The 144,179-nt window shown below is 42.7% G+C and overlaps 4 protein-coding genes across 10 annotated transcripts; all 4 read right to left on the bottom strand.

The window, feature by feature from the left end:
* Positions 1–4,521: 4,521 nt before the first annotated feature.
* On the bottom strand, positions 4,522–7,185 carry LOC132867826 (dapper homolog 2-like). Its single transcript, XM_060900804.1, has one exon. It carries the CDS (start codon positions 6,623–6,625, stop codon positions 5,234–5,236), a length of 1,392 nt encoding a protein of 463 aa, XP_060756787.1. The 5' UTR covers positions 6,626–7,185; the 3' UTR covers positions 4,522–5,233.
* A 1,284-nt stretch (positions 7,186–8,469) lies between these two features.
* Positions 8,470–11,247, bottom strand: rpl22l1 (ribosomal protein L22-like 1). Its single transcript, XM_060900803.1, has 4 exons — positions 11,209–11,247; positions 9,429–9,536; positions 9,126–9,247; positions 8,470–8,714 (listed from the first exon to the last, which is right to left on the bottom strand). Exons 1-4 carry the CDS (start codon positions 11,215–11,217, stop codon positions 8,573–8,575), a joined length of 381 nt encoding a protein of 126 aa, XP_060756786.1. The 5' UTR covers positions 11,218–11,247; the 3' UTR covers positions 8,470–8,572.
* Positions 11,248–13,966: 2,719 nt separating this feature from the next.
* On the bottom strand, positions 13,967–17,777 carry eif5a (eukaryotic translation initiation factor 5A). Its single transcript, XM_060899682.1, has 4 exons — positions 17,570–17,777; positions 16,165–16,269; positions 15,803–15,934; positions 13,967–14,860 (listed from the first exon to the last, which is right to left on the bottom strand). The coding sequence occupies exons 1-4, from the start codon at positions 17,735–17,737 to the stop codon at positions 14,798–14,800; spliced, it is 468 nt and encodes a 155-aa protein (XP_060755665.1). The 5' UTR covers positions 17,738–17,777; the 3' UTR covers positions 13,967–14,797.
* A 21,619-nt stretch (positions 17,778–39,396) lies between these two features.
* tnikb (TRAF2 and NCK interacting kinase b) lies at positions 39,397–130,571 on the bottom strand. 7 transcript variants are annotated; one of them, XM_060899675.1, is made up of 32 exons: positions 130,176–130,570; positions 111,909–111,974; positions 93,711–93,767; positions 93,163–93,288; positions 91,900–92,010; positions 91,401–91,491; positions 89,998–90,128; positions 89,845–89,899; positions 89,679–89,757; positions 79,759–79,934; positions 78,603–78,669; positions 78,224–78,422; positions 77,234–77,350; positions 66,404–66,592; positions 65,160–65,480; positions 63,900–64,064; positions 62,912–63,157; positions 62,675–62,784; positions 61,552–61,670; positions 58,283–58,380; positions 53,273–53,454; positions 51,819–51,933; positions 51,333–51,500; positions 50,042–50,138; positions 49,757–49,939; positions 48,863–49,006; positions 47,692–47,826; positions 47,463–47,563; positions 47,118–47,267; positions 46,018–46,177; positions 43,666–43,805; positions 39,397–43,353 (listed from the first exon to the last, which is right to left on the bottom strand). In XM_060899675.1, exons 1-32 carry the CDS (start codon positions 130,233–130,235, stop codon positions 43,270–43,272), a joined length of 4,242 nt encoding a protein of 1,413 aa, XP_060755658.1. In that variant the 5' UTR covers positions 130,236–130,570; the 3' UTR covers positions 39,397–43,269. The 7 variants fall into 7 exon arrangements, with proteins under 7 accessions (XP_060755658.1, XP_060755663.1, XP_060755657.1 ...); XM_060899680.1 differs by lacking the exon at positions 65,160–65,480; XM_060899674.1 differs by lacking the exon at positions 39,397–43,353 and having other exon boundaries at positions 43,717–46,177; positions 130,176–130,571.
* Between the last annotated feature and the right edge of the window lie 13,608 nt (positions 130,572–144,179).

Raw genomic sequence — 144,179 nt, 5'->3', positions numbered from 1 at the left:
GAATGCTCTCAATAGTCCCTCTGTAGAATATTGTGAGGATGGGTGATGGGAGATGGGTTTTCCTCAGCCTCTGTAGGAAGTAGAGGCACTGCTACTGGGCTTTCTTGACTATGTGAGGTTCTCCAGCAGATGAACACCAAGGAATTTGGTGTTCTTGACGTTCTCCACAAGCAAGCCATTGATGTACAGTGGAGAGTCATCACTCCGTGTTCTTCTGGAGTCAACAGCCATCTCTTTTGGTTTGTCCACATTCAGAGATAGGTTGTTGACTCTGCACCAGTCCATTAGCCATTGCACCTCCTCTCAGTATGCTGACTCATTGTTCTTACTGATGAGGCCCACCACAGTCATGTCATCAGCAAACTTGAGGATGTGATTTGAACCGTGCATTGCTGCACATTCATGAGTCAGCAGAGTGAACAGCAGTGGACACAGCCCTGGGGGGGTCCCAGTATGATCGTGCTGGAAGTTCTGCTCCCAGTCCAGACTGACTGAGGTTTCTCAGTCAGGAAGTCCAGGATCCAGTTGCAGAGGGAGGTGTTCAGGCTCAGCTTTCCAGTTCGCTGCTGACAGATGATTGTATTGAATGCTGAACTGAAGTCTATGAACAGCATTCGAACGTATGTGTCCTTGTTGTCCAGGTGACTAAGGGCCAGATGAAGGGTGGTGGCTATGGCATCATCTGTGGACCGGTTACGGCGATATGCGAACTCTGCAGGGGGTCCAATGAGGGAGGCAGCAGGGTCTTTATGCACCTCATGACGAGCCTCTCGAAACACTTCATAATGATGGGTGTAAGTGCAACAGGATGGTAGTCATTGTGGCAGGACACTGAAGACTTCTTCAGCACGGGGATGATGGTAGTGGTCTTGAAACACTTAGGAACAATGGCATTGCTCAGGGAGATGTTGAAGATGCCAGTGAGAACATCTGCCAGCTGGTCCACACATCCTCTGAGCACTTTACCAGGATGTTGTCTGATCCAGCAGTCTTCCGTGGGTTGACTCTGCGTAGAGTTTTCCTCAAATCGGCTGTGGTCAGACAGCACCTGTTCGTTGGGAGGAGGGACGTTCTTCCTCTTTGTCACGCTGTTCTGTGCTTCAAACCATGCATAGAAGCTGTTCAGCACATCTGGAAGGGAGGCATCACTGTCACAGGCAGATGGTGTTGTCCTATAGTTCGTGATGGCCTGGATGCCCTGCCACATGCACCGTGTGTCACTGCTGCTCTGGAAGTAGCTGTGGATTCTCTGGGCATGTGCGCGCTTTGCTGCTCTGATGGCCCGAGACAGTTTGGCCCCCGCTGCTCTTAGGGCCTCTCTTTTTATGTTTATTAGGGAACATGACTTCATGTGATTTTTTTATATGAATAATTATTTTTCATGTTTATATTGAAATGCACTTTGATGCAATCACATTATGAAAATTAAGTGTCTTGCTTTCCAATAATGAGAACAGAACTGACACTAAACAACATCGTATTAAACAGTGCACGAGACTAAACACCTAACGAGGGTCAGAGTGTGAGAGCCGGACTGCAGTGTTTCAGGATGTTCTGTTTGGTTCCTGTATCTGCTTCAGGCATCTGCTTTGGATGACTCACTGTTGCTATAGTAACACTCTAACTACCTCAGCAGCTCACTAAGAGCTTCACAAAAGCACTGTGATGTGCACCGTGACACAATGATGACGACAACGAAAATGATGATGATGATAATGATGAAGAAGAAGTTATAATAAAGGATGAGTAAACATTTTTGCAGTGTGTGTTTACATTCCATACTTCATCTGATACCATGTGTGTATTTCGGATGGTTCTTGATTCTGTGCCTAAGTTCTGTCCAGTGCAGACAGGAACGGGCTTTGATTAAGTGTGTGCTGTAAAATCTGGGCCAAGGTACAAAACATTCTGATCCCTGGCGTGCACGCACACACACACACACACACACGCGCGCACACACACACACACAGCACACTGCCATGTTAAAGGTAAGCCATCAAAAGAAAGAGAATCAGATGCGTTTTGTTTGAAGTTTTGTTTGATCAAAACCACAGGAAAGAAAATAATAAAACAAGATACAGAACTCAAAGATAATGAACAGAAATCTCACTTCAGTTCAATAAGAAATTTCAACAAAATAAACTCATGAAAAGAAAGAAACATGAAAAGGAAGCAACACAAGCTGAGGAATTAAAAATCTTGATAAACAATAAGAAACAAAATGCTGTAACAAATCGAGGATTATAATCTGCACATTTCAACAGTTAATAAATTATTGCCTTAATCTCAATTATATTATTTAATTGCATTATTTAACCAGGATTACAGGACGTCTAATAATGAAAACAATCCTGAAACATTTATTCACAGGGACGTCAATCAAAATATTTCAAATTAAAACTGTTTCTTGATATAAAATATAAAAGCCAAACCCACCACCAATCTCATGTCACTGATCTCCTCGTTATCTCTGTGCTTTCAGTCTGGACTGCAGTCTAATAGGATTTTAACTTCTCAAAACCAGCAGCAGGTTTCTGGAACAAGGTCAGACACTTAAAATCCCGGCTGCACCTTTTCCCTGTTATTCCACCATTTATTTCTGAGAAAACTCTTTTCAACTGCAGCTGGAACACAGGTATCATCACACATATGGGAATATCTCACGCCTCCTCCAACTGAAACACTTCCATGAGCTCTGCGTTCCTCCTCAAGCTCCTTCTGAAGAAAAAAAAAACTTTCATGGAGATAAATTGGAGATGTTTGTCCAAAACTGCTCCAGGTGTGAAGAAGTATTTGGATTAGAAACAGAGACGTTGATGAGCAGAAAGGAGGAACCTGTTTAGTTTTTGGAGTACGTTCAATAAATAGTTCAAATGAAATATTTTGAATATCTCATCTCATTATCTCTAGCCGCTTTATCCTGTTCTACAGGGTGGCAGGCAAGCTGGAGCCTATCCCAGCTGACTATGGGCAAAAGGCGGGGTACACCCTGGACAAGTCACCAGGTCATCACAGGGCTGACACCATTCACACTCACGGTCAATTTAGAGCCACCAGTTAACCTAACCTGCATGTCTTTGGACTGTGGGGGAAACTGGAGCACCCGGAGGAAACCCACGCGGACACGGGGAGAACATGCAAACTCCGCACAGAAAGGCCCTCGCCGGCCACGGGCCTCGAACCCGGACCTTCTTGCTGTGAGGCGACAGCACTAACCACTACACCACCGTGCCGCCTATTTTGAATATCATTTTGAAAATTTGGATTTGTGCTGACACCTGCTGACACCACGTCAGAACTCCAGAAGAACTCAGAGATGCTTCATATACACACACAGGAATATCTCATCTCATCTCATTATCTCTAGCCGCTTTATCCTTCTACAGGGTCGCAGGCGAGTGGAGCCTATCCCAGCTGACTACGGCCGAAAGGTGGGGTACACCCTGGACAAGTCGCCAGGTCATCACAGGGCTGACACATAGACACAGACAACCATTCACACTCACATTCACACCTACGCTCAATTTAGAGTCACCAGTTAACCTAACCTGCATGTCTTTGGCCTGTGGGGGAAACCGGAGCACCCGGAGGAAACCCACGCGGGCACGGGGAGAACATGCAAACTCCGCACAGAAAGGCCCTCGCCGGCCACGGGGCTCGAACCCGGACCTTCTTGCTGTGAGGCGACAGCACTAACCACTACCCCACCGTGCCGCCTATTTTGAATATCATTTTGGAAATTTGGATTTGTGCTGACACCTGCTGGATCCACGTCAGAACTCCAGAAGAACTCAGAGATGCTTCATATACACACACAGAAATATGATTTTACTAAATAATTATAAAAATAACTACACATGGAATTAAATCTAAATTCCCTCCTTTTTTTTGCAAATCACTTTTTTGGTTAAATAATTATTTAGATTTTTTCACATTTATTGTTCACACGTCTACAAAATTCTTCCTCAAGATCCATTAACTTACAGAGCTTTCTAAAGGAGTTCTGCTTAAAATCTTCTCTAATGGGTTCGACACAGAACCTTTATACTGCCAAAAAAGACAAACTGAAGAAACCAAAGGAAGATAAATTGATTAATTCTTGTAAATATGTGTATGGAGAAATACAAATTACTGAAATGACTTGTGTGTTTTATTCTGAAGGCATTTTACAAAACAGAATAATAATGAGATTGTTTTTCTATCTATCCATCTATGCTTGCTATGCACAAGCACTGATAATTAGTTCTAATATTATTTAGATTTGTTATAATTAATATTAATGATTGGATTATGAATATTATTTGTATGTAATTCATTATATTGTTGAATGACAACACTTCTGGAATACTGTAGCTTTGAAAAAAATCTATTTAAATATAAAGAATCATGAGCTCTGTGAATGAAAGAGAGCGAGATTCTCCTTCTGAGAGATTAAATTAGAGATAATGAGGTAAGAAACAGCGAGGGTTAATGAGCCTCTGTCTCATCTCATCTCATCTCATCTCATTATCTCTAGCCACTTTATCCTGTTCTACAGGGTCGCAGGCAAACTGGAGCCTATCCCAGCTGACTACGGGCGAAAGGCGGGGTACACCCTGGACAAGTCGCCAGGTTGAGCCTCTGTCACTGCTCTGAAATCAGATGAGCTGAACTACAGATGATTAAAAATCACTTTTAATTCTGGATCGTTCTTAAAATGATGAGATGAACTGTCTGACTTCGAACATGAGGTCATTGTTTTTTGTTTTATTCTCAGATGCCATTCAAATGTTTCTCGTTACAGATTAATAAAGACTTTTAAACATCAATATGGACAAATCATTTTTAAAAATCATCATCATCATTGTAAGATCAGATTATAGATGTAAATATAATAGAGGACACGAATGCCTTTAGAAGAATCCTCTGTAAGGACAACAGGAGCCTGAAAGATCTTAAATGGTTCTTTGGGTCATCTGAGGGACAAAACCCTCCTCAAGGAATCTTCATGAAAACTTTGGAAACATATTGAAACTCTTAGTTCCCTACAAACCAGAACTACACACTTCTGGAGAAAAAGTTATATCTATTACCATAATGGGCCTTTCAGTTTGTCCTACCAGAGAAACCCTCTGCAGAACCTAATCAAAGAGTTTCCTTTTCAGGTTCTGAGAACCTGTTAAACTTCCTGGATAGTTTTTTGTCCCCCATCAGGTGTCTTCTTTATTTTTCAGCAGATTGGCTCACTGGTTCTTCAGCAGCCAGAGGTTCCTTTCATGAAGCCCTTAGGAACTTCAGAGGAATGTCGATGATGAAGCACGCTTGTCCCAGCTGAAGTTCTATCACACAAAGTCCTGTTACTTTCTGGAAAAATGTTCAGGTTGGTCAAAGCAGCTGTGTGTCTTCTAAGTCGGTTCTTGTGTGTTCCGAGTCGTCCTCTGAATCTTGGACTAAGAGCTTGTGAAGATGTTGGAGGTCCTGATTCTGATGATCCTGTAGGTCTGTTTGGGAAAAGCATTGATTTGAAAGACGAAGATGTTTTACTTCTTCCCACTGAGCATGTGCGATGGAGTGAGGCCAAGTTTCTCCTCGACCATGAGGTGATTCCTGAACACTCTGCCTTGGTATGGTTCCACACTTCACCTCGTGCTCGCTTCAAAACGATCTCCTCACACTGGGGATTCTCTAAACGAGCATGAGAAGTTAAAGACATGACTGACTTCATGCTGGTGGGGGAATCTGGGTGTGAGTGGGTACATTCAAAACCTCTCCTCTGTCCATGAACAAAATCTGATCTCGGCAAGGAGCTGGTCCTGGAGATAAAAATTCCTGGAGAACATCCCTCGTTCTTCCTCTTGTTCTCTGGGCTTTGTGGAGCATAGAGCGGGCTCTGCAAGGCCACAGCATGGAGTGGACTAGGATAGCGATAAATTTCTGAGCCCTGTAGACTCTTCAGATTGGATCTGTAGGATGGTTCCAGGATGACTTGTGGCTGCAGGATGTCAGAGATATCAGGCCAGTGGGAATCAGGGTACAGATCCACCACAGATAAGAATCCAGCTTCAGGAATCACAACTTGTGAAAAGCCTCCAGTCATTGTATCACTTTTCCTCACATGTTCCTCTTTGGTTTTTAATAAACAAGACCTCCAGAAGGAGTTTGTATGAAGTTCCTGTCTAGAACTTGCTGAACTGTCAGTACTCTGGTGACTTAATAAAGCCAAAGAGGTGGAAAGAGAACTCACAGCATCGCTGTGACTCTCACAGAATCCAGAGCTCACCCTTGATCGCTTGTTGTCACATTCATGGCTGTGGAGATCTTCAGATGAGTGATGTACACCCATTCTTCTCAGGTCCAGAAATGTTCTGGGATTTCTGATATCTGTGAGGTTCTCATCTGAGAGACTACGTTTGAGTTTCAGCCTAAAAGAACTTTCTTCCACCCAAAACTGATATCGTCCTTGTTGGATTATTAGATCGTCTAAGTGGTCAGGACTTTCTTGCTTCTCCAGCACTGCCTCCACCATCTCTTTGTGTCTCACTCTTAAGACTTCAAGCTCCAGAAGTCCAGCAAGAGTTGCACGGAAGCGTCCACGGATTCGTTTTGTTCTCATTCCTGTCCATATCTCTTCAGCTGAGACCTCCATGACCAGCTCCTCTGTGATTCCTGGTTAAATGTAAAAAAATACAACCTCTCTGTAAGTATTTATAGTGATGTCCTCCATCCAAAGTGCTTTCTCAGCATTCCTCTGGCTCCAGAGCCACAAGAGATGTTGATGAGATTTTCACTCTATCAGCTGATCTACATGAAGAAAGACCAAATCAGCTCACAGCTCAGCGTAAAGGTTCCTCTGAGATGTCAACACCTCACTGAACATTTCCACACCATGAGATACTTCAGGATGATCAAAGATGATCATCAGAGATCAAAAACAATATCATTTATCTCAAAGGTCATTATTCCAACACTTATGTTTGCAATCTCAAGTCAATCGAAACTCAGCAGGAACCATGAGGAACCATGACTCACAATTATTTTCTTCTTTTTTGTAGTTGGAGTCTTTTAAATTCTAGCGTGTATGATGGTGCTCTTGATGTCTGTGCCACATTTTACAGCATTGCTAAATATTAACATTAATCTTAATCTAATTTTAATATTAATCTAATATTTAGAGCTTCAGGACTCAAACTGAAGAGCTGCTCCAAATTCACCAGGAAATCAGTAATAACAGATGTGATGCAATAAGTGGAAATAAATGTTTTAAAAATATGAAAAAGGATATTAATATTAGGGCGGCACGGTGGTGTAGTGGTTAGCGCCGTCGCCTCACAGCAAGAAGGTCCTGGGTTCGAGCCCCGGGGCCGGCGAGGGCCCTTCTGTGTGGAGTTTGCATGTTCTCCCCGTGTCCGTGTGGGTTTCCTCCGGGTGCTCCGGTTTCCCCCACAGTCCAAAGACATGCAGGTTAGGTTAACTGGTGACTCTAAATTGACCGTAGGTGTGAATGTGAGTGTGAATGGTTGTCTGTGTCTATGTGTCAGCCCTGTGATGACCTGGCGACTTGTCCAGGGTGTACCCCGCCTTTCGCCCATAGTCAGCTGGGATAGGCTCCAGCTTGCCTGCGACCCTGTAGAAGGATAAAGCGGCTAGAGATAATGAGATGAGATGAGATATTAATATTAACCCAAAATATTATATTTAAAAAGCATTGTGCATTTTAATAAACAAATCTTAAAACCATGTAACATTTTTAAAAGAAATGGTTTCATTATTTAAAAAAAAAAATCATAAAAGCAATTCAGCAACTCCACAATAAATTCCTAAAATGAAATTATATTCTTGTCATTTGCATTATGCATTTACACCAATATTTAATTTTTGTTAATTCACTAAACTTTGACCCACACACATGTAACAGGACACATGTTTACTGTTTGCATTAAAACAGTTTGGATTAATGTTTCAGTTTGGCTCGAAGCGATAAAATCTCATCTCATCTCATTATCTCTAGCCGCTTTATCCTTCTACAGGGTCGCAGGCAAGCTGGAGCCTATCCCAGCTGACTACGGGCGAAAGGCGGGGTACACCCTGGACAAGTCGCCAGGTCATCGCAGGGCTGACACATAGACACAGACAACCATTCACACTCACATTCACACCTACGGTCAATTTAGAGTCACCGGTTGACCTAACCTGCATGTCTTTGGACTGTGGGGGAAACCGGAGCACCCGGAGGAAACCCACGCGGACACGGGGAGAACATGCAAACTCCACACAGAAAGGCCCTCGCCGGCCCCGGGGCTCGAACCCAGGACCTTCTTGCTGTGAGGCGACAGCGCTAACCACTACACCACCGTGCCGCCCGATAAAATGCTTTAAATTAATCCAAATGTTCATGTCAGATCTGGCAACCCTGGTACATTCACTCCACCTTAATTTCCACTAAAATTTAGATTTTTTTTTTTTATACTGGAAAAATACAGCACATCCAGGTTTACTGTAAATTTTCATTTATTAACAAAATCAAACTATATAAAGGATGAGATTTGTTCCATCTTCTTCCTTGCCCTCCTCCTCCTCTCACCACGCCATTGCTTCACTCGTCCACCTCGGATTCGTCATCCTGACTGATCTGGAAGTATCTCAGCTCGTACGTCTCTTTATCAGACGCCACGACACGCAGCCAGTCTCGTAGGTTATTCTTCTTCAGGTATTTCTTTGTGAGATATTTCAGATACCTGAAGGAAAAGATATGTTCACAAACCAATTCAGTTGTAAACTCCTCGATTAATCACAACTAAATCTACATCTTCAGGAATATGCACTGTTGTATTTTTTTTAAATGGAGGGTTGAGTACAAAACTTTGGGCACCCCAGGATAAAACACATGACAAAGTTACAGTAACACATTTGGTGTGCTTGGTTTCAGAAATGTTCCTTTATTAAGATAAAAGTAAAATGGCCAAATAGTGCATGTGAATGTGATTAAACTCTTCTACACCCTCTGAACAGCTTCTCAAGCCTTGGTGTTTATTGGACACACACCCCTCTCTAACATCTTGCAGACAGGGGGAAAGTATATATAGCCACAATTATGGGTGCACAAACTTTTGTAATTAAGAACAGCTCTCACCATTCATAGCTCTCACCTCTTTGAGAACTGTTTTTCTGAGGAGACACTGATCTTGTTCCTCTGCCGAGCAATCTGCACCACGGTACCCAGATTTCCAGTTTTGCCATTAACCTTCACCTTCTCTCTGAGGAACGTCTCCTGTTAGTGACACGACAACATGACACATACTAGGGAAGAGAACCCTAGCTATTCAACTAGGGAAGAGAACCCTAGTTAACCCACGGTATTAGTGACGCAAGTGCCTGAAATCATGTCAACATTTACCATAATTACATTGAAAATCTTTAATATTAAACACTCAAACAATGATCATTCTTACAAAGTTGGCCGAGTCGAGGATGCCATCCTCCACAGGGTGCGTGCAGTCCAACGTGAACCTCCATGCAGCTCCTCTCCTGCTCTTTTTCCCTACAGGCTGCTGTCTTTTCTGGAAAAACATCAAGAAATAGATGAATGAATGGATGGATGATTCATTCACACATATATCACCTTTTCAGATTTACCAATAAAACAATTTTATAAAGGTGAGTTTCAGTTCCAGCAGTTATTATTGGTTAATAATAACATCAGATCTCGTCATCTGAAGACACATCTCGTTACCTGAGATGGAATTTTTTTCAACACGATCAGCAATTTGAGGAAAAGACAGACGTTATCATCGCAGGTAAGTATGGTGGAAAGATCATGGACATGTTTTTACTGATCAAATTCACCAATATTTCATGATCTCCTTGTCGGAACCTACTTTGTTTCTTACTCTTTCATTTGACAGTTGCCATTTTGTATCTAAACGCATGTTTGAGAAGTCACGTGAGGTGTCGATAATAGTGATCACTTTCACCGGTGTCCACCATTATCGACACCCTGTGGAATTAAGTGACATTTACAACTGTTCCATCTTTGTGTAACATTGTTGAAGTAAATGAAGTACTTTAAAAAAAAAAAAGTGCTGTGACTTATATATTTTTTTCTGATTCATAACAGAATGGAATGCTTATAGAGTATTTGGAATCTGACTGCAATAAACAGAAGCAGACGAGAATTAAATTCCTAATATATAAAAAACTACATGTTTGAAATATTCAGATTTTTCTATCCCATTCAGAATTTTTTTTGTAGTTTGTTGTAAATATCTACCACATATTACAATATCAGGAGACATTTTATATTTAGATGTAAATATAAAATCTCAATAATAAAAAAATCTACCTTTGACCTAGAAATTAATACAACGAATGATGAACAAAATGTGATCTACGAAAATACTTAGAAAGTGGAACAAAAAGATTTTCTGACGCAAGTTAAACATTATCAGTTCATTTGTTTACAAATATTATAATTACTTCCTCATTTACGTAAACACCGATATCCATATATTTATATAAAACATATTTTGTACTAAATATAAGTCTGTGTAAAACAAATTTTAAATAAAAACTATGTTTTGTTAACTTACTACCACATACTGATTATTATTTTATTATATAAATAATCATCTGGGTGTCGATAATTGTGGAACGGTGTCACGTGATCCGATTCGCTAAGTAATCGGGAATCAACTTTTTTTTACGTTAAAGTTTGAGTAATTATTCATGCACAATTTACGTATTTAAAGTCTTTTCGACTCTTGCAACGGCCAAAAGATTGTTTAGGTGTCGATAATTGTAGCCGCCGCGCTCTCTCATATATAACATATGTCTGAGTGTAAATAAACGATATTGGATATGAAATTTGTTTCTCTTCCATGTGAGGCAGCAGGAAGCCGTTTAGATTAAAGCCACATGGAAAATAAACACAAGTTACTCTTATTCTTAATACAACATTATTGTCAGATTAAGTTTCAGGAGCTGCTTGTGGACTTTATTATTTGTTCTGATCTGATTAATCCAGAATAATCCGGTTTCTCTGCACTGCACGTGTCCTGATCTCAAACCAACGAGTCCAAATTAACTACCGTCGCTTCCTGATGACGCAATCAACCTTGTAATAAATAATTATCAATTATCTAACACTGAGGATTACTTTAAATACAAAACTGTCAATAAATTATTACTGAATAAAAGTTTTTGGAAAAAAGCGGCTTCTGCGCTCAGACCTACCGGCGCCATCTTAAAGAGGAGAAGTTAAAAAGGAAGTGACGTTAAAAGCGCATGCGCTTTCGTTGACAGACGGGCGGCAGATGCCCCTCCTCCCGCTTTATTTTTATTCAATTTCCATGAACCATACCATCAATAGAAATACTTTACAAGTTAAATTAATTTCACGATTTCCCTTCTGTTTCTTCCTCCATCATTAAACCCTAAATGTTCTTTTCTTCTGTAGTAGATTCATTCCAAATGCTTTATACAATAACGTGCACAAGTTAATGTATTTTCATGAAGACATTGAGTCGGTTTTATTTCACATATTCCATCATTATATCACAAGAAACATCATAAACACACCAGAGTGTGTGTTAAAGTATTTATTATTAAAAATGAGCCACGTCTCTTTTTCTGAATGTGAATAGAGAAATAAAACAGCAGCGTTACCGTGAGCACCATAAAGATGATTAGATATAATATCACATCCTCAAATATTTTTATTCCGCACGTCCCACAACAATGTACCAACAATTACGTATTTATTGATTAAAGAAAGATATGTACGTCGTTTTTAAAAACTGGTCTACATTTCAATCATGAAAGATTTCGAAACAAGTTAGTTCCTGTTATCACTTATGTTATTGCAGCTATAAATACTCATACCTTCAGAGTCTCTTAAAGTTAATAAGACAAAAAAATTGCAGTTTGTTCCATCACGTTCCTGAGAAACTGTAAAGAAGTGTAAACTCCTCTGTGCTGAAGACATCAGAAAACAAGTTACAGCTTCACCTGTTACACAGCGCTGACACTGGAGACTCCTTCCACTGGACACGCCCCTACGATAAAGTATCAGAACGAGTGCATTAATAAACCTTCACTACTGTCAGAGCTGCTGTTACAGAAAATTAATCAACACCTTCTGATTAATCAGAGTCCAGAACTCATCAGCTCTGTGGTGACAATCTTCTCCGTATGTGCAGATACTTTTACAGTTAGTGGGCAGAACCTGCCTCAGTGCTGCCCCCTACAGAGGGCCCAAAACACAGCAGTGTGATCGTGAGTTCAGACAAAGGGGTTGTGAACAGGACCTGGATGTGCTGAATGTAGACACTTCTTATAAACTGTATGATTATTAACCTGAATTAAAGAAAATGAAATTTATTTGACAGTGTTATTTTGTTTATTATATTTCACTAAAACTGCTAATGCACTGTTTTCAGTTCTAGTCCCCCCCATCTTCATTTTTTCCTCTTCCAGTAAACTCAGTCCAGATCAGTGCTTTGGGGTTTTTTAGGTGGAAAAAACACTTGAATTTCTGTCTGAATGATGACTCACGTTTCCTCGAACTAATTTTATTCCACGTTAAATATAAACCAGATCACTCCAAGCATCTGAAACCAGAAAACGTCGAACTATAAAATTAGAAAATAAAATTACAGCACCATGACTCATCTTTACAGCAGTGAGAGCACAGGGTGGAGCACACACACACACACACACACACAGGATTAAACTGCTGACTGCAGGTTTTTGTATTCAACACACAATCAACTCAACCAAGTGTTTGATCATTCGTCAGATTTACAGTGAAAATAAAAACTAAACTTCTCAGTAAACAAAATCACAAATGTCCAAGATATGGAGTCTCATCTCATTATCTCTAGCCGCTTTATCCTGTTCTACAGGGTCGCAGGCAAGCTGGAGCCTATCCCAGCTGACTACGGGCGAAAGGCGGGGTACACCCTGGACAAGTCGCCAGGTCATCACAGGGCTGACACAGACACAGACAACCATTCACACTCACACCTACGGTCAATTTAGAGCCACCAGTTCACCTAACCCGCATATCTTTGGACTGTGGGGGAAACCGGAGCACCCGGAGGAAACCCACGCGGACAACATGCAAACTCCACACAGAAAGGCCCTCAAACCCGGACCTTCTTGCTGTGAGGCGACAGCGCTAACCACTACACCACCGTGCTGCCCAAGATATGGAGTGTAACAATTTATTTCATTATACTTTATATTTTCAGTTAAATTATAAGCTCCTTTGGTGACCGATTTAACTCGTCTCTGGTGTTACTTGAGGTCGGGGAGGGAATCAGTCTTTCTGAAGATATTTAACTTTTTTTTTTTTTATTTCCCGAGCAGACTTAATCCTGCAGATTATCCAGTTTATGGCGAGAAACTAGAAAGTCAGAATTGAGTATAGTGCTTCCTAATTAGCAGTTTTAAATGGTATAATTAGAAATAAAATGCAAAAAAATATTTTCCGTTTATTCTTGTTGCAATTTCTGCACAAGAACATTTAATCCACAATTCATAAAGAGAAAGCTAAGTGATGAACACACCAACAGGTTTAACCTGAACCCACACTGTTTCTCGTCTGGAGACCATTAGTTCTGTTCTCTTTCCTGAGCCTCTCGTATGAAACTAGTTACTTCAGGTTCTATTTTAGTACATAATTTAAATACACCTTTCAAGTTTATAATTTCCAAAACAGTACAGCACTTTAACAAAACCTAAAAGGTTATACACTTTGTAGAGAAAATACAAAACTGAATAAACCTGAAGGCCTTTAGACATTTTTTTTTGGGGGGGGGGGGGGGGGGGAAGAGAACTCAATTTTCTCTGAAAAACTGGATTGGTTTATAGGCTTTTATTTAAGCCTTTAAACCACATTAACTACTGAGGCTTTTAAATATTTTCACCAAACACTCAGGCCACAGTAAAGTCAAACACCCTGTCATCACACTTCGCCAGGAGAGACAAACAGGCTTCAACACTTTATTTAAGGTTGTCTGACAGCCAGAACCAGGCTGCTATTGCATTACAGAGGTACTCACACATGGCCATCACATCCTTCTGTCCAAGTCACAATGGAGACTGGCATTTATAAATTCCACTGAAGTTTATTTCTTACTGTCTTAGTGATTTTACTTAAAAAAGCAAAAAAAAAAAAACCCAAAAAATGTTTTTAGTAGTACTCAAGGTACTTTAGGTACTACAAAGTGCTAACTACCAGGACACTCACATCTCACTTTGGGTAAAGGCATCAACTGAGAGAACTGATCTTAGTGCAGATACAGAACCATGTTTATATATTATTAAAAAAAAAAAAAACCCGTTATGGCACCCTTAAGGCAGGGGGATAAAAATGTCAGTGAGGACCGTTTCTTCCCTTTCTTTAAAATGCACTGCACATAATACTCCACTGAAAGGCATTGATTCTGCAAAGTAATCTGCAATGTTATGTCTGTCTATACATCTGTCTGTATGAATCCTGTTTCAACATTCAGGAATGCAAGTGGCCAGACCAACACCATGAAGGCAAAACAGTGGAATAAAAAGAAAAGAAAAAACCCTAAAAGAATCTGATCTGTGAGAATGCCAAAACGACCTAATGAAATTAAGCTGTGAAAGAAAAGTCCAGCAGAATGACAAAAGATGAAGATGGATTATTTATATTAAAAAAAAAACCCAAATGTGATGTGTGAAGGCCAGAGCTTTGGTGAAAAAACAAAACCAAAAATCAGGAGATTTTAAAATGTGGTGCATGTTGCAGCCTGAGCAGCCCAGTCTCTCTCTCGCCCTCTCTCTCTTCCTATTTGGTAAAGGCCTTGATTCCAACTGCAGCCTCTTCACCCATCGCTGAGAGCACAGTAATCTACAGAGAAATAAAACAGGTCAGAAATAAAATACAGACAGCTTTGACATTTCAGAGTGCTACAGACCCAGACAGCAGCGATAATAATCACAATATTTCAGTGTACATTATGTTGATATGGGATCTTAATACAGTCACCACCATCTAATCTGTAGGTTTATCATCTGGAACTTCTGCAATCATGTTTACTGTTTAATTCATGGGTTTTTAACCGTCATTAAAAAAAAAAAACCTTTAAAAATATGGGGAAAAGGCTGAATTTCTAAAATGAGAAGTCACCAGAAAATGAGCTGAGCAAAAAAAAATGTATTGATAATATCTACAGTTAATCATGACCTCCTGATTTTAATGTTAAATGCACTGCAAATTCAGAGGAATACACAAAAATTGAAGGCATTACAGAAACTCAAGTTGAAGAAAATCAGCTGTAAACTGAAAAATATGTTTAATATAAATATTTAGTTTCACAGTATAATTTGCTGACAATCTCAGATTTTATAGAGGAACGCATTTATGGAAAATTAGAAAAATTACATGGTTTATTTTTGACATGCTCTCGTTTCACATCTCAGAATGAACTTTGACACTGGACTCATTTTGTGGTGACGCCCTAAATTTACAAAGCCTCAAGGGGGAAGAGATGGTTCTCAATCAACCAACAAAATCTTTAATTCATGTTTTTAATTATATTTCAAAACCCACATAAGAAATTTCATTAGAAACACCTTCCCAGAATTCTTAAATACTACATTTTTAAACTTTACAGGCTTCAGTTCAGTTTTCACTCTTCATTTAAGTGATTAGCTGTATAATGGGGGCTGGAGTGTTCGTCATGAAGTTTATATATTTAAAAAAAAAAAAAAAAAACAAGTGTTAGATTTGGAAGTTGGAGTCTTTTAAATATTGTTTTAAAATCAGAATATTCAATGTTTGTGTACTCACCATCATGTCTTCACCGGCACTGTATTTGGATTCAATCTCCTTGCCCAGGTCACCTTCAGGAACACGGAGGTCCTCACGCACATCACCGTTGTCCATCATGAGAGACAGGAAACCCTCATTAATATCAACCAGCTGAGGGGAAACACGTAAAATCAGGTTACTTTTTTTTTGGGAGACCGATTAGTGTGGGTTAAAAAAAAAAACACTTAATATTTATTCCTTAAAAGGAATTACTTTCTCTTTTTCATGCTTAAATTAAAGAAACACAACAAGCATCTAGTTTCTCCATCTTACACACACAGGATCTGCACAGTCAGGGCATTAACCAGCTCCACTATGCTGTAGAGCTCAGAGTAAATCACCTGGAAGTCGTTTCTCTTTATGTTGGGCACGTCCATGTTGTGGGTGGAAGGACAAATATCTTCATACTTCTTATTAGTGAAAATGTCGATACCAACCAGGTGAACCTGCACACAAGAGAACAGGATTTAAAACTATACACAGAAAAGAAAAAAAAAATTCAGGAAGTGAATCACTGAGCTGAAAGTGAATCAAAATTCAATTCATGATTCACTGATCCAAAAAACAAAAAAACAACCACATCAACAGTGTGGTGACAGACCTCAAACTTCACGATACACACCTGAGATCCGAAACTGCAGATTCGTTTCGTTCTACTGTATGAATCTAAAAAGTGTTCAAAAGATTTAAAGATTGACATGTCCTCCATTTCAGTGTTCATTTTGTAGATTTTTTTTTTAAAGCATCACTACAGATTTGCAGGCAGATTGTAAACGTGTACACTGATGCACATCATACATCTTACAGATGTGAAATATTGTGAGGGCATTCATATCGTTCACCCTCGCGTGATGCATTAAATACATGCATTTCACCCTTTAAGAACTAAATTTCAGCATTCACCTTCCTCACATGAGCTTTCTCTCAGAACTCAAACCATCCAATACCTTTTACCAGCTACATCAAAATCACAAAGGAAAATCCCCATCATTAAAACAGGTAGAAATGTAAAATTTACAGACAATGGCACCCAATCTGGGAGTGCGCGCACGCGCACACCCCTTGAGAGCATCCCTTCACAAACCTCTTACCCAGCATCCTTGGCAGAAAGCACGACCCATTTCTGATCCACCCCGTATGTGAACGTTTATAATCACGGCGAGATCTGACATGTCCTTCTACACCTATTAAAGCTATTTTGGGTCAAGAAAAACGCAATTTTTTTTTTCAGTTAATGAACTACACAAGCTGAATATCAGCTCAACACGACCTCAAAACCACCACCACTTACTGTGACAGAAAGCAAGGACTGTCCACACAGCTTTCAATCAGGAAACTCAAGTCAAGACAAGAGCATGCGTTTCTCTTTGTGTGAAACTTACTACATGCCTGCAGTAATACACACAAGCACACCTGGTTTACAAAAGTTGGACACTGAATTTATGTAGTTTTAGCAACAAAGCAAGATTCTTTAAAAAGTTAGTTGCATTTGTTCAGTATCTGGTTTAAATTTGAACGATGTGCATTAAAGACACTTTTATAAATTGTAATATTTTATGAGCACATTTCTGTGTTAAATGATGGCCCTGCATTAATGGTTAGATGAACACAATCAGAACCACTTTCTGTACAGGTGCTGCAGCCCGAGGAGAAAATAATGCATTATACAGTCTGATGGAAACAATGATGTAGCTCCATAAGAATTCTCATGCTTCCAAAGAAAATGACTCAGAACCACCTCCTGACCTTAGCATGGCCGTGCTTTCCAGTCTTGGAAGTGGACATCTCGACGATTTTGCAGGGACGACCCTTCAGGACCACGAAGCCGTTTTTGCGCAGAGCACTGCACTGCTGCGGGTACGTCTCAGAGGCCCCGGCATCTCCACTGGTGAAATCAAGATCTGGATCTGCCATGGTGGGGTCTAATCAAGGGGCACTGATTTGGGGGGGGGGGGGGGGGAGAAACAGGATTATATACTGGGGTCGAAGTAGATTACAGGACAAAAACAGGGTTCAGGTTTGGTGCACAAGGGTGAGAAAGGGTAAAGCAAGTAACAACTGCACCACGAGCCAAAAACATGATGCAGATGTAATCAATACTGGGGCAGGAGTGTAATTATGGGTCCAGCTGTGAGCCGAGCTTCATTACACATGCGTTTAAGGGGTATAAAAACTTAATTTGTATGCATAATGAACATGCAAAGAGTCAACACAGACATGATTTCTTGTTTGTATAAAACCGGGCGTCTCTCCACACCGACCGGCTCGTGCCCAACTTTGTGTCTGCTGACGTCATCACAGCCTGCAGCTCCACACTGCTGTTTTAATTCTCATATGACTAGTCAGAATTAAGAATCGTCCTTTAACTCTTTTCCATAACGAGTTCCGTTTATACAGAACCTCAAACAGAACTCGAAACGAACTCCTGGAGAGAAGAGTGAAGGTTCGGACTGAACTTGCCGCATCATGCTGCTGCTTCACGCCCAAAGGCCGGCGCTCAGAAACCTCCACTCCACAGCACCGGGCAGCTCATCAACCCGTTATTCCGCCTCATAACAGTCTCAGTCCGGCCCAGGGAGCGCACATAAAACCGGCACACTCCACAAACTTCCATTTTTACTTCAGAACGCGCAATAAATCAGGCCGACAGACAGACCGCTAACTCGCTAGCTAACGCCTAACTAGCATAGGAAAAGGGGCAACTAAAATTCTACACAAACACTTCAGCTTTATAGCTTCAGGTTTTTAATGTGTTTATATTAAGATCTGCTTTAAGGTAAAAGAGCTGTTAACGGGCGCGCTCACTCAGAAGTAATTCGCTAAACTCTCACAGCTAGCTCGCTAACACAACCACACACCCCAACTACTCTGGGAAAAAAATGTAAAAACTCATTAAACGACGACATCCACGTTTCAAAACCCAAAGTCACACAAATGATCCATTTTAAACCCGCTCCAGTGCTCCTGTGATTGAGATCAGAGCGCGGAAGGCCTCGTGCGTGCGGTGTGTTAGCCACTTGGCTAACTTAGTTACTCCTCAAACAACTCGGAGATCAACACCGCGCCTTTTTTACACACTTTTACAAAATTCAAACGCGGCGCGCTGTTTTCGTTACCGAGTCGCACTCGCCAACACATCGAGTGACACTTTAAACACACTTATATTAAAGAAATTCCACAGTTTTTTCCTCGTAAGAGAAAGGCACGCGCCATGCAATACTTACTTTCAAGAAAAAAAGGAATGCCACCGCGCATGCGTGCCCAATTTTACTGCAGCACCCGTATAGTGGGCGGGGCTTCTTGCGCCCCCCCAACACACACACACACACACACAGAGTCCGCGTGTCCAAACAGGTGGAGAAACAGCGCCACACCTGGCAGAGACACGCATCACAAACTAAAACAAGTCAGTTGTCTAACGAAAATGACATCATAAAATCCCGCGTTTTCTGTGTGTGATATGTTCAAATAGGTTGTAAAGTTCACCGATAAATAAAAAACTGGTTCGAAATTTTTTTTTTTTGCGTCTGAATACTGTGACAAAAATCACTAAAAGCTTGTCCGCCATTAGATCGCAGCGATTGCCTTTTACAATATTCTCTGCAGTGGTGTGCGTTCTTGATACTAATTCTTTTGAAAAAGACGACGAAAGATTCAAGGGAATGGTACACAAGTGTCAGAATAATTATATTATTTTATAATTGTACTAATTTTATAAAATAGTAGGGAACTGGGTGCTGTTTTATGCCCGGGTCCCACAATACCGATAACTGGAACTATACCTGAATTTAGTTCCAGTCTGGAGCAGTCACACCACAACTATAATCCAGACTATAATATCAGTTGTTGGTTTTCAGGGGAGAATGTAGCGGTTGTATGCTGTTTGTCTGCACACTCAGCAGCACACTGTGGCTGACAGTGACAGCAGGGGTGTCACTCGGCCTTTTAAAAAACTGGGGCACGTGCCCCAGTAAAAATCAGCTGTGCCCCAGTAAGAAAATGTTGGAAGATTTTCATAACAAACTAGTTTCTTTGGCAGATCATTTATCTACTGTAAGTTGTAGGACAGAGTGTGTTTCAAACTTCTATCGCCTCTTCTTTCTAACTAATTTTCTGATTGGTCTGGGAGATTCTCACTGTAAACATAGCGTGCATGCGGCGTGCCATGAGTCCATTTAGCCTACTGGAGAGATGAGTCTACTCTTTGGATGAGTCAGAGAACGGGCTCTGGATGAGTTAAGGTAGCACAAAGTTTTTGCAACAAAACTAAGCAAACCGGCGGCACGGTGGTGTAGTGGTTAGCGCTGTCGCCTCACAGCAAGAAGGTCCTGGGTTCGAGCCCCGGGGCCGGCGAGGGCCTTTCTGTGTGGAGTTTGCATGTTCTCCCCGTGTCCGCATGGGTTTCCTCCGGGTGCTCCGGTTTCCCCCACAGTCCAAAGACATGCAGGTTAGGTTAACTGGTGACTCTAAATTGACCGTAGGTGTGAATGTGAGTGTGAATGGTTGTCTGTGTCTATGTGTCAGCCCTGTGATGACCTGGCGACTTGTCCAGGGTGTACCCCGCCTTTCGCCCGTAGTCAGCTGGGATAGGCTCCAGCTTGCCTGCGACCCTGTAGAAGGATAAAGCGGCTAGAGATAATGTGAATGTGAACTAAGCAAACCATATTCTAACAAACCCATTAAACTACATCAAATTAAACTATATTAAATTACTTTTCCAGATGGATATCAGACAATTCTTCTCACGAAGCAGAGGCAGGGCAGGGAAACAGTGACAGATGAGGAGGAGGGTGAGAGAGGTAAGATTAAGGTTGTAGGCTATGTGCTAGTCAGTCATAACTAACCAGCTAAGTTCGTGAATCATGAGAGTTGAGGTGACACGTTTAGCATCAGCATGCATTAAAAGCCCAAATGCCAACAATAAAATTTTTGGGGACTGAGATGTGTTTTCTGTCTCGTTGACCTATTCCTCGCATAGCTTCATCCACGAGAGCATGAGAATTATCCACTTTGCATAGGTTGGGGACAGGAACGTTAAGGTGCATTGTACGGGGGGGGGGGGGGGGGGGGGGGGGAGGCATTTTGTGTGTGTGTCGGGGGGGAGTGCCCCAATAAAGCTTAATTCCTAGTGACGCCCCTGAGTGACAGTGAGGAAGACCTGCTTTTGATACTTATTTTGCACCGAAGGCAAAGCCGAAAGAAGAAGAAAAGGGAAATCTGGGTGCATGAAATCCTGCAGCACAGAGATGACTAAATAAATAACACTCCTGACACTGCCACATGTAACAGAGCCACTCGAACAGTCAGTGGCATGCACTGTCAAAACTGGGATTCGGGTTCATTAATATTTAGTAAATAAATAATAGTAATCTGTAAATAATATAAAAGATTTTATGCAGTTTGGGGGCAGTACGGTGGTGTAGTGGTTAGCACTGTCGCCTCACAGCAAGAAGGTCCTGGGTTCGAGCCCAGCCCTGTGTGGAGTTTGCATGTTCTCCCCGTGTCTGCATGGGTTTCCTCCGGGTGCTCCACTTTCCCCCACAGTCCAAAGACATGCAGGTTAGGCTAATTGTATGCGTGAGTGAATAGAAAAGCTAAATAAAAGAGTTTTTGAGAACTCAGTTCTGGCCTGCCGTGCGTCTGTGCTCCACCCACTTAAAACCCTTGCTGCAGTGGTGCCGAAACCTGGGGCTTGGAGTATGGAAGAGAACAGCCCCATGGAGTCCTCCCCCTTCAAGGACCTGGTCCATGCCCTTGCCACGGCCCAACAGAGCCAGCACCAGGTGCTGGTCGCCCTCCAGGAGGAGCAAGAACAATGGTTCGAAGCCCTGGTGCTGGCGCAGCAGGAAGATCGCCAGGCATTCCGGCACCTGCTCGCGTCGGCGGGGTCCGCCATCACCACCGGCGTGGACCCTCCCCACCTCACCCTAATGAAGATAGGTCCGCAGGACCACCCCAAAGCCTTCCTCGCTCTTTTTGAGCAGGCAGCAGAGGCGTGGGGTTGGCCGGTGGAGCAGCGCATGGCGCGCCTCCTCCCCCTGCTAACGGGCGAGGCGCAGCTGGCCGCGCTACAGCTCCCCGCCAACAGCAGGCTGGTCTATGCTGACCTCCGCAGGACCGTCCTCCAATGTGTGGGGCACACACCGGAACAGCAGTGGCAGCGCTTCCGCACGCTGTGCTTGGAGAAAGTCGGCCGGCCGTTCGCGTTTGGCCAGCAGCTCTGGGACGCCTGCCGGCAGTGGCTGAGGGCCGACAACCGCGACGCCGAGGGAATCATCAACCTGGTGACGCTGGAACAATTCGTCGCCCGACTTCCGGGAGGAACCGCAAAGTGGGTCCAGTGCCATTGCCCGACGTCGCTGGATTGGGCCATCGAGCTGGCGGAGGACCATATGGCGGCTGTTCCGGCGGCAGGACAGCATGTCTCCTCTTCTCCCCTCTCTTCTCTCTTTCCCTCTCCCCTGTTCCTCATCCTCACCCCATTCCCCCACCGCGAAGGTGGGGGCCAGCTCCACCCCAGTCGGCCTGCCGCACCCACGGTGCCCTACTGTTTCCTACTTCCGTGTCTGTGTCTTCCCCCCCTCAGGTGAGTGAGCTCTGAAACACAGGTGCAGAGGGAGAGCCTGGGCCGGTATGCTGGCGCTGCGGGGAGCCGGGGCACCTCCAGCATCAGTGCTTGGCAATGGAGGTGGGCACGGTGGTCCGGATCCCCGATGCGCCAGAGACCACCCTCGATCGGGCCGGAGTGTATCGCATACCGGTGAGTATCCAAGGGGATACGTATCAGGCTTTGGTGGACTCCGGCTGTAATCAGGCCTCAATCCACCAAAGCCTGGTGCAAGACGAGGCATTGGGGAGAGCACAATTGGTGAAGGTGTTGTGTGTGCACAGGGATGTTCACAACTACCCTTTAGTGTTGGTCCACATTCTATTTCGAGGGGAGAAATTTAGAGTAAAGGCGGTGGTTAATCCTTGCCTTACCTACTCAATAATTTTGGGGACTGATTGGCCGGGTTTTGGGGAGTTAATGACTCATTTAGTGAAGAGTGGGGCCTGGCATAGTTTACCGGGGGGAGGTCCCAGTGTGGCATTGGCGGGAGCAGCTGTCACAGAGCCGTCTACGTCATCACCGCGTCAGAGTGAGGAGCAGCAGGCTCCTCCTCCCTCTCTCGGGGAATCCCTCTCGGATTTCCCGTTAGAGCAGTCACGAGACGAGACTCTGCGGCATGTGTTTGACCAAGTGAGAGTAATCAATGGTCAAACGCTCCAGCCAAACGCCACACCATCCTTCCCCTATTTCTCCATTATGAAGGATAGATTATACCGAGTGACGCAGGACACTCAGACTAAAGAACTGATAACTCAGCTTTTAATCCCAAAGAGCTGCCGGGAACTTGTATTCCAGGCGGCTCACTTTAATCCAAGGGTTGGACACTTGGGGCAGGATAAGACACTAGCCCGAATAATGGCCCGGTTCTATTGGCCAGGGATTCGCGGCGATGTCCGTAGGTGGTGTACGGCGTGCCGCGAATGCCAGTTAGTAAATCCAGTGGCCATTCCAAAAGCATCTTTGCGCCCTCTGCTGTTAATCGAGACCCCGTTCGAAAAAATTGGGATGGATCTCGTCGGGCCATTAGATCGGTCAATACGAGGATATTGCTTTATCTTAGTTCTGGTGGACTATGCAATGCGATATCCGGAAGCAGTGCCTCTTCGCAATATCTCAGCACGCAGTATTGCAGAAGCGCTCTTCCGCGTCATCTCCCGAGTCAGAATCCCCAAAGAGATTCTGACCGATCAAGGCACTATGTTTGTCACACACACTGCACGAACTGTATAGGTTACTGGGAATTAAGCCTATCCGCACCAGCGTTTATCACCCACAAATGGATGGCTTAGTCGAACGGTTCAACCGCACCCTCAAAAACAATTAAAAAATTTGTAAGCAACGACGCACGCAACTGGAATAAATGGCTTGAGCTCCTGTTATTCGCAGTGCTAGAGGTCCCACAAGCCTCCACAGGGTTCTCCCCGTTCAAATTATTATACGGGCGTAAGCCGTGTGGCATTCTAGATGTGCTGCGTGAAAATTGGGAGGAGGGACCTTCAACAAGTAAAAATGAAATTCAGTACATTATCGACCTGCGTGCCAAACTCCACACCCTCATGCACTTAACCCAGGAGAATTTGCAGCAGGCCCAAGAACGTCAAGTCCGCCTGTACGACAGGGGCATGCACCTTAGGGAGTTCACACTGGGAGATAAAGTACTTGTGTTGTTGCCCACGTCGAGCTCCAATTTGATCGCCCGGTGGCAAGGACCCTTTGAGGTCACACAGTGAGTCAGGGACGTCGACTATGAGGTGAGGCGAATGGACAGGGCCGGGGCATTACAGATTTACCACCTCAATCTTTTAAAACTTTGGAACGAGGAGGTCCCCATGGCGTTGGTGTCGGTGGTTCCAGAGAAGGTGGAGCTGGGGCTGGAGGTTCAAAAGGGAAAATTGACATCGCCCACCGCTCCGGTCCCCTGTGGAGACCACCTCTCTCCGACCCAACTCACGGAGGTCGCCAAGTTGCAGACAGAATTTTCTGACGTGTTCTGGCCCCTGCCCGGCCACACTCACCTCATAGAACACCACCTTGAGACGCCCCCGGGGGTAGTAGTGCGCAGCTGCCCTTACAGACTGCCTGAACACAAAAAAAAGTGGTTCGGGAAGAACTCGAGGCCATGCTCGAAATGGGCATCGTCGAGGAGTCCCACAGTGACTGGAGCAGCCCGGTGGTCTTGGTTCCCAAGGCCGACGGGTCGGTCCGGTTCTGTGTGGACTATAGAAGAGTCAACACGGTGTCTAAATTTGACGCGTACCCAATGCCTCGTTGCTTGATCGACTAGGCATGGCTCATTTTTATTTGACACTGGATTTGACAAAGGGATATTGGCAGATCCCCTTGACTCCGCTATCCCAAGAGAAAATGGCCTTTTCCACACCGTTTGGCTTACACCAGTTCGTCACACTTCCTTTTGGGCTGTTTGGGGCGCCCGCTACATTCCAGCGGCTTATGGATAGGGTCCTCCGTCCCCATGCCACCTACGCGGCCACATACTTGGATGATATAATTATTTACAGTAATGACTGGCCACGGCACTTGGACCACCTAAGGGCCATCCTTAGGTTGCTGAGGCAAGCGGGTCTCACAGCCAACCCGAAGAAGTGTGCGATTGAGCGGGTGGAAGTACGGTATCTGGGCTTCCACTTGGGCAATGGGCAGGTGTGTCCCCAAATCAATAAGACAGTTAACCCAGTGATTGCAGCCTGCCCGAGGCCCAAGACCAAAAAGGGGGTGAGATAGTTCCTGGGGCTGGCTGGCTACTATCGTAGGTTTATACCTAATTATTCGGACGTCACCAGCCCGCTGACTGATCTCACTAAAAAGGGGGCTCCAGATCCGGTCCAGTGGATGGAGCAATGCCAACGGGCTTTCTCTGAGGTGAAAGGCTGCATTGTGTGGGGGGCCACTGTTACACTCCCCTGACTTTTCTCTCCCGTTTGTTTTGCAGAAGGACACGTCAGACAGAGGGCTGGGGGCTGTTCTGTCCCAGGAGGTGGAGGGGGAGGACCGTCCAGTGTTGTACATCAGCCAGAAGCTGTCAGTGCGCAAGGGCAGGTATAGCACAATAGAAAAGGAATGCCTCGCCATCAAGTGGGTGCTCCTCACCCTCCGCTATTACCTGCTGGGGCACCCTTTCACCCTCTGTTCGGACCACGTGCCCCTGCAGTGGCTCCACCGCATGAAGGATGCCAACGTGCAGATCACCCGTTGGTATCTGGCACTCCAGCCATTTAAGTTCGAGGTGGTCCACAGGCCTGGGGCGCAGATGGTTGTGGTGGATTTCCTCTCCCGTTGGGGGGGAGTCAGCTGCAGGCCGGACGGCTCCCCGGCCTGAGTCGGGTGGTGGGGGTATGTGGCAGTGGGGGTGTGGCCAAGCGTCAGTCTGTGAATGGAGGGCGGAGTCAGGGAAGGTAAGTGGCAGAATCACTGCACCTGATGTGAGTTAACCTGTTTGTGTGTCTCCCCCAGTGACCGCGCCCTTTAAAAGGAGAGAGAGAGGGCAGAGAATGGGAGCTCTCCCCCAACCTGGACGCTTGTGTGCGTGAGTGAATAGAAAAGCTAAATAAAAGTTTTTGAGAACTCAGTTCTGGTCTGCTGTGCTTCTGTGCTCCACCCACTCAGAACCCTTGCTACAGAGAGGTATTGACACTTCCAGTCACGGTGCTTTGTGATGTCTGTCACCTGCTTCAGTATTTCACAGATTGCCAGTTTCCTAAAGGTAAGGCCTGTTTAATTATTGTTCATTGTAACCAGGTTGTATAGTTGAACATTGTTTTGTGTTGCTGTTAATTTAACGTGCGAACTTTACTGCACTGTAAATCAAAATTAAACTCTATAGTGATTCGAACTCAGTCTGTGTTGTCTTTTTTTAATTTGACTACATCCATGGGAAAGACTGAAGAAGTGGTCGGTCGGTGTCAGTTTCATGCGACTTTCTTCAGTATAATGCTATATACTGTATCTAATGCTCTTTAACATACCAGCTAATCCACTTTTACCAGTTTTCCTAACACCCCCTCCCCCCCCTTACCAAGCTGGCTAGCTAGTAGCGATCACAGAGTGAGGTGAGTAATTATGAGATACGGTTCCGGCATTTTGTGTTCTCAAGTAAACTGTACTCAAGTAATATTTTATTACTCAAGTAGCATGCTGTTAAAAGCAATACACTTTTTTGCTTTTGTACATTTCGTTAGTCTGTCTTTTTGTGACTATCCATCTAATTGCTAGGTTTCAATCACGTGACTTTTCTTAGCGGTTTTACTGGAAGTGAAATAGCTGGTGGTCTAAACGGCTGCCGTAGTGCAAACAACTAGCGATAACTTATCAGAGTATGCTTGTAATCTAGAAGCCACTGCTGGCTTTAGATATATTCAGAAGATTGCTATGTGCAATGGAATCGATCCCTACAGTCTGGGAAAGAAGGATTTGTCATACGATCTTGAAAACTACCCTTTAGTCAAGTTCCCTGACATCTCCAACTATCTGGTGTTGCAGAGATCCTTCTACACCGCAAAACAGATGAAAGCGTGGAAGAGTATGGAGGCTTACAATTTTTTTTGTACGTGGGTGGGTAAATGACCTCGCTATCAAGTAGCTGCCGAATGAATCCTGTATTGTTTTTGTCCGTGTATGCTTTTTTTAAAGCTTTTTGTTCACATCTTGACAACAAAGTGCTGCAAGTTGAAGTGTCAACAAACAACAGTTCGCTTGATTCTCAGTTGTGTTGGCTCTTATCTGTTAGATAAATCATTCACAAAGATCACCAGAAACCCCTTTAAAGAATTGGATCTTAGTTAAACAAGACGGAGAAGTGATCACGGCACTTTGTAACTGTGTGGTTGGGTAAGAATTTTGTTACGACCTTCATGCATATGAACTTTGTGAGGGGTGAGAAGTAAACAAAGAAACAGCTGGGGACTTTAGAGCTTCGTGACTTAAAAAAAGTACTGTAAAATAATGACAGCAAGAAAAGTACTTTGAAAACACTAAGGACATAGCTGAGAGGGAAATACAAACCTTTCACCAAGTGATCACTGCAAACTCGAGCATGCTTCGATTCGGCTCCCTTCTATTTCACTGAGAGGTTCAAAAGCCACCTTTCTCGACGTCTTTTTGTGAAATCCTGTGTTTGTTCACCCTTTTTTATTAGTTCACGGGGAACCCTGAAGAAACTTTGATCAGTTTCACGGTTTGATCAATTCGAACAACCTAAAACAACGCAAGCGTAAGGCATTTTTCATGTGAGCAATGCACCTTCTCCGTAAAAACGCTTTGTCAACTGAGTTTAGCTGGTGGTCTACCAAAAGTTTTGAATAACTAATGAGGCGGATGTGACGTCATGTGAAACCCAGTATGTCATTTAGCCCAATGTTAGCATGTCACACTGTATATCTGAACAGCCAGTATTTATCCTTTCTAATTAATTTGCCTGATAATGATTCAGCCACTGATAGTGTTCATCAGGTGTAAATGAAAAGGAGAACACAATTAATACTCTTAAAGTAAAGGATCTACATCGATTCATGTTAAATGTGTAATTAAATAATATTGACTGGCATTGAGCGGTCGATCAGATATATTCCATTCAGCTAGCATGATACTGAATGAGTTGAAGACGAGTAGCTGAATGGAATATATCTGATATACCATGAAAAAACCAGCCAATGTTATTTAATTACACATTTAACATGTACATTGTCACATATGGGCGCTGTGTGAGATGGCTGCTTCTCCAGTAGCTCTGTAGTTTTTAGCTCTTTAAACCTTTTTTTTCCACCTTTTTTTACTTTTCTGCTCTTCTTATGAAGACAGTGTGTTTAACTATATAACATGGATATATTTAACTTTAACATGCAACCAGGAGCCAGTTTTCTCTCTTATTCGAGAGAGGAGCTGCTGGCCCTGAAAACAATGGGACGAGCCGGGATACGACACCCCATCCCGGCGGAGCTGAGGAGGAAACCCAGGGGCTGCAAGGCTGGAGCTAAGCTAAAGGCTAGGCTAGCGGACAACCGGCGGCGCTACAAACCATCCATTCCCTCTGTTATCATGGGGAATGTGAACTCACTGCCGAATAAAGTCGACGAGCCTTCCGCTCTGAACAACCAGCGGATTTACCGGGAGAGCAGCTTATTTATCTTTACGGAGACATGGCTAACACACCTTGTACCGAATGCTAATGTGGACCTGTGGGGATTCACTGCTGTGAGAGCCAACAGAGACACTAACACATGTGGGAAAAGCAAAGGTGGGGGACTCATCATTTATGTTAACAACCGCTGGTGTAACCTGGGACATATCTCCATAAAGACAGTTTTATGTTGCCCGGACTTTGAGCTGCTAGCCATTAGCCTGCAGCCATATTATCTGCCGAGAGAGTTCAGTCACGTGATCACCATCTGTGTTTACATCCCTCTGAGGGCAGACGCAGCCGCTGCATGTGAGAGGATTCACTCTGTCACAGCAAGGCTGCAGACACAGCACCCTGAGGCATTTATCATCATTTCTGAGGACTTTAATCATGCTACTTTGGACTCTACTTTGGCTGCTTTTTACCAGGCTGTGGATTGTCCAACAAGAAACAACAGGACAATTGACTTGCTGTATGCTAATGTGAGGGATGCATACAGAGTCACACCCCTCCCCCCACTAGGGAAGTCTGACCACAACCTGGTTCATCTACAGCTGAAGTACACCCCCCCTGGTTCAAAGGCAGCCTGCAACAACTAGCTCCATCAGGAGGTGGTCCCCTGAAATGGAAGATGCCCTCAGGGACTGGGATGTGCTGCTTAGCCCACACTGTGAGGACATAGATGGGCTGACACACTGTCTGACGGATTACCTTAACTTCTGTGCAGACGTGGTCTCCCCTGCTAAGACTGTACAGTGTTACCCTAATAACAAGCCGGGGTAACACAGGAAGTCAAAGCTGTCCTCAACAGGAAGAAGGCCGCCTTCAGGAGCAGGGATAGGGAGGCAATGAAAGAAGCACAGCAGGAGGTAAAATGCTGTGTGAGGGAAGCTAAGGACAGCTACAGGAGAAAGGTGGAGCAGAAGCTGAAAGAGAACAGCATAAGGATGGTCTGGGAAGGTGTAAAAACCATCACAGGCCACAATTCAAAGACTAGAGTAATTGAGGGGACAGTGGAGAGGGCGAATGAGTTGAATGACTTTTTTTCAATCGGTTCAACCAGCCCACGTCCCCCCCACCCTCTCCCTCACTGCAGCCATCTCTCCTTCTTCCCTCAACACACCTCCCCCCAGTCATCACAGCAGCCCCCTCCTCCCCCTCCTCCTCCACCTCAACACAGACTCCTCCATGCATTACTGCAGACCAGGTCAGAGGTCAACTGAGGAAGCTTCACCCCAGGAAAGCAGCAGGCCCAGACAAGGTATGTCCCCGACTGCTGAAGACCTGTGCTGCTGAACTGGGTGAACCACTCCAACGCATCTTCAACCTCAGCCTGCAGCTGAGGAGAGTGGAAGACATCATGTATCGTTCCAGTTCCCAAAAAGAATCGGCCCAACGAGTTGAACGACTTCCGACCGGTGGCACTCACTTCACATCTGATGAAGACGTTGGAGTGGCTCTTCCTCAGCCTCCTCAGACCCCAGGTACAACATGCCCAGGACTGTATGCAGTTTGCGTACCGGGCAGGTGTCGGTGTGGAAGACGCCATCCTCTACACCTGCTACACCGAGCCCACTCGCATCTGGATAAGGGAAATGGCACAGTGAGGATCCTCTTCTTGGACTTCTCAAGTGCCTTCAACACCATCCAGCCCCTATTGCTTCAGGACAAACTGAACAGGATGCGAGTGGACCTCTGCCTGGTCAACTGGATCTCCAGCTACCTCACTGACAGGCCTCAGTACGTCAGGCTGAAGGACATCACGTCTGACACTGTGATTAGAAGCACCGGAGCACCCCAGGGCACGGTGCTGGCCCCTCTTCTCTTCACCCTGTACACCGCAGACTTCTGCTACAACACAGAACTGTGTCACATTCAGAAGTTTGCCGATGACACAGCCATCGTTGGGTGTATCAGTGACGACAGAGAGGAGGAGTATAGGAGCCTGGTAAGGGACTTTGCTGTGTGGTGCAACAGGAACCATCTGCAGCTCAACACCTCGAAGACCAAGGAGCTGGTCATTGACTTTGGGAGGTCCAGACCAAGGTCATGAACAGTTCTGATCGAGGGAGTCGAGGTGGAGGCTGTGGATTCCTACAAGTACCTCGGGCTGTGGCTGGACAGCAAGCTGGACTGGACTTGCAACACCAAACACTTATACAGGAAGGGACAGAGCAGGCTATACTTCCTTAGGAGGCTGCGGTCCTTTAACATCTGCAGGAAACTCCTGTGGATGTTCTATCAGTCTGTGATTGCCAGTGTCCTGTTTTACACCGTGGTGTGCTGGGGGGGCAGCACATCCTAGAAGGTCACATCCAGGCTGGACAAACTGATCAGGCAGGCCGGCTCTGTGGTCGACATGAAGCTGGACTCTCTGGTGACGGTGGCAGAGAAGAGATCTGTGGACAAACTATTGAACATCATGGCCGATGCCAGTCACCCTCTGCACACCATCATCAGCAACCAGAGGAGCCTGTTCAGTGACAGAATGCTCCTTCCCAAGTGCAGGACAAATAGACTTAAAAACTCCTTTGTCCCTCACACCATCAGACTGTACAACTCCTCTCTGGGGTGGAGGAGAGGTAACAGGAGGACAGAGGATGGGAAGGAGCAGTAGCCTAGCCTAACAATAAGCAATACCGGACAATGTGCAATATAATGTGCAATATAAAGTGCAATATCTCTCCTGCTGCTGCTCCCCCCTCCCCCTCCTTTTACCCCTTCCCCCCTCCCCTTCCTCTCTTCCCCATATCTTATTCTTTTTATATTTGTATATGTAAATACTTAATTTATTTTAATTTATCTAGAAATTTTCTCTATTTCTTTTCTCTGTTTATCTGTAATGATGCTGCTGGAATCTTAATTTCCCTGAGGGAACCCGCCCAAAGGGATCAATAAAGTTTTATCTAATCTAATCTATACTATACTGTATAGTACATAAACAGAACAGTAAAATACAGTTGTGTGTACTTATAGGTTATGAATGCTCATGGAAATTTTATTATGGATCTTTGAAAAGTCATGGAAAGGTTTTGAAATTTTGTCCATGAAAATGTGTGGGAACCTTGCAAGTAAATTGTCTCTGATTTTTCTAAAACACTGATGTAAAATAGGTTGTATTACATGCAAAAGCTACGACAGCCCCAGGTTTTCTTGTCCAAAGTGTTGGAGGTAATTTGAGAGATGTTCAGTGTTGTTCACCTTCTTTGGCTGTGCAGTCCAAAATACATGACACTGTTGTTTCAGGATGCTGATGAAGACCGCGTGTTGCAGGACCTTGCTGTCCAAGGGATGAAAATTTACAGTATCAAGATGACTACGTCAGAGGATCCCAACTACATCGGCATCGTGGTCGAGGGTGTGAACTTTCTGACTGCACTGGGTAACTTTCTAAGGGCTTGCTCCATGCTCGTTGGGTTGGCATATGTAGTGAATCTTGTCTATCCCAAGGACCTCAGGTACATATGTGAAGTCTTCTAAAAACTCTTCCTTGAGCAGGATGTTCAGAGCTCTCCCCCAAAGTCAACAGCCTCAAGAGTAAGCTACTAGCTTAAAAAAATTGACCCTTGTGGAATGAAAGGGACTGTCAAAACATGTTCATGGTTACCTTCAAGGCTTTGTTGAATGTGTTGTTAATTGTTGTTCAGGTTGTCATTGAGGCAGGGGCGTAGCTAGGATTTTTCAAAGGGGGGGAGGGGGGTCACACACTGACTGGCAGCCTGAGTACATACCTGCAGGTTTGTAAATGAAAAAATACATTGAATATATTTGAGAAAGGTGGCACGGTGGTGTAGTGGTTAGCGCTGTCGCCTCACAGCAAGAAGATCTGGGTTCGAGCCCCGTGGCCGGCGACGGCCTTTCTGTGCATTGTTTGCATGTTCTCCCCGTGTCCGCGTGGGTTTCCTCCGGGTGCTCCGGTTTCCCCCACAGTCCAAAGACATGCAGGTTAGGTTAACTGGTGACTCTAAATTGACTGTAGGTGTGAGTGTGAATGGTTGTCTGTGTCTATGTGTCAGCCCTGTGATGACCTGGCAGGGTGTACCCCGCCTTTCGCCCGTAGTCAGCTGGGATAGGCTCCAGCTTGCCTACGACCCTGTAGAACAGGATAAAGTGGCTAGAGATAATGAGATGAGACATTTGAGAAAATAACGCGGTCTTTGCATCATTCTTTCATTTCATGTTGCGAGCTGTTGAGATATCGGACAATGATTAGGCCAAATCCGCTTTATCTGGCAGTGTATGCATAGCGGCTTGACATCTTACCCTAGTCAACCGATGCAGATCTCTCTATTCTTGTTGTCTTACTGCTCATTGGCCAAAATGTTTCGAAGTAAAAGGCGTCGTGGATGACGAATGGCAAAGATATCAACGAACTTGTCAATGTCGATCATTCTGCCATAGAATATGTTCATCATCGCCAGTCCTGACTGCCGCTCTGTGGTCATGGTGCTTCGCAGGTACGTCTTCAGGTGTTTTAATGTACTGAAGGACCTTTCACACTCCGCCGAAGTAACCGGCAGATTACAAAGGATGCAAAGGAGAATGTTTATGTTGGGGTAGAAAACTGGATCACGTTCTCTAAGAGTGGTTGAAGTGCTGGTTGGAAGGGCTGATTTGTCAACTTCTGACCATTTATTACACCAACAAAGAAGCTCCACATCAACCACATTTGGCGAAACTAGGTCTACTTTATAAATACGAAGACTTGGGTGGCTTAATGTAATAGCAATCAGCTGTTCTGAATCAAACTGTTTGCACATTCGTAAACTAAGTGTTTCCAGATCTTGCAAATAACTATGGTTGCTTAGAATGTTTGTGGCAATTACATCATTTACGTTGCGGCAATACTCTAAATGCAACTCTTTCAAATGCACTAAATGTATTACAAAAGAAATGTCTTCTACGAGAAAGTTTGTCGACAAATCTAAAATAAGAAGGTTTGAGCAATTTCCCAATGTTTGTGTAAGATTGAATTTACTAAACTGAAAGGTGAAATGTTGTTCAAAATTGCCGTTAAAATGGAGATGGTGAAAATGAGTACAATGCCTCTCAAAAATGCTCTTAAAACTATGGATGGTGTAGAAAGGAGGACATCTTGTATCTTCTAACGTGAAACGTTTCCATAACATGGCCATGTGAGATAGCTGCAGCAGCCTTTTGCAGGTACTCGACAAGCTATGGAACACTGCCGAGAGCGGTAGGTGCTTCATAATCTTCAAGATTATTTCATCTGGCAAATCAAGAATGCCTACATGACCAAAAAGAATAGTATGGTCAGTAAGCTCAACCAATGTTTTGGGCTAATTCTATCAAACTAAACAACAGTGACCATAGCATAAGTAAACCAAGCTCACTCACCAGCAACTGCCGCTTGGGTCGGTGTTTCTTGGTCTGCCAAAGGCGATGATGCATCTTGTTTTGAGTCTGTTTTATCATAAAAAATTGACTGAGTACTAGAATAGAACTATAAAAAATATGTAACAAAAAATAAATAACATTGCTAGTTTTAGGCAGGGGCTCAGGTGGATAAGGCGCCATACCATAAATCCGGGGACCCGGGTTCGATTCCGACCTGAGGTCATTTCCCGATCCCTCCCTGTCTTTCTCCCGTTCATTTCCTGTCTCTACACTGTCCTATCCAATAAAGGTGGAAAAAGCCCCCAAAAAAATCTTAAAAAAAAAAAAGACTGCAGCTACACTGGCAGCTTGACCATGCTTTCTAGTGCGATCATATTGCGCTTGCACAGAACTGGGTTTTCACACCCAAACCACAGGCAGTCCATACAAGGGTATAGAAACCCTAATGAGGCTGAGGTGACAATCTAGTTAGAAAAATTACAGTGGACACTTTTCTAATATTCTTATGTGGCTATTGAAAAAATTTATGGTCCGACAAAGGGGGGGGGGGGGTCACAGGCACCCCAGGACCCCCCCAAGCTACACCCCTGGTACAATACTATACATGGTTACTGTCTTATAGCCACTCTGTGTATTTTACTGTTGTATTTTGTACTTGGAAAATGTTGTATTTCCATGTTTTGATGCAAATAAATGTTTACCTGCTGTTCCTTTTATGCCTGTTGATCTACTGACTCAACTTAAGTAAGCTGTGGTACCAAAAACACGATATTATGTAGAATAGAAATTTTGGCAACAAAGTGACATGCAATATTATTGAATAGTTTTAAAGTCCTGTGATACCAATTAAAACTGTTATTTAAACAATGACTTTAGGTACGGATATGAAAGAATAGTAATGTAAACATAGTGAATTAAGCAACAATGTGCTAAAATATGAGTTGATATAATTTATTTTAGTCAGTGAATCCAAATCCAGATAGGTCAAGGTTTTGTTTTTTTTATTTGTCATTTCAACCATATACAGTTGGTACAGTACACAGGTAAAACAAAACTACATTTCTCCAGGACCATGGTGCTACACTGAACATCACAGGATTGCAAGTCAACATATTACAACATAAAGTGCAACGAGTGCAACACTGCAGGCAGTAAATGACACAACAGACAATAAATGGACAATAAATGACACAAACAACATAAAGTGCAGAAACAAGCTGCAGAGCTGAGTGTGCATACTGAGGAGGTAGTGTATGAAAGGAAATAAATAAATGTAAACCTTGTGTGTGCGAGAGACATTGTAAGGCAATAGTGCATTATTGTCCACTGTGCAAAGATTGCAGTGTGAGGTGGTGTGTTCAACAGTCCATGAGAATCAGTCTGAGTTGAGGAGTCTGATGCCATGAGGAATTGAAGTAGTGTATGAAAATGGAATAAATAAACGCTGTGTGTGAGAGAGAGAGAGAGAGAGAGAGAGAGAGAGACATTGTAACCACTGTAAGCAATAGTGCATTATTGTCCACTGTGCAGAGATTGCAGTGTGAGTGGTGTGTTCATCAGTCCGTGTGTTATCAGTTCAGTCCGTCAGAGTTGAGGAGTCTGATGTCATGTGAGAAGAAACTGTTAGAGTCTGGCTGTGAAGGCCCGAATGTTTTGGTACCTTTTTCCAGATGACAGGAGGGTGAAGAGATTGTATGAGGGGTGTGTGGAGTCGGCCACGATGCTGGTGGCTTTCTGGATGCAGCGTGTGGTGTAAATGTCCATGATGGAGGGAAGAGAGACTCCGATGATCATCTCCGCTGTCCTCACTATCCGCTGTAGGGTCTTGCGATTCCTAAACCAGACTGTGATGCAGTTGTTCAGAATGCTCTCAATAGTCCCTCTGTAGAATATTGTGAGGATGGGTGATGGGTTTTCCTCATCCTCCGTAGGAAGTAGAGGTGTTGCTACTGGGCTTTCTTGACTATGGAGCTGTTGTCGAAGGACCAGGTGAGGTTCTCTGCCAGATGAACACCAAGGAATTTGGTGCTCTTGACGTTCTCCACGAGCAAGCCATCAATGTACAGTGGAGAGTGATCACTCCGTGTTCTTCTGATGTCAACAACCATCTCTTTTGGTTTTGTCCACATTCAGAGACAGGTTGTTGACTCTGCACCAGTCCAATAGCCGTAGCACCTCCTCTCAGTATGCTGACTTGTCATTCTTACTGATGAGGCCACCACAGTCATGTCATCAGCAAACTTGATGTGGTTCGAGCTGTGAGATATTTAGTAAGCTTATGTTAATTTCACCCTGATAACTGGTAAATATAAATATCACCCAGATATTTTGTAAATCCAAATTATCTTTGCTCAGATATTTAGTAAATATAAATCTGTTTTCCTTGTGAAATTAATTTATATTTGCTAAATATTTTTGGCATTCTGACTCAGGTGTGAGTAAGGTGACAGGTTTTATGTTTCATCTAATTTAGGTAATTAAAAAAATATTTGGCAACAGGGCGGCATGGTGGCGTAGTGGTTAGCGCTGTCGCCTCACAGCAAGAAGGTCTGGGTTCGAGCCCCGTGGCCGGTGAGGGCCTTTCTGTGCGGAGTTTGCATGTTCTCCCCGTGTCCGCGTGGGTTTCCTCCGGGTGCTCCGGTTTCCCCCACAGTCCAAAGACATGCAGGTTAGGTTAACTGGTGACTCTAAATTGACCGTAGGTGTGAATGTGAGTGTGAATGGTTGTCTGTGTCTATGTGTCAGCCCTGTGATGACCTGGCGACTTGTCCAGGGTGTACCCCGCCTTTCGCCCGTAGTCAGCTGGGATAGGCTCCAGCTTGCCTGCGACCCTGTAGAACAGGATAAAGCGGCTACAGATAATGAGATGAGATGAGATTTGGCAACGGGCACATAGGAAAGTGTATCAGACATGAGACCTCGTGCTGCAAAATCTTTTTTACATGATCCACAGATAGTATTTGTATCTCTGTGTGTGTGTGTGTGTGTGTAGTGTGTATGGCTGCACACAATGGCAGAAATTAGTTTTGGAGGTTAAGCGCTTGCTGCACACAATGAATACGGCACAACGCGTCACCCGCTTCTGCCGGCTCCAGCACTGAACGTGAAAGCGCCTAACACAAGCTTGACCCTTGACGGCGCTTCTGACTTTTGTTTCCAGATCGTAGGAATTGCTCTGTCCCCCAGATGTCACTCAAATCCTTCTATGTGAATTTGCATCACAAATGTATCTTTTTCAAAATGTATGGAGCAGACACCAAACTGTCCTGTCCATGCAAATCGAACCCATTCATTCCTTAAGTGTCCTGGTGACTGGGCTATAATGGATCAAAATTCCACTTTTTTCGTCGGTTACACTTGAACAGCCTTGAACGATACACCTCTTAGGAGACATGCTTTGGTTTTAATTTTGTTTTTGAATTTAAAAAAAATTTAAAAACGTGCTACACTTTGCAAAGCAGATGAAGCCAGAAATGCTGCAAACTTTCAAGCGTTGATGATATGATGTCACTTCCATTGAATTAACAGTAACTCACCAGGAACGCATTCGTGTAATGACGAACTCAAAGAGCCAAACTTTACCGGCTAAAAAGAACATGTTCTTGGTCTCATATTAAAATACAAATTAGACAGTAAACTATTTAACATGTCTAGTTTTATAAGGTATAATTTTCAGGAGTGATGTCATTTTCGTAAGACGAGCACATTAATAAAATCTGTAGAGAGAAATTTTAAAGATTTTAAAAGAAAGTAAAAGTAAAGATTAGCCACTACCTTAGTTAATGTTAACTAGACTAAATAAGATTAACCGCTACATTTATTAGTTCATTCATGAGATCATATTAACAAATAGGTTACTTAATGTTAGACAAGGGCGGCACGGTGGTGTAGTGGTTAGCGCTGTCGCCTCACAGCAAGAAGGTCCTGGGTTCGAGCCCCGGGGCCGGCGAGGGCCTTTCTGTGTGGAGTTTGCATGTTCTCCCCGTGTCCGCGTGGGTTTCCTCCGGGTGCTCCGGTTTCCCCCACAGTCCAAAGACATGCAGGTTAGGTTAACTGGTGACTCTAAATTGACCGTAGGTGTGAATGTGAGTGTGAATGGTTGTCTGTGTCTATTCTGTGTCAGCCCTGTGATGACCTGGCGACTTGTCCAGGGTGTACCCCGCCTTTCGCCCGTAGTCAGCTGGGATAGGCTCCAGCTTGCCTGCGACCCTGTAGAAGGATAAAGCGGCTAGAGATAATGAGAGATGAGATGTTAGACAAGTAAGATTAAACATTACTGTATTTAGTTAACATTAGCTGGCTAGGGTTAACTGTTACCTTACTTAGCTAATTTTAGCTAGCTAAGATTAACCACTCTTCTTCCGGTTACTCCCGTTCGTTCGGGGTCGCCATAGCGGATCTGTTCCACATATTTGTTTTGGCATAGGTTTTACACTAGATGTCCTTCCTGACCCAACCCTCCCTGAACTATCCGGGCTTGGGACCGGCACTAAGCATGTACTGGCTTGTACAACCCCAGGGGCTGGGGATTTTACCTAACTTGCGTGTCTTTGAACTATGGGGGAAACCCATGCAGACACGGGGAAAACATGCAAACTCCACGCAGAAAGACCCCCGGCGGTCATGAGGTTCGACCCCTGGCGGTCATGAACTTTCTTGCTGTGAAGAAAGCACTGCACCACCGTGTTGTCAAGATTAACCACCGCCTTACTTAAGACTAGCTAGCTAAGATTAACAACTAGCTTGCTTAATGTTAGATCACTAAGATTAAACGTTAACTTATTTAACATTAGTAAGCTAAGATTAACCACTAGCTTACTTAGTTAAGTTTAGTTAGTAAAGATTATTTGCTGCCTTTGTTATTATCATTATCTAGATAAGCTTAAACACTACCTTAGTTAACATTAGCTCGCTAAACTGAATCACAACTTCACTCGACCTTTAAAACCTCTGTTGTGTTCTTCGTTATTAACTTGCTAACAATGTTTGCCAAAGTACCACATTAGATCGCTGACTGCTGTGATATGAGTTAAAATTAACTTGATTTTATGAGAAAAAAATAATGTGACATTTTATAGGTTTACTGTCATTAAATAACTGTGCTTCAAATAACTTAGTATCAGTTTAGTTCCACTTTTAAATTATTTTATTTTATATAATACTCCAAAAATTATCTTCAGGTGTGTGGACCATAAATATCTATAAATATCAGTATATTTGTACTGTTCATTTCTTTCTTTCTTTCTTTTTTTGGGGTAGAACGTCGTATTTCATGCTTTCAATTCTTAAGTTTCTTAATAATGTTAATGTGCAAAAATGTTCAAATTCTTTTGTATTAATCAATATTTAGGATTTAAACTATCAGATAAGCAAAATAAGCAAAATTAACATCTTAAAACATAGGATTAGAAATAAATGATGTTTACTGCTGTGACTCATCTGTGAATAAATACATAAATAGTCACACAAATGTCATTTGATACATCAATTTATTAAAAAACAGCAAATTTCTAATGCTTTATGTTACATGGGAACAGACCGTGAATAGATCAGTGTAGAACCTGCGTCACTCAGAACCCGACATCCTGCATCCCAATTTTTGGACATCAACCATTTCAACATTTTGAATATTTTTTCTACCAAAATCAGACAGAAAGTAAATACCAGAAAAAATATTTTAACAAAAATCCATGATACATTTTATTGCTAATAATTCTAGCTTTTTCCGAACATGACTGAGTGTTAGGTTTATTTTTCATTTACATCATCAGTGTTTCCTTTCAGGCTTTCCTTCAAATATAAACCTGACGAGTGCTTTTCCCCCAAAAAACTAAACCAGGCAAAGGAAAATGTCACCCTACAAAAATGTATCCGTACATCATTTCAGCTGTAATTCAGCAGTGAATTTATAAAGAAAAAGGAAAAAAGCATCAAACAGTACCAGGATAAAATGAGAAATAGGATAAAGTGATATTACATAAAGCACTGATATTAAACATCTCTGACATTCTAATATAGATTTCAGCATTTTCAGACCAACAAGCTAATCCAAAATACAGCTATAGAAAAAAAATCCCTTTGCAAAAAAATCAGTAATAATACTGTCGCTTCCAAATACAATGACAAACCAGAAGTGTTCTGTACAAACCGATAAATAAATCCGATCAGGATAACATGTGTCAAGCATCTGATTTGGAGTTTCACACACACACACACACACACACACACACACACACACACACACACACACACACACACACACACACACACACGGCGTTTCTCTGTTAGATAGTTATTCTATAACAACTCAGGGCTCAACAATTTACATTAAAAAGTGCTTTACATTACAATAATAAAAGTCAGTAGAGTGGAAATTTATTGTACCAAACACACATTAGACGAGATCAGACTTTAGACCAGGTTCTGGGTTTTCACTGGTGTGATTTTTAAAAATCATTTTTATTGTAATGTTCGTGTTTTGGAAACATTCAACAAATTATCATAAAAAAAGTGAATAAACATGAATATACTAAAAAAAACCAACTGTAAAACTTGTAAGAAAAAAAGCAACAGTAGAAATAACAGTAGCCTGTCATTCTGTAAATAGAATTACAATAAAATGTACATTAACAAATATTATTATAATATTGTTTACACATAAACTCCAACTCCAGTCTCCATTTATATTTCATATTTATTTCATTAATATGATAATTCACTATATATTTTTGCAACTGTTTAGTTTCCAAACAGCTTTGCATATACTTGCTGAAATATCATTAAATAAGTCATAAAATGGAAAATTGCTTGGAGTCAGGTTTGGAAGCATATAAATCATTGTTAAAATGCATCATTTTATTGTAACTGCATTTACACAATTATACGCCAGTGTAACTTATTGTACGATAATCATTTTTACTGCTAATCAACTTTTATTCTGTTCTTCTACTGAATTTATTTTGCCTGATTTCAGTTAAACAGCAGCTTCAATTTACTCAAAAGGTCAAGAATAAATCGTTAAAACACACATTTTTAAACATTAATTCGAAATGGACTTGAGATATTTTAGCTCTGTATCAGCCGATAAAAACAAATCAGAAATCTGAGGAATTTCACATAAATAGGTGTGAAACTTTCCGCGCTACCAGGAAACTCAATATCAAGTGAAGGACTCATGATGAAAGCAATAAATTTAATTAAAATTCAAACGTTAAACATGAACTTTTATGAATAATACAAAAAAACGAGACGAGACATTTATCACAGTTTTATGTTTGTGTGAAGGTCAAATCCCAAAAGTAAAGGTATAGACATGCAGAAACACACACACACACTCTCTCTTATGGTTTATTTATGGAATATAACGGGTCGTATGGGTGTGACGTTTTGCTCTAGATAGTGCCTGTAACGTGACCTGAAAGTAAAAGTGACCTCTAATCTGTTTCGATACATTTTTACGTTTTCACACATTTTTACATACTCGCTGAAACTTTTTGTCCTGATTCTGTTTGATCTTTTCCATTTCTTTCTCTTTTATTTCTCCTGTCGACACATTTCACGTCTGTGTCACGGCACCAACAGCTCAATGATTCTGATTGTGTGATTCGTCTCTGAACATCAGACAGTTTATGTTTTAAACATTTAGCTCTGCTTTTTATTTCACTCTCTGCTTTAGTAAACAGGCTTATCGAAGTCCAAAATCAACCCTTTATTAATTAATTAATTAATTAATTAATTAATTAATTTTTATAGTGACTCAACCTTAAAAAGTGGATTAAGATGCTGCAGAAATCTAACCCAATTCATGTTATTAAAATATTTAATATCGTATTTCATATTAAACTTTATTGTATTTTTTGAACTTTATTTCAAATCTTTGAGTTGAAGCAAAAAAAAATCTATTTCTTTTATACACCATGATTCTCAAAAATGATTCAGAATTTATGCACAAAACATCATAAAATGTCATTGAAAAAAATGCATGTTTTGATAAATTTGTGTTATGAGTCTTAAATATTCACGTGTGTATTTGTTATTTTTTGCTTCTGAAAGTGTAAATATTATAAACATTTAAGTCGTAGCTGAAGAGTGAAATTCATCCTGACAGCTCAAACTCAAACACATTATTTTACTGGAATAAAATCACAAAAAAAATCAAGATGCATAAAGAATTAATTTATAATAAAAATGATTGAATTGAGATTCTTATACCTTTGAATTAATGCCTTGTCTGAATTAGAGAGAATATTTTATTAATGATTATGTGATGTCATGATTGAATATAAACTTGACTGAAGGAAGGAAATGAGGTAGGTTTAGAGGAAGCCCAATGCACCAAACTCATTCCTTTGTTGTTACGCAATCCGAGAAAAAAACAGAAATCACATCTGCGTTGCATGATCAATTTTATTAAAGGATTATTAAAAAAAAAAACCGAACATACACCTCTAACACAGCTCTGAAAGTCACAGCTTCAGACTGGTGGGACTTCGTTCAGGTTCGAGCTAAAACCTCGTCCACCACACATCAAAACTGATATCTCATGGTCTTTATTGCACTGAAGCAACGACGTCCAAAAAGCTAAAATCCATCACTTGGGATCGTGATATAATGAAGAGAAACAGAGCTTTATTTTCCCCAAAGAGTTCCCAAAATTCTGTTGTAATGTACTGTAGAAAACATCCACACATTCGGATTCTCTTAGATACTGTGTGATGTTTTTCGTACTGATGGATAACGAGGACACGCGCGCACACACACACACACACACACGCAAATGGAAATACACTGAGAACATACAAACCATACATAAACCTCTGTACAGTTACAGTGTGATGAAATGCAATAACAAAGTGGTCAAATAAATTCATGAAACACACACACACTTCTCCACACAATTGTTTTATCAATCCAACAGCAATAAATTGTGTTGAAAGTGTCTAAACAGTTACAATATCGTTTGTTTTCGCCCATCTCCGTCATCAGTCCTGTCCGTCTCTGCTCTCCTTCTAAAACACACGAGTCATGATAAAAACGAGAACCTCGCAGGTACGAGCCGTAAGGAATTCTGGGTACAGGAGGTGGTTGTTCTTCTCTTGGCGGCCGGAGCTTTGTGTGGATGTGAGATGAACTTCGGCTCTCTGGAGCGGCTCCTGGCCTTTATTTTATTTGATTAATTTATTTTCTAAAAGTATTTACTCTTAAACACGCCCTGTGGTTCCACACACTGTGGGTTCTTGTCGCCCCATCACTTTAGAAAAACAGAATACGTCCACAGAGACAATGTGTGTGTGTGTGGGGGGGTGTTGGGGCCTGTGGGCATGGGGGCAGGTGTGTGGGCGGGGTTTACCAGTTCATCATGGAATTTCTGTTCAAGGTCATGAAGAAAACTTGGCTACTGCCTCCTGATCGGACTGAGGCAAAGAAGACCTGCCAAAGAAAAGGAGGTAAACAGATGAGACTTTTACTTACTCGAGACTTTTCTAGAGTCCATAAAATATTTTTAAAAACCTCCTCTCTCTACAGTATTGTGTTTTACCCTTATATTCAGAGTTAGTACTGAAATTAAACACTTTAATGGTCTGAATGTGGAGCCCAGAAAACCCGGCTTCAGCAGGGGCATAACCCGACTCTGAACACCTGGAACTTTCCCTGCATTAATACTGAGGATTAAAACTTTTGGACTTAAGTCACTGACTTTACACCAAACCCACTGGACGAGTGATTTTATTGGATGTCCACCTTGTCATTTCTCTCAGACAGAAACTTCAGTCGCTGAGCTCGCTTGTGCATGAAAACTCCGTCGAGGTGTCCCGTCTCCACAGAACGGATCTCGATGGCTTTCTCTCCCCATCCCATGATCTGGTTGGAGTGGATGTAGGCTGCAGGGAAAATACAGGGAGGAAACAGGACACAGGACATGGGACAGGACAGCGATGACTCTCAGAGCAAAAAAAAAACACCACAGGACTGTGAGAAAACCCCCCGCTCCTCAACGACTTCTGACGGCCAACAGCAACCAGAAACTGACCCGAACCGGTACCGTGTGGAAAAACACCAGCTTGCTCATGACACCCAACACCACCAGGAGGTCATTATTGCAGCAGTTTCTGAAGCAAAAACTTCTGAAAACTTGTCGTCCTCCAAATGTGCTGTGATAATGGTGGCATATTTATTCTCTACGCCGAGTAAAAAATGAAATATTCCACATGTTTTGTACTATATTCATAAATTAAATGACTTTAATAATTAAACTATGCATGTTAATAATATTGAATAATTAACGTTTGACTTCTCTAAGCAGGCAGATCAGAAGAGATTCAGCCTTTAATATCAGAAGGATGAGTTTCCTTCTCTGTACTTATTGTTTTGAATTTTCATTTGGATCGATTCAGTAATCTTTCTGAAAGAGTGATTTGATGCCAACTGCTTGGTCTGAGCACAAAATAAATCCCAACATTCACATTCTTCCAAGACAAAGACGAGAACGAACATCAAAAAGCGAAAAGGTTAATCGTACAGACCCACGACACAAATATAAATCATAAGCATGAGCATTATTAGGGATAATTAAAGACAATTTCTAAATCAGCATCTTTCATTTGTCTGATGAGATCTTCAGTTCTCTAATGGATCCTTCACTTTAAACACACACACACAGCACTGAGGATCCATTCATCATGCTGCAAGGCTAAAAGATGCATTGGAGGTTTGAAGTACAGGAAATAGACACTCGGGTATTTTACAGAGTCACACAAAAATATGAAAATGAAACAAAGCAATTCTTTAACTAGTGAATGTGGTGTTAGTTCATGAATAAAAACAACATTAACAAGACATAAAAGCACAACGGAATGAATGACAAATACACTGATACACACTGCATTACAGCTGGGAGGGGTGAGCAGGGCACAGGAGGGGCAAAGGAGGGCACATGGGGGGGGGCACTGAGTCTAATTTGAGTGTGAAGGAAAAGAGTGAAGCTCCAGAGTGACTGACTCCCGGGTTTACTCTGTATGAGTTCAGTGGTGTTTATGATTATTCCTTGTACGAGATCCTGATAAACTCTATTGTGAATTCTATAGTACACTCTGTGATAGTATGTGTGTGAGATTATACGATGATCCTCTAACGATACACCTGCAGCTAATTTAAAGAACATTACTATGTACGAAGCCATTTACGTCATCAATCAGTGTGATCCTGACATCAGCTGGTGCAGAAAACTGCCTCGCATACGTACACACACTCTTCACAGTGAGCTCGAGGTCATGAGATTTTTTCGATGCATTAGCATGCATCCTTTATATTTTTTCTTCTCTGCTACTGTATCTGTAGCTGTCCCGTGAGTTTGCGGTCATCCTGTTGGTGGATTTTAGATGTGCTCTGAAGCAGCACTCGACACTGAGACTTGAATCACAGATTTCTCTCACTGACACTTTGCTGTCGTAACAGCGCTGATGTGAGCGCAGCATCTGGACAAAATTCATACAGAGTAAACCCAGCTTAAGGAACAACACGCAGGAAGAGAGGTGTGTGTGTGTGAGACTAAAAGAAGGACATGCAGCCAGTGGCACCAGATGAACTTCAGCTGGAGTGTAAACACTGAAATTTGTAGTTTCCTTTAGAAGTGATAGATCACGACTACTGTTTCTCATCTGAACTAAAAAAAAAAAAAACTCTGGACAGGCCACACCCACAAACAACAATAGTGGTCCTTTACACTTCCACAAGTGCTCAGGGTTGAAGTGGTGACCCTGGAGCTGTGAGGTGATGCACTTCCATGTTAATGACTGATATTTTAATTGTAAACAAATGAACAATAGAAAAATATGATTCTGTACAGTAAAGCAGTGAGGGTTTGAACTTTATCTGTTCTGCTGAAGCTGTTCATAACAACGTGCAAGAAACAAGCAGCTGATGAACTGCATGGAAGTAAACGGTGGTGTAATAAACTACAAACACACTTCAGTTCATCTGGTGTAACTGGCTGCTGGTGGTCTGGGGCAGGTTCCAGTAGCACCCGGGCCTCAGGGTTCTGAAAGGAGACGGGATCATTTTTGTGTGCCAATGAAATAAACAACGACGACCTACCAACAGAGGTGGGCATCTCTCCCCATTGTAGCACCACGTCTTTAGTGATTCTGCCGTAAGTGTTCACATAGACTCCCTCATCTTCATAACACAGAAGCATCTCCATCCCGTCGGTCTTGGGGAGCACCACAATGGCGTGAGGGGTGACACTGCCCTGAATCTGAGGGAGGAACACGGGGAAGGGAAGGGAAGGGAAGGGGTTTGGGACCGTCAGCCTCGGGTCACAAGCACGAGTACAAAATTAGCTGCAGGAGACGTTTTTTTTTTCACGCTCGCTCGGCAGGGTGTGAGAAACTGCTGCAACAATAAAGTCTCCCAATAACAACTGACCTGCTCTCTCTCTCTCACACACACACACAAACACACACACATACACACACACAGACATGGAAGTGCCAAAACTTTCTGCTTGTTCTGGTTCACTTTATCACATGGTTTTTGTTGGTCAAAGGTCGTAGATCGGGGAAATGTTTTGCTCCGAGCAACGTTACACAAACACAACAACATTAATACACACCATAGACTTCATAAGAAAGTATTTTACGTGCACTGTATAATCACTATCATTCAGATCAACTCCAAAACTATTGGCACCCTTGGTGAAAACAAACCCATGATATTCTGAACTTAGGCATCTGTGGAATTTTTCTGCAAAGATCTGGTTTTAAAAATTTTCCCACCCCTACAAATAACACCGCTGAGCATCTGACATGTTTGGAGATACGTGTAGATGATCTTGGTTCACTATTTCATGCAGAACATTTTCATTCTCTTGGATATTCTCAGGCTTGTACATCAGCTTCAATTTATATCACAGGGTTTCTTATAATTCAGAGGTGCCAATAATTTTGGGGGAAAGTAGTTTGTCCAAGGAGAAAACAAGTGTGTGTCCTTTGTCTTAAAGGATGCAAATAATTGTGGCTTCGAAATTATTATTATTATTATTATTTATTTTTTATTGCTTCATGACCATCATTAACATTAAAAATCAACTGTAGTTCTGAGTCCTTGTGAGAGAGGAAGAGGACAAGGAAGAGGAAGCGTCTCGTCACAGGCTGAGGAAGAGGAAAAGCTGCTCCGCTCAGCTCTCCATCACTTACGTGCGATGGGATGTAGATATCGTACGGGTTCCCCGAGTCGACATCTATGACATGAAACCCGACGCTGGAGCCGTAGATGACCTTTAACCTCTGACCTTCCTCTACGGTCAGATCCACCAGCTGAGGCTTGTGCTGCAGATCAGTGAAGGACTTCAGAGAGAGAAACAGAAACATCAACAACCTGGAAGAGCACTTCATCCTCATAAACGCTGATAATGTCAGGCTCTGTGCATCTCAAACTGGAGAACTCTATAAATATAACTCACTCTGAAACAATACGACTCGTTCACAATGATCTGACGCTTTAATATACCGATAAACGTGTCATAAATAAATCTTACTGACCTTGAAAGCCATGAATTTGTGATATGGTTTCGGAGCCCAGGCGTAAATCTCCACCGAATTCTTCAAGGCAATGACCAAGAACTTGATCCTCTCATATTTCACTTTCAAATACAAAAACACCAGCATGAGTTTAAATATAAATATAATAAATATGACTGTGGTGTGAGACTTATATAGAAAATTATTTAGAAAATATCAATGTTATATCAACGTTCTGGACAGAACGTACCAACTTTGTAATGAACGCAGCCCTCCAGATCACCCACAGTGGTCCAGCCCTGCTTCTTCTCCACCTCAGGGTCGTTGTGGAGGATCCGGTTCCTAAGCCATGACAGGTAGTAAACCCTCAACTTGTTCTTTTTGCCTGGATTAAAAGAGATAAATGGTGTCGTCATTTTAGTCATCGCCATCTGCTGATGTTAGTTGCAATTAAAAACGTTGAATCGTTCCTCAACTGCCTTTTAAGGAAAAGGGGTGGGGTTATGTTCATATTTAAGGCAGAGTTAACTTATGTGCCAGAAAAATGTAAACAGATCCATTGGCAATATTATTAAATTATTATTAAAGTGCAGAAACTTTAAAGCTGTACCGCCTTTCAGATTTTTCAAGTTTAGGTCATAAAAAGAATTTTCCCCAACACCTAATTATTTTTGTTTAGTGGACCAAAAGCGACTGAATTCAAATCACAGGTTATTTTTTTAAATAGAACAATTAATGAATTTAGGGCCACATGGCCCTAAATTCTCTGCTATTTTTTCCTGCTTCACCGTGACACAATACAAGATACTACGTCATGCATCACATGGTGGGCTTTACCCGTTCGCGCAAGGCATTGTGGGATACAAATTTGAAACAGGACAGAAGGACGTGAGTGTGCGAATGAAACGTGAAAGACTGACTACAGTAACAGAACATGAGAAGAAAAGACGTTATGTTGTGAAGGAAAGGAAACGCAGGACCAAACTAATAGATATCGGTCGTCAGCGAGCACCTTGGTGTGATCAGCTGCTTGTTTAGCGACAGAATGATGGAACTGTCAGTGCACGGTTAAAGGTAAACCTGTAGATGGCAGTAAAGCAACACTGTGGATGCCAGCTGCCGTAAAACCCAAAAGAAGAAAGTAAACCTGCGCATACGCACTTCCTCTGTCTGTGAGCGATTTCATGCACATTATTTGCTTTAATCCCCTCAAATTAAATAACTTCCCAGCCACAGAATGGTCTCATATTTTGTGAGATATTACAGAAATAAACATATATCACAATGACCACATTTCAGAGGGAACTAAATTTCACCGATTTTATGAAATCAAAAGGCCGTCTAGCTTTAAATTGTGGATTTTACAAGACAAATAAGTATGAACTGAGCAAAATCGCCTTTACTGGTCTTCTTTTTCTCACCGGAGATGGTGACAAGAACATTGAGGCCCTCCAGGACGTCCATCTGCTGAAAGCGCCGGCGGTTGATGAGGTTGTATACTTTCCCCTGACCGCTGCGGTCCAACAACATCAGTCCATTTTCAGTCCCAACCAACAGGTTCACGCCTACAGCACACAGAGGAAACATCCACACCCTTATTACACTGAGATCCTGAATAAACAGTGTGTGTGTGTGTGTGTGTGTGTGTGTGTGTGTGTGTGTGTGTGAGAGAGAGATACAGTAAAATACTGAGTGATAGGGTGGAGGGATGAAGCCGAGTTACTGTTCCACCCTGAAGTTGATTCATTTCCTCCAACAGCATGTCCCTGAGTGTTTTATTCTTCTTACACATCAGCAATTTACCAATGATTACAATTTATTATTTATTAAAGAACAACACATCATGTCAATGTTGTGGAATGTCAGCGAAACAAGTCATTTCCTGTTGTCACTTATGTTATAAACACTTGTTATACACAGCTATAAACACTTGTTCCCTCACCAGTCTCTCTTAAATTTAATAACACAAAAAAATCACTGCTTGTTCCATCATGTTCCTGTAAACTCCTCTGTCCTGAAGACGTCAGAAAAATTAAAGTTCCAGCTTCTTCTCTGACTGTTACAAAGCGCTGACACTGGAGACTCCTTCCAGAAACATTACATAAACACAATTCTCCTTGCAGAAAATGTCACCTTATTGATGATGACACACGTATTCAACTTGTTTCTGTGAGTTTAGGTTTCGGATATGAAACAGGTTGTAATTTAAATCAAGATTTCATTCTGAAATATTTTTATCAGATTTTAAGCTAGAATTATTCCCCGTGACGCTAAACTGAGATTTGCGTGATGAGATTTGCGAGGTTGTAACTCACCCCACAGAGCTGCACACAGGATCTCGGAGTTAAAGCGCTTTTTGTATTTGCGGATCTCGGGCGTGTCGCTGTGCGGCCGGATGTTGGTGGGATTGACGTTGACGACGGAGATCTTCCGAGCCTCATTGAGCCGAGCTTGTTCTTGTTCCTGCTCATGCCTCAGCAGCTCGTCAACTGAGAGAGCTACGGCCAAGAAGACACAATTGAGTAAATAATACAACTCCACTGAAGCGTATCGTTCAGATTTATTCTTCTGTACTGATTCTCATTAAAGCGCTCAAGAACCTGCTGCTGAGTTCTCACTGTTTTCTTCAGTCGGTGAAGTCTGGTACACTCGCGGATCCACGAACGGGGTGAAGGAGGCTTTAGAGCCGCTTCCATACTGTCCATAAAAGACCGGCATAAAAGATACACACCTGTTATTCCGGCTAAAACTCCTGACAAAGCAACACAGCTGTATACAGTGAAGCACAGTAACACCTCCTATTAATCCTCTGTTAATAACACATTATAAACACAACTTTTTTTAATATATCACCTTATTATTCCTAGAATAAGCTGTATAACTACTCATGCTTAACATCATGTATAATGCTTTATAAAGAATGAGCAGATGACTTCATAATGCATCATAACACCTGCTCATAAGAACACTGTACTGCAAGTCAGTTACAGTGCATTAAAGTATTAGTGTATGTTATTGTACTTTATGAAATCAAAGACTCATACACTATAAAGTGTTTCATATGCACTATAACTGTACATGCCTGGAATAAGGCTGTATTTCACGCCTCATGAGGCGTTATGATTACATGCATTACACTTTATAAAGCATGATCATGTGACTTCATAACATTAAGTAACATAACACATCATAATATCTGATCACTGGTGACAATAATGTTGCAATGCACTATAACTCTGGTACAGTATCAGTGCCATAGGTATGTTATAGTGCATTATAGCATGTTCTAATGAGGAGATACCGATATAATGCATTATGAAGTCCTATATGTATATAAATAAATAAATAAAAATACCTATAAACAGCAAAGGTTTATGTTAGACACTATGAGGCATTATGGATGCTACATATTTTGTTTATGATGCATTTTCCATCCAGAATTCATAGGAAGCATTAATTAAACATGCACATGAGGAAAAGACATAACGCATACATGTTTTAGCACAGCACAAAGGTTAGTAAGCACTTAGCAATGGTTAATAAGGTGAGAAGCGTGTCATAGAAATGATATAACTCATGGCTCATGCATTTTTAGATGATCTGGGGAAAAAAATCTTTAATGTATGAGTGAATGAGTGATTAAAATAAATATGAAAGGAAACCTGCTAACAAAGGACAAGAAAAAGAACGGGACGGAAACGGGACGAGTCTGAAACCGGAGAACAGCTGGGCATCCCTGGGTCTACAACCAGAAAACACAGCCAAATATGCGGATTTGTTTCGGACTGGACTGGATGGTGATGGTTAGCGAGGTCAAAGGTCAGGGTCAGGTTAGAGGTCAAAGGTCAGAAGACGGGGTGGCTCGGACTGACAGGCTGCACTGTCACCTACTTCAGCCACAGAGTCCAGGTCCTGCCCAAGCAGACTGGAGTGGAGCCCTGGGCCTTCGCTGGGCGTGGCCAAGGGGGAGTGGCTTTGCTGCACTAGATCAGGAAGATTGACGTTACCAGGGAAACCGTTGCTCTCGGCATGACCCGAGCACTTTCTTTCCCCAAACATCTGCAGGAGAGGAAGAGAGAAAGAGGTGCTATTGCTGCTCCTGACACCTGCCATGTCACCACCACCACCACAGCACCACCTGCTGTTAGAGTCTGAGTAATGCAGCAACCTGAGCAGCCAATCAGCACTGAGATTACAAAAAAGTACCGATGCTGAAAAAAATGAAACAAACTGAAACACCAAATAAACCGTGATAAAGAAAAATCCAACAAATGAAACAGTGACACATGAAACTGCATGGAGTTCATACAGATTTCTGATGATGATGATGATGACAGAAGATCATGTGATATGACGAGAAGACGCCGATGTTCTCACCTCTCTCATCATCAGGGTGCTGTCTTTAGAGTTGTTGCCGTAAGACTCGTCGTGGGAATCCTCTGCACCCACCAGTGCTCCGAACGGCTCGTTCCCACCCTGACCAGCTGCTGGCCTGCAAACAGGAGGAAAAGCTAAGCAGAACTTATTTTTTTTTAAAAAAACGGTCTTTAATACCATTTTGCCACACCAGAGCATTTTCAGCATACCATAAGTGTTTAGACACCATTTAAAAATTCAACGATTATCATCCAAGTGTTTTAATTTCAATCAACATTCGAAACCGTTTATCCATCCATCTATCCATTACCTGCAGCCGCTTATCCTGTTCTACAGGGTCACAGGGCAAGCTGGAGCCTATCCCAGCTGACGATGAGCGAGAGGTGGGGTACACCCTGGACAAGTCGCCAGGTCATCACAGGGCTGACACATAGAGACAAACAACCATTCACACTCACATTCACACCTACGGTCAATTTAGAGTCACCAGTTAACCTAACCTGCATGTCTTTGGACTGTGGGGGAAACCGGAGCACCCGGAGGAAACCCACGCAGACACGAGGAGAACATGCAAACTCCACACAGAAAGGCCCTCGCCGGCTGCTGGCGGGTGCTCAAACCCAGGACCTTCTTGCTGTGAAGCAACCGTGCTAACCACTACACCACCGTGCCACCTCGAAACCGTTTATCAAAACTGAAAACTTATCACCAGCACTCCACTCTCTGTTGACTTTTTGGGCATTTTCATGGAAAAAAGATCAAGGATCACATTAGTGAGTCTCTACAATCATTTTTGATCCTATGATTGTTGATGAGTTCTTCAAGTTTAAATCACTTCTTTATTTCACTTCCACACCAGTTTAATGATCAGGTTGTGAAACTCAGTCGCTTCATATTAATGACCTGAAAGACAGCAATTCCAAAACACATCCAAAATAAATAAAACTAGTTGTTCAATGAAGACAAAAGTATAAAAGGAGGAAGTGTTATGATGCACTGTAAGTGCTGCATTTTATGAAATCCTGTGGGCGTGGCTAAATATGAATGAGCTGAGCTGTAAACACACTTGGTAATTTACCAACATCAACATGTGCACATGAGCACGAAGAAAATCAGCAAAACTTTTGCAAATCTGATGTTAGTTTAGCTTGTTTGGCCATAACTATGTTTACACTTTACTAAAAGATTGATGAATGACCTGATGGCTTTTCCTTCTGCTGCAATAAAAACATGGCTCAGTGCGATGAAGGGCAATCACACATCGTTCTCTTTCCTGGCAATCGATCATCTTCTGTTCACACACAAACCTCCTGAATCCCAGTATTTTGACTTTGGCTGGTGGTCACACTGAACGTTTTCCTCATTGATTACCGTTACATTTTGTGTGCATAAGTGTTTCCTTTCCCGAAAATAAAAGCATTACTATAATCAGAATAAAACAGAAAGGTCCTCACATGATGCGAGGGATGTCACTGACTGGCACTGTTCCATCATGAGCGCCGCCCTCTCCCTCCTCCTCCTCGCTGCTTTCTGACTCCTCACTGGACGACGAGTAATCGGTCACTTTGACGGGTGGCCGGTTTGTCTCCTCATTAGAGCGCAACTCTCTGAGCTCTTTGGCCAAAGCCGTGAGATCCTGAGATTAAAAAAAAAAAATCACACAACTGATTAGCGAAAATCTGATTTCAGCCCTTTATCAATCCAGTTGATAAAGACCTGATTTACCAGAAGGTTTGAAATTTTAGAAAATTGTTAGCGGAGCTCTTTTGCAGTAAAATCACGTGTATAAAAAGCAGGGAATTTTGCTAAATTTAATAACAAAACAATCATTGATGCTAAACACAATCAAGTCCACAATAAGCAAGGAAAAATCCAGCCGTCATGTCAGCGAACAATGCAGGACGTTGAGAACGTCGTGCATGAGAGGAAGCGAGGACGACAGGAAGGACAGGACCATGAGGGTAAAAGACCCCTCAGAGCTACATGTCACATGCAGCAGGGTTTGGTCAGGGGTCAGGGGTCAAGGGTCAGGAATTAAAGCAGCCTGCACATCTTACCAGTTCCTCCTGATGGTGAGGATCAGGACAGTCATGCAGAGAGAAAACTCAGTTCAGACACCACAACAACATTGAGTCAAATATCTCAAAAATACACCAAAAACATACAGGAAGAGAGACAAGTATCTAATTTCATTTTCCGCGTTGAAGTGTAGGGTTTACTGTTTACATTTTTATCAATACAGATTATTTACGCATAACACATAGTGCATAAAGTCTGATTACGCAACAATGAGATCTGGAGCATCTAATGCTATTCAAGGGAACCCATTATTCAAATGTTTCCCCAGTCATTAAGAATTTTTCAGCAGTTGCAAGAAATCAGTTTGACATTGCCGCTAAATAGCGCTGGATAAATATGTAAATTCCCAGATCTGTATGTGTTTATCTGCATTGTTCAGGAACACAGTGTTTATTTTTTTCAGTTCTAAGAACACTGCGTCTGTGAGTGTGTGGTGAAAGAGGTTAAAGAAACAAACTTGTCCTCACTTTGCCCAGAGATCAGTGTTGCTATGACAACAGTTCAAACCCGGAGACACAGTGAGAAGGATTTACTGAGACCGTGAAAGACTGTAAATTAGAGAGATGCTGAAATGGGCAGCTAATGAAGGTGAGGGAGACAGCGTTGACACGAGATTGAGGACGAGGAGAAGAGCAGCAATTCTGTCTATAACTGACTGAGCAGAAAGAAACGTGAGGACTGAAGACTGATGAAGGAGTGATGGAGGGGACGAGCAGAATCAGGTTTATGCATCATTACATGTTCATAGTTTTGCAGAATAGCAGGAGAATATTGGCTAGTTTGCAGGCTGTTAATTAAACAATGACTTCTTTAAAAAACGTCTTTTTCGACCTTATGAAGGCTTCAGAAGTGTTGAAAGAGGAACATAAACTGATCCTAAATTACAGAAGAATCTGATGTCAGAGAGAGTGTGTGAAAGAGAGAGACAGAGAGAGAGAGATGAAGAGAGCAAATGCCACACTAACCTCATCTACAGCTCTTTTATAACTCTGAGGAAGAGGATCAGCGACAGAAAGAAAGTTGAAGAAGAGCGAGGAGTTGGATTTGAGAGACGGATTTAAGAAAATGTAAAATGAAAAAGTGGTTATTATCTCACACACACACACACACACACACACACACACACACACACACACACACACACACACACACACACACACACAAAACATATGCGGTGATTATTCTGCAGAAATCACACTACTGGTCTGTAAGGTAGCTACAGAGAAGAAGAAAAATATTTAAAGTGCCCATGAAATGTTTTGAGCAATGTTAACGTGTTTCCTTCTGAAACAGGAAGTTTCAGAAGGATGCAAATAAGAAGAACCATGAAAACATCTTCCTGGAAATGAATCACGTGTTAATTAAAATAGAAAATCGACAGAGCACATTTTTAATTTTTCTGTATATTATAGTCTTATTTTTTCTTATTTTGTTTATAACTCATTTTTATTTCATGGGGACTTTAAAGTGCTAGTCTAACAAAAATTACATCATAAAATCCCGGGTTTTCCGTGTGTGATATGCTCAAATGGGTTGTAAAGTTCACTGATAAATAAAAATTGAATTGAAAAATAATTTTTTGCTTCTGAATTCTGTTCCAAAAATCACTAAAAGCTTGTCCGCCATTATTAGATCGCAGTGATTTACTGGTCAGCGACGCTGCATGCGTGACGTCATATGCGGCACTGCTGTCTTTTGTGTCCAGACAGACTATACTATTCTCTGCAATGGCATGCGTTCTTGATACTGATTCTTTAGAAAAAGATGATGAAAGCTCTTTAAATTCGTCCTCAATCTTTGGTTGGTTGTCTGAGGACGATTTAGAACCTATAGCCACAGAGAAAGAGGCGGACGAATACGCAAGCCAAGTCGTTCGTGAAGAAGAACAACAAAAACTGCTCCAGCGATTTTCTGGAACCCAAGAAGTTAATGCATGGTACAAATCATAGTTTGCTTATTCATATTTTTTTTTTTACTGATTTGGTGTTGGGGCGGCACGGTGGTGTAGTGGTTAGCGCTGTCGCCTCACAGCAAGAAGGTCCTGGGTTCGAGCCCCGGGGCCGGCGAGGGCCTTTCTGTGTGGAGTTTGCATGTTCTCCCCGTGTCCGCGTGGGTTTCCTCCGGGTGCTCCGGTTTCCCCCACAGTCCAAAGACATGCAGGTTAGGTTAACTGGTGACTCTAAATTGACCGTAGGTGTGAATGTGAGTGTGAATGGTTGTCTGTGTCTATGTGTCAGCCCTGTGATGACCTGGCGACTTGTCCAGGGTGTACCCCGCCTTTCGCCCGTAGTCAGTTGGGATAGGCTCCAGCTTGCCTGCGACCCTGTAGAAGGATAAAGCGGCTAGAGATGATGAGATGAGATGAGATGATTTGGTGTTCAGCTTTCACAGTTATGATAAAGCAGTGTCTCTCTGTAACTGTCATCTCTGTAACCTCACTTGGTAGGCACAAGGCTAAATAATGGCAATAAATAGGCACTTTCAATTTCAGTGCTGGAGCCGGCAGGAGCAGGTGGCGCGTTGTGCCATATACATTGTGCGCAGTGAGCACGCAACAGCCAGGAATTTAAGATTCCTGATTAAGATAACCTCCAAAAGTAAGTTGCTCATAAAACTACAACCTTTTACCAATTAGATTATTTCAATATCAAATGAATGGTCACACTGTCCTGTTATCTCTCGCAACTAACTCAATTTTTTTTGTATTTATAGGCTCTGAAAAAGATTCTCTCACAACATGAGCAAAATGTCCGCTGTTCAATTAATACTGTATCTTCAGGTACTAATAACACATCATATCCATCTTCCATCAAATACTGCCTGTAAACAAAATAAACTGTTTCAACAACCACTCTCTTCTCCTTTCGGTATTTCATCCGAGTGTGCTATAGCCAAAACAGATGGAACATCTGTGTCTACTGTTGTACAAATAGCAGCTCCTCCTTCAAATACTGCATCAGGCACAAACAGAAACAGCCTTTCCACCCTCTCCTTCAAATATAGTGTCGGAATTTTAGGAAAAAATAAATAACATATGTGGTGTTTATTTTTGCACACTGACCTCCATGGCACGGATTTAAGGGGGGCGCACCCGGCGCATGCCCCATCTGGCGCATGCCCCCCCTCAAAAAAAAAAAGAGTTTTAGGACATGGCTACTTGGAATTGGGACTTCATTGTATTACAGATACCGAGATATCCACCGTTTTTTAATTCATAAGGTTTAAAAAATAAACAAAATAAATCATTATGTGGGATTCAGTTGAAGAGTTTATGGTATAAATTTATATTTAGTAGGTCCTAGCTTAGTTTTTTTTCACTTGTGACATGAATGCAGTGAAAAGCGAGCTGGGCGAGTCCTATTGGATTTTAACAGGGCGCGGGAACTTCGTGCATCAACATAATAACATACTGTATTCCCAGACTGCACTATAGACTATATGTAAAGGGTGTACGTCATCCTTTTATGTTACTGTTAGACCCAGAAAACGTTGTGGTTTTATGAGCAACTTAGTTTTGGAGGTGAACCCTTACAAATTCCTGGCTGTTGCACGCTCACTGCACACAGTGCATACGGCACAATGCGCCACCCGCTCCTGTCGGCTCTAGTACTGAAAGTGAAAGTGCCTAATTACTGCCATTACTTAGCCTTGTATAAAACTTCAGAACTGCTATAAGTGAAAAGGATAAAAGACTAAGGATAACTAATAAATTCAAACAACAGGCTAAACACTTGAAGTTACCCCTCTTTGTCCGTACAAATCAAAGCCATTCATTCCGTAAGTGTCCTGACGATTTTGGGCTTTAATGGATCAAAATTATGCTTTTGTTATCAGCTACACTCGAACAGCTTTGAACGACAGACCTCTTAGGAGGCATGCCTTAGTTTTAGTTTTGTTGTGGAATAAAAACAATCATTAAAAACATGCTACACTTTGCAAAGCAGGTGAAGTCAGAAATGCCAGGAACTTTCAAGCGTTGCACATATGACGTCACTTCCTTTGAATTAACAGTAACTCACCAGGAACGCATTTGTGTAATGGTGGACTCAAAGAGCCAAACTTTACTGGCTAAATAGAACATGTTCCCGGTCTCGTAGTAAAATACCATTTAGACAGTAAACTATTTAACATGTCTAGTTTTATAAGGTATAATTTCCAGGAGTGATGTCATTTTCATAAGACTAGCACTTAAAGAAAACTCTGCAGGTTCTGATGAAGATGATGAACAGAGTCAGACTGAGAATAATGAGGTTATGAGGATGAAGTGTTTGGGAAACTGCAGAGCTTCCGGAAGAAAGACAGAGAGAGAAAGAGTGTGTGTGTGTGTGTGTGTGTGTGTGTGTGTGTGTGTGTGTGTGTGTGTGTGTGTGTGATGAGGAGCTCACAGCAGGTCGGCTGGGTCTCGTCATCTCCCTGCTCTCCTCCTGGTTTTTGTGTTTGGTCTCCTGGGAAACAGCCGGAGAGCTCTCAGGTTTTCCAGATCCTACAACCAAACACCAACAAAGAATCACAGCAGAAGCACTTCAGTTAGTGTGTGTGTGTGTGTGTGTGTGTGTGTGTACCACCAGCTTTAAAGGAAATACGCAGAACCATGGCCTCACTTTTTGTTTATAAACGCCTTGAGACCTCAAGAATGGCACAGGAATAGTTTTAAGTGTTAACAATAAATCTAATATAGTAATTTTTACGATTAAAATGATTCATATAGGTAGCGGTCTGAGTGAATGACCTTGACATCTGTTACGTCACAGCAGGAAGTCTATCGGTCTCATCGCCATTTCCGCTATACTAAAACACAGAGCTGACTGCGACTTCGAGCTTACATTTTGAGCTAATTTATCGCCATGCCACAGAGATGTCTTGCTGGCCGGTGCAGAAACATGACAGAAGGTGGATTTATGTTGCATTCATGGCCCAAGAATGTTCAAATTACAAAGATTTGGACGCATTTTGCGAGAAGTTCACGGGCGCATTGGGCGGCTACGAAGTGGTCTCTCCTCTGCTCTGCACATTTTACTGAAGACTCGTATGAAACCTCTGATCTGTTGAGGAGCGTTGTCTATAAGCCCGTGTTGAAAGAGGGTGCAGTACCAACAATTAAAGGAAAAGAAAACTACAAGAAAAGGAAAGTATTTATTTATTTAAAAAAAGGAAAGTAAGTTCAGTTGCACCAGTTCTCCCGGAGTGTGAGCTGAGGGTTGTTGGTAAAACCAGGGACGGAACGGGATGGGACGGGACATATTATCGCTTGGGCAGTGACCTCCCCGCGGTTGTTGCTAAAACGGGTGACGTCCCGTCCCATGCTGTGTTTTAGTAATTGCCTGAGCCGAGCAGTAATGGTGGAATACACAGTATGGAGAAAATGGAGAAAGAGTGGACCAGCTGGATATGCTTGCCTCAGTAGCAATATCTCGCCCTTACGTGGAAGACGCGAATGAACGGAGAACTGAACGAACAACTGAAAGTCAGATTATTTTTAAACAATCGACCATAAGATCGGCTTTCATGAAGTGAGAACACAGACGGGTAAGACGCGACTCTCATTTGGATACAAAACAACAAAAACACTCGTTGTTTACCTGCATTTAGATTAATACATGTAACTTGCATTGTGTGTTTAAGTTCCCGGAATAAGATTATTTTATGTGATTCAGAATGTGATTATCTCAGTTCATCTGATTATTTAATTAGCCTTTTATGTTTTATCAGTGAAAATGCATGCATGTACATGTATGTTGCATAAGTTATAACGCCTATCCTGTTTTAATGAGAGTCAACCCAGAATCAATGAAGTCAAATCAGTCTTAGTTGAGCAAGTTGGTAACGGTATTTCTTACTTTCACCATAAATTTTAATTTATATGACTTTGGTCTATAGCTGTCAAAGGCCTCAGCCTTAAACCCGGTTACCGCTGTGACATCACACACTCAGGGCTGGGTGGCTCAGCGGGGCAGCTCGAAAGCCAACTTTGTGGTCGATTTTAACTCTCAAAAATATATATATATTTTATTCCCATTTATGCAGCATACAAGAGCCAAGGATGGAGATACTATCCACTCAGAAATGTATTTAAAAATAAAGGTTCTGCGTATCTGCTTTAAGGTTCTAAAATAAACTGATTATGATCAGAGGGAGGTGTGCATTGATATTTAGTGTATGTTAGAATATTATATGACTAAAAATAAATCATAATGTCCATAATGTGGTGAATTAAATATCATCTCTATTTAACGATGCAGCTTTCATCAGACAAATTTCAATCAATCAGCGATGGACTAAAAAATACAATATCAACTGTGAGTTACTGCTCACTTACGTATCCCCCTTCTCTCGCTTATATCAGAATGCAAGCAATTGAAGGAATAGGACACTTATTATGAATGTTGACTTCAACAAATAATTAACCCTGAAACAAGTCAGTAAAGAGCAGTGTCTCTCCCCAGGGATTTCAAACAGCATCCTAGTAAACTGTCATTTTGAAATAGCATTTTGCTTCTTGAAATAGCGTCAAAATCCACCCTGTATGTTTCGTAAATACATTCAGTTGGTAAACAGGAAGTCGATGTGCGACAGACCTGAAAACCGTATACACGGTATAGAACCTCAAGCTGAAGCTCAGTACCAAATATCAAGCAGTTGTGATTTGTAGTTGCTGAGAAAAGTGTTCCGAAAATTTTGTAAATCCGCTATATATTTCGTAAATACATTCAGTCAGTAAACAGGAAGTCCATGTGAGACAGACCTGAAAATGGTATACATAGTATAGAACCCCAAGCTGAAACTTGGTACCAAGGACCAAGTAGCTAGGGTTTGTGGTTGCTGAGAAAAAGGGTGTTTCGGACAGACAGAGATATGGATGGACGGAGGTAAACCAGTGGGGTACAAAAAACACCTTGTTTCCTGTGACATCACTTCCTCAAGTGTTTTATTCCTCGTGTACCACAGAAACGTACCGATGATTACAGGCTTTTATTTATTAAAGGCTGATACCTTTTTATAGTTATATTTAATATTTAGGAATGTCTGTGAGACCAGTTAGTCTTCTGTTGGCTGTTTTTCATGCTACATATTTTACTCATAATTTTTTTCTGTTTTTTTTTATGAAGAGTTTATGAAAACAAAGCTGATTAAAAATTATATTAAACCCTTATACGCTGAAGTAAACCATCACTGCAAAAAATTACTTATCTTAGCGAATGAAAATGTCTTAAATACAACAAACATATAAAACTTACTTACTATTTCCTGTTACAAGTTTACAATACGCCAAATGTAAAATTATTCAACCCTTGACATTTTTACTGATTTGAAGTTTGAAATAAAGAAAATAAGGAAATATAAAGTTTAAAAACAGTAAAAATGTTTAGAAATAGGTTTAATTATCAAATCTGACAAAATTCAAAAGATATAATTTTTTTACGTGCTCTTCTGGTTTAGTTCAGACAAAAGTGCACATTATCATCAGCTAAATGTTTCTTTATTGTACTGAGTACTGAATAATACTGAATCACCAGTACCGAAAGCTCTCAGTATGAGGCATGATGATATTTTAAACCTCTTGCTATAACAGTATAGTGCGTGTCTAATATTAGAAAATATCTCCTATGATTATGAACATAAGTGATCTCAGAGAGGCTCTCTGAGGGTTTCTCACCTCCAACCCTATTCCTCTCACTGGAGCCACCCTGAGAGCTCGGAGTGCTGGAGCTGGAGGAGCTGCCGCTGCTCGTCCTTGGGAGTCCAGGCTCCATGGGAACCCGCAGATCTGGGTTGCTGTGAGACGAGCAAGAGGTGCTTAGAGAGTTTATCAGAATGAGTGTGAGACTGAGGAGGAATAACATCCTGGCTGGTATACTTTCATATTAAGTCTCTGTGGGTAATGCAAATAAAACATCTTTACCACCAAGGTAATTTCCTGTTCCACATAAATCACTCAGTCATGGATCTTCATTAGCTGCTTTAAGATCTGGAGTCTATCCCAGGAACACTGGGTGTGAGGCCTTGAATGGGACATTCAGTTCATCACAGGACACCACACACACTAATTCACACCTCCGGGAGGTTTAGCGAAATCGATCCATGCACCGGCACCAACACTGAAATTAGCAAGGCTTTGGGTCACTGATCAGGAGACCATGAGTTTAAATCCCAGCACTGACCACCACTATTGGGTTCTTCTGCAAGAACTATAACCCCTTCGGACACAAGGGAAAATGCTATGGAACTTCATGTGTACACATTCTGTCCAAAGGGGTTAACCTTCACCTGCTCAGCTCTATCCTGTCTCAACCTGCTTTGGATAAAATCTCATCTCATCTCATTATCTCTAGCCGCTTTATCCTGTTCTACAGGGTCGCAGGCAAGCTGGAGCCTATCCCAGCTGGAGCCTATCCCAGCTGACTACGGGTGAAAGGCAGGGTACACCCTGGACAAGTCGCCTGGTCATCACAGGGCTGACACATAGACACAGACAACCATTCACACTCACATTCACACCTACGGTCAATTTAGAGTCACCAGTTAATCTAACCTGCATGTCTTTGAACTGTGGGGGAAACCGGAGCACCCAGAGGAAACCCATGCGGACACGGGGAGAACATGCAAACTCCGCACAGAAAGGCCCTCGCCGGCCACGAGGCTCAAACCCGGACCTTCTTGCTGTGAGGCGACAGCGCTAACCACTACACCACCGTGCCGCCCCAGTCATTTATATGTAAAAAAAAAAAAAATGTCCATGACACACCTGTGTGTGTGTGTGTGTGTGTGTGTGTGTATACCTGGCTCGGATAAGGTGAGAACCTGGCCTTGGCCCCAGACCTCCAGGTCCATTCCCAGGTGAGTTCTTTCTAACCAGTGCAGGAGATATAGAGGTCGTCCTCTGAGGAACCTGAACATAAAGAAAATCTCAGACGTGACTTTGGAAAATGAAATCATTCTGCAGATCATCTCTGTTTACGCTGCAAGCAATATAAAAAAAATTCAGAGGAGTACTCAGATAAACAGTAATCCCTCACTTTAGGTGGAACGTCCTCTTCCTGTCTCAACCAGGAGCTGCGGTCGAACTTGTCATCGCGGCTTGTGATGCGAGGCGGAGGCATGGGTGTCTCTGAGGTGGGGTCTGAGTTCTGCCGGGGCATCGGGGGCCGGTGGGGCGACAGACTCTCCTGGAAAGCCGAGACACCCTGGGAAGACTGATCATGCAGAGACTGCGAGCCCGTCATCGAGGAGCCGTGAGACTTCACCGAGACCAAGTGAGCCATCTGGAGGATTCAAGAGTCAACATCAGACCTGTGCTAATAATCATTACACCACGGAGCTGCTGAGGTCAGGACTCTGATCAGTCAGAAGGTGTTGATTAATTCTCTATAAACAGCAGCTAGCGCAGGTTTATATTAATGCTCTCAGTCTCATACTTTATTGTTTCTATAGTAACAGCTTGTTCAGGGGCGTGTCCAGTGGAAGGAGTCTCCAGTGTCAGTGCTGTGTAACAGTCAGAAGTGAAGCTGAAACTAAGTTTTCTGACGTCTTCAGGACAAGACGTCAGAAAACTTCCTCTTTACGGTTTCTCAGTAACATGAAGGAACAAGCTGCACGTTTTTGTCTTATTAACTTGAAGAGAGAGAATAAAGAGAGACTGGTGAGGGAACGAGCGTTTATAGTGGCTATAATGCAAGTGACAACAGGAACTCACTCGTTTCACCAACATTTCACAACATTAAATGTAACTCTAAATGGATAATAAATGTGAATGTAATCATTGGTAAACTGCTGTGGTATAAGAGGAATAAAACACTTAGGGACGTGCTGTAATGGGAAAATAATCAACTTCAGAGTGATAACAGAAACTGTCCTAGAAAGAAGATCTTTTGTGCTTTAATTATAGCACTGACTGTAAGGTGTTTAAAGGAGGATTTAAGGTTAAAATTCTTCTCATGACACTGAGTTGGGTGAATGGAATGAGGTCTGTATCATCATGTGAAAGCTGTGAAGTCTTATTGGTACCTGGGGCTCAACGGAGCGGTGCATGGGTGGAGTCCGAGCCTGCTGGATGCCACCACTGCTGAAGGACTCGGAGCGAGGAGGCAGTGACGGGTCAGAGATTCGATTGGCCACTTTGTGCTGCAGAGCTGGAGAACTCTGTCGGTTTAGTTTGGATCGCTCCTCCACCTGGAGAACAGGAAACTGTCAGGTACAGAATGGAAACGTGCCTGAAACCAACCTCAATCCTGACGCTGCTTTTGTTCCGACTCTGATCTGAATTCATCACATTATTAATTAATTGTCTTTAACAAGATCAGTCAGTGTGTAAGAAGCAAAAGCTGCACACCGCTGAAGTGTTAAAATCCAATCCTTTAATATGGTGAAACTAAAACCGTTCATTAGAACGAGAGGAGTAAAGATCTCGATGAATTACTGCACACAACAGCAGACGTGCTGCATATCAGCCTTCATGCACTAAGAAAATAACAAGATGTGACTGTGACACAGCAACTCATTTATTTTTCTAAATCAGTAATCAGAATCTATAAACCGTGATATGGACCCATTGCATGGCCCCATGCTCTGTTTTATGTTTGATAATTAGTCGTGTTTAAAAGGATGGGCTGAGACGTGGCTGTGTGAGAGTTTTCTCTAACGCTGGTAAAGACCATGAGAATGATCCTGACAACGCAACTGAGACAATTCACTTCATACTGAACTAAAGGTCTTCACACACACATGAATATTTCATGTAAAAATGAAGCATCAGTAAAGTCTTCATGAAAGAGGACAGAAGAGAACAGCCTGGGAGGAAACCAAACCTCAAGGGAGATGTTAAAAAGAGAGAAAAGAGAAAAACTTTAATACTGAGCATTTTTTTTATTCCCATCCCAAGAGAAGAGGCTTTGTGGAGTGTTATGAGCCATTATTATCATTAGTATGTCAATCAATCTATTTCCATTGTCTTCTCATGACTCAACACAACCAAATCCCCAACGTTCACCACATATTGTCCCTCTGTAGGAGTAAAAAAGGAAAAAAAAGAGATTTCACACACGACAAAGCTGGAGAGAAAAGATAAAAGAGCTTGCAATCACCAAAATTCCACCAAATCCTACTTTGATGGAGTTTGGGACGAAAGAAGGAAATTATGTTTCCCAAAAAGATCAGAGAGGAGTTTGGAGAAAGTGCCAGAAGTTTATTCTCCGCAGCCAGTGTGGGAAAGATGGCATGATCTGCCCAGTTCCAGTTATAGGTGGTTTTTGGCATCTGTCTCTCTACCTCACTGCCCTGTGCTCTGGATCGTCCGGGGCTCCGCCCACGCCTCTTGTGGCCCTGCCCTGGGAACAGCTGAGCCAGATTCGGCTCACAGGACACCCGGAACCTGGGAACGTTGGCGCTGCTGCCCAGCTGCCTGAGCTGAATCTCGGCCCTCTTTCTCTGGGCGTGGGAGGGGGCGGCGGCTGGGTAGGATGGGGGACGGGCAGGGGCTTGGATAGAGATGTGGTCAGAGAGGAGAAGGAGGTGTGAAAGCTGTGCCTCCCCATGGTACTGGTTCTTTGTAGGCAGACGAGGGGAGTTACTCTGGGCTCGTCTCATGACCTGGATAAAAATGATTATTACAGACGTGACGTGAAGAGAACTGAGTCCGATTCTGGAGAATTTTAGAGAATCTTTTTTTTTTTCAGGACACTTTCTAGTAGGAACTGCTGCTCATGGAAGCTCATCGGTAACATTAATATGAAGAATATATAACATCTAATGACCCATAGTGACCCCCTAATGATTCCTAATAACCTCCAATGACCTTTTATTTACAGAAACCTACTCACACTAACGCCTTCTCCGATCCTGCTGAAATATCTTCAATTACATATTCTATATCTTATTATATATCTGATATTACATCTACACTGTATAAAGTTATTTACGAACTATTTAACTCTAAGACCGTTATAAAACCCGATCTGAATTCCAACTATTCGTGCTTTTTCACCACACAGTGCAGTTTGACTTTCATCATCTTCCACTTTCACAGGATGATGTTCTATGATGGGAAAACATACACACGGACTCCACTAGTGTGGAAAACTTTAGTGAAAATGTGTTTCTGGTGCAAAACAGATTTGTCTCAGGTTTTTTTTGCAAAATAAAAACTAATAATTCAATAACTCTATTTGTTTACGCTGTTCATGACATGATTTATACAGTTTAAATGTGCATATGTAAGACTTTCACCTGAGAAAACATTGCACCAAAGCTCAGTCATTTTTACATTTTGAGACATTTCCAGCACATTTTATCCACTTTTGTATTTTCAGGACATTTTGTGTGGCTGTGTCTAACTCGTGTATAAACATCCCCGTTGCCCTGCTTTTCCAGGACGTGTGTGAATTCTGATAGTGAACACGACCTTGAAGGAGAAAAAATGTTGAGAAATAAAATAGATTTTTTTTGCCTGTGTGTTGTGATGTAACACCAATCTCCAGCAGGTTCCTTGATGTTTGAACTCAGGAAGTTCGTACCTCTTTGGCCCAGGCGGGTTTGTCACTGGGGTTGACCGAGTCCTTGTAGTGATAGAGCTGCTTCTTCTCGGCAGATCGAGGTTCCTGCTGCTGCTGTTGAAGGGAAACCAGGTAAGCTCTCTCCTGCTGGAGCTGTCTCTGAAGCCTCTCGGCCTGCCTCTGCTCCTCCAGCTGCTTCCGCTTATACTCCTGCCCCAGAACACAGACAGGGGGAAAAAAAACAAAAAACACAGAAAAATGAAGCCTTTTTAAGAGTTGGATATGGAGGTGCTGGATCAAGTGCTATTCTATTCTATGTGCTGCTGAGTAATAAGTGTGGAAGCCATTTTGTTTAATTTCATCAAATGATTAATGTGATAATTACAACTAGGACTATTCCTGCAGCAATATACTGTGATTGTCATGCTCCGCCCCAGACATCCACTCCGGAGATTACGGATCTCTCATGCCAGCGCCAATCCTGATCCGGGACAGGAATTCCTTCTCACCCGTATTCACGTCCTGGTTTTCACTGCTGTGTATAAATAAGCTGTTCTCAGACTTTGTCAGAACGTCTCGTTTGCTTCTTTAGCCGTTTCTGTGGCTCTCTAGTGACTTTTTCTTGTTCATGGTTTATGCACTAGCATTCTTCTGGTTCATGGTGTTTTTTTGCACTAAGGGTCTTTTCTTGTTCATGGTTTTTTGCACCAGCGTTTTTGTCTTTGCCTGTCATGTTTTTGTCAAGTTGTTTCTCATTTTGTCTGGACTATTTTTGCCATTTGTTTTTTATCCTGTTTGTTTATCTTTTTGCCACGCCCTTTCTTCCCTGAATTAAATCATATTTTTTTCGCAGTCCAAATCCTGCGTTCTGATTGGCTGGCGAGCGGGTCTGTATCCTACGGTACGGACCCTGGTTACGGACTTCTGGTGACTTGCTCGTTCACAACAAACAGCATAGTAGCATTTTTTTGTCAACATTTATTTTTTTTTAAATAAGATTTATTTATAAGATTATCAAAAATCTTATAAATTTTTGCCAGCATTTCTCAGGAGAATAGCATTAATCTTACAGCATGGATAGCGATAACGACAGTGTTCACAGTGAAAGCGAGTTTTACTACCCTGAGGAAGAAGAACTAAAAAAGAAAACATTTCAGGAGAAAGCTAAAACCTGTAATTTGCTAACACCGAGTAAAAACATGGCTGAATCCTGGGGCGTCGCGGCTCGGGTGGATGAGGCGCTGTGCCATGGGTCCGGGGACCCGGGTTCGGTTCCAACCCGAGGTCATTTCCCGGTCCCTCCCTGTCTCTCTCTCCTGCTCGTTTCCTGTCTCTGCACTGTCCTATCCAATAAAGGCGAAAAAAGCCCAAAAAATATCTTTAAAAAAAAAAACATGGCTGAATCCTGAATGACTCCTATTTGTATAAATAGGGGACTACATAGGCGGCAAAATGTAGTTTTTTCCTGCCATGGAAGTGCACTTGTATACCGAGGAGGAAGCAATTTGCATTACAGCTGTGAATGAGGATTCAAAATGGCGGCTCGGTTTTCCCTTTCGGGCGCTCTCGTTTTCTGTTAGAATTTGGTAAAGAAAAAAAATATTATTTACCAGCATAAGGTCGGTCCGTATGGTGAAATACCGTGACCTCGGCCTTGAATACTGACCTCAGCCCAGAGGGCCTCGATCAGTACTTTCAAGACCTCGGTCATGGTATTTCACGATACGGACCTCCCAGCCGGTAAATAACAATTTATTTATTGGATTACTGCCTGTGTTCTGCTTGTGGATTGTAACTCCACCATACCTCCACCCACCCTAACAGTAATGGTGATAAATTCGACTCCAATCACATTTATTTCAACACTTGCCATCTTTTCACTCATATATTATCACATTCATCTTTTTATTTTTAATGTTCAATTTCTCGGGGCAGCACGGTGGTGTAGTTAGCGCTGTTGCCTCATAGCAAGAAGGTTCTGGGTTCGAGCCCAGCGGCCAGCGAAGGCCTTTCTGTGTGGAGTTTGCATGTTGTCTACGTGGGTTCCTTCGAGTGCTCCGGTTTCCCCCACAGTCCAAAGACATGCAGGTTAGGTTAACTGGTGACTCTAAATTGAGTGTGAATGGTTGTTTGTCTCTCTGTCAGCCCTGTGATGACCTGGTGACTTGTCCAGGGTGTACCCTGCCTTTCGCCCGTAGTCAGCTGGGATAGGCTCCAGCTTGCCTGCAACCCTGTACAACAGGATAAGCAGCTACAGATAATGAATGGATGGATATTCAATTTCTTGTGTCTCTCACACTTCATGATATTACATTTAAAAGGAAAAAAAGATTTCCTTTTTCAGTCCACATTTTCTATCCCTGATTCTTTTTAAATATTTTTTTAAATCTTAGACATGTGCTTATGTTTAAAACATTCGTGAGCGTGTCAGTAAGGATGATGAAAGGCTAAGTTCAGAGCAGCTTCCAAACATGGCCACTCTGGACTACACCTCCCAAGAGTCACAGTGCCCCGTCACCAGAATTCTAATTACATCACCTGTCACCAATCCACCTGTAATCACCCCACCTATATAAACACAACTCACACACGCATTCAGTGCGAAGTATCGTTCTGTGTCCCTGTACCTGACTTTACCGAGCCATTTTTACTTTAGCCTGACTTCACGTTTAGACCACTGTTTACATTTAGTTTCGACCTCGTCTTCTCATCTCCCCTACGTTGTTCTGTCCACCGATCGACTGACCTCCGCCTGTTCCTGACTACGATTACCGTTTCGATTCCCGATTTGGCTCTGTTTATAGTTTGCGATGCACCTGCTCTCCCCTGAGATTGCATCCGTAAACGCCTGCACACTGACACAGGGTTAATATAGTAAACTAAAACTAGCAATGAAAAAAATGTCAGTAACTAAAAAAAAAAACAACCTACAGTTTTCCAAAAAGAGAAACCTAAATTAAAACTACAATGAGCAATGCAACACAAACTAAAAGGAAATCGAATTGCAGGTAAAATTAGCTTTGTTTTTGTTTCCTCCCTTGAGACTAGTTCCCAGTAGGGGGCAGTAACACTAGCACTGGATGCAATAATATCCCAAAGAAGAAAAAAATGATGGCCTGTAATACCTGAGAAATTAAAATGAAATAACTAAATGAAAGCTCATAAATTCTTCAAAATAAAACTACTTATGCACTTGTAAAACAAACTAAAATTAAATTTAAATTAAAAAAAACAATAAATAAAAATAAAAACGAATGAAAATTGTAAAGCTGTTATTACAGATCTGCCATGAGAACCTTCGTCTTCTCCTAAATAATAATAAGAAGAATAACCACCAGGAGATGACATATCCCCCCGGCCCCCACATGAAACCCCACTCCAAATTTTCCAAAGTTAAATTGAAATACAGAAAATATAAAAATTACAGAAATCCCAAAATGTCAAAAGGCACAACTCCTCCAGTGACTTAACTGGCAGGTTTTGTGAAAAAATTCCTGATAGTTTTTGAGTTATACTCCAGAAACAAAAATGTTTACAGACAGACGGACAGACAAACAGCGATAGCTATATCCCTCTGCATTATATGCTGGGGGAATAAAAATGGGGCAGCCTCAGAGGTGTGAACTCCATGCAGGTGACTTTAATAATCTGAATGCGGAGCTCAGAGAATCCCATTAATCAGCAGCGACTTGGAATACCAGGAACTTTTTCCAAAACCGTGTGTGTGTGTATTGTTTTTCTTGAGTTGCATTTATAACAATATATACATTGAACGTTTCAAGCTCGTCATTTTATTGTGCACAGCCCAACCACAAATGGTGAAATTTTTCAGCCATCTTTGTTTGGTGGGTCATGGTGGTGTGTAACGTTTCCCCTAAAACACATGCTGATGAGCAGCTGAACATGACGAGGTCTCGAGCTTTCAGAACGTGATTAACATTTCTCAAACCTGTATTACACTGAAGACCTGCTGCTTTGCAATGTTTTTAATTGTTTGTAGTTTTTCAGATCAATCTGCAGACTGAATAATTCCAGCACTGTAGTTTGAGTCAATAAAAATGTTAGCGCTTATATTTAGAAAATGCGCATAATGTTCAACCCTAATGGACAAACACACTCTGAGTGAAGAAATGGTGCTGTGTGAAGGTGAAAAGCGAGAGATAAGAACACTAAAGAACACAAGCGGGCCGTTTATAACCCAGACACGTTGCTGAATAATCACAGATGATATCTTGCAGCATTACCAACACATCCTGTCACCTTTCTTCAAACAATGCAGTAAATCCCAGGATCCGAGACACGTGTCCAAACCTCGTGGAATAAAAACAGCTTCTGATGGAAGTTTTTTTTAAATTGCGTGCTTTATTTTTTATTTTATCTACAAGCAATGTCTATGAGGAAACAATTTTATACAAAGCCATTAGCTTTGTGAGATAAATCTATTGATAGCAAATTATCTCGCAGCTCCAAATCTAATTTCCAGCAGCAATGAGGCACAAGCTACAGAGCTGCAACTAATCACCTCAGGGCTGTCGAAAATCAATTTGCCTGGTCGATAAAGCTCAGCCTGCACTGCAGAGGGGAACACAGAGTCAGGACGTATAATGACGTCCAGCTGAGAGAAGACTTACACATCAACGTAGCTGTTATAGATGTTTAATTCACCAATTCACTTCGGGTGCTTTCACATACGCAGTGTTTAGTGTGTTCTCGTCCTCCTCTGTGTGGTTCTTTCGTTCATGGAGAACACAGTGTTCACGCTCAGGTCCGAGAGCATCTGAGCGAGGTGCTCTCGGCCCGCTTCAAAGTGAATTCTAATAGTGAGTAAGTGATCCGACTCTGAATCGATTCACCTGCAGGAATTGAATCAAATGCGGTGTGTTTTTTTGGTTGTATGGTGGTGCTTGAAAGTTTGTGAACCCTTCAGAATTTTCTATATTTCTGCATAATTATGACCTAAACCATCACCAGATTTTCACACAAGTCCTAAAAGTAGATAAAGAGAACCCAGTTAAACAAATGAGACAAAATATTATACTTGGTCATTTATTTATTGAGAAAAATGATCCAATATTACATATCTGTGAGTGGCAAAAGTATGTGAACCTTTGATTTCAGTATCTGGTGTGACCCCCTTGTGCAGCAATAACTGCAACTAAACGTTTCTGGTAACTGTTGATCAGTCCTGCACACCGGCTTGGAGGAACTTTAGCCCGTTCCTCCGTACAGAACAGCTTCAACTCTGGGATGTTGGTGGGTTTCCTCACATGAACTGCTCGCTTCAGGTCCTTCCACAACATTTCGATTGGATTAAGGTCAGGACTTTGACTTGGCCATTCCAAAACATTAACTTTATTCTTCTTTAACCATTCTTTGGTAGAACAACTTGTGTGCTTAGAGTCGTTGTCTTGCTGCCTGACCCACCTTCTCTTGAGATTCAGTTCATGGACAGATGTCCTGACATTTTCCTTTAGAATTCGCTGGTATAATTCAGAATTCATTGTTCCATCAATGATGGCAAGCCGTCATGGCCCAGATGCAGCAAAACAGGCCCAAACCATGATGCTACCACCACCATGTTTCACAGATGGGATAAGGTTCTTATGCTGGAATGCAGTGTTTTCCTTTCTCCAGACATAACACTTCTCATTTAAACCAAAAAGTTCTATTTTGGTCTCATCCGTCCACAAAACATTTTTCCAATAGCCTTCTGGCTTGTCCACGTGATCTTTAGCAAACTGCAGACGAGCAGCAATGTTCTTTTTGGAGAGCAGTGGCTTTCTCCTTGCAACCCTGACATGCACACCATTGTTGTTCAGTGTTCTCCTGATGGTGGACTCATGAACATTAACATTAGCCAATGTGAGAGAGGCCTTCAGTTGCTTAGAAGTTACCCTGGGGTCCTTTGTGACCTTGCCGACTATTACATGCCTTGCTCTTGGAGTGATCTTTGTTGGTCGAACACTCCTGGGGAGGGAAACAGTGGTCTTGAATTTCCTCCATTTGTACACAATCTGTCTGACTGTGGATTGGTGGAGTCCAAACTCTTTAGAGATGGTTTTGTAACCTTTTCCAGCCTGATGAGCATCAACAACGTTTTTTCTGAGATCTTCAGAAATTTCCTTTGTTCGTGCCATGATACACTTCCACAAACATGTGTTGTGAAGATCAGACTTTGATAGATCCCTGTTCTTTAAATAAAACAGGGTGCCCACTCACACCTGATTGTCATCCCATTGATTGAAAACACCTGACTCTAATTTCACCTTCAAATTAACTGCTAATCCTAGAGGTCCACATACTTTTGCCACTCACAGATATGTAATATTGGATCGTTTTCCTCAATAAATAAATGACCAAGTATAATATTTTTGTCTCATTTGTTTAACTGGGTTCTCTTTATCTACTTTTAGGACTTGTGTGAAAATCTGATGATGTTTTAGGTCATATTTATGCAAAAATATAGAAAATTCTAAAAGGTTCACAAACTTTCAAGCACCACTGTAGCCTTTTTCTTTTTAAATGAGCTGTTAAACTGAGCTACGAGACACAAACAGAGCTGTAGTGCTGCAGGAATGCCGCATCCTCACATGTGAAAACAGACACTGGATACAACACACAAAATGATTCAAACTCATTATTTATATCATTACTGAATCGTGTCATTATCTCATCTTAGGCCAAACAAAATAATATATGTGTTTCCTGGGTTTTCAAAATAGGGTAGGTAGGTAGGTAGGTAGGTAAAAAAATTTGTTTATCCCAAAAGTTTACGACAAATTTTCTAGGGTAGGTAGGAAAAAGTGAGAAGTTTCCTTTGAAAACCTTTTTTGCAAAATACTCGTTAAACGTTTGCAACTGATCCCAGAATGTCAGAACTGTGTGATTTGTTGTAGGAAACAATGTTGTAGTTACTCTATAGTTCTTCATTTGGAAATATTTTTAATTGTTGTGAATATCTTTTGCATTGCAATAGGCTGATTTGACAAGCAAACATTTCTGTCCACTGTGTCGCTTTTTGTTCTGAGGAGAACCTCCATTTTATAGGCACCCGGAAGAATCGATGAAATATACTGCGCATGTGCAAGCAGTCATTTACAGCCGACCCTTCGAGGCATGAACACAAGGGTGGCCAGTTTTCTACTTAAAAATCTAAGATAATCATCACTGTAACACTAGCAAGATTACGCAGCATTGTTCAGCTATGTATTCGATTGCATCTAACGGTGACCCCTGTCTAGAAATGCCTATGAAATTTGGCTTTGCTGCCACCTTCGGTGTCCGAGTTATAAACGTTTAAAGGTGGGCTGGAGCCATGGATCAAATCAAAACTGAAGTCGCTGAGCAGCGCTTGCACGGTGGCGAATGACTGGCCGAGGCAGCGTCCTACCAGGCCGTGCCCGTGCTGGTTTGAAAGGGCTGGGGTAGAGGGAGGTGCGTGTTGGTTGTCAATTTACTCCTGACAGGCCTCGTGTCTTTCGGCAAATACCGAGTGGTTTATATGACACGCCCTAGTGGTTCTCGTTTGACTCGCCAGGTGGCTGCCAAGCAGGTAGGGTCGGGCGCGAGAAATAGTTTGTTTATCGTGGTCATAAATGGTTGAAAGGTCGCAGTGTTTTTACAGGGTCGGTCGGGTAACCGGAAACATATATTATTTTGTTTGGCCTTATGTAAATATGTGCTTGAATGATTTTTGTGATTTCTACATTGGGTGAAGATGAATTTATCTTTTTGTGTCACTGTGTTTCTGACCAATGAATGAAAAGAGTTTAATGAGGATGTTTTCAGCTCTAACGTTCTCTCCGATTCAGACTCAACACATGGACTAATCGGTGTGAACACGTCCTTAGAGTTGTCTTTTATTTCCTGTAAATGCTTTAAGAGTATTAAACGAGAAGCTAACACGCGGTCACATGGTGGAATGCGAGCTGGAAGACGTATGGTACGCATCATGAGGAAGGAAGTGTAGAGAAGGTGTGGAGGTGAAAGGTCACAGGGTTAGTTTACCAGAAGGAGAGCCTGTTCCTGTAGAAGTTGCTGCTGTAAAATCTCCAACTGCCTCTGTTCCTCCTCCAGCTGACGGCGGATATACTCCTAACAGGAGCAAGCAGAACCCAGCAGAGCCCGAATGATAGCAAAAGACAAGAATAAGACAGAGAGATGGGAAAGAAGAGTGAAACAGACAGCTTTCAAAACAGAAAGATGAATATTGTTAGAAAGAATTACAGAATAAAAAGAAAAAATTGCAGGAATATAAGGAGAGAAAAACACAAGAAGACCGGAATGTAGAGGTGTAAAGGTTCTGACAGAGAGCCCGAGTGTACAGTGAGGTGCGCATTCAATAATTCAGTAGCAGAATTGACTTTTGTGCTTGAAAAGTCCTGAAGCATAAATTCAGAGCAACGTGATGCAGAGTGGCTGTGTGACGAGAGAGAGAAGCGCACTGCATTAGAGTCGTGACATAAAGAGATCCGAAAGAGCCGAGGTTCTCAGAGCGGGATCACTGATGTACACAGGGTTCTCGTCTTTTCCCTTTTCCTCATGGACAGTTTTCAGACTTTATCTGTTCTTCTTTTCTGATAATTTATAAAGATCATGATCTGTATCATCAATTTCAGTGTCTTCAGTCTGTTCCTCTGATCAACAGGACACATTTGTATTGATATATTTATTTATGCATAAATGAATAAAAACATTCATAACTGAGGTAAATAAACAAATGAATAAACGGCACAGTGCTGGCTTATTTATTAAAATATTTACATTTGATTTTCGTTCGAATATTTATATACAGGGAAGCTCGAATGAATGAACAAGTAAATAAAAAGTAAATGTGTTCCTGAGGTCATGAGGGCATCGGTAAATTGTTTTTTTTTTAAAAGAAGAACCCAGCTGCAGTGAAGTTGGAGAACTCTGCATGACACCTTCATGAAGAAGCTGATGGTTTTACGGCTCTGATTCTGCTGTAAATGTGCTGGTGGTTACTGTGTGAGACAGACAGAATGCACAGAGACCGAAATGTCACTGCGCTACACCCACTGTGTGTGTGTGTGTGTGTGTATAGTTATTTTAAATACAGTGTGCACTCCTTCCTGTTCCTGATTATTAGCTTCTCCTCTGTTAATTAAATCTAAACCAATCACTGTATCAATGTGCTGAAGGGAAATAAGACGAAGAATAAATATGGATGTTTATTGACTGAATCTTGAGCTGGTCTCTTCACTGTGATGGTGCATTAGGGGCATTTTTTTTGGAAAAGCACAAATCCCACAGTGGTCATTTTACACAACATCAACATTACTGCAAGGCATTTCAGTCATTTACATCCAAAACAAAAACTATGCGGGGCGGCACGGTGGTGTAGTGGTTAGCGCTGTTGCCTCACGTCAAGAAGGTCCGGGTTCGAGCCCTGTGGGCGGCGAGGGCCTTTCTGTGCGGAGTTTGTATGTTCTCCCCGTGTCCGCATGGGTTTCCTCCAGTTTCCCCCACAGTCCAAAGACATGCAGGTTAGGTTAACTGGTGACTCTAAATTGACCGTAGGTGTGAATGTGAGTGTGAATGGTTGTCTATGTGTCAGCCCTGTGATGACCTGGCGACTTGTCCAGGGTGTACCCTGCCTTTCGCCCGTAGTCAGCTGGGATAGGCTCCAGCTTGAACAGGATAAAGTGGCTACAGATAATGAGATGAGATGAGACAAAAACTATGCAGCATGTTTGATAGCCATTTCAGTGTCTCAGCCTCTTCCATTGGTTTTCTTTTCTAACAACAGGTTTAATTATTTAACAACTGAACATAGAAAGCTTTGACTTCTAATATTACAGATTTGGGGGGGGAGAAAAAATAAAAAGTGAGCTGTTGTGCAATAAAAAGCAGGGAGAAAAGCAAAAGGAAAAGGGGGGGGGGTTTACCCAACAGTCTCACGCAGCAATTCTGAAAAATCAACTGAAGTCTGACCTTACAGGTTTAATATACTCAGTCCATTTAGTCTAAATCCGATAAAATTTTTCTTTTTGGATCTTGAGGGAAAATTACAGCCTTTCCATAATATAAATTTCATGTAATATTTCTATCCAATCATCCTCTGGCTTCAGCCATTTCCTCATAACAGCTTTTTTACTTGCCGTTCGGGACATTGTAAGTTAAAAAAAAAAAAAGAATACATAGCTAAGGCGAGGGTTATATACTGAGAAAAAAAAATTATCACAATTTCTGAGATTAAAAAGTCTTAAAATTTATGAGACAAAAACTTGGAGGGATAGTGATTTTTTTTTTTGGTCCAGGAACCAGATGGCGTCACTTTTCAGCATTGGAACAACGTCATCACCACAGACGCCACGACTGAGCTTAAAGTTTTTGGAAATGCAGCCTTTCCTCCTCCATCACGCAATGGATATAAAAGAATAAAGCACGAAGAGATTTTCAACTACATTTCTCAGAATGCACTGCAGCCAGGAAGCATGAGAGGGGTTTTTTCCTCACAAATTTATGACTTTATAATTTCAGAGAATATCAGAGTTGTTTCTTGCAAATGTACAGCTTCGATCTTAAAAATACTGATTTTTTTTTCTCAGAATATTAACCCTGCCTTAGCTCTGGTTTTTTTTTTTTTGCCCTAATACACCATTATACTTTACCGGTTTATTTATTCACTTATTAATTAATTCTATATTACAATATAGTACAATTTTATTCTGCAGCTCCAAGTGTTCAAATATTTAAATCTTTATTGTTGTATTCAGGGATATATGTGTGTGTGAGCATGCATGCTCTCAGTCTGTCATTTTTCAGCAGTATTGCATGCTTGTTTCGCAATCGTATCTGCCTACACATGTCCCGTGTGTGTGTATGTACCTGTTCCCTCTCGGCGTGTCTCCTCTCCTCCTCTCTGCGTAACTGCTCCATCTCCTCATAGCGTCTCCGCTGCTCTCTCTCCTGCTGTTTGCGCAGCTCTCTCTCCCGACGCTGTTGCTGTGGAGACGATACAAGAAAAACCATCCTCAGTGTGAGCTGCAGTTCCTGTCTCCCTGCCACTAGAGGGCGGTGTGAGTGATAAGGGGCAGCTTTTATCATGTGACTCATCATCCTGCTGCCTGTGAGCTTTAAACACTTAGTTTATGCTCAGAGAAGAGCGTAAATAGCTCTGCATATGATGCGACCATGAAACGGTTTCATTTCCTGTATTAATTTTAACTGGAAACCTTTTTAATAAAAAGTGAAATGATGAAAGAAGACTGGAAACACACTTTATCTGAGTTCAGTGCTGGAACACAGTGCTACAGCGTGTGCTGCTAACAAGTCGAGTCCTTCTCAACACTAATGTGTCAGTCTGATATTCACTTCAGAAAGGAAGCTCTTGAAGAAAAACTATCTCAGACATGTGACCTTGCCTCTGTCTGGATCAATGCCAAAATCTAAATCAGTTCATTTTCTGGTTATACTGATCATTCCATATCAATCTTACAATCATATCAAAACATACAACCACTCGGGCTTGAGACATCACGCTAACGAGAATCTCAGATGGACGCACGGAAACATAATACCCCCACCACCTCATGACAAAGATGTAAACAAGACAAGAAATTATTTTTCACATATACATCAGACGTGAGCTTCCCTACAGTTTTGTTATAATTATCTGACTAAAGAAGGTGTGTGTGTGTGTGTGTGTCCCAGACATTGTTTTTTTCCATAACAGCTGACGAGCGACACTTCATTCACACTGTTTTTTTTTCCAAGCAGCTTTATTTCTACCCCTGAGGCTGAACTGCAGAGTTTCTCTCTCTCTCTGTTCCTTCTTTTCATCTCTTACATTTGAATTTTCACTGTTTCCCTTCATACCTCCTCCAGCCTCCTCCTCTGCTCCTTCTGCTCCTCGATGCGCTTCTGTCTCTCGGCCAGTAGTTGGCGCTTGTGCTCATCATTCTGCTGCTGTTCCAGCTGTTGTCGGCGCAGGGCCTCGGAACGCTCCTTATTGGCCAGCTGCAGACGCAGGAAGTCCCGCCTCAGAGTGGACTCACCCGGGATGTTGATGATGGAGCTGTGGACAAGCGCAAGAATCATAACAAACCAGTGAATCTAAAGACTCTGCCCCCTGAACCCCTGACAAACAGCATTTTGGAGCTCAAGAACTGACTGGACGGCTGTCATCAGATAACGATCCATAAGCCATCAGCTAATCCAAAAATACTGGCAGCCCTCAGCAGGCTTTATTCTCTACCTGGGTTCTCCGATGTCCCGTTCCTCCTCCTCCTCCTCGCTGCCACTATATTCGTACTCCGTCTCATCTGTAACACACAGATCCAGTTAAAATCCCAGAGATACTCCATAATAATTACTTTACACGTCTCCACATAGAAAACTAATCCCATCCAAATAGAGCTTTAAATTGGAACGTTTATTGTGTGCGCTACCAGGAGGATCTGATATAAAGAATTAATGCAGACCTGTCAGCCAATCAGAAACAAATATCCTCTGAAAGAGTTACAGCACTGTAGTAACTAGAGAAGGCACAATACCTCATTTTCTTTTCTGATATCAATATCGTTACAGAAATTTTGAGTATCAGGGAATGTTCATATCCATCCGATACATTTCGCCATAATACTGTAACTGCTAAGCTTTAATTTTTTTTCACAGAAAAAATACAGTACATAGCCAAACATGACTTATGTAAAACTTCAGCTTTCACACAAAAGTTACTTCCATTGCAAATAAACATGTGTAAAGTAGAAATCTCATCTCATTATCTCTAGCCACTTTATCCTGTTCTACAGGGTCGCAGGCAAGCTGGAGCCTATCCCAGCTGACTACGGGCGAAAGGTGGGGTACACCCTGGACAAGTCGCCAGGTCATCACAGGGCTGACACATAGACACAGACAACCATTCACACTCACATTCACACCTACGGTCAATTTAGAGTCACCAGTTAACCTAACCTGCATGTCTTTGGACTGTGGGGGAAACCGGAGCACCCGGAGGAAACCCACGCGGACACAGGGAGAACATGCAAACTCTGCACAGAAAGGCCCTCGCCGGCCACGGGGCTCGGACCCAGACCTTCTTGCTGTGAGGCGACAGCTCTAACCACTACACCATCGTGCCGCCCGTAAAGTAGAAATATAATAAAAATTAAAATTAAGTCTCTTTTCCAAATCCATCTGTTACATGATCTGATCAAACTCCTTTATTTTCCTCTGATATCAAATCCACCTTTTCTTGATGATATCCACCTGATACTGAACCTGGGTTTCGGATTGGTTCCATCTCTATTAAACATGATTCAGTATTATTTTGTTTGACTGTGTAATTCTGAACACTCCGGGGTTTTCTGTACGGTATGTCTGGCTCTAACACGCCCCCTTCAGGTCCTCACCCCGCTCTCCTCTCTTCTTCTTGGTGCGGTCGATGTGGTCTTTGAGCTGGATGCGGACCTGTCGCTCATTAGGCAGGTCTCGGATGAAGGGATGTTTCAGCAGCTGCTCCGTACTGGGCCTCTGCGTGTGGTTCTTCACCAGGCAGCTGTCAATAAATGACTGGAACTTCTTCGTCCTGCAGAGAGACGAGAGAAAGAAAGTGGCGAGTCATTCACGTTCCCTTCATTTATCAACCTCCTGAAGTGTTTTATGAGCACTTTATTTTATTTTACTTTACCATCATGTTACTGGAAAATCAAGGACGACTAACGAAAGCAGTGCATCAAAACTTCTTCCAGCAGAAACATCACGTCTCTGATTTATACTCAGGAGTTAAAGAAACGTGATGAAAGACGAGTTAAGGAGCGAGTGAGTCTTTAGGGGATTTCTACAGACACTGTCTACAATTATGGGTTGCTTTTTTCACCATGAACAGTGATCTCAATTCTGTAAATCATCTGAATAACAGAGCTGATAAAAGATTCAACCGCCTGCACCAGAGCCAGAAAGCTTTCTGATGAGGGAAGGTGAGTTTATAGCAGGTGAAAACTGATGGGGATGGAATTAATACAGACGTCTCTACATTTCCAAAATCTAAAACAATACATTTCTGTTTTATTGCATAATGTTCTGCTTTGATTATTTGTGACTACGGTTGTGTGTCTCTGTTCGTTTCATAAGTTCTAAAGCTTGTCTTTGTCACACATTACTTTACATTGATCACTGTGGCAGCAAGGGCGTGGCCAAGCGTTGGTTTGTGAATTGAGGGCAGGGCCAAGTGGCAAAGTCATTACACCTGTTGTCAGTTAATGTTGTGTGTGTGTTTGTTACAGTGACGACGGAGCATAGAAAAGGAGGGAGAGAGCAAAGTGGAGGGATCTCTCTCCCAACCATTGCGTGGCTGCCGGAAGGGACAGCGGAGTGGCTCCTATGCCATCGCCTGGTGTCGCTGGATCAAGCCATCAAGTTGGTGGAGGACCATTTGGTGGCAGTTCCAGCAGCAGGCGGACCTTCCGCCTCTTCTATTTCTCTCTCTCCTTCTCCTTCCTCTCATCTCACCTCTCCCCGTCCCCGCCCCATTGCCCCACCACAGAGGCTGTCCCCCCTGCAGCCAACTCGCCGCACCTGCAGTGTCCCCCTCCCTTCTTTCCCTTTTGTGTCTGTGTCTTCTCCCCTGCAGGTGAGTAATCCCCATATGCGATGCAGAGGTGAAGCCTGGGCCGGTATGCTGGCACTGCGAGCACTCCAGGGCCAGTGCTCTGTGATGGAGGTGGGAGCTGTGGTCCGGATCCCTGACGCGCCAGAGACCGCCCTTCAAGTTTCAAGTCAAGTCAAGTTTATTTTTATAGCGCTTTTAACAATAGACATTGTCGCAAAGCAGCTTTACAGAATTTTAATGACTTTAAACATGAGCTAATTTTATCCCTAATCTATCCCCAATGAGCAAGCCTGTGGCAACAGTGGCAAGGAAAAACTCCTTCAGATGACATGAGTAAGAAACCTCGAGAGGAACCAGACTCAAAAGGGAACCCACCCTCATTTGGGTGATAAGAGACAACATGATTATAACATTTTTAACATGAAGTCTGTTTTGTTGAAGTTATAAACTCTTCATTGATGGAAACTTGAATGCAAAACTGTTCATGACAACTGCAATCCTAAAGTTAGCAAGTCAACTGTAGTCTTCAGGCATAAAAGCATTACTGTGAGTGTTCAGAGCATCTTCCAAGTGTGACTTTCAACTGTCCATATGGGGCCATCCTGCACAGGAGTGATGTGATGAGACTCCAGCCAGACACAGGGCACGAGGTAGGTCAGAGGCGCAGAAGAGGTCAGCATCTCAATCTCAGGATTGACATGTAACTCAGAGGGACAGACAGAGTGTGGGGAGGGGAGAAAATCCTTTGATCATGCTGGAGCATATCACATACCGGTGAGTATTCAAGGGGATACATATCACACGTTGGTGAATTCCGGCTGTAATCAGACCGCAATCCACCAAAGTTTGATGCAAGGCGAGGCACTGGGGAGAACACAAGTGGTGAAAGTTCTGTGTGTCCACGGGGATGTTCACAAATATCCACTAGTGTCCATCCATATTCTATTTAGGGGGAAAAAGCATACTGTAGAGGCAGCGGTTAACCCGGGCCTCACCCACCCACTGATTCTGGGGACCAATTGGCCGGGGTTTAAAGGTTTAATGGAGCATGTAGTAGTGGGCGAGTCCTGCGGTAACATGTCACGAGGGGATTCCGGCGTAGCATTGACTGGGGAAGCCATCTCAGAGCCGTCTATGTTAGCACCACGTCAGGGCGATATAAGGAGCGGGGAGCAGCCCACCCCTCTTACCTGTCTCAGGGATTTCCTCGAGGATTTCCCATTAGAGCAAATGAGAGATGAGACTCTGCTTTTGACCAAGTGAGAGTAATTGATGGTCAACCTCTCCAGCCAAATGCGACACCCTCCTTCCTGTACTTTGCAATTATTAAAGATAGGCTATACCGAGTGATGCAGGACACTAAACCAGTGAACAGATAACTCAGCTATTAATCCCAAAGAGCCGTAGGGAACTTGTATTACATGCGGCTCACTTTAATCCGATGGCCGGACACTTAGCTCAGGATAAAACTGATAAAACCAGGCCAGTGTTTTATCCTGAGCTAAGTGTCCAGCCATCAGATTAAAGTGAGCCGCATGTAATACAAGTAATGCCCGAATAATGGCCCGGTTCTATTGGCCAGGGATTCACGGGGATGTCCGTTGGTGGCATGCCACAAATGCCAACTGATAAATCCAGCGGCCACCTCAAAAGCGCCCTTGCAACCTCTCCCTCTGATCAAGACCCCCTTCGAGAGAATTGGCATGGATCTCATTGGGCCATTAGACTGGTCGGCATGGGGATATCGCTTTATTTTAGTCCTGGTAGACTATGTAACGCGATATCTGGAAGCAGTCCCGCTGCATAACATTTCCACTGCGTAATGTGGCAGAGGCACTATTTAAAATTATCTCCCGAGTCAAGGCACTATGTATGTCACACACACTTTGCAAGCTATATGAGTTACTGGGAATTAAATCCATCTGTACCAGTGTCTATCACTCACAAACAGATGGGTTGGTGGAACGGTTCAATCAAACACCATCCATCCATCCATCCATCCATCCATCCATTATCTGTAGCTGCTTATCCTGTTTTACAGGGTCGCAGTCAATCAATCAAACACTTAAAAACTTAATTCGGAAGTTTGTAAGCGAAAATGCACATAATTGCGATAAATGGCTCGAGCCGCTGTTATTCGCAGTACAAGAGGTCCCGCAAGCTTCCATGGGATTTTCCCCATTCAAATTATTATATGGGCCTTGCAGCATTTTGGATGTGCTGCAGGAAAATTGGGAGGAGGAACCTTCAAATAGTAAAAACGAAATTCAGTATGTGCTTAACCTGCGCACAAAGCTCCACACACTCACTTACTTAACCCAGGAGAATTTACGGCAGGCACAAGAGCATCAGGCCCAACTGTACAACAGGGGTGCGCGCCCTAGAAAGTTCAACCTGGGAGATAAAGTACTCGTGTTATTGCCCACTTCGAGCTCCAAATTGATCGCCAAGTGGCAAAGACCCTTTAAGGTCACACAGCAAATCAGGGACATCGACTGAGGTGAGGAGAATGGATAGGGACGGAGCACTACAAATATACCACCTCAACCTGTTAAAACATTGGAATGAGAGGGTGCCTGTGGCATTGGCATCAGTAGTTCTGGAGAGAGTGGAGCTGGGGCCGGAGGTAAAAATAAAAGTAACCACTCAAGCTGCTCCAGTCCCCCGTGGAGACCACCTCTCACCGGCCCAACTCACAGAGGTTGCCAGATTTAAAGATGGCGGCGCACAGTAGAGCAGCGGCTTCTCGAGCTCCCGGGACTAATTCAGCATGTGAAGTACAGCCCAACCGAACTTATGCTCATCAGAGATAGTTCGGTTACTACGATCTCACCGAAGCTGAAATCCGCACTTGGAAGACAGGGGCTCCTGAGGACAACGGAGTGGTGCAGCAGAGTACGGGGAGCGGCCGGCAAGAGGAAACGATGTGCCTGAAAACAAAAGCGAGGAAAACGGGCAGGCGCGCTTGCCCAGCTGAAAGCTAGCAGGCCACCAATTCCAACTCTCTTCCTGGCCAACGTCCACTCCCTGGACAACAAGGTGGACTTGTTACGTCTGAGGCTGAGTGTTTCCACAGAGATGAGGAACTGTGCTATCCTTTGCCTCACGGAAACCTGGCTAAATCACAACATGATCACAACAATCTCAGCGTTCCAGATTGACGGCCTGCAGTTCTTCCGGGCGGATCGCGACCACTGGTCGGGGAAGTTACGAGGAAGAGGGCTCTGTGTGTACGTGAATGAAGGTTGGTGTACAAATTGTGGACTGATAAAAGCCTACTGCTCTGAGGCAATAGAACTTATGACAGTGAAATGTCGGCCGCACTATCTGCCTCGGGAGTTCACCGCGGTGTTCGTCACCATTGTTTACATCCCACCGGGTGCTAATGCTAATGAAGCGCTACAGGAGCTACATGAAACTATTAGCTCGCTGCAGACTAGGCACCCAGAGGTGTTTTACGTGGTTGCGGGGGACTTTAATCACGTGAAACTGACGGACACTCTGCCCAGGTTTTATCAGCATGTCATCGTACCCACACGGGGAAACAACATTCTGGACTGTGTGTACACCAACATCCGCGATGCATATAGAGCTCTTCCTCGCCCCCACCTTGGCCTCTCCGACCACATCTCCATCCTGCTGGCGCCAGCTTATTGCCCCTTGCTGAGACGGATCAGGCCAACAAAGAAGACTGTGTGGCCTAGTGATGCAGCCTCTGTGCTTCAGGACTGCTTCCAGTGCACAGACTGGCAGGTCTTCAGAGAAGCAGCTATATATGAAGGAGAGGTGGACCTGGAAGAATACACCTCCTCCGTCCTCGGCTTTATCTCCAAGTGTGCTGATGATGTCGCCACCACCAGGACAGTAACCTGCTTTCCCAACCAGAAACCCTGGCTGAATGCTGAGGTGAGAGCTCTCCTGAAAGCTAGGGATGCTACGTTCAGGGCAGGTGAGGCATCAGCACTGAGAGTGGCAAGAAAAGAACTGACGGCAGGCATCAACAGGGCCAAAGCCACATACGCTCGTAAAATTCAGGGGCACCTCACCTCCAACAACCCCCGGAGCATGTGGATGGGCATAAAGTGCATCACGGACTATAGCATCAGACATGCACAATGCCCAAGGGACCCTTCCCTGCCGGACAAACTTAACAGGTTCTAAGCTCGCTTCGAGGATCCTGACCCCCCCACACACACACTAGACTTACACCACTACCCGGTGACACGCCCCTCTGTGTGTCCACAGCGGATGTGAGGAAGACCCTTAAAGGTATCAACCCCCGCAAAGCTGCTGGCCCAGACAACGTCCCAGGGCGTGTACTGAGGGACTGCGCACACCAATTGTCTGAGGTGCTGACAGACATCTTCAACACCTCATTGTCACTGGCGTCCGTCCCCACTTGCCTAAAGACTGCCACTATTGTCCCCGTTCCAAAGTGTTCCACAGTGACAGGCCTGAATGACTACCGACCCATAGCTCTGACCCCGGTAGTCATGAAGTGCTTCGAGAGGCTGGTTATGGCACATATCAGAGACTCTATTGACGTCACTGTGGACCCCCACCAGTACGCCTACAGGAAAAACCGCTCTACGGATGACGCCATCTCATCAGTGGTCCACACAGCCCTCACCCACCTGGAGAGCAGAAACTCCTACGTCCGCCTGCTCTTCCTGGACTTCTCCTCTGCTTTTAACACCATCGTCCCACAGACCCTGGTACAGAAACTCTCCACCCTTGGTCTGAGTCACACACTTGGGAACTGGGTCCTGGACCTCCTGACCAACAGACCTCAGACTGTCAGGATCCACAACTTCACCTCCTCCTCCATCACCCTCAGCACTGGCTCCCCCCAGGGCTGTGTGCTGAGCCCCCTCCTGTTCACTCTGCTGATGTACGACTGCTTGGCGAGGCATCCCAGCTGTCACGTAGTGAAGTTTGCAGACGACACAGCAGTGGTGGGACGCATCAACAACAACGATGAGTCAGGATACAGAGAGGAGGTGGAACACCTGGTGCAGTGGTGCAGAGAAAACAACCTCTGCATCAATGTGACGAAGACCAAAGAGATGGTGGTGGACTTCAGGAAGGACAGGCGCCCCATCCCTCCCCTGCACATCGGAGGAGTAGCTGTGGAAGTGGTCTCCAGCTACAGGTACCTTGGTGTGCACCTAACCGAGGACCTTACCTGGAACACCAACATTTCCCGGCTGGTCAGGAAGGCCCACCAGCGTCTCTACTTCCTCAGGAAGCTGCGGTGAGCTGGGCTTGGGAGCTCAGTCCTGAGGAGTTTCTACCACTGCGCGGTGGAGAGTGTCCTCTGCACCTGCATTACTGTGTGGCACGGCAGCTGCACTGCTGCTGAGAGGAAGGTTCTGCAGAGGGTGGTAAAGGCTGCACAGAGGACCATGGGGGGCTGCCTCCCCACCACCTCAGACCTCTATACAGCACGATGCAGGGGGAGGGCCCTCCGCATCATGAAGGACTCCACCCATCCAGCACATGGACTCTTCCAACCCCTCCCCTCAGGCAGGCGGCTGAGGAGCATCCGGAGCAAGACCACCAGGCTCAGGAACAGCTTCTTCCCCGAAGCTGTCAGACTGCTGAACTCCAGCCATGCCCTGTAGTTCCCCCCCACCCCCCTATATCCATATATACACACACACACACACCCTTGACCCCCCTCCCCACCCCCCACTCCCGTGCACTACAAACACTTTATCCTATAAGTGCAATTGCAATATTAAGGACTCACAAGTGCAATAGTAAGGACCCACAAGTGCAATACTAAGGACTACTTTTTGGATTACCTCATACTTGCACACACTTGCACATGCATACTTAGGCTGCTATATCTTAAAACCGGCTTCTTATTTAAGTTTGTTTAGCTTATTTAAATGTCTAGTTTTATATTCTTTTATTTTATTTTCTGTTAGTTTTACTTCGTACTTTATATTTTTATATTTTATAGTCCATTTACTGCTCCCGGGACCTGAGTCCTAATTTCATACCATAAACATGTGAATGTGAGCTGGTATGACAATAAAGTTCCTTGAATCCTTGAATCCTTGAAAGGTTGCAAACGGAATTTTCCAACATGTTCTCACCCCTTCCTGGCTGCACTCACCTCATAGAACACCACATCAAAATGCCTCCAGGGGTGGTGGTGCGTAGCCGCCCATACTGCTTGCCCAAACACAAAAAAATGGTGGTTCAAGATGAACTCAAGGCCATGCTCGAATTGGGTGTAATCGAGGAGTCCCACAGTGACTAGAGCAGCCTGGTGGTCCTGGTTCCCAAGATTGACGGGTCGGTCTGGTTCTGCGTGGACTACAGAAAAGTCAATGCAGTGTCTACATTTGACGTGCACCCAATGCCTCGCATTGATGAGCTGCTTGATCGATTAGGCGCTGCTCGCTTTTATTTGACACTGGATTTCACAAAGGGATATTAGCAGATCCCCTTGACTCCTCTATCCTGAGAGAAAATGGGCTTTTCCATACTGTTCAGCTTACACTAATTCGTCACGCTTCCTTTCGGGTTATTTGGGGCTCCAGCTACATTCTAGCGGCTCATGGACAAGATCCTCCGCCCCATATCCTGCGGTCTACCTAGACAGCATCATTATATATAGCAATGATTGGCCGTGGCACCTAGAACACCTTAGGGCCATCCTGGAGTCGCTGAGGCATGCGGGCCTCATGGCAACCTAAAAAACTGTGTGATTGGGCGGGTGGAAGTATGGTATTTGGGTTTCCATTTGGGTCATGAGCAAATGCATCCCTAAATTGACAAGACTGCAGCGATTGCAGCCTGCCCAAAGCCCAAGATCAAAAAGGGGATGAGACAGTTCCTGGGGCTGGCTACTACTGCAGGTTCATACCTAACTATTCGGACATCACCAGCCTGCTGACTGAGCTCACTAAAAAGGGAGCACCAGATCCAGTCCAGTGGACGGAGCAGTGCCAACAGGCCTTCACAAAGGTAAAAGCTGCACTGTGTGGGGGGCCACTTTTACATTCCCCTGACTTCTTTTTCCCTTTTATTTTACAGACAGACATGTCGGACAGAGGGCTGTTTTGTCCCAGAAGGTGGAGGGCGAGGAACGCTCAGTGTTGTACATCAATCACAAGCTCTCAATGCATGAAAATAAGTACAGCACCCTCAAGAAGGAGTGCCTGGCCATCAAGTGAGTGGTCCTCACGCTCCGGTACTATCTGCTGGGGCACCCTTTCAACCTCTGTTCAGACCATGTGCTGCTCCTGTAGCTCCATCTTATGAAGAATGCCAATGCGTGGATCACCCGTTAGTATCTCACCCTCCAGCCTTTTAAATTTGAGGTGGTCCACAGGCACAGATGGTGGTGGCAGACTTTCTGTCCTGTTAGTGGAGGGGAGTCCAATGCAGGCCAGACGGCTCCCCGGCCTAAGTCGGGCAGTGGTGGTATGTAGTAGTGGGGGCGTGGCCAAGCATCAGTTTGTGAATGAAGGGCAGGGCCAGGGAAGGTGAGTGGCAGTCATTACACCTGTTGTCAATTAATGTTGTGTGTGTGTGTTTGTTACAGTGACAGCGGAGCATAGAAAAGGAGCAAAGAGGGAGGATCTCTCTCCCTGACCAGAGCACATCTGTGTGTTGTATGTGTGTGTGTGTGTGTGGGTGTGGGAATGAATAAATCAAGTAAAAGCTGAAAAGCAGTAGAAAAGAAAATTCATAATAAAGCCTGTGTTGACACCAATTCCTGCCTGTCCGCGCTTCAGTATTCCACCCACATCAGGGTCATACTACAATCACTTTTTATCTTATTTATTTGTTTTTAATTTACTTATATGTTTATTTATGGAATTAGAATTAAAATTGTCTTTTTGTCTCCACATAGATCACGCTGACATCCTATCACAAACCTGGATCCATCTCCTCACTGATAGGTACTGAGGCCACCTCTCCTTCACTGGGAGTGACACACAAAAGCCATGCCTCCTGCACTGGGACTACCAGGTACAAAGGTCGTGCCTCCTTCTCTGGAATTAATATCATTCTTCCTGAATGAGGCGTGGCCACTATATGTCAGTCTCAGTGAAAAAGGCATGGCATCCATACCTGTTAGTCTTGCTGAAGGAAGTGGCACCTCTGTACCTGTCAGTCTCACTAAAAGGGGTGTGGCCTCTGTACCTATCGGTTTCAATAAAGAAGGTGTGGTCTCAGTACCTGTAAGTCTCAATAAAGGGGCTGTGGCCTCTATACCTGTCAGTCTCAGTTAAGGGGGTGTGGCCTTTGTTCCTGTTAGCTTCAATAAAGGTGTAGCCTCTGTACATGTCAGTCTCACTAAAAGGGGTGTGTGGCCTCTGTACCTGTCACTCCCAGTTAAAAAGGCATAGCTTGTGTGTCAGTGTTGGAGAAGGGGGCATTCTGTGCAGTTGTGACACACTGCATGACAGTGAAACAGCTGATTAATGATGTTCTGATCACATGCTGAAATCCACACACTCACACTTCTTGTCTCTCTTCTCTCCAATAACCACTGACTCAGAATCAGTTCAGTCTGACCTTATAACACACCACAAAACTTACCACACTGTAATGAGGTCATCGTGTTGGAGGTAGTTCAGCAGAGTGGTATGTGTATGGTGTGGTGTGAGAATGTCTCTGGTAGAACCCAGAGCGGATGTTTATGAGAGAAGAACAGCACAAAGAGCAGTTTACCATCAAGAGGAACTCGACACTCACCACTTCTTCGACTTGAGTCGAGGAGCTGGATTTCTGGGAATGAGGAAAAGTGCTCGCATTGGGTGCATATCACACAGCGCTAGACAGAGAGAGAGAGAGAGAGAGAGTAATCAGTAACTGCATTAGTAATTTTTTATCAGATCCAGGGGACACGTTGTGGACTTACGTGGTGCTCCTTCTGCCATCTCTATCGCTGTAATTCCTAAAGACCACAAATCGCTCTGAAACACAGAAATTGAATTTTATTACACACACACACAAAATCCAGTGTTTAGAGTGTGTGATGATGCAATTCAACAAACTCAGTCTGTTAAAATACCTTGAAATCATACGTGGCGTCTGGATTCTCGTCACAGGCAATGACCTCCGGAGCCATCCAGTACGGCGTGCCAATAAATGTGTTCCTCCTGCCCACGGTGCGGTCCAACTGTGCACTCACACCAAAGTCCACTGGTGAGATCAAACACACACACACACACACACACACACACACACACACACACACACACACACACACACACACACAGTCAGACCCCAGTGCTTGGCTGTAATATCAGTGTACAGTAACAAGGTGAGAGTCTCTGATGGAGTGCACAAGACCATCTGCCTCAGCATCGCTCTCTCTCCTGGTCGCTGCAGGCACCGTTGTCACGGCAACCCAGCAGGAAAGAAAACGACGTTTCACCAGGTCCAAAACCTCGCACAGAGGAACAAACAAATCTGTTTCTATTAATTAGCTTAAACATTATTATTATTATTATTATTAAGCTACATAGATCAAAAGTATGTGCACCCCAGCCATCACACCGTCCTTGTTGAACGTCTCACTCCAGATTTATTCCCTGTTTGCTGTTATAATATGCTCTACTCTTCTGGGAAGGATCGCCACTAGATTTTGGGGCATGGCTGTGGGGATGTGTGTTCATTCAGCTACAAGAGCATTACTAAGATCAGACACTGATGTTGGGTAAGGAGGTCTGGGATGCAGTTGGTGTTTCAGCTCATCCCAAAGGTGTTCAGTGGGGTTGAGTTCAGTCAGGGCTCTGTGCAGGACATTCAAGTTCTTTACTTCAACCTTCACACACCATATCTTCATGAAGCTCGCTTTGTGTACCGGAACAACATCATGCTGGAACAGGTTTGGGCTGTTAGGTCCCATGAAGGGAAGCTGTAAATCTACATCATACAAAGACATTCTATACAACTGTGTGCTTCTGACTTTGTGGTCACAGTTTGGGGAAAAACCACATATGGGTGTGATGGTCAAGGGTGCACATACTTTTGACTATATTGTGTAGATAGATTTTTATTTGCAGATTTTATGATATTTTTTGCTTCTGGATTTTTTCTTTCCTTTGTGTCTGAAGCTTGACTCCTTCCTTTGAGGAAAATGTACATGTTAAATGTATGTTGGTTCCCTGCACCCATGGAGTCTCAGTGGTTTGTTTCAGTCTGACTGTAAAATAAACCAGTGAGTGAAATGATGTGGAGAAACGAGAAAATGACTGGGCTCAGGGAGAAACGGGTTATTTAGAGAATAAACCAACTGCAAGTCAGGAAACTGAATAATATTTCAGCATGAATCATTATGTCACCTACAGAAACATCTGTACACGTCACGTCACAATGACGTTACGCTCTACAGAGAGATGTAGTGTTACTCAGCACCTTGGAACAGATTTGGGGGAAATTCGTTCATTCTGTAGGCTCACTCATCCTCACCCAGTTTGACTTCGGCGTTCTCCGTCAGCAGGACGTTCTGGCCTTTAATGTCCCGGTGGATGACTTTGTGCTGGTGAAGATGAGTCAGACCCTACAGCGGAGAGACACAGAGAAACTCATTCACTGAAATCCAATCACATCCTGAACTTCCACTACAGTGTGATCTTTTGTTAAACTCAGTCTGATTCCACAGATTAAAGAGGTTGGATCAAAATTTTCAGCTCATTCTGAAAATGAAAATGTAAATCTGTCTCCAGACTCTGACCCTGAAATCTCACACGAATGTGACTGATGTGAATTTGCATATTCATGTATATTCACCAGCTCTGGTATTTTTAATGAAGATAAAGGTCTAGAGATGATCCTCAGCCAGGTTTAATCATTTTATGAAACTATATTTGCAGGACCTCTCTGAAAAATACCATGGTGACGAGAGCCTCCTGTATAAACATTGCTATAAATAAATAAATAAATAGGAATGTTTGACTCGGACACTCACTCGGAGGATTTCTCTGCAGATGTAAGCCGTCCACTCCTCCTTTAGTGAGTTTCCTTTAGTGTTCTTTATCAGGTCTGTGACTGAGCCGGCACCACAGAACTCCATCACCAACTACACACACACACACACACACACACACTAAATACACTGTCTACACTTTTATCCCATTTTTGTTTCCATGTTTTGAAGATACTCTTTGTGATACCCAAATTAAATATTAATGACACTTCAAAAGATCTGAAAGAGCTTTTTGTTCGAAATGTTTGTTGACTAAAACGAGGTAAAAGTGCAACTCGGTTACTGAAGGGCATGCGAAAGACCCAGTGTGTGTGCAGTGTGTACAAAACAGTAACACATGAGTGCAGATTTACAGCGTCGATGACGCTTTTACTGCCAGACTGAGATTAATAACTGAGACACCGTAAAGAGAAATCAGCTGATAAATGAACAGATAGACAGTGTGCAGCGCTGCACAGTAAAAATCCTATATCTGTGTTTTATGACTTGGATGATTTTTGCTCAATAACTGATGAAGAGTCGCTCAGGCATCCAGACACCAGGTGGTGCTGTGCAGTGAGAATGCGGACCAACATGGCATCAGAAAGCCTGACTGAGAAGAGCAAGCTAGAGCACAGCATTATGTTCCTGACGTTCACTCCTACGTGCAACACGTGAACACATTTCTCGAAGAAAGAATGAAAAGAAAATTTTCCCAGGAAAAAGGAAACACCCTGAAGGATATGCTGAGGTCTGGAGATTTATTCACCCTGATCTGATTTGATCCAAAATTAAATAAAATTAAATAACCAAGGATACCTTTAAATTGATTCAAGCATCAAACATTTTATTTTATAGTTATTTTTATTGTATAATATTAAATTGTATCTAAAATGAATAAAAGAGCCGAATAATACATTTACAGAAGCATGGCTATAGATCAAAAGGAAGAAATTTGTTGATTCACAAGTTGAAGAGGAAGCTGTTTAGAACTGAAGGTGTGTGTGTGCGTGCGTGTCAGCATGCAGACTGTACAGCAGCTCAGAGTCTGACCACACTGCTGACACAAGTCACAACTGCTGAACTACCATCCTCAGAGAAAAGTCATTTGTGTGTGTGTGTGTGGAGGGGGGACCACAGACAGCGATGCTGCATGTAAGCTTCAGTCCTACTGCAGCATGTCAGACACAATGTGTTGAAACATTACACACACACACACACACACACACACACACAAACTGATGCGTGTCATTTCTCTCCACTGACCCACAGCTGGTCGTCGACACCCGGTGGGTTCTTCTTGACAAAGGCTCCATAGTATGTAGCGATGTTGCGATGATGTGAGTACTTTTTCAGCATGTTGATCTCTGCTTTGATTTCCTCTTCCTCATCCTATCATTGGAAACACACACAGATGTTTGTTTGCCACTTTGACTGACTTTGTGAGATATTCCATCAGAGTCTGTATATGAGTATTTTATTATTATTTACTGGTTTTATTGTTGTTTTTTATTCCTTCATGTTTGTTGTATTCACACATGCTGTTGTAGCAGAACCAGTCAATTTTACTCCTTATATAATGTACAGTAACAACAATAAACTTAAAACCTCATCTATATTTGGAGAACATCACTGGTGTGAACAACACACTGACTCTGACTGTGGCCCAAATTGGCTCCCGTTTGTCCTTCAAAACTGTTTTCTAGTTTAAATACATGAATTATAAACATGGCCTCGTGTTTGTGTGTTTGCACTGTAAGCATTTTATGACAACACAGACAAGGATGAAGAGAGAGAGAAATATTTTTGCTTACCCCTGTGACGTCCATGACCTTGATTGCAGCAAGCTGGCCCGTCTTAACATGGCGGCCCTGGAAAGAGAGAGAGAAGGAGGGAGAGAGAGATGGAGAAAGCAAGAAAGAAGGAGAGATGGAAAGAGATGGAGAGAGAGAAAGAAGGAGACAAGGAAAGAGAGAGAGAGAGAGAGAGAGAGAGAGAAGGAGAGATGGAGAGAGAGAGAGAGAGAGAGAGAGAAGGAGAGATGGAGAGAGAGAGAGATGGAGAGCATCATCAGAAAGAGCACAAGACTAAAATCCCCAAATAGATTAAAGCAGTTTGTTTCTGCTTCTGTGCAAAAAACTGGACTGAGCTCCTGAGCGTCTCTAGAGAGAGTTACTGTTATGTAACAGCTGACCAGCCTCAACAAATCAGACACCAATAACATCCCAAAATAACTCCAGCAGGACCAAAACATAACATATCTGCTCTTGGTGAGCTCCATTTCTGCTGTAAGGGGCAGTTAGGTAACAGTAGCGGTGCAGAGCTCAGCTCCAGGTTTATGCCTCTATTACACCCCAGCGTCGTCCCAGAGCTCCAGTCCAGAACAAACTCCAGCCTCTGACCAAACCAAATCGAACAACACGCAGAGGAGACGGACGCCGTGGTGATACATCACCTGAGCTGAGACGGGTGCTGAGGCGAGGAAGGAAAGGAAATGAGGGCAGGTAAAAGGAAAAGCTGGTGGTACTGAGTGAATTCATCTTTATTAGCCGGCTGCGGATCGGCTCTCCCTGTGGACGGAGTGAATCACCTGGCGAGCGTCCTGCCTGCTTCTCTGAATGAATTCCACACTACACCTTCTTCAAGCCACACCCAAACGAAGACGTTACCAAGAGACGTCTCAGTCCCATCAGTCCTCATTAACCACATTTCAACTGCCTGAAAGAATCAACATGCTGAGACGCTTTAATTCACTACACAGCAGCATGCAGGTACACACCCACACACACACTCACACACACACACACAGATGCACACACCCTGGAGTGACTCTCTGCGAACTGTGATTTATGTGTAATGGTGTCACACAAATAAAGGGAAGAAACTATTTAAATGAGGATTTACTGTGTGCTCGTTGTTTATTAATCCTGTGATGAGTTCAGATCTCAAACTTACACTGAGGAACTCAACCTCAACTATATCACTGATTACAGACCTTAAAGGATAAACTGTGACACTTCCTCATGTTTTTTAGCTCATCCCATCATGTGTTGTCCATCGTCCGTCCGTTGTCGTCCACATTTCATGAAAATCGCTTCTTCTCTCTCAATTCTTCACTGATTTTTATTCTTTTTGGCAGGAAGGTCAGTCTTCCTGGGTACATATAACTTCTACCAAGATTTGATTTCTCACGGGGCCGGAGTGAGCTACGCCATCATTAACGGTCTTGTTAAATAAATAACAGAAACAGGCTTCCACAAATTTAATCCCTGCCCTTCAGTCCTGACTGTCAGACTTTAGCTGATCACAATGGAGTGTCAAAACTAATTTGCATTGACTCCTCCTACTATTTTACACTTTCTGAAACAGTAGAAATGCCACATATTCCATATTCGTCCAGTCAAACTTGCTCATGTGAAAGATGTTTTTTTTTGTCTTTATCAGTTTCACACACACGAGAACTACGCTGATGTGACAGGAACGTTCCACAACAACGACTCCACAATTACACATTATCAGAAATCCACAGCTGTACAGCAGACATCTGCACCGGAACAGATTTCTGATCCACACTGTGGTACACATCCGTTAAAGCCTTTGGATATCCAGCTGTCAAAACGACTTACTGCGAGAGCATCTGAGAAGGTTTCTCAACCCGATGATCTGCAGCTCCACATGCTGAAGAGTCAAAAAATAAAAGAGTGAAGAGGATCAGAGCCAAAACACTTCACATCAGGTGTTCAGATCACGTCTTCATCGCTATTACAGAATCCTGAGACGTGATATTCCTGATGTGTTTTTGATTATTAGCTGTAAGTTCATTAAATCTAAGAACTGATCACAGAAGAAAGAACAATGAGCAACTCTTCAGTCACATTTTGTAAATAATTACAAAATGTGTAGTTTGAGTTTGAGTTGGGTGGGGCTACAACGGGCTATTTTTAGGTGGTGGGTGTGGTCAGGTGACTGGTCTGAAGGGGGAATGGCCATACTGTATTGGTTTGGGATGGGCTATATTGGGCTGGGTTTAAAAATGGGAGGGGCTATATCCAGCTTGTTTGATGTGGAGGGGCTGTAAGCTAGTTTCAGTATGGGTGGGGCTATACTGAGCTGATCTGAGGTGTCCTGGGAGCAAGCTAGTTTGAAGTGGGAGGGGTTACACTGAGCTGTTTTTTAGGTTTTACTATAGATGACTTGCAACCATGTGATCAAAATGTGTGACATCATGAGCGTCCGCCATGATGGTGGATGGCAGCCACTGAAAGCGTGTCTGTAAACAATGCTGAATTTTCTCAGTATTACCATGATTTGAACGGTCGAGCGAAGATTCAACACAAAGAGAAGATAGATATGTGTGGTTTTGACCCATATTATTTAAAAAAGTCGGATTTTTCTGAAGATAAGATGCTTCTACTGACCATCGAGTACGAATACAGGTCATTTCGTCCAATGCCTTTTCGTCCAATAGTTCAGACATTTCGTCCAAAGCCTTTTTCATACACACTATCAATTATTTTATATTTCAGGTATTTGTTTATTTGAAAAAAGGAGGAATTCTCAATGGAATCCGACCGAAGCAAAAAAAATTTTTTGTAAAGCAAATGAGTGCCATAGTGCGTGTGCTTCAACATTAAAGAGCGTACTAAGGGGTGTAACGTCAGCCCGTGCCACTTGCTGACCCTGGGACAAGTTTAACTCCCTTGTCACTGCAGACTGCTCGCTTGCATGTCTATGTTTCCGGCTGGATCATATTAAATCTTCAGGTGCGGGGCAACGCTCTCGAGGGGGCTTCGTTCGTGAATCCCGGCCGAAGCGTGGTCCTACCGACCCGAGACCATGCTCTTTCGAAGGGGGAGGCTTAGAGGGAGGTGCCTGTAAAATTTAGCTTTACTGTGAGCTCTGTTGGCCGAGTTATTAATTTTTAAACCTGGCTGGATCATGTTAAATCTTTAGGCGCAGATCAGCGCTCTCTTGGGGGCTTTCATTTGCGAACACCATAATACCTGAAATATAAAATAATTGACAGTGCGTATGAAAAAGGCTTTGGACAAAATGTCTTAACTATCGGACAAAATGGTCATTGGACAAAGTGTCCTGAGCCCCTCGTCTCCTCTCTGTACTAAGCCTCAGAGTTTCCTCGCCCTCTTTCCGAATCACAGACGGAATTCTAAAAAATCGGAACGTGCCACGGTCACGAGTACTGTTGTGACCACAACTATGCCCAAAGATATAGCATATATAGCATAGCTAAAAGCAGTAGAAAAACAAAGAGAGTTGCGCATGCGTGACTATGTTTTGTATGGAATGTCGCTTGACCCCACATTTGTTTATCCACCAACATGGCCAACATCCGGGTTTCTATTTTGCTTTGACGTCACTTGCAAGTCAAGGATAGTGGGTTTGTTTGAGGTGGGAGGAGCTATAGTGTATTGGTTTGATGTGGGTGGAGCTATGTTAATATTTATTTTAACACAAACTCGTGTTTATGTAGCTGCTGTTAATCAGTGTAGATTTTTAAACCAGCCAGCTACAGAACATTTCTGACACGTTGCTAGTCATTATGAAAGCAGACATGCCCACATAGCTCTGATCAGGCAAATATAGTTCTGGTTTCTGAAGCTGTACAATCAAATTAGACAGAAACAATTAAATGTAATTTTAAACAATCAAAACAAATTTTAAACACACCCTAAAGTTAGAGATCAGTAGCAGTGCCTGTATTACAAAGAATTTTTAAACTCTGTTGGAGAGCGAACATGCTGCTTTTCACAGGTACGTTCTGGAGTCTGGTTCATGCTGTAGCACAGGAAGTGTGGTCTGTGTGTGTTAACATGCTGGAGTGTATTACTCAAAAACACAGTCACTGCTCAAAGAATGGAGTTCATTATTCTTCCTCAGAGACTTCAAAAGACCTTCACGACCTCCGTGATCCATTCAGCATTTTTGAGCAGCACTCCAGAGACACTTTGTCATGAAATAAGAAAAAACATTATAGAAATTATTTTAGCCAAATAGCCAAGTTAGTGAGAGTTACGATTCAGCACAACAGCTGAGTTAATGAAACCAGCTGTGAGAGATGTGTACAGGTTTGTGTGTGAGACATTGCTGTGAGATTTCATCACCACGTCTGTTCCGGGCATCTTCTCGACCTGAGCCACATGAAAATCTGCGTTTAAAACAATCGTGTAAAACTAAACACGTTGGTGCATATATAACAATTCCCACATAGATACCTGAACCATGATTTGTGTCAAACAGGAAGTTATTTCATTCCACTGCCACTCAGTCAGAATAAATACTCACATCACCTTCCTCACTGTCTCCTAGCAACAGGCTTGGCGGGTGGAGGAGGCTGAGGATTTTCACACTCTTATCCAGACGAGCTTGTCTGTCTGCAGAGACACGCGACCCACACTGACCCTCTCATATCTGTCTTTACGCTATGAAACAAGGTGAGGGGTTTCGTGTCTCTCAGCATCCTGTCTGTACACCGATGACTCAAACAACAGAACAGAAAAAGTGACAAAATGACACGAGTACGTTTTAGAGCTTCAGGGTTTTTGACCTACATGAGTGAAAATTTTACTAAATCAAACCTGAACTTCACACTGAAGAATCCGTTACAGTTATTACAGTTATTACATTCCATTCATCTATTATCTGTTCATTACATTCGTACAGACAGCTGTAACTTTAAAGGGATCCTCCAGCCGATTTACTCTTAAACTTATGTTAAGTAAAAGCATTCGTAGGGGGTGTCGTGGCTCAGGTGGATAAGGTGCCATACCATGGACCCGGGTTTGATTCTGACCCGAGGTCATTTCCTGGTCCCTCCCTGTCTCTCTCTCCGGCTCATTTCCTGCCTCTATCTAATAAAGGTGAAAAAAGCCCCCCCCAAAAAAAAGCATTTGTAGATTTCAACAGTCAGACATTCATTTTCAGAGACCAAATAGTGTTCCAGAAAAATTAATTTTTATTAAAATACCAGCTGGGCCAGGGCGGCACGGTGGTGTAGTGGTTAGCGCTGTCGCCTCACAGCAAGAAAGTCCAGGTTCGAGCCCCGTGGCCGGCGAGGGCCTTTCTGTGTGGAGTTTGCATGTTCTCCCCGTGTCCGCATGGGTTTCCTCCGGGTGCTCCGGTTTCCCCCACAGTCCAAAGACATGCAGGTTAGGTTAACTGGTGACTCTAAATTGACCGTAGGTGTGAATGTGAGTGTGAATGGTTGTCTGTGTCTATGTGTCAGCCCTGTGATGACCTGGCGACTTGTCCAGGGTGTACCTCGCCTTTGGCCCGTAGTCAGCTGGGATAGGCTCCAGCTTGCCTGCGACCCTGTAGAACAGGATAAAGCGGCTACAGATGATGAGATGAGAGCAGCTGGGCCTCCCACGGAAGTGACATATGCGATGACATGGCGCAGTGGAAGCTTGGAGCAACTCGGCTCTTTATATCCTCTGCTTACATTGTGGTTGTTAGTTTTATAAGTATTTTTCCCACATTTATAGGTTTTTAAATAAGTAAAGTATGCCTCATTGCGCAGCATATACATAAATGCCAAAATGATGATAAAAAGGACAAGATCTTTTCACTGTTTACCTGGCCAGAATCATCTGATTATTCGCAAGAAATGGATTCATGCCACAAGAAGACCTCAAAATAATCTGCCTACCATGTCCTACTTGCGCTCCAAACATTTTGATCATCCTGTTTCGATGAATCGACGGAATTAAAGGCAAGATTAATGGGGGTTTCCAGAATAAAAAGAAAGAAAAGACAATGCCATGCCAACAATATTTGCCCATCATTCAGCTCCAAAAGTTTGCCGATGCAGTGTCGACTTTGTTCTACCGTAGTTCTTTGTAGTATACAGGGACAGATCCAGCCCAAGAATCTGACAGATGCACATTTGCAGAAATATTTTCACTAATTTTACCAGATCGCTATGGGTTTTCACAGAGCACGCCAAGCCCTTTCTGAAGAGGGCAGCCACGGCCCGCTACGACCGCTGCTTGGCCCGGTCTGTTGGTTGAGCGTGGCTATAGCCCATGTAGCCAGCTAGCAGTAAAGTAAACAAAAAACACCCCGTGACTGATGTCAAGTGGTGCACATATATTTCTGCCCACACATTGGTCTGGATCCATCCCTGGTATTATCTGTGTCTTACCTGGTGAATTGCAATCGGCATTCTAATGTGTTGTAGACTCTTCAGCGTAAACTGGAAGGAAATATGGGTAACAAAGAAAACACTGACATTAAAGAACAATCACCAACGGATCAAGAGACGGAACATTCGATTGAGCTTCAGGTACAGTCTACTGTACTCCAGATAAGAAAATTACTCCAAACATTTTGCATGAAACTCACTCATTTGAAATTTCCAAAGTTTTATTTCGTGGTAGTTTTAGTTTCATTTTCATTTATGTGCTCGGAATGTGACTTGACCGGAAAGAGGGATATTGCTGAGCAAACAGATGAACCAGTCAGTGTTGAAATCCAGAATGAGACAAGATTATCCAGTGTTCTTTGTTGGGAGATGAAAGTGTCTCATTAGATGATTCGTTCGAACTCTATTAGCAAAGCCGCAATGTAAGCAGATGATATAAAGAGCCGAGTTGCTCCAAGCTTCCACTACGCCATGTCATCACATACATCACTTCCTCAGCAGGCCCGTCTGGTATTTTAATATCAATAAATTTTTCTAAAACACTATTTGGTCTCTGAAAATGAATGTTTGACTGTGGAAATCAACGAATACTTTTACTTAACATAAGTTCAAGAGTAAATCCGCTGGAGGATCCCTTTAAGTTTTCTGATGTCTTCAGCACAGAGGAGTTCACTCTTCTTCTTCTTTGAGATTTCTCAGTAAAGCCTCAGTCACAACCGGCTGTACGTGCTCCTACAGCCGGTCTACGTGCAAAAAACGCAAGAAATGCACGGAGGGCGCGTGTGTGACGTGCTGATTTTCGAGCCGTAGACTGGCCGCAGACTGGCTGCAGAGGTTCTTTGTCATGTCAAACAAACTCTACGGGCGCTTACGTTTTTTTCAGGTTGCAAGACAAACTTACGGCCAACGTGCGCCTTTCTCCATGAACAAAAAAAACGCAGCGATTTGGGAAACGCCAAAAATCCCACGGCCAAAAAATCGTACGTCCGGTTGTGACCTAGGCTTAACATGCACAACAAGCTGCATTTTGTTGTTTTTGTCGTATTAACTTGAAGAGAGAATAGAGAGTCTGATGAGGGAATGGCTGGTTATACAGTAGCTGCTATCACAAAAGTGACAACAGGAACTCGCTCATTTCACCAACGTTCCACAGCATTAAATGTAACTATAAACAGATAAAAAGCACGATGTCATATTTTATAAACATAAATATAAAATTGTAATCATAGGGAGATTGCTGTGCTATTAGAGGAATAAAACACTAGCAGATGTGTTGTTACAGGAAAATAATCAACGTCATGGTGGGAACAGTATCTCCACTTCATCACACCAGGTACATTATTCTGTTACACATATGTTTTGTTCTGTTGTTTGCGTCATTATATATTTATTTCTATGATAAATTATTTATGGTGTGTTTCAGTAAATAAGGTTTATACAAAAGTTATTAGATGTGTTATGTCTTCACTTTGAATGTTTCTATTATAAAAGTAGAAAGACACTGAAATGTGTTTATTTGTTATTTATTTATTGTAATTAGGTGTAGTATAATTAATCATCAGCCACAATTTAGTACCGGTGATAAATTCACACAGACTTCATGTGAAAAATCTGCAGGAATAAACACAGAACAAAAGGATCGACGTCACTGAACGGCCTTATTTCCTCTGAGCTCTGGCACTGAGTGCAGTGTGCAGAAAAAAAAAAAAGCTCTTTAAAAGCATCCATGAAAAGAAACATGGACTGCAGTAAGACAGTCTGTCGTCTCCTTTTTATCCACATCGTTTTCTTTCCACCACTGAAACTCAAACACAGCATACACAAGCCCACAGTCTCAACGTCTCAATGCACAAGCACATCCTGACCCAGAATCCATCTCTCTCTCACACACGACACCTTTTTAATGGCTCTGCTCGGCCTCCCAAGATGGCGCACCGTCAGTAAAAGAGCCACGAGGGATCCCGGCAAGGACACAGCGAGCAAATCAAAACCTGCTCATTCAGATCCACTCACCGGGCAAACGCAATACTGCAGCTGTACATTGCCGTGTTCAGTCATGAAACCACGTCCTGTTCTCACCATCTCACCCCCTTAATTACAACAATTTTTACACAAATCATGCAAAGAACACGCAGAGAGACTGTACATCAGTGGTGTGAGAGCCTCAGGCGCATGCTTTATACCTTTGGTGTGATTTAAAGGTCATAGGCAAAGGTTTTCAATTTATGCACAATTGAAACTTTATATGTTAAAAAACCCTCTGTAATTTTCTTCTGGTCCCAAGAAGTATTGTTAAGTAATAATTAAAATAAGTTAGCAGGGATTGTGGTGAATTTCTCCTCGGCGATTTTCGTGACCACTCGGCGCGTGACGTCATTCATGGCAAACAAATCGCTTGAGTTCAGTCCACTTCCGTTTATTTGCATTGCCGTTCGGCTTGAGTGCAGACGTGCGTTCGGGAATTTCTAAAGAAAAACCATGCCTTATTGTTGTGCAGTGAACTGTAACAACGGGACCGGTTCAGGAAGAAATTTTTACCTTTTTCCAAGAGAGGAGAAGAGGCAGAGAGAGTGGATTGTGCGCGTGAAGCAAGAGGGTTGGCAGCCGGGTAAATACGCCACTCTGTGCTCCGATCACTTTCTGAAGAATCCCCATCTGTTGGAGAGTTTAGGTGTCGGTGTCGGACAGAGAAGGCTCAAACCTGACGCTGTTCCAATAAAATTCGAACACAAAATCAAGCAGTCAAAGAAGAAACTGACCAGCAACGCTCAAGCAAAAAGAAGATTGGAGGTAACATTTTTACCTTTGCTTGCAATTGACAAGTTAAGAGGGATCCTGTACAATCATTGTGGAAATGAGACAAAAGGGATATTTCCTCGCTTAGAGTAGGCTATAAATAGTATAATGCTTGTATTACTATTAGCAATATATTATATTAGCAGTATAAACGAATCCACGTTATATTATAGGGATTATGTGTGTGCCCGTGTGGTTTAATTATTCTTCAAAAGGGCTCTTATTCAGTATTACAACGAAAGTAAGAATTTATCATAACTACCAGGATAAATCGTTTGGGCGCGAGTCTTGTTGAGGTCCGGGGTCACCACGATCAGAGTCGGCCGAGTCGCTGTCCGATTCTGAGGCCGCACGGTCAAACCAGTGAGCCACATTCACCGAATGCTTCGCAACGGCCATAGGTTCATACATATATGGTTTCACCTCTCGATATTCAATTTGGAGTTGGATAAATCCCTATCGGTTTCAGACATTTTACCCAACCTCTCACGACCAAAGTCCGTACACGTGTGCTCAGTTCGCAAGTAAACACAGACCTGCTCCCAGTCTGTTTGGCTTGAATGACGTCACGACAACTGTCCCCTGGTGGTAAAAATGCGCATAAGTGAGATGTAAACAACTTGCGCAAACCAGTACATTTTAACCGTTTTATTCAATTTTAGGGTGCAAATTAGAAACCAGGAAGATTTTTGGGTCATTCTTCTAAAAAATAAAGTTGATATTCCACGTTCCACCTCCGACCCTTGCCTATGACCTTTAAATAAATGCTGAGTTCACATTTGAAGTAAAATTATTAAAGGTAAAGGTATGAGAGATATACTTTTGAGGTTAGTGACAAGCTGTTTTTCCCTGAAATGTGACAACAGTAAACAGGAAAGAGGAAACTTTTGTGTCAATGACAACAAAAACTATTTTGTAAACTTCCTAAATAAGTGTTTGACCGCTAATCACTTTTCAGTAAAATTTGTATGTAAAGAATAAGTTTTAATTGAATAACACTGTTTCCCCAAATTGAGCTCAACTGTAAATTCAGGCCTTCCTAGTTAACATTTTTTATCATATTCTCAGTGGAGATCTCATGAGTTTTCCTGAAGGTTTATCTCTGATTAAATTAGTTGAATATCTCATGAGAATCAATAATCTGTAATGTTTGTTGTGTAAAGTGATCTGGGATCTGACCCCCCGCCGCATCACCCATAACCATTACAGATCCACCCAAAATTCTCTGTGTTTTTAAATAATGGCGTCACTACAGATAATAAAACCTGACCCTTGCCCGTGTGGCGGCATTACAATCACCTGCACCACGCCCGGCAACCGGCTCCTGTCTACAGGCTTTATGGATTCAGGTCATTCATTAGGGTGTGCAGTACAGTGGTGCTTAAAGGTTTGTGAACCATTTAGAATTTTCTACATTTTTGCATAATAATAATCTCATCTCATCTCATTATCTCTAGCCGCTTTATCCTGTTCTACAGGGTCGCAGGCAAGCTGGAGCCTACCCCAGCTGACTACGGGTGAAAGGCAGGGTACACCCTGGACAAGGTCCTCACAGGGCATAATACATTACATTACATTACATTATCTCTAGCCGCTTTATCCTTCTACAGGGTCGCAGGCAAGCTGGAGCCTACCCCAGCTGACTACGGGTGAAAGGCAGGGTACACCCTGGACAAGGTCCTCACAGGGCATAATAATAATAATAATAATTTACATTTTTATAGCGCCTTTCTCAAACTCAATATGACCTAAAACATCATCAGATTTTCACACAAGTCCTAAAAGTAGATAAAGAGAACCCAGTTAAACAAATGAGACAAAAATATTATACTTGGTCATTTATTTATTGAGGAAAATGATCCAATATTACATATCTGTCAGTGGCAAAAGTATGTGAACCTTTGCTTTCAGTATCTGGTGTGATCCCCTTGTGCAGCAATAACTGCAGCTAAACGTTTCTGGTAACTGTTGATCAGTCCTGCACACCGGCTTGGAGGAATTTTAGCCCATTCCTCCATACAGAACAGCTTCAACTCTGGGATGTTGGTGGGTTTCCTCACATGAACTGGTCGCTTCAGGTCCTTCCACAACATTTCGATTGGACTAAGGTCAGGACTTTGACTTGGCCATTCCGAAACATTAACTTTACTCTTCTTTAACCATTCTTTGGTAGAACGACTTGTGTGCTTAGAGTCAGTGTCTTGCTGTATGACCCACCTTCTCTTGAGATTCAGTTCATGGACAGATGTCCTGACATTTTCCTTTAGAATTCGCTGGTATAATTCAGAATTCATTGTTCCATCAATGATGGCAAGCCATCCTGGCCCAGATGCAGCAAAACAGGCCCAAACCATGATACTCCCACCACCATGTTTCACAAATGGGATAAGGTTCTTATGCTGGAATGCAGTGTTTTCCTTTCTCCAAACATAACGCGTCTCATTTATTAGCTTCGCCATTACAACACACACAAAAAATAGAAAGGTACAAAATTTAACACACTTATAAAAACAAACACAGGCTGGGTGACCACAACAGCCAAAGCCAATTACTGTGGACCCATAATATTAAAAAAAACAAAAAAAACCTGCAGACGAGCAGCAACGTTCTTTTTGGACAGCAGTGGCTTTCTCCTTGCAACCCTGCCATGCACACCATTGTTGTTCAGTGTTCTCCTGATGGTGGACTCATGAACATTAACATTAGCCAATGTGAGAGAGGCCTTCAGTTGCTTAGAAGTTACCCTGGGGTCCTTTGTGACCTCACCGACTATTACACGCCTTGCTCTTGGAGTGATCTTTGTTGGTCAAACACTCCTGGGGAGGGTAACAGTGGTCTTGAGTTTCCTCCGTTTGTACACAATCTGTCTGACTGTGGCTTGGTGGAGTCCAAACTCTTTAGAGATGGTTTTGTAACCTTTTCCAGCCTGATGAGCATCAACAACGCTTTTTCTGAGGTCCTCAGAAATCTCCTTTGTTCGTGCCATGATACACTTCCACAAACTTGTGTTGTGCAGGTTAGACTTTGATAGATCCCTGTTCTTTAAATAAAACAGGGTGCCCACTCACACCTGATTATCATCCCACTGATTGAAAACACCTGACTCTAATTTCACCTTCAAATTAACTGCTAATCCTAGAGGTTCACATACTTTTGCCAATCACAGATATGTAATATTGAATCATTTTCCTCAATAAATAAATGGCCAAGTATAATATTTTTTGTCTCATTTGTTTAACTGGGTTCTCTTTATCTACTTTTAGGACTTGTGTGAAAATCTGATGATGTTTTAGGTCATATTTATGTAAAAATATAGAAAATTCTAAAGGGTTCACAAACTTTCAAGCACCACTGTATCATGGCACTGAGGCTTCAATTGCATCTGCTCTTTCCTGTTAGTGTGTAAACAAGAGTGCTCTGAGAGCACAATACCCCCCGCTGGCAACTCTGCCATAACTCTGGTAAAATGTGACTAAATTGAACAAAATTACAATATGCGTATTAGCAACATATAACAAAGGATCCTGACAAGTTTCGTGAAATTCTTCCAAAAATTGTGAGTGGAGTTGATTTCAGAAGGTGAATACCCTTCCCGGGATGGACGGATGGACGGAAATTGTCCATGGATCGGACATCGCCACGACACATAATCCCCCTTTGGGCCTTCTGGCCACCAGGGGGTTAAAACGTTTTGCCAACTTACATGAAATTCCTCCAAAAATTGTGAGGGAAGTTGATTTCAGAAAGCAAGCACACCTTGATGAAATTGCCAAAGTTCAAGTTTGTTAATAATCAAGGGCATAACTCTGGTAAAATTTGCCCAAATTAAACAAAATTTCAATCTGCATATAACGGTCATATAACAAAGCCTTCTGCCAAGTTTGGTGAAATTCCTCCACAAATTGTGAGAGGAGTTGATTTCAGAAAACGTACAGCCTCATGAAACTGTAAAAGTACAAGTTATTTAATCAAGGGTCAAAACTCTGGTAAAATGTTCGCAAAGGAAATTAAACCGCAATAAGTGTATTACCATCATATAACAAGGCCTTTTGCCAAGCTTCAGAAATTCATCCAAAAATTGTGAGAGGAGTTGATGTCAGAAGGCAAGCAAACCTTCATGAAATTGTCAAAGAACAAGGTTGTTAATCAAGGGCCACAACTCTGGTAAAATGTGACCGAATTTAACGAAATTGCAATATGCGTACTACAATATAACAAGGCCTTTTGCCAAGTTTGGTGAAATTCCTCCACAAATTGTGAGTGGAGTTGATGTCAGAAGGAAAACACACTCTCATGAAATTATCAAAGTATAATTTTGTTAATCAAGGGCTGTAACTCTGGTAAAATGGGACTGAATTGAACAAAATTACAATATGCGTATTACTGACATATAACAAACAATCCTGCCAAGTTTCATGAAATTCCTCCAAAAACTGTGAGAGGAGTTGATTTCAGAAGGTGAGCCCGGGACGGACGGATGGACGGAAATCACCACGAAATAATCCCCCTTCGGGCCTTTTGACCAGCGGGGGATCATAAAACATAGATGTTGATTGGTCAGAGTTACTTATGTCACATTCAGTCTGGATGACTGACTGGCAGGTATAACCTTATAAAACCAAATTTATGTGTGAGTTTGAAATGAGAGAACAAGCAAGCAGAAATGTGTGAATAGTTAGAACAGAGTCATCAACTCATATGATTAGTGTCATCTTTATCTCGAGAGAAAATGCACCTTTTTAAACACATGCTCTCAACTGGATAAATGTGAAAGCACCGTTTTCATCTTATAGAGTAAAAAAGAGAAAACGCATTTTTTGAAAAACATTAACGTATGTGACCTCAACGATTCCACGATGGCAGAACTTACACACTGCTGTTTTCTGTATTCAGCATTTCGGTTTCATGTGTGACTGATTCTCTGTCTTGTAACAGTGACGATGCTGCATGTAAGCATGTAGGTTTTATGCTCATTTCCTCAAAACAAATGAAGATCATTTTCACACTTCACTGCAGACTGGAAACTTGGGAAATGCACTGAAAACACAAGTGAGGAGTATTTTCAGGATTACCTGTATGTTGTGAGGACTCAGCCTCGATTATCCTCTTTTTAACAAAATAAAAAATGTGCATTGCCCTTCCTTCTATCTACATTTAACCTTTGGATCATGGTTTGTGGTAAAGTCTTTGACTAAATCTAAAAGCATTTTCAGACTGTTTAACTCTTAACTATCTAAGAAACCTTACGTTTTTGGCGAGGCAGCCAGGAGTGTTGAATTACTTTGAGGCACAGTTTCACTGTGATGGGACGATGCCTCATTACAGGCTAAATCACGGCACTGTGTTTAATCTGGATCAGTGCCATGGCGGTGATTTGAGCACACAGCATTAGCAGAACATCTCCTGGTGTTAGATGAATATTTACCTTCCAATCTCTCTTCAGTTGAGAGGAACGATGCACTGAAATAACTCTCCTAAAATAAGCTTCATGTGGTTAATTAGATAATCAGTCCAAATTAGATCACTTTTCATTTTGCCCCTTTCAAATGAGCAAAATTCTAAATGGCTAAAACTCTTTAATTGTGCTGTTAATGAGTGACTTTTTAACAGCAAGAGCACTTAGTAGATTTTGTCTTCACAGATAAGTCAAATGAAGAAAAGGAAACACACTCTGTAATTTTATTCAGCAAAACAAGCTCATGCATAATGGAATGGAAATGTTTTTTCCAGTGAGGCTTTAACTTGATTAGAGAAGCTGCTCAGCGTGGAATGAACAAATCCTCCTCTGAGAAACTGGTTTCTGTCAGAACCAAATCTAGTCTGACTGCTAATGTGTTTAAAACCAAGTGGTTAAAGTTTATTAATATAATAATCTGTGGTCACGTCATGGTCATGCTTCAGTAAATTGAGTGTTCATAAATCCGAGTTTCTGGAGTCGTCACAAACTACAGAAACTGATCACACGAACCAATAAAAACATGACAAGCTTCATGAGAACCGAACCAATCAAACAGGAGAGCAGTTTTTACTCCTCACTCATGAATCATCTCATAAAGAAAGAATAAATGGGTTTACATATAAAGTTAATATGAGAAATAAAGTTTGAAAAATTCATTTGATTTGTTTTCTGTTTGGTTTGTTTTCACACCGAACATAAATAAACCCAAAAATAATACAGAATTTTGTCTGAGGCTGAAAATGTTCTCATAAAACTGTCATTCATCAGTCAGAAAAATACAGAGAAGTGTGTGGAAGTCACAAAAAAAAAAAATCAACCGAGCACAGAGAGCATGGAGTCAGTGCTAAATAAACGCTGAGGTGATGAGATGAAGAACTGGTTTAAAATAGTTTGTGTCCAGAGATTGTTTTCTTCAAATCTCCAGAGCAGATGGCATTTCTGCAGCAATACATCCCTGTTCTTTAGCTCAGTTTAACAGCTTGCAAAAACAAAACAACAACAACAAAAAAAACCACTGAAACCCAAAAACACACACCATGTTTGAGTCACTTCCTGCAGTAAAGTCGATTCAGAGTCTAATCACTTTCTCACTTTCACTTCGAAACGACAGACACTGAGATAACCTCACTCACACGAGTTCTACTGACTAAAGAACCACATGGAGCGGGAGAACACACCAGGGTTCCACCCAAAACACACCAAACACAGCGTATGTGAACGAACCGTTCTGACTCGCAGCACTGAATTCAGAAAACAGGAAGATTTTTCCTGAATTGAATCAGTGCTGAGGCTCTGAATGACCCTGGGAATCGGAACAGTGGGTGAGGAACATCATCGAGGAGCAATGAAAGACTTCTGACACCATCATTACTGTTTTACTGTTGTTCCCAAACCCATTCAATCATTTATCAGCTTTGATTCAGGCAAATTCTCCAGTCTTTTGTCTCTGCATTCAGATAAAAATGACCAGCTGTAGCTTTACTGCATTGTAAAATCTCGCAATCTGGCCTCAAATTTCAGCTTTTCACGCTAGCGTCATTCAGTTTACATTAAAATGGAGAACCTCAGAGGTCTTCTCTTATCACGGATGGAATTTGCATGTGAAACAACAGGGCAAATGAGAAAGTCTGATTGTGACACACTGTTCAATCATCGTCCTTGTTAAATCCTAAAAGAATTACAGATACAGTCGCTGGGAGCCTCAGCGTTAAAGCCTTCTCTCTTATTTAAAGAAAATGTTTTGAATTTAATGATCATGTCATATCTCAGAGATGAATGGAGTGGAGGCTGCCAAACTGACATTAATTTATGCTCCCTTCCTCCCGCTCTCTTTCTCTCTCGCTCTCTCTCCCCCCATTTCTTTTTTCTTCTTTTCTTTCTCTCTCGCACTTGCCGAGGCTTGTGACCTGCAAGAATTTTCTGCAGCCCATCATTGCAATAAAGGTATAATATTACCAAATCACATCTCCCTCCATTCCCTCTCATCTTCCCGTCTCGAATACCGTATATTTTTACAGATGGAGCGACTCTGCTGCTGCAGTTCTTCTTGTCCTCGTTTTAAAGATGGAAGAAGGTATGTTCTGGTTTACATTTTTTGCATCGCTTTTTGTTAAATCAGCATCTCTTACAAGCTCCAAAACTGTGGCCACACACCAGCACAGACGTGAACATGAACACTAACACTGACACTCGTTAGCGTCTAATTAAAGTCATAGTTTCGTAATCTCGAGCCGTGCAGAGAGAGACGATGTTCTCTGGAGGGTCACGGTTCCAGAAATGGGTCAATGTCAACTGAAATAACTTCTGAAAACCATCGAGCTCTCCATCGTTTGTTCTGCTGAAGCAAATACTTCCTCTGTTATTCTCTCTTCATGCAGATTTTGTTAAAAACTTCCAAAACGATCACATGCTCTCAGAAGCGTAGATCATGTGCTGCAGTGACGGTTCACATTACAACATTACAGCAGTCCACGTTTACAAATTAGTCACCTGATACACATCGATAAAGATCTAAATTTAGCATCTGATCAATGCTGTCAGTCTGAGGAACCTGTCAGTGACGGTGGATCAGGAACACGAGGTCATGCTTCACTTCATATGACTAATAATGTGAAAAATTCTGAAAAACTCAACAATACACAAAAGGAAAAATTCACCTGGACGATCTGCATTTTAATCCAAGATCGTGAACATGTTGTCTATCTTCACTTTCATTAACACTTTCCTACTTTACTCACAATGCCGTGTTGATAGCGGTGCAGTGGGATTTTTATTCCTCAGTCAATTTCCACCTAAAGACAGCGATGCAGTAGCACTTGAGTGATTTAGTCTGTTCAGTTCTCTCTCCTCACAGCATCGACCAACAGATTATCACCAGGATTATTAAACACAGCACAAATATTTCTATTTAAAAAGATTTCATGTGTTTCAGGACGAAGTTTTTTTTAAATGTTTCCTCCTGAATAATCACAGCTCTGTCTTGGACTCATTATTTGTGTTTATGTCTCTCTTGTCAGTCAGTCATGTTACAGACATGCCCCGAAGAACCCTTCACGCCACACCCATTTTTACGACTCAGGGCAGAATTTACAGTGTCATCAGATACTACTGCTATTAAAAAAAAAAATGGATCTGTTTCAAAAAAGTGGACAACAAAAGAAATTAAACACATTCATCTGATTTAGAGAAAAAAAAACTCATCAGAAATAAAAACATTAATCTGTGGAGGTCAGTGACTGTAGAAAAGCTTTAATAGACACAGAAGCAGGACACAGATGTGTCGTAAGTCGCGGTCAGAAATTCAAGAGAAAGTTTTGTCGTCTTTTATCTGCATGCACATCAAGCAGATTGTCTTGTTTGTAAGAGGATCACAGAGGAAGAAAAGAAAACGAGCATTCACCGAAACTCACGGGTCTTGACACGCTGCAGCATTCCACATGTTCAACTCGCTCACTAGAGTTTCTCAAGCAAGAAAAACCTTCCAGCAGCTCGAAGGAAGAATAATAAGTGACTGTCTCTGAACTGGCTGTAACATGATCATCATACAAATCCTGTGCTCTTACAGGGGATTAAATTAACCCCACTAAGGGCACTTACCTTGTACACTTGGCCGTATGTTCCATTTCCCACAAGCTCCACCAGCTCGAAGATTCCCGCAGGATCCTGACGAGAAAAAAAAAAACATTAAAAAACCCCACACAGATTAGCTGCTATTATCTTTCACACCAGAGCATCAGAGAGATTAATACATAATTTGTCCACTACACACACATGCTACCGCGAGCTCATCACTTCAGGACACTGCAAATTCAAATGAAAAAAGCAGATAATTAAATAAAGAACATTCAACTCATTAAATTTCACAGTTATTGTGTTTAGAGTTGAGCAATACAGAGAAAAGTCGAGATCTATATCACCATCATCACGTAAATAATAAACACTGTTACACCATGAATGTGATTATTTTCCTCTAACAGCACGTCCCTGAGTGTTTTATTTGCCTCACAGCAAATTAAAATGCTGGCAAGGCAAGTCCTTCAACACACTCTCAGAAAAAATTAGAACATTACAGGTTCTTCAGGGAACACTTCAACGACGGCGTGTTTCCTTCAGAAAGCACAACCTTTTTAGAAAGCTCTTAATTATTCAGTGCCTTTTACAGAAGAACAGCGTAGAACAGCTGTTTTAAATTTGGTTTGTTTCATGATTATTAAATGTTAATACAATAAGCACTATAATATATATTCAACGTTAACACAATAAGCAATAAATAAATATATATGTCCAGGGTGTACCCCGCCTTTCGCCCATAGTCAGCTGGGATAGGCTCCAGCTTGCCTGCAACCCCGTAGAACAGGACAAAGCGGCTAGAGATATACACAGTGGTGCTTGAAAGTTTGTGAACCCTTTAGAATTTTCTATATTTTTGCATAAATATGACCTAAAACATCATCAGATTTTCACACAAGTCCTAAAAGTAGATAAAGAGAACCCAGTTAAACAAATGAGATAAAAAATATTATACTTGGTCATTTATTTATTGAGGAAAATGATCCAATATTACATGTCTGTGAGTGGCAAAAGTATGTGAGCCTTTGCTTTCAGTATCTGGTGTGACCCCCTTGTGCAGCAATAACTGCAACTAAACATTTCCAGTAACTGTTGATCAGTCCTGCACACCGGCTTGGAGGAATTTTAGCCCATTCCTCCGTACAGAACAGCTTCAACTCTGGGATGTTGGTGGGTTTCCTCACATGAACTGCTCGCTTCAGGTCCTTCCAAAACATTTCGATTGGATTAAGGTCAGGACTCTGACTTGGCCATTCCGAAACATTAACTTTATTCTTCTTTAACAATTCTTTGGTAGAACGACTTGTTTGCTTAGGGTTGTTGTCTTGCTACATGACCCACCTTCTCTTGAGATTCAGTTCATGGACAGATGTCCTGACATTTGCCTTTAGAATTTGCTGGTATAATTCAGAATTCATTGTTCCATCAATGATGCCAAGCCGTCCTGGCCCAGATGCAGCAAAACAGGTCCAAACCATGATACTACCACCACCATGTTTCACAGATGGGATAAGGGTCTTATGCTGGAATGCAGTGTTTTCCTTTCTCCAAACATAATACTTCTCATTTAAACCAAAAAGTTCTATTTTGGTCTCATCCGTCCACAAAACATTTTTCCAATAGCCTTCTATCTTGTCCACGTGATCTTTAGCAAACTGCAGATGAGCAGCAATGTTCCTTTTGGAGAGCAGTGTCTTTTTCCTTGCAACCCTGCCATGCACACCATTGTTGTTCAGTGGTCTCCTGATGGTGGTCTTATGAACATTAACATTAGCCAATGTGAGAGAGGCCTTCAGTTGCTTAGAAGTTACCCTGGGGTCCTTTGTGACCTCACCAACTATTACACGCCTTGCTCTTGGAGTGATCTTTGTTGGTCAACCACTCCTGGGGAGGGTAACAATGGTCTTGAATTTCCTCCATTTGTACACAATCTGTCTGACTGTGGATTGGTGGAGTCCAAACTCTTTAGAGATGGTTTTGTAACCTTTTCCAGCCTGATGAGCATCAACAACGCTTTTTGTGAGGTCCTCAGAAATCTCCTTTGTTCGTACCATGATACACTTCCACAAACATGTGTTGTGAAGATCAGACTTTGATAGATCCCTGTTCTTTAAATAAAACGGGGTGCCCACTCACACCTGATTGCCATCCCATTGATTGAAAACACCTTCAAATTAACTGCTAATCCTAGAGGTTCACATACTTTTGCCATTCACAGATCTGTAATATTGGATCATTTTCCTCAATAAATAAATGACCAAGTATAATATTTATGTCTCATTTGTTTAACTGGGTTCTCTTTACTTTTAGGACTTGTGTGAAAATCTGATGTTATTTTAGGTCATATTTATGCAGAAATATAGAAAATTCTAAAGGGTTCACAAACTTTTAAGCACCACTATATGCACTAAAAGACACAGGAGATGATCACATCACATCACAGGACAGAACCATCCCCAAGTCCATTTACCAAGCCAGTGTGTTAGTTCATGTTATTCAGGGTTTTGTCCACGCTGAGAAACTCTCAGGTGATTATAACTAAACCTGCTGCTGCAGTTTGAATAAAAGGTTAAATATAAACCAGAAGAACTCAAATCAGACCAGGCTTGTAGTACCTGAGTCCAACTTGTGCCCTAATTTTAAGGACTCGTGACTCAACTTGGACTTGAGCACTGATAACTCGAACTCGGACTCGTGCATTAACTGCATTTGGACTCATACATCGGAAACGAGGACTCTGATTTTTTTCTTAATTTTTTGTAACATGCCATAATAATTTGGCATAAGATGTATCTACATTAATTTTTATACAAATTTTGTGCAAGAGAATGCACATTCACCTGTTCATACGTCATGTTCAGGAACAAACTAATGTTAATGGTGCTAAAATGCCTGGAGAGAACGCCCCAGGATTGTCCGCTTTGCTTATGCAGACTTCTCATGCAGTAGGAAAAAATGTGCTGCTATATGCTCCATATGTAGAAGAACTATCGAGGAGATGATGGGGACAACCTCGGACTTCAATCATCATTTGGTAAGACTCCACCCAAAGTGGCACGTTATGCTCATTGCCCTGTTGATAGCGGGGCTTGCTTGCTGAGTGATGAACTCGCTAGTGTTAATCCTCTCTCATGTTATTTGCCCTGTTGATAGTGGGCGGGGCTTGCTGAGAGATGAACAAGCTTTTTATCCTTAGCCTGTTAACTAAAATGGGGCAGTCAAGCAGTAATGTTAGTCCAACACAGTAGTAGAGACACTTTCACATAAAGGCAGCAACAGGCATCATTGGAGTCTTGTTCTCGGACTCGACTTGGACACAACTTGGATCAGTAGTGGACTTGACTCGGATCAATAATGGACTTGACTCGGATCAGTACTGGACTTGACTCGGGACTCGACTCGAACTTGACTTGGATCAATAGTGGACTCGACTTGGACTCAACTCAGATCAATAGTGGACTCGACTCAGACTCGACTCAGATCAGTAGTGGACTTGACTCGGACTTGACTCGGATCAATAGTGAACTCGACTTGGACTCGCCTTGGATCAGTAGTGGACTCGACTCAGATCAGTAGTGGACTTGACTTGGACTCAACTCGGATCAATAGTGGACTTGACTCGGACTCGACTTGGATCAACAGTGAACTCAACTTGGACTTGCCTCGGATCAGTAGTGGATTCGACTTGGATCAATAGTGGACTCGACTTGGACTCGACTCGGATCAATAGTGGACTCGACTTGGACTTGACTCGGATCAATAGTGGACCCGACTCAGACTCAACTCGAAATTTTCTTTAATGATTTGGACTTGACTCGGACTTGAACACTGGGGACTCGAGGCTGGATTTGGACTCGAGATTTAGTGACTTGACTTCAACACTAAATCAGACATTAAAGACTGAGGGCCAAATAAAGCTCGAGGAAAACCACTCAATGTCATTTGCATGGATGCGCAACTCGAAGTTCTCCACATCTGACATCTTCACATCTGTCATGTGAAGTTCATGAAAATCGGTAAATAAATTATGCAAATAACGTCTAATGTGGAGGAAGAAGAAACACGATGCCTTAAAAAATCCTCACCAGCTGCCAATCACGTCACACAGTTTTATTTCAACATCCAAAAACTTTATCTCATGAAGAACAAAATGAAAGCTTTAGTTTCAGTGAAGTAATGAGAAGAAATGTGCAGGTTCTCAAAGAAGAAACAGGAAACCACAATAAATCAGACAGAGGATTTCAGAGGGAGAGGTTTCTTCATGTACAGCTGACAGGTGCCTCATGAACTAAAACCGAAAATGCTGACAGGGAAAAAAAAACCTCAGAAGACGTCTGTACTGAAAAAAGCACAAGTTCTTGTGCGCAAACATTAACATGTGACTCTGGACATTTAGGAGGAGCCAAGCAAGACCAGATTCTTTCACACCAAGTGTGACTTCTAACACCAAGCCAAGAGGCACGTGTGAGGAAATCACGCAGAACCTTACAGAGTTCCCCAGTGTTTCCGCTATGTACAATTGGCTGAGGCGGGCCGCCACACCTTGATTTTTGCTGCCGCACCTTCAGGAATTCCTGAAGGGGGGCCGTGGCCCGGGTAACTTTTTGAAAATTATTTTTGAAAATTATTTTAAAAATAGGCTAAACCAATATTTTTTGACGTTGAGCAGACTCGAGCCTGGCATGAACCACTCCGACGCGCTATAATGACACCAATCTATCACCAGCCAAGCAGGAGACTTAATCAAACGCATCCCCCGCCCACCAATCTATCACCAGCCAATCAGGAGACTTAATCAAACGCATCCCCCGCCCACCAATCTATCACCAGCCAATCAGAAGACTTAATCAAATGCATCTCCCGCCCACTTGTGTCCTCGTCTGAGACGTTGAATTTTCACAGAAGGAGGGAAGAAGTTGACTGAGGTAAGACTGTGTGATAAATTAACAAACGAATAAGAGAGGAATTTCAACATATAGGGCTTAAGTTTGTTACCGTTAAATAAGCATTGCTTATACAGTAACGTTATGTCGTTACAACGTTGACCCGCTTTTAATGTGCCGAGTACCGACTGTAGTCGCTAACATGCTAATTAGCTTGCTGTCAAAAGTGCAAAGACCTTAAATTGCTCTGTGTAAATTAGAAAATGGCGCAACTTCCTCTGTAGCCGTCAACTCAACTTGTCTTGAATTTTGAGCCAATCACAGCAGTGCAGCACTGTGGCCTGAGGTAAAACATGACAGTTTTAGTTTGTTTAAATTACAAAAATGAGTACATCCAATGACTGTCTCATATACTCTTCATATACTCATACTGTTTAAGTAATGCAATAAAACTAATCCTTAAAAGTGGTATTCACTCAAACTGTTTGCATAGAATGAACTTTGGGGTTAGGGCCCAATCCCAATTCTAATTTCTACCCCTACCCCTTCCCCTCTCCCTTCCCCTTGGCCCTTCCCCTTGAAACTGAGCTACAAGGGATAGGGCTTGAAATTCAACCCTTACGTATTGGGATAGCCCTTCAACGATCGCATACGTCATCGCGTACCTCCGTCAGCGTTTACGTTAGCAAAACGCGACCAAATGCATCATTGGCTGCGACCAGCCGCTACAGTCAGAGCCAGAGGCAGAAATCTCTGCTGGCAGGGTGTGATTTGTTAACTAACACCACTGAATGGGATATCTTTGGCGCTTCGTGCACCACATCCGACAGAATGAGGTGTCAGAACACTCATGTAAACAATAAAAGCGAGAATAACAGAACAAAACGTACGCAGTCAAGCAACCGAAAACAATACTCACTCCCAAAGCTTTTTAGCAGCAGCTTGGATTTCAGAAATCGCTGCTCATTCTCAGCTCGAAAGCGAATCAAGCGGCGTGTTTCCTCTGGATAACAACTTAAAACACGTAAATAATGGAGAAAATACATTTATGACAATCTTTCGCCGCGGGAACCGCCATCTTTCTGAAATCCGCATGAAATCTCGCTGAAATCCGCATGGCATTGTGGGAAATCACTCAAACCCCTTCGTTCGGAGTCAGCTCCAGGAAAATCTCCGTTTGGAGGGGTACAGAAGCCCTACCCCTTCCCCTCCGCGTTAACTGGGATTGGGATACCCCTACCCCTTCACGTGAACGCGCAAAATGAAGGGGAAGGGCCAAGGGGTTGGTCCAAGGGGTGAAATGGGATTCGGCCTTACAGTGTAATAGCGTTGCAGTGTTCTGCAAATTTGCAATTTAATATTTCAGATCTTGAGACATGAAAGTGCTATTTTAAAAAATAAAAGGTCAGAAATGTTTTCTTTGTCGTCTATTTAGTTCATTTTATTTCCTCAATAATTTTCCCTGATTGAAAAATCAGTCTGGGCTCTTATGGGTTAATCAGTAGCCTGCATGCTAGTATATGTTCCATTTACAGTCAAACATTTTGATGTACTCCAGGCTCAATTTTGATTAATAAAAAATCTGCATAGTAGTACAGTCTGAAGATGCTCTTGCACATTCGGTGTCAATTGAACAAAAATTATGGGAGGATATAGGTTTAAGTTTTACAATTTTTGAAGTGAGTGATGGATTGATAAGTTTAGATGTGTTCAATATTTTCTTATCTTCAGACATAATATTGTAGATGTTTCTTTACCTGCTTGATAGTTTTGACCGGGACTCCAATCTTCCTCAGAAGAGTCATTAGTCCTTAAATTAAATTCATTATAGACATGAACTTAAAATCATTGTTTTATTTTATGGCCTCGGTGCCCTGGCTTTTGGCCTTCGTGCCCTCGGCATCAGCAGAGCGTTTGTTTTCCACACTTCGTCGACTGAAATCATACCTCCGATCCACAATGACACGAGACTGAATGACTTGATGAACTGCCATATTCACCGTGACATTCTGGAACAAACTGACATGACAGCCATCGCAAAGGAGTTCATGCAGGCCAATGACAGACGCAGGCAGGCCTTTGGGAAGTTTTAAGCGTAAGTCATTAGTTACTTCTATTAGCACCGCCGAGTGCACTGCTTCCTCTGTTTTCAATGTTTCTATACTGCATTGGTACTGATACAAGCAAGTTGTTTAAGTTGAGTTAGCCTACTACCGAGGTGCTTTTGTTGTGTACTGTTGGCTGTTTTAGCATTTTATTCTGCGCAGTTATGTGCTGGCATGTTGTGGGCTAAAGTCATGACCGATGGATTAATCTATGTATAGCCTTCTGTGCTGTTGGCTGTTTTTATCCTCATACTGGGGTGGGACGTCTGAGCGTGGGTCTTGCCACCGCACCTTCAAACATTTTCTAGGGGAAACACTGGTTCCCCATCAGAGACTCACGATACGTCCACATTAATGTGTTTTAGTTTTAAAACAAAATCGATCTCCGCCCAGACGAGTGTTTTAGCTCTCTATCAGAAACAATCTCCATCCACACTAACTCACCTAAACACACATCACGTGACCATTCACGTACACTGGGCACGCACGTGCTGGGATAACACACAGCTTTCTTCTAGAAAGGCTCATATGATAGGAGCGTGACGAATCAGGGAAGAATACGTCATGTCTGATGAGACCCAATCAAGAAGTGAGTGTGGGTTTCTGCATCATCATTTCCAAACGTCTCCGTTTTCACCGTTGGCAGTAAAACATCACCCCGGAGTCTTCACGTTAAAACCAGACCAGCACTCCTGAGTCATGTGGACGCCGGGCGTAAACACAGCAAAAGTGATGTGTTTTGAAACTAAAACATTTGTGTGGATGTTGCCTCAGATCTAAAACTGTGTCGTGAATGTAATTAAAGTGCTTTATCTCAAAGAACTGATGGAGCACCTCAGAGGAGTGCTGAACGTGTTGAAGATTAAAACACAAATTCAGTAAACTCACAACGCTTAAAGAATATTTGGTTTGTCTCTCTCCAGGAACGTAAGCACAGATGCTTTCTGTTTCAGATTTCAGACTTCAGGTAGAACCCAGTAGGAAACTTGGACCAGACCAGGAACTTTTGAGGAACCATTATTGATGATATAATATTGATATCATGATCAGTTCTATCACAGCACACTTGTAAGATGTTATCATGGGAATGTTACTGAAATCAGAATCACAACACAGTCATCTGAACCTTTATATGCGTAAAAGACAAAAAAAAACTGCACTGACTTTTTTTTAAAAATCTGTTCCTCCTTTTTAGTGTTTATTTTTGTACACATTCATTAAAATTATCATCAAATACATTTTTAAAAGATCATTTAAATGCAGGAACCCGATGTGTATCGAGATCAGTGGCGGCTGGTAGTCTTTCAAACAGGGGAGGCTGGTCGGTTACGATATTTCCAGATTTTAAAAGAAAAAAGAAAAAACACATCAATTTTGCCCATACTCTTGCCTCTGATCTAGCTGATTTTTGGCAGGGTCACAAACTGTGAAATAACAGGTTCTTTTGGCCCATTAGCCTACTGTCCAATATACATGATGATGGTGTTGGGGGGGTATATTTTAACATTTTATATTTTAAAATTGTGGCATGTGGCATGTTGTTTAAAAATTGATCATTATTGAAAGCAGCTCTTTGTCAGGAACCTCAGCAGTAACAGCAGAGTGTTCTGGAATAGGCACAAGCACTGACCTTGGGGAGCCAAACATAGAGCTGGGTGCCACACATTTCATTCAATGATACTTTCCCTATATTTTACTTATTTTGACTGAGAAATGTTTTATTGACAATTTTGATAACCCTTCACTTTTAATCCAGGTCTGTAGTGTGAAATGTTCTCGGCTGTGTTTTTGTTTAAAAATGTTTTCCAAATTGTAGCTGTGTTTAATTCATATCCAGAAAAATATATATTCCAATATAATATACTCAGCATAAACATTTTAAATAGATTCTATATTTTTGGTCCATCCATGACATATTACTAAAGTAGCCTATTTACTGTTGTTGATGTGGGTCACTTGCTGTTAGCCAATTCACTTTCTCATACCAGGAGAGCTGAAAGGAACGAGTATTATTCCCTACCTTTTTCACCAAGTCAATTTGAGGCGTTGGTCTACCCTGCGCTTTAATTTTAATTTTATTCCTCGAAAGGAAGACTGGCAAAAGGCTTCGCCAAAATTAAATCAGCAATACTTGGCATCCGTGCGCAGCTTTCTTGCTAGCTGACGAGCCCCCTCAAGTTCAAGTTCAGTCACTCAAATAAACGAAATTTCTGGAACTAAGATAGCAAACTTGACAACACTATATTTACACTTTATTTACAATGAAAATATATACAAACTAAAAAAGCTGGTAGAAACCGTACGTAATGAATTAAATCGAAATGTAAGCTGATCTCTTACAATACACCACAGCACTTGCGAATCCGCATGGGACTGAACTGAAATTCACCGCTGCCTGTCTATACTTGAAACGAGCTGTCAATCAAAGAAAATATCCAGCCGCTTTCACCAATCACCAGTCTCCTCGCGGAAAGCTTTGCCATGTTCCTCCCACTGTGAGGCTGGGAGTCCGTGGGAGTCCGTGGGCGGGCGTTTTCGCAGTATTTGTCCAATAATCGTCTTGCATTTTGATATTGAAAAGCGCATAGCTCCCAAATGCCATTGAAGTCCACTGAGGCTGGGCTGCATCGCGTTGTCACGAGGGGGAAAAACTCACGCACACATTAGGTGAACTGGGGAAAGTTATAACAGAATGATGTCGCACTGTAGTTGGGTTGAGCACATATATTTCTATGATTCTGGATCTGAAATAGCAATGTTATAAGGTCGGCTATAACATAAGCCGAGCGCAATTCATCCTACACGATGTTCGTCATTTTTAGAGGAGGCTGAGCCTCCCTCGTTGTCTTAGAGCAATTGCCCGTGATCGAGATCAATGTCAAGTAACAAAGAAATGTCTTGAAATATTCGTATCTATGATATTTTTGTCTTGTACCACAGCGCAAGTAAATAAATGCTCGAAGCTGATTGGTCAGAAGGTGTGCAATGTTTCAGTGCGACTTGGACTGAAGCTCCAGCCAGAACATGCGCTCGTTGTAATATGGCAATTTAAAAAAAAGCATGATTTTAAAAACATGCTGTTTAACAAAGTAAAAGGCATAATATTGGAATTTTTTAAATCATGGTAAAGCACCGATGCTTTTATTTATCAAAATTCTCAGACAACTTCAGGACATATGGCTGGTTGGATTCTCATGCCTCTTTTCCACCAAAGCAGTTCCAGGGCTGGTTCGGGGCCAGTTTGGAACCGGGTTTTCTGTTTCCACTGACAAAGAACTGGCTCTGGGGCCAGAAAAACTGGTTCCAGGCTAGCACCAACTCTCTGCTGGGCCAGAGGAAAGAACCGCTTACGTCAGCGGGGGGGCGGAGTTGTTAAGACCAACAACAATAACAAGACTGCGAAAGATCGCTATTTTTAAGCGACGAGAAGCAGCAGCTGTACAAATGCGAAGTCATCCATTATTATTATTATTGTTGTTGTTGCTGCTGCTGCTGCTTCTTCCACGTTGTTTTTGCTTCAATATTCGCGCCAAGGTTTATGCAAATGTAGCGATGTAACTGACGTATACAGTGACGTAATGACATATAGAGCGACGTAACTGACATATACAGCGACGTAATGACGTGGCTTCCCTTAGCACCGCGAGCTATGGAAAAGCAGACTGGTTCTCAGCTGGCTCGCAAGTTGAACGAGTTGTGAACCAGCACCAGCACTGGCCCCGAACCAGCCCTGGAACTGATTTGGTGGAAAAGGGGTATCAGAGAACTGAAACTGCATGGATCAGATATATTCCTGCTCGTTCACCACATCCCACATCCCAGCTTGGGTCTTGCGAACAGTTCTGTGAATCTGAACCAGAACCCGAGCTGTGACCTGCACACGACCCTCCATCCTGTAGAAGGACGTGGACGGCTGCCATGTTTGAGCATCTGCTGTGGGATTGTGGGCAGAATGACAGCAGCGTGAAGTTTCTCCTCTCACACAGTGTCAAAACTCACCATGCAGACACTTCAGAAAACGACACGAACCAGAAGAGCTAGAGAGAAAATTCACCTGCGTTTACACAGAGAAGATCAGAGAAGGTCCCACAGCACACCGTTAACAGCAGTGTGATTTCCCAGGATGGTGTGGAGCTGCGTTAGATTACACACCATTACTGCTGTTCCTCCTCCATTACACACAAATAACACCAGAACCTAAAGTGAGCCTCAGAGCCCACATTCAGGCGTGGAACAGAGGAACATCTCTCACACAGGAAAAAACACACTTCACACACAGACTCCGAGACGACGTGATGGACAGATGGTCATCGCTTGGAGACAGAATCGATCGCTGACTGTCCTTCATACACAATAATCTCATTACACATGGCACATATCTGTGTTTCTTGACAAACATATACATTTTTAATTAAAATATTAAACGTTATGCAGCTTTTTGTTTTCATGCACCAAAGTGCTGATCTGGAAACAACCAGTAAACGTTCATCAGACTCTATCAATCACAGAAGTCATGACCTAATGGTTAGAGAAGCAGCTTTGGAACCACAAGGTTGCTGGTTCAATTCCCAACACCAGCAGGAATGGCTGAACTGCCCTTGAGCAAGGCACCGAACCCCTAGTTGCTCTGGGTGTCCTGTATGTTGCTCTGGATAACAGTGTCTGCTAAATGCATTTAATGAAATGATCGGAAAAAAGTGAAAATTTATTCTTACAATTTAACTGTCGACATTATTATTATCTTTTAATGTAACATTACTTTTATAGTGTTTTATTTAAAGTTTTAATGAAGTCCTCTATTTGTACACACTTTTTATGACATTTTATCTTTTATACTTTTATCATTTTCTTCTTTCTGTAACAGCTATTTATTACATCATTATTATCTTTTTACTTTTTCTTCATTTCTTTTTCACTTCACATTATAAAGCACTTAGATTCATTGAAATGGATAAAGTGTGTGATATAAAAAGTTAATTATCATTATTATTATTATTATTATTATTATTATTAAATACAGCTGAATCATTCCACTCTGCACAGACGCGTGTGAAATAGTCCACATCACATCAGGTTTATTTATATTCAGATTCCTGTGAAGAGAAAATCACACTGTACGTGTGAAACGTCTTCTTCTGTCAGGTCTGTGCCTAAAAAAATGGCAAACAAATCACAGACGTTCATCTACAACTCACTTATTAAATTCAATTTTTCTAAAATAATCATTAAAGTTGTCAATCTGAAAGATGAAACAGTCAGCGACGTGTCATGCGGCATGTTGTTATTAATGCTGACAAACACTGACAAAAATACATTTTCATGACTCACATCTTTAACGGCATCACTTTAAAATGTCAGCTATGCAGAAATATGAAATACAGTGGACCGTAATGTCCATGACTTTTTGATAAAAAGAATTTTAACAGAAATTGAAATAAAATTATGGCATTAGTGTTATCTGTGTAAAGATTAAAAACTGGCAGCACGCTCTTTACGCTGACGTTATGGAAGAATTTTGGTTCCCTACAGAAACTCTGGGTTGTTCTTTAACCCTTTAAACTCTCAGGAGGCTTCAGTTGCTGCACTCTTGGAAGATCTCCTGAAGGACCTTTCTGTCTAACAGTGAACCATGAAGCTAAATGTCACATTCTAGATATTAAGAAGAAAACAATGAGCAACAATCTGGAGATTGTCTCACACACTTCCCCAGTTAATACACACCCCTTTCTTTCTTTCTTTAAGAAAAAAAAGGATTCTTTAAAGGTTCCTTATGGGTTCCTCTCTTCCAAAAAGGGTTTCTGATAGGGAAACATTTCAGCGTTCCCCCAATGAGACAATGCGTGGCTCCAGATGTAAAATCTCTTTCACTGAAGAATACAACATCTCATCTCATCTCATCATCTCTAGCCGCTTTATCCTGTTCTACAGGGTCGCAGGCAAGCTGGAGCCTATCCCAGCTGACTACGGGCGAAAGGCGGGGTGCACCCTGGACAAGTCGCCAGGTCATCACAGGGCTGACACATAGACACAGACAACCATTCACACTCACATTCACACCTACGGTCAATTTAGAGTCACCAGTTAACCTAACCTGCATGTCTTTGGACTGTGGGGGAAACCGGAGCACCCGGAGGAAACCCACGCAGACACGGGGAGAACATGCAAACTCCGCACAGAAAGGCCCTCGCCGGCCACGGGGCTCGAACCCAGGACCTTCTTGCTGTGAGGCGACAGCGCTAACCACTACACCACCGTGCCGCCCCAAGAATACAACAGTTAATGAAATAATAAAGTGGGAGTTGAAGGACTTTAGTCATTGTGCTAGTTTCAGAATGAACTAAAGAAAATGGCATGACACTGCAGAAATGTCCTGAGTGACATGGTGTGATGAAGCGCAGTTACTGTAACCATCCTGAAGCTGATTCATCCCTGGGTTCCTGCTGTCTTCCGTTCCTATAAACAGTCATTCCCTCACCACATTTTTTTCTCTCTTCAAGTTAAAAAAAAACAAAACAAAAAACTTATCGCAGCTTGTCATGTCACCAAGAAACGTAAACTCCTCTGTCCTGAAGATGTCTGAAAAGTTCCAGCTTCACCTCTGACTGTTACAAAGCGCTGACACTGGAGACTCCTTCCATCCGTGTTAAATAAACACACTTCTCCTCACAGAAGGCGAGAGAGAAACTACTGGCAGATCTTCTGCTAGAGAAAATTAATTAACCCCCTTCTGACCAATCACAATCCAGAATTCTACAAACAAGCATTAAAAAATTATTTTTTATATCTCGCTATAAGCGAAGATGTTATTCATTCCAGCGACATAAAAATCCTGAACATGTTGCTAAAAGACAGACAGTGTCAGACGCTCGCTCAGGCTCAGGCATGCTGGGAAATTAATGACTTCAGCTCAGCAGCTTCACCTTCTCAAGCTCATGCAGAAGAGCTGAAGCACAACTCTGGATTACAGAAACGTGCCATGGGCAGCTACAAGCCCAGACCCGCTGTGAATGCACATGTTGCTGCATCAGCATGATGACATGAAGAATGTCATATGAGGAGTTCTCGAAAAGGAGAAAGATGTTATTATCCACACCGTTCTCGAAACATGGTGAAAGGGCCTTAAATTCAAGTGTGTTAGTATGAAGACATCATTCAGCAGGATATCATCATCCACATGGGCAAGGAGAGAGAGAGAGAGAGAGAGAGAGAGAGAGAGAGAGAGAGAGAGCATCTGTTTCCTTTGGATGCAAGAGAAATAGTTTGTCCTCTCTGAGTCACGCGAACAAACATGGCTCCTTAATCGCTGGTCCCAAAAATAAATCAAATGATCTGTAAGGAGGAACTCAGAACCAACTGCAGCAGCACATTAGGGCATTGCACCTCAACGCCTCTGCTGTCGACGCTTCCTTTCTGCTCTTTTCTACTCAGGAAGCTCAGGCTCTGTATAAATCGGTTCCGCCGTGTCCTGTCACCAACGCCACCTTTCATTCACGCCTCCTGTAACACCTCAAACGTGCTGAAATATCCGTCAGAGTGTCCACTCGCTCAGTGCTGCTCACACCGAGCCCACAACACCGAAATGAGTTTCTCTACAGGCTTCACCGTGATCACTATCGCAATAATCACTTACACCATAAACCACAATGTTTAACACACATTAGAAGATGGTGAGTGTGAAACTCTAATCAGAGCCTCAGATGTCACCGATATCCTGCTGCATGAAGAGCTGTAATAATCAGGTAATTATCACATTAGTTTAGTTTAACAAAATGGCTTCCACACTGTCAACAGCACGTAGAATAGCACTTGATCCAGCACAGAGTATTATTTTATTGTTATGTTGTTTTTTATGTCGCGCTCTGACACTCGTGTTTAACTTCATCAAGCCACAAGGCACTAAACTGTAACGTGTACAGCAGTGATTCTCAACCACTGGGCCACTACCCACTCCATCTAGTGGGCCACGATTTTTTTTCCCCAAAGTTGAAGTTAATTTTTACTTGTAGTAGGGTACAATTGCTGGGTTGCATCCCGACATCACATCCGCCTCATTAAGCTACGGTCACACTACAGCTCGCGATGCTTTACGATTGGTTATTGATGAAAATGAGGCGTTTTGGTGGCGATATACACGTGAGCTAAGAGTTGTGGTCACACAGCAGGCGAACACTTCACTGTCACACCTTTGCATGCTTTAGCCTGCCGCGCTCGCTCATGGAGCACGTCGTGTGCGTGCTTAGGACCCGGTCATTATGGGAAACGCCTGATACTGATTTGAGCGCAATCAGCACGCACAGATACGGACGCCGTTTTCAAAGAGACTTTGAGAAATATTATCATCATCACTGCCACGTTTGTTTCCAGCCATGTTTACAACACTGTTTAAATACTCTGCTTTTGCTTTTGTAAATATCACGCCTGCTAATAAACACTCTTCCTGCACTTACATCCATCTACCGCCATCTATCTTGTAGTGTCCTGATCTCCAGAGCTTTAACCCAGCCACATATAAAAAGTTGTTCTCCTCCATGCTCTTCCAGGTTTTCATCTGTGTGTCCATGTAGAACGATGTCTGCAGCACCAGGTAGTTTGAGATATCAGGGAACTCAACGGATGGATAATTTTCCAGCTCATAGGAAAAATCCTTCTTTGTTAGCGTGTAAGGATCTAATACCACTGAGTGGTTTCTATATCCACTTCTTTTGAATGGGCTTCTTTGTTTTAATAACTTGCCTGTTTGCTGAATACAAACATGGCAATAAGTTCTTGTGTTAATGGACCAGACTCCACTTTTGGATCATTAATCCCTTTTGACTGAGAATGGCCTGCATCCATGGTTTGGCTTCTGGTACATCCATACAGTTTTAAATACAACACCTACAATTAAAAGCAGTTTGTTTTTATTGCATTTATTTAATTCCTGGGCTCCCATCTGTAACAGGGAGTGATGTTGCATTCCATTAATACACTTTACAGTAGATTATTAGATTCTAATAGAACAGATGAGCCAAAATAATTGGGGATCTTTTTTACTTGTTACAAGTATGAATAGATGGGCCTTAAAATAGAAAAGGTTAAGAACCTCTGGTGTACAGGATTACACACAGGTGATTTTTTTTGCCAAATTAATAAAATAATGCTGCTCTTTTTGCTGATTAAATGCACTGAGGTCTGAAAACCAATGTGCAGGATTCCAGTGTAAGAACTTCACTCTGCACTTAATTCACCTTTCACCCAGGCCTTTTTTGAACAGCCACATAACAGGTCATAAATCACGTGTTCTTTAGTTCTCTCTCACTCTAACCTTCTAGCATTTCTAACCAAAAAACCTGCAAACACAACATTCAAGGCTCTGTGATGTAAAAACTTGCTTTTCCATTAATCTGGATTTACACACTCACACTGCAGGAGTGTAGCGTGTGTTCAGATGTTTTTATAAAGCGCTGCTATAACAGCGTCACAGCCTCTCAGGATTCGCCCTGAGCTCTGGGCGTTTTACAGCAGGTGTGGTCTTGTTCTATTACTGCTGTATAATAAGCCTTTGTTGTAGGTAAACAAGATCTTCTCTAACAGAATGACTTTTTCATGTGTCATGTTTGCAGCATGTACAGAAATGCAGCACTGCTGCTAAAGTAAATAAAGCAAAAGTGGTGAATTTGTGGTATAATTTAATTTCTCATGCATGAGGATCAGATAAGGAAAAGATGGAGTGGCATCACTGCTCAAATCCATGCAAGCAAAAACGTGAGGCACACATACACTTCCCCAGTGAGACGAGTGTGCACACGGCACTGCGTGACCTAATTTCACTCACAAGGGACCCTAGAAAGGCAACAAGCTCGTGGGCAGGCATGAGGAAGAGAGCTCAGCTTGCCAATGGGTGTGGTGATGATGTGAATACAGCATCCAAGACGGATGAATTCTTGAGACGAGCAGAAAATATTTCACAAGGGCCAGAGTTTAATAGCTGATTTAACACCAGACACTCGAGGACGCTGAAGTCAAAACATGAGTTCTGTGATGCTCTGAAATACAGGAGCAGCTTTCATTCAAACACGACCAAAAAGATTTCAGCAGAGGTTTGTAGATTTCTCTGATCTGACACCATCTTAAACACACAGAGTCAATACGAGAAGCAGGAAGGCAGCCAGGCAGGAAAGAGAGAGCAGCAGTGGATAATAGTGATTATAATATCCACATGCAGGCGGAGCGTCTGCTCTCACATGACACCTCACTTCAGTTCAAGCCCAGACATGATGGAGGCGAAACGAGGCAAGGCGAGGCAAGGTGCTGCAGGTGGGATTGTGCTGCATTACTGTTGTGCCCATGTACAATAAGACCTGCCGTTTCTCACCAGAGGCAGCGTAATGACAAGGTTGGAAAGGTGGAGTCGACTCCAAGCACCCCAAGTGAGCACAGTGACAGGGGGAGGCGAGGCAGTTTGACCTGTCAGGGGGCAGAAATATCTGCTGATGCCCTACGGTTCTGGCTCACTTGGACTTAGATTGGGGGGAAACTGTGGATGCAAACCATTTGAGATTGAGATCAGAAGCAAAGGAACAAAAGAGTAGCAGCACTGAGGCGCAGTCCTTCATTCATTCTAGAGAAAATAGCGCTGCTCTTTTTTCTTTCTCTCTCTCTCTCTCTCTCTCTCACACACACACACACACGAAATGGCGGATTGTGCAAAAACACACTGCTCTATAAGGTATAAGAATGATAAATGTGTAAATCTGTGAGTGTGTAAACAGAGCCTCCTGCAGATTCAGCACGCAGGTGCCTTCAGTGGCGGCTTTGTGAACGTCCCCGAATTTCTGTGAAAAGCGAATAAATTTCTGCATCTTTATAAAAACAATCGACCCGGAAAATTTAAGCAGAGGAACAGTTTCCGATTTCAGCCCAAAAATCTCCTGGTGGAACTCAGCTCTCTGACATGAACACAGTGGGTTTGGAGCACGCTCTGCTGCTCTGATCGGAGGAACTGATGTTCCATTGTAGCTCAGGATCAAAGTCACACACACACACACACACACACACAGTGCAACACTGTTATATTCGCCGTGATATGGTTTATTGTTAGTATTATTTCCTTGCGCAGAGATCAGAGGAGGAAACCTCACACCTCCGAGGACAATCAGAGGCCTGCGCTCCTTCACGCGCCTCCTGTCAGCACCGTGAAGCAGAACCGGCTGGAAAACCCAGAAGAGCGCGCGCAGGTGCAGTGCACGGAACCCACCAGCAGCCAGACCCACATTCTCCTCATCAGAACCTCAGCAGATCCTCGGTGTGAAGCTCGGATTACTCACCCGCAGAGCCGACAGGTCGATCTCATCCAGGCTGCGGGCCGGAGAGTCGCTCGCCATCATGATTCCGTCCGAGTTCACTGCCGCTGGAAACCTGCTCGATCAAACCCGAAACTGCATGTGGAGCTGCAGCGATCCCGCAATTCCTCACTCAGCAGCACATCTCTCTCTCGCTCTCGCTCTCTCTCTGGTCCCCGGATGATGGCTGCAGTCCCCCAGTTTCTTCTCTGCTTCCACACGACCGACAGCAGCTCGAGCGATTTCGGTGCTACATTGGCGCGCGCGGATCGGTCGTTGGCTCGCGACGTTTCGTGTGCGTGTGAGTGTGTGTGAAGGTGAAAAGGAACAAGAGCGCGCGGACACGCAAATCAACTCGCAGTCAAACAGTGTCAATCAGCGCGTTCAACCGGGAGTGGCTGGGCTGAGGGGGCGGGGCTGAAGGGCTTACAGTCACGCCCATCATCCGCACTCACACACGCACGCACGCGCTTGGCACATGCGCACGCACAGGGTGCACTGAAAGCGAGCTTCAAAACTTCCTGTGCGCGTTATTTCTTGATTGTGTGTGTGTGTTGCAAAAGTCAGTTTTCCGCATTTATAAATGTCATGAAAACAGATCCCCTTAAACGACTGCCACTTTAAATTTTTTAAATTTCCAGTTTCCTCTCTCTCTCTGCTGTCTCACTGATCTCTCTCTGCTGTTTCACTGCTCTCTTTCTCTCTCTTTGCTCTCTCTCATTACTGCTCACTCTCTCTCTCTGTTGTCTCACTGCTCTCTCTCTCACTGCTCTCTCTCTGCTGTCTCACTGCTCTCTCTCTCTCTGCTGTCTCACTGCCCTCTCTCACTCTCTCTGCTGTCTCACTGCTCTCTCTAACTGCTGTCTCACTGCTCTTTCTCTGCTGTCTCACTGCTCTCTCTCTGCTGTCTCACTTCTCTCTCTCTGTTGTCTCACTGCTCTCTCTCCCTGCTGCCTCATTGCTCTTGCTCTCTCTCACTATCTGTCTCTGTTGTCTCACTGCTCTCTCTTACTCTCTCTGCTGTCTCACTGCTCTCTCTCACTGTTGTCTCACTGCTCTGTCTCTGCTGTCTTACTGCTTGCTCTCTCTCTCTCTCTGTTGTCTCACTGCTCTCTCTGCTGTCTCACTGATTGCTGTCTTTCTCTGCTGTCTCACTGCTCTCTCTCTGCTGTCTCACTGCTCTCTCTCTCTGCTGTCTCACTGCTCTCTCTCTGCTGTCTCAAGTTCTCTGCTGTCTCTGCCGTCTCACTGCTCTCTCTCTCTCTGCTGTCTCCCTGCTCTCACTCTCTCTCTGCTCTCTTTCACTCTCTGCTCTCTCTCTCTGCTCTATCTCTTTGCTGTCTCACTGTTCTCTCTCTCTCTGCTGTCTCACTGCTCTCTCTCTGCTGTCTTACTGCTCTCTCTCTGCTGTCTCACTGCTCTCTCTCTGCTGCCTCACTGCTCTCTCTGTGCTGTCTCACTGCTCTCTCTCTGCTGTCTCACTGCTCTCTCCCTCTGTCTGCTGTCTCACTGCTCTCTGCTGTCTCTGGCATCTCACTGCTCTCTCTGCTGTCTCACTGCTCTTGCTCTCTGCTCTCTTTCTCTCTCTGCTCTCTCTCTCACTGATCTCTCTCTCTCTCTGCTATCTCACTGCTCTCTCTCTCTCTCTCTCTCTCTCTCTCTCTCTCTCTTTCCCTGCTGCCTCATTACTCTCTCTCACTCTCTCTCTCTCTCTGCTGTCTCACTGCTCTCTCTCTGCTGTCTCACTGCTCTCTCTTTGCTCTCTCTCTGCTGTCTCACTGCTCTCTCTCTGCTCTCTCTCTGCTGTCTCACTGCTCTCTCTCTCTGCTGTCTTACTGCTCTGTCTCTCTCTGCTGTCTCACTGCTCTCTCTCACTCTCTCTCTGCTGTCTCACTGCTCCGGCTCTCTCTGCTGTCTCACTGCTCCGGCTCTCTCTGCTGTCTCACTGCTCTGGCTCTCTCTGCTGTCTCACTGCTCCTTCTGTCTCACTGCTCTATCTCTCTGCTCTCTCTCTCTTTCTCACTGCTCTCTCTCTCTGCTGTCTCACTGCTCTCTCTCTCTCTCTCGCAAAACAGCTCTACAGAAAAATTAAGATTTATTATTACCTAAAGCACCCTCACTCAGTTCACCTGCCATTATTGTTTTGCCAGAATGCTCGGGGTTTTCATATTTCCCATGAGTTGTGTCACACCAGATGTTGATGCTCCGTTAATGCTCTGTTGTGCTTATTCTGGCTTTATTTGGTTCAGTGTAAACAACCGAAGCAGGAATACCGAGGGATCTTCTTTACACTAATATCGTGGAAGACCTGTGTAAAAGGGGCTGATGCAGCTCGCTAGCTGTAGGTTTGTCAGTGCTTGATAATTTCCAAATCATTTGAGAAAGCCACTCAGAAATCTGCAGCTACACCATCGTGGACACTGCAGTGATCAGCTTGAGGAAGGTCTCCAGGTTTCTCTCATGACGGAACCCCACGAAATGACAGTATGCCACATCATGCTAGTGTGTTTCTGCTACATGATCTCAGAAAATAACTTTGGTTTATAGTGAGATCATAAGAAAAATAAATAAATAATGCATGTTCTTTCTGGACTTGCATATTTTTCTATTGTACCACAGTAACCTGTTGCTCACTGTCTGCCTTGCTGTCTGCTCCACTGCCTGCCTCACTCAATGCCTTGCTGTCTTCCTTGCTGCCTGCCTCACTCAATGTCTCGCTGTCTGCCTCGTTGGCTGCCCTCCTGTCTTTCTCACTGCCTGCCTCGCTCACTGTCTGCCTCACTGACTATCTCGCTGCCTGCCTCACTGAATGCCTCAGTGTCTGCCTCACTGGCTGCCCTGCTGTCTGTCTTGCTGCCTGCTTCGCTCACTGTCTGCCTCACTATCTACCCCACTACCTGCCTCACTGAATGCCTTGCTGCCTGCCTCACTGAATGCCTCACTTTCTGCCTCATTGGCTGCCCTGCTGTCTGTCTCACTGCCTGCCTTGCTCGCTGTCTGCCTCACTATCTACCCCACTACCTGCCTCACTGAATGCCTTGCTGCCTGCCTCACTGAATGCCTCACTGTCTGCCTCATTCGCTGCCCTGTTGTCTGTCTCACTGCCTGCCTTGCTCACTGTCTGCCTCACTCAATGCCTCGTTGGCTGCCCTGCTGTCTGCCTTGCTGCCTTTTTAAGTCAGCTTCTTCCACCGACCTAGCCCCCCTCTACATCAACAACGTGTATGTGGAGAGGGTCCACACCTTCCGGTTTCTCGGTGTCCTCATCTCCGCCGACATCTCCTGGTCAGCAAACATTACAGCAGTCATTAAGAAGGCTCAGCAGTGGCTACACTTCCTGAGAATCCTCAGGAAGTACAACTTAAGCTCCAACCTGCTGCTGACCTTCTACCGCTCATCCATCGAGAGCATGCTGACGTACTGTATTACAGTATGGTATGGCAGCTGCACTGCTGTAGACAAGGAGAGGCTCCAGAGGGTAGTTAAGGCAGCACAGAAGATCATTGGCTGCCCTCTCCCCTCCCTGATGGACATTTACTGCTGCCTTAGCAGAGCTAAGAATATTATCAAGGACAGCTCCCACCCTGGCTTTGATCTGTTCGACCTGTTGCCCTCAGGGAGGCGCTACAGGTGCATCAGCACAAAGACAAATTGATTAAAAAACAGCTTCTTTCCAAAAGCCATAACCGCCCTGAACTCGGATATGCTCTGACTTTATAGTCTATTTATTTTACTATTTTACTAATTTATAATGTGCAGTACTTTATAAGATGACTCTCTATGCAATACTTTTATAATATGCAATACCACACTCCATAATGTGAAACGCAACACATTCACCTCAGGACTGTGCACCTTACAGTGGTGCCTGAAAGTTTGTGAACCCTTTACAATTTTCTATATTTCTGCATAAATATGACCTAAAACATCATCAGATTTTCACACAAGTCCTAAAAGTAGATAAAGAGAACCCAGTTAAACAAATGAGACAAAAATATTATACTTGGTCATTTATTTATTGAGGAAAATGATCCAATATTACAGTATCTGTGAGTGGCAAAAGTATGTGACCCTTTGCTTTCAGTATTTGGTGTGACCCCCTTGTGCAGCAATAACTGCAACTAAACGTTTGCGGTAACTGTTGATCAGTCCTGCACACCGGCTTGGAGGAATTTTAGCCCATTCCTCTGTACAGAACAGCTTCAACTCTGGGATGTTGGTGGGTTTCCTCACATGAACTGCTCGCTTCAGGTCCTTCCACAACATTTCGATTGGATTAAGGTCAGGACTTTGACTTGGCCATTCCAAAACATTCACTTTATTCTTCTTTAACCATTCTTTGGTAGAATGACTTGTGTGCTTAGGGTCGTTGTCTTGCTGCATGACCCACCTTCTCTTGAGATTCAGTTCATGGACAGATGTCCTGACATTTTCCTTTAGAATTTGCTGGTATAATTCAGAATTCATTGTTCCATCAATGATGGCAAGCCGTCATGGCCCAGATGCAGCAAAACAGGCCCAAACCATGATACTACCACCACCATGTTTCACAGATGGGATAAGGTTCTTATGCTGGAATGCAGTGTTTTCCTTTCTCCAAACATAACGCTTCTCGTTTAAACCAAAAAGTTCTATTTTGGTCTCATCCGTCCACAAAACATTTTTCCAATAGCCTTCTGGCTTGTCCACGTGATCTTTAGCAAACCACAGATGAGCAGCAGTGTTCTTTTTGGAGAGCAGTGGCTTTCTCCTTGCAACCCTGCCATGCATACCATTGTTGTTCAGTGTTCTCCTGATGGTGGACTCATGAACATTAACATTAGCCAATGTGAGAGAGGCCTTCAGTTGCTTAGAAGTTACCCTGGAGTCCTTTGTGACCTCACCGACTATTACACGCCTTGCTCTTGGAGTGATCTTTGTTGGTCGACCACTCCTGGGGAGGGTAACAATGGTCTTGAATTTCCTCCATTTGTACACAATCTGTCTGACTGTGGATTGGTGGAGTCCAAACTCTTTAGAGATGGTTTTGTAACCTTTTCCAGCCTGATGAGCATCAACAACACCTTTTCTGAGGGCCTCAGAAATCTCCTTTGTTCATGCTATGATACTCTTCCACAAACATGTGTTGTGAAGATCAGACTTTGATAGATCCCTGTTCTTTAAATAAAACAGGGTGCCCACTCACACCTGATTGTCATCCCATTGACTGAAAACACCTGACTCTAATTTCACCTTCAAATTAACTGCTAATCCTAGAGGTTCACATACTTTTGCCACTCACAGATATGTAATATTGGATCATTTTCCTCAATAAATAAATGACCAAGTATAATATTTTTGTCTCAGTTGTTTAACTGGGTTCTCTTTATCTACTTTTAGGACTTGTGTGAAAATCTGATGATGTTTTAGGTCATATTTATGCAGAAATAATGAAAATTCTAAAGGGTTCACAAACTTTCAAGCACCACTGTACACACAACACATACACCTCAGGACTGTGCACCTTACACACAGCACATACACCTCAAGTCTGTGCACCTTACCTTACCTTGCAATACTTCATAATGTGTAATATTTTATCTTATAATGTGACTCTCTAGTGCAATAATTTATAATGTGACTGTCTCTGTGCAATACTTTATATGTGCAATACCTCACTCCACAACACATACACCTCAGACTGTGCACCTTACCCCCTTTACACCCCCCCTTTTTTTCTCCCCCCCTCCTCTCTCTCTCCACGCTGTTTGCACTGTTATTGGAGATGCTTTAATCTCATTGTACATGTGTATAGTGACAATAAAGGCATTCTATTCCTATTCTATTCTATTCTATTCACAATGCAGCTCACTTCCTTACCAGGGAAAGAAAATCTGCTCCAGTTTATTTCAGCGAATGCTGGCTGCCTATTAAAGATTTGCTAATGAGATAAATCTGTAAATGCTTCATCTCTGGTGGATCTCACTGATCTTCTGGAACACTGTAAACATCTTCAGCACATCATTCAGCTGAAGCAGGTATTATTAGTCATTACTGAGAATTAATCACACCTCAGGTCGCATCTTTCTTCCATCTGCTCTAAACTCTGGAATAGCATCAGGAGCACGGATTCTGTCAATGTTTTAAAATCTAGAATAAAAAAACGTTTTACTTCAGTTTCTTCATACTGATACATCTACTGAGTTTTTAATTAACCTGTAAATAACCTGTTTTTATTAAAGCTATTTATTAACTTTATCTTTTTGCCTTTAAAGTATCTATCTATCTATCTATCTATCTATCTATCTATCTATCTATCTATCAAACATAATTATTTTTGATTTTATCAAACATATATAAACGCATAATTTAACCCCTGGAAAATAAGGAGAGCGCATGCTTTATATATACAGTTAAGGTATTGGGCGTCTCCATGGTAACGTGTAGTGATGATTTTTGGGAGTTTATATAGAATTGGTATATGTGTAAATAAATTTTTAGTGTCAATAATTTTATTTATTTTAATGCATTAATATAATGAATGCAATGTGTGCAAAAATCTACAGGATTGAAAACGGCGGAACTGGCAACTGATAACGCTCTTCCGCTCACCTTCCGCCTGCCCCGCCCCCTTTCCTCTGTCCTCACGCTGCGGTGACGGGAAATAAACATCCTTCAGCCTCACATTCACACCTCAGCTGAAACACACCGGATGTTTTCTTTCACATGCAGGTTTTATTTTCCGATTTTTTTTCAGTTTGAGCTGATGAACCGGACCTCCTCCTGCCCCTCCTCTTCCTCCTCTGTGCTGTGATGATTCTCTCCTCTCTGCATGTCTGAGCTTCTTGAAGCCAACATCTCGTTTTAATCCACTGTTCATGTCGTGATGTTCACCTTCACTCACTCACTCACCCAGGATTTCCATAAAACCCTCAGAGTGAAAACCTGCATGGAGGTGAGAACTGTGGAGTGAGACACCTAGTGGTGATGACCGGAAGTTCAGAAGGCAAGGCAAGGCAAGGCAAGTTTATTTGTATAGCCCATTTCATACACACAGGCAATTCAATGTCTCATCTCATCTCATTATCTCTAGCCGCTTTATCCTTCTACAGGGTCGCAGGCAAGCTGGAGCCTATCCCAGCTGACTATGGGCGAAAGGCGGGGTACACCCTGGACAAGTCGCCAGGTCATCACAGGGCTGACACATAGACACAGACAACCATTCACACTCACATTCACACCTACGGTCAATTTAGAGTCACCAGTTAACCTAACCTGCATGTCTTTGGACTGTGGGGGAAACCGGAGCACCCGGAGAAAACCCACGCGGACACGGGGAGAACATGCAAACTCCACACAGAAAGGCCCTCGCCGGCCCCGGGGCTCGAACCCAGGACCTTCTTGCTGTGAGGCGACAGCGCTAACCACTACACCACCGTGCCGCCCGCAATTCAATGTGCTTCACAAAAAATAAAAGCATAAGAACAGTAACAAAGAATTAAAGTAAAAGTAGATCATTAAAATCCAAGATTAAAAAGAAATTAAAATAAAGAAAGTAAAATCATTAAAATCAAAATTAAAAGAAATTATATTAAAGGAAATGAATTACACTTTAGGTAAAAATTAATCAAGTGAAAGCATCTGAAAACAGCTTTGTCTTGAACCTGGATTTAAAACTAAAAACAGTAGGAGCATTTTTGATATCATCTGGAAGTTGGTTCCAAAGCTTAGCAGCATAGCAACTAAAGGCTGCTTCACCACACTTCGTTTTGACAGCTGGTATTACTAGCAAGTTTTTCTCTTGTGATCTTAGAGACCTAGTTGGTGCATATAATTGAAACATATCCAGTAGGTAGCTGGGTCCCATCCCATTTAATGTTTTAAATAGAAGAAGTAATGCTTTAAAGTTAATCCTATAGCTCACTGGGAGCCAGTGCAGAGACCTTAGGATTGGAGTGATATGGACTACCCTTTTTGTTCTTGTAAGAACCCTTGCTGCTGCATTTTGGATTAGTTGAAGCTCTTTGATGGTCTTTTTTGGAAGACCTGTGAAAAGGCTATTGCAGTAATCAACCCTACTGGAGATGAAAGCATGAATAAGTTTTTCTAGATCATGTTTTGACATGAGACCCTTGAGTTTAGAAATGTTTTTTAGGTGATAGAATGCAGACTTTTTTACCACTTTCATATGACTGTTGAAGTTAAGTTCGCTGTCAATAAGGACACCAAGGTTTTTGACAGTATCCTTTGCTTTAAGCCCCTTAGTTTCAAGAACAGTGGCAATCCTAAGCCTTTCCTCCTTTTTGCCAAATATAATTGCTTCAGTTTTATCTGCGTTCAGCTGAAGAAAATTGTTAGACATCCATTTGTTAATTTGGTCAATGCATCTATGAAGAGACTCAAGAGGGGCATAGTCATTAGGTGACATAGCTAAGTAAAGCTAAGTGTCATCTGCATAGCTATGGAAGTTTATTGAGTTATTCTTAATAATTTGTCCAAATGGGAGCATATAAAGGTTGAATAGTAATGGTCCCAGGATTGAGCCCTGGGGAACCCCACAGTTCAAGGACACGGGTGATGAACTGTGGCCTCCAATGGCCACATAAAAAAATCTTTGTTGTAGGTAAGATTTTAACCAGATGATTACTATACCAGTAAATCCAACCCAATGCTCCAGTCGATGTAACAGTATGGAATGATCTACCGTGTCAAATGCAGCACTTAAGTCTAAAAGCACCAAGACCGATGTTTTACCAGCATCAGAATTAAGACGTAGGTCATTCACGACTTTAGTAAGAGCTGTTTCAGTGCTATGATTGGCACAAAAGCCTGACTGAAACTTATCAAAACATCCGTTTAATGTCAGGAAGGCAGTTAATTGATTAAAAACAATTTTTTCAATTATTTTACCAACGAATGGCAAATTGGTTATGGGCCTGTAGTTGTTGAGTACTGAGACATCTAGGTTATTCTTTTTCAGTAGGGGTTTTACAACCGCTTTTTTCAGAGATGAGGGAAACATGCCAGTTCGTAAGGAGGTGTTGATAATCTGAAGTACCTCGTCTGATATTAGGTGAAGAACAGATTTGAAAAAGACTGTAGGTAAAATGTCCAGTTCAGATGTGGAGGAGCTGAGACTTTGTACTGTTTTTCTCAGAGTCTCAACATCAATTAAACTAAATGTTGACATTTATTACGACCCTCTCTCTCTTTATCCAATGGTTCCAGATTTTGAAGTGTTTGCACCTGTGTGGCTATATTCATACGTATTTTATCAATCTTTCCTTTGAAAAAAGATGCAAAGTCGTTGCATGTATTAACTGAGAGAAATTCAGAAGGCATTTGTTTTGATGGGTTTGTTAGCTTTTCAACTGTAGAAAATAGCACACAGGTATTGTTGATATAGAGTGGAATCCTTTAGAAATCTGAATCCCATCATCTGTTGAAAGTTCTCATCTCATTATCTCTAGCCGCTTTATCCTTCTACAGGGTCACAGGCAAGCTGGAGCCTATCCCAGCTGACTACGGGCAAAAGGTGGGGTACACCCTGGACAAGTCGCCAGGTCATCACAGGGCTGACACATAGACACAGACAACCATTCACACCTACGGTCAATTTAGAGTCACCAGTTAACCTAACCTGCATGTCTTTGGACTGTGGGGGAAACCGGAGCACCCGGAGGGAACCCACGCGGACACGGGGAGAACATGCAAACTCCACACAGAAAGGCCCTCGCCGGCCACGGGGCTCAAACCCGGACCTTCTTGCTGTGAGGCGACAGCGCTAACCACTACACCACCGTGCCGCCCTATTGAAAGTTGAAATTCAAAATGAATTTTATATATATGTGTGTGTGTGTACAGCACCCTCCACAATTATTGGCACCCCTGGTTAAGATGTGTTAAAAGCCTTAAAATAAATTCAATTTTTATTGCAGAAGCATAATCTCACTCTGAAAATTGTAGAAAAATGTAACCCGTAACTCAAGTGAATTTCAAAAAAAAAAAATCCCTGACTCAGAAATAATTATTTTTCATAAAATCACCTGTTCCACAATTATTGGCACCCATAACATTTCCTAGAAAATAAATGTAATTCTGTCATTTTTACTGTAGTTTATAAAGTTGTTCAGAGTATCTAGGAACCTTTAATTAGTAATTCATCACATCCTGTTTCCCTGGGGTATAAATATGATGTGACACAGAGGCCTATTTCTCTTATCCACTCTTCAACATGGGAAAGACAAGAGAACACACCATTCAAGTAAGGCAGATGTGTGTCGACCTTCATAAGTCAGGCAATGGCTACAAGAAAACAGCCGCTCGCCTACACCTGCCCAGATCTACAGTCAGAGGAATCATCAAGAAGTTTAAAACAACTGGAGCAGTGGCAAACAAGCCTGGACGAGGATGCAAGTTTATCTTGCCACCACACACAGTAAGGAGGATGGTAAGAGAAGTAAAAAGTTCTCCAAAGCTCACTGCTAGAGAATTGCATCAAAGAGTAGCATCACAAAGTCTCCATAACAACCATCAGGCGCTATCTACATGCCAACAAACTGTTTGGGAGGCATGCACAGAAAAAGCCTTTTCTCACTTACAAGCATAAACGTAAACGTCTGGAGTTCGCTAAGCGGCACTGGGACTTCAACTGGGACCGTGTGCTTTGGTCAGATGAGACCAAGATAGAGCTTTTTGGCAACAAACACTCTAATACATCACAAAAGATGAGTATGCGGAAAAGCACCTCATGCCCACTGTGAAGTATGGGGGAGGATCGGTGATGCTGTGGGCCTGTTTCTCTTCCAAAGGCCCCGGGAACCTTGTTAGGGTGCATGGCATCATGAACACTTTGAAATACCGGGACATTTTAAATCAAAATCTGGTGGCCTCTGCCCGAAAGCTGAAGATGGGTCATCACTGGGTCTTTCAGCAAGATAATGTCCCTAAACATGTGGCCAAATCTACACAAAAATGGTTCACCAGACACAAAATCAAGTTCCTCCTATGGCCATCTCAGTCCCCAGACCTCAACCCAATTGAAAACCTGTGGGGTGAGCTGAAGAGGAGAGTGCATAGGGGAGGACCCAGGACTCTGGACAATTGATACCCCTTTTCCACCAAATCAGTTCCAGGGCTGGTTCGAGGCCGGTGCTGGTTCACAACTCGTTCAACTTGCGAGCCAGCTGAGAACCAGTTTGCTTTTCCATAGCTCGCGGTGCTAAGCGAAGCCACGTCATTACGTCGCTGTATACAGTACGTCATTACTTCGCTGTATACGTCAGTTACGTCGCTACGTTTGCATAAACCTTGGCGCGAATATCGAAGCAAAAACAACGCGGAAGAAGCAGCAACAACAACAACAATAATAATAATAATAATAATAATAATAATGGATGACTTTGCGTTTGTACAGCTGCTGCTTCTCAGCGCTTAAAAATGGCGATCTTTCGCGGTCTTGTTATTGGTCTTAACAACTCCACCCCCCACTGACGTAAGCGGTTCTTTCCTCTGGCCCATCAGAGAGTTGGTGCTAGCCTGGAACCAGTTTTTCTGGCCCCAGAGCCAGTTCTTTGTCAGTGGAAACAGAAAACCCGGTTCCAAACTAAGCACTGGCCCTGGAACTGCTTTGGTGGAAAAGGGGCAAGAGAGATTGTACAAAGAGGAATGGTTGACTATCCCTCTCTCTGTATTCTCCCATCCTGTGAAATGTTATAGGAGAACATTAAGTGCTGCCTTGTTGGCAAAAGGGTACAAAGTAAAAGTACAAAGTATTAACATCAGGGGTGCCAATAATTGTGGCACATGTGATTTCATGTAAAATAATTATTTCTTAATGTGGGATTTTTTTCCACACTGAGTAAATACATTTGAATTAAAGGCTGGATTTTTCTCTTTTTTTGCATTGTTGTCCTATGTTATTTAAAAAAATGAATTTATGAGAAGCCTAAGAACATATCTTAACGAGAGGTGCCAATAATTGTGGAGGGCGCTATAAATATATATAAATATATATAAAATTAAAATTTAATTTCTTTTGTCATATATATATATATATATATATATATATATATATATATATATATATAAATAAAATTTAAATTGAATTTCTTTTGTCTTTGCAGCTGATCTGAGATCATCCCCCCTTTTCGTCCTTCACTGCAATACGTGTGTGGTATCATCTTTTATTTTCACATTGTTGTCTGAATATTTTGGCTAATGATGGGATCCCAGACTCATCATACACTGTAATCAGCAGCCTTCCTGCCCTGTGCTGTGATTCTGTCCTCACTCGCACTGTGTCTTCATTACACAGTCATGTGACTGTAGTGAAGCTGTACATTGATGTTCAGTCTACAACTGAACCTTTAACTAGCTTTTAATACATTAAAGGACCATGTTATACACCTTGTACACCTGACCAGGTGAAAATCCACACGAAAAGAAAGGCACTGGTTCCTTGTGTGTGGATTCATTAATTATAGTTTAATCCAGGTGACAAAAATAAATAAGGAAATAAATGATGGTGTGATATCGTGCTGAGTGAGTAGATTTGAGTAATTTCTAAACTTCCAAGCTTTCTATTCATTATATTAATTACATTACATATTATGCAAAAGAAAATGTGCAATAAATTAAAGTCTATAAAATTATGAAGGTTAATATTTGGTCCGGGTGGCACGGTGGTGTAGTGGTTAGCGCTGTCGCCTCACAGCAAGGAGGCGGCGAGCCCCGTGGCCGGCGAGGGCCTTTCTGTGTGGAGTTTGCATGTTCTCCCCGTGTCCGCATGGGTTTCCTCCAGGTGCTCCGGTTTCCCCCACAGTCCAAAGACATGCAGGTTAGGTTGACTGGTGACTCTAAATTGACTGTAGGTGTGAATGGTTGTCTGTGTCTATGTGTCGGCCCTGTGATGACCTGGCGACTTGTCCAGGGTGTACCCCGCCTTTCGCCCGTAGTCAGCTGGGATAGGCTCCAGCTTGCCTGCGACTCTGTAGAACAGGATAAAGCGGCTAGAGATAATGAGATGAGATGAGATAATATTTGGTCCTGTTAAAGGAGAAAAGCCGTGATGTGGTAACTTTCACCTCCTCAACATGTTCCGGAGGTTTTACACCACATTTCCATCTCAGCTCAGTGCAAACCACCAACACACACACCACCACTAAACACTTTCACCGAAAAAACAACAACAAAAAACAGAATGCACGTCGTTTCTGATGGAGTACTTTCTGACTTTATGATTCAGGACCTGATTAAAAACTAAACATCTCCCTTTATTTCTTGTATAATGTCTTGACTGTAAATCATCTCTCTCCTACATTCTGGATTCCAGACTGAAGTGAGGAATCACTATTGTTCGTACTGTAGATACGAGTTGAAGGGAAGAGTGTGTGTTGGTAAAGCCTGATCATTCTGGAAGATTTGATTTTGAAACATAGCCAGCATTATGCAATACTTTCATATGAATTTGTCCGAGACATGATTCACACTTAAGTAGGTTAATCAGGCTGAAAAACCAGATCTGAACTTCTTCAAACAGGTAGAAAACAAAACCCACAAACTGGCGAGGAAACTGACATAAGTCAGGATTTTCCATTTTCCAAGCAACGCAGCTGATGATGGATAATCTGGAGAATCATCTCATCTCACAAAAAAACCAGAGAAACCCTGATGCTTTCTGCAGCACAGAGCTGGAGAGCGAGTCGACCTTCATGCTTGTGCTTTAATGTGAATGGAGAGGAAGTACAGAAATAACTTCAAACACATTTCACAAGTCGGTTCCTCACCCACATGTGAAGACTTTGTGCTGTTGAGTAGCCGTGGGCCGACACTGACACACCAACAGCAGCTAATACAGTTTAAATGAGACACACACACACAAAACCTATCTTCACGCACTGAATACCAGCTGTCCTTCACTTTTAAAATCTCATCTCATTATCTCTAGCTGCTTTATCCTTCTACAGGGTCGCAGGCAAGCTGGAGCCTATCCCAGCTAACTACGGGCGA

This window comes from Neoarius graeffei, chromosome 19 (assembly GCF_027579695.1).
Source record: "Neoarius graeffei isolate fNeoGra1 chromosome 19, fNeoGra1.pri, whole genome shotgun sequence".
Classification (NCBI taxonomy): Eukaryota; Metazoa; Chordata; class Actinopteri; order Siluriformes; family Ariidae; genus Neoarius; species Neoarius graeffei.
The sequence above is the reverse complement of the archived record's forward strand: the minus strand, read 5'-3'. Positions and strand labels throughout refer to the sequence as shown.

Bases quoted from the DNA above. Each gene is read 5' to 3' on its own strand.
- LOC132867826 (XM_060900804.1), bottom strand. From the start codon at position 6,625: ATGGAGGTCTCAGCTGAAGAGATATGGACAGGAATGAGAACAAAACGA.
- rpl22l1 (XM_060900803.1), bottom strand. The intron at 9,248-9,428 runs GTAAGAATGATC...TGTCACTAACAG, and splicing joins TCCTCGACTCGGCCAACTTT to GAGACGTTCCTCAGAGAGAA. The intron at 8,715-9,125 runs GTGAGAGCTATG...CTTTTCCTTCAG, and splicing joins GAAAAACAGTTCTCAAAGAG to GTATCTGAAATATCTCACAA.
- eif5a (XM_060899682.1), bottom strand. From the start codon at position 17,737: ATGGCAGATCCAGATCTTGATTTCACCAGTGGAGATGCCGGGGCCTCT. The intron at 15,935-16,164 runs GTGATTTACTCT...GTTTCCCCTCAG, and splicing joins TAAAGAGAAACGACTTCCAG to CTGGTTGATATTAATGAGGG. The intron at 14,861-15,802 runs GTGAGTACACAA...ATTTCTCTGTAG, and splicing joins GTGCCGGTGAAGACATGATG to ATTACTGTGCTCTCAGCGAT.
- tnikb (XM_060899674.1), bottom strand. From the start codon at position 130,235: ATGATGGCGAGCGACTCTCCGGCCCGCAGCCTGGATGAGATCGACCTG. The intron at 78,670-79,758 runs GTGAGGACCTGA...TGTGTGTTACAG, and splicing joins GAAGAAGAGAGGAGAGCGGG to ATGAGACGGAGTACGAATAT. The intron at 50,139-51,332 runs GTAGGTGACAGT...TTTTATGGACAG, and splicing joins ACCTGGACTCTGTGGCTGAA to TATGGAAGCGGCTCTAAAGC.